The 144,179-nt window shown below is 38.7% G+C and overlaps 2 protein-coding genes across 2 annotated transcripts; both read right to left on the bottom strand.

Annotated features, from left to right (window-relative positions):
• Nucleotides 1-41,851: 41,851 nt before the first annotated feature.
• RSL24D1 (ribosomal L24 domain containing 1) lies at nucleotides 41,852-57,318 on the bottom strand. Its single transcript, XM_036078280.2, has 6 exons — nucleotides 57,154-57,318; nucleotides 52,724-52,837; nucleotides 50,775-50,847; nucleotides 45,854-45,917; nucleotides 43,923-44,008; nucleotides 41,852-42,707 (listed from the first exon to the last, which is right to left on the bottom strand). The coding sequence occupies exons 1-6, from the start codon at nucleotides 57,232-57,234 to the stop codon at nucleotides 42,634-42,636; spliced, it is 492 nt and encodes a 163-aa protein (XP_035934173.1). The 5' UTR covers nucleotides 57,235-57,318; the 3' UTR covers nucleotides 41,852-42,633.
• A 4,923-nt stretch (nucleotides 57,319-62,241) lies between these two features.
• On the bottom strand, nucleotides 62,242-131,608 carry RAB27A (RAB27A, member RAS oncogene family). Its single transcript, XM_036078275.2, has 7 exons — nucleotides 131,467-131,608; nucleotides 115,196-115,316; nucleotides 88,501-88,675; nucleotides 79,547-79,632; nucleotides 77,224-77,327; nucleotides 74,607-74,730; nucleotides 62,242-64,642 (listed from the first exon to the last, which is right to left on the bottom strand). Exons 3-7 carry the CDS (start codon nucleotides 88,651-88,653, stop codon nucleotides 64,444-64,446), a joined length of 666 nt encoding a protein of 221 aa, XP_035934168.1. The 5' UTR covers nucleotides 88,654-88,675; nucleotides 115,196-115,316; nucleotides 131,467-131,608; the 3' UTR covers nucleotides 62,242-64,443.
• Between the last annotated feature and the right edge of the window lie 12,571 nt (nucleotides 131,609-144,179).

Raw genomic sequence — 144,179 nt, 5'->3', positions numbered from 1 at the left:
AGGAACCTCCATACTATTTTCCACAGTGGCTGTACCAATTTACTATTCCCACCAACAGTGCACAAGCATTTCTTTTTCTCCACATCCTCATCAATACTTGTTGTTTCTTGTCTTCTTGATTTTAGCCATTCTAACAGATGGGAGGGAATAGCTCATTGTGGTTTTGATTTGCATTTCCCTGATGATTAGTGAGGTTGAGCATCTTTTCATATGTCTGTTGTCCATCTGTATGTCTTCAGGAAATGTCTATTTAGGTCCCCTGCCCATTTTTTAATCAGATTGTTTGTTTTTTTGGTGTTGAGTTGTGTAAGTTCTGTATATATTTTGGATATTAACCCTTTATTGGATATATCATTTGCAAATATCTTCTCCCATTCATTGGTTGTCTTTTAGTTTTCTTGATGGTTCCCTTTGCTGTCTCAATAGTTTATTTTTGCTTTTGTTTCTTTGCCTTAGAAGACATATCTAGAAAAATGTTGCTATGGCTGATGTCAGAGAAATTACTGCTTGTGTTCTCTTCTAAGATTTTTATATTTTCAGGAATCACATTTAGGTCTTTAATCCATTTTGAGTTTGTTTTTGTGTATAGTGTTAGAAAGTAGTCCAGTTTCATTCTTTTCCATGTAGCTGTCCAGTTTTCCCATCAGCTACTGAAAAGACTTCATTATAAGTGAATAGAAATGCTACTGATTTCTAAGTATTAATTTTGTATCTTGCCACTTGAATGAATTGGTTTTTTTCTTGTTTTTTGGTGAAGTCTTTAGGATTTTCTATGTATAGTATTATGTCATCTACAAATAGTGACATCTTAACTTCTTCTTTACCAATATGGATGCCTCTTATTTTTCTTGTCTGATTTCTGTGGCTAAGACTTCTAGTATGTTGAATAAAAGTGGTGAGAGTGGACATCCCTGTCTTATTCCTGATCTTAGTGGGAAAGCTCTCAGTTTTTCGCCATTGAGGATGATGTTAGCTGTGGGTTTTTCATATATGACCTTTATTATTTTGAGGTGTTCCCCCAACCCTATTTTGTTGAGAGTTTTTATCATGAATGGATGTTGAATCTTGTCAAATGCTTTTTCTGAAAATATTGAGATGACCATGTGATTTTGATATTTCATTTTGTTGATGTGGCATATCATCATGATTGATTTGCAAATATTGAACCATCCTTGCATCCCCAGAATAAATCCCACCTGATGGTGATGAGTAATCTTTTTAATGTATTCTTGTATGTGGTTTGCTAATATTTTGTTGAGGATTTTTGCATCTATGTTCATTAGGAATATTGGTCAGTAATTTTTTTTGTGGGGTCTTTGTCTGGTTTTGGTATCAGGATAATGCTGGCCTTGTGGAATATATTTGGAAGCTTTCCTTCCTCTTCTATTTTTTTGGAATAGTTTAAGAAGAATAGGTATTAACTCTTCTTTAAATGTCTAGTAGAATTCACTTATGAATCTATCTGGTCCTGGATTTTATTTTTTGGTAGTTTTTTTATTTACAGATTCAATTTCATTACTTGTTATCAGCCCGATTAGATTTTCTATTTCTTCCTGGTTCAGCTTTGGAAGATTGGATGTTTTTAGGAATTTATCCATTTCTTCTAGGTTGTCCAATTTGTTGGCATATAGTTTTTCATGGTATTCTCTTATAATCTTTTGTATTTCTGTGGTGTTCAATATTCTGTCTTGTTTCTGTTCTTATTTATTTGGGTCCTTCCTCTTTTTTTCTTGGTGAGTCTGGCTAAGGGTTTGTCAATCTTCTTTATCTTTCCAAAGAACCAGCTCATAATGTCATTGATTTTTTTTTTAAGTCTCTACATCATTTATTTCTGCTCTGATCTTTATTATTTCCTTTCTTCTACTCACCTTGAGCTTCATTTGTTCTTTTTTCTAGTTCCTTTTGGTGTAAGGTTAGATTGGTTTGAGTTTTTTTTCTTGTTTCTTGAGGTAGGCCTGTATTGCTATATACTTCCCTCTTAGAACTGCTTTCACTATGTCCCAGAGATTTTAGACTGTTGGGTTTTCATTTCCATTGGTCTCCATGTAATTTTTTAAATTTCTTCTTTGATTGCTTAATTGACCCATTGGTTGTTCAGTATCATGTTGTTTAGTCTCCATATGTTTGTGGGGTTTTTTCCAGTTTTTTTCTTGTGATTTGTTCTTATTTCATATCACTGTCTTCAGAAAAGATGCATGGTATGATTTCAATCTTCTTAAATTTATTGAGGCTTGCTTGTTTTGTGGCCCAGTATATGATCTATTCTGAAGAACATTCCATGTGCACTTGAAAAGAATGTGTATTCTGTTGTTTTTTGGATGGAATGTTCTGTATATATCTGTTATGTCCATCTGGTCCAATTCAATTCCTTATTGATTTTCTGTCTGAATGATCTATCCATTGATGTGAGTGGAGTGTTAAAGTCCTCTACTATATTGTATTACCATCAGTTTCTCTTTTTATGTCCACTAATATTTGCTTTATATATTTAGATGCTCCAGTGTTGGGTGTGTAGATATTTTAATTGTTATATCCTCTTGTTGGTTTGATCCCTTTATCATTATGCAATGCCCTTTTGTCTCTTGTTACAATCTTTGTCTGAAAGTCTATTTTGTCTGATACAAGTATTGCTACCCTAACTTTTTTTTTCTGTTTCCATTTGCATGGTAAATGTTTTTCCACCCTTCACTTTCAGCCTGTATACCTCTTTAGATCTGCAGTGAGTCTCTTATAGGCAGCATATAGATGGATGTTGTTGTTGTTGTTGTTGTTGTTGTTGTTGTTTTCTTTTATCTATTCTACCACTCTATGTCTTTTCAATGGAGCATTTAGGCCATTTACATTTAAAGTAATTATTGATAGGTATGTACTTTTTGCCATTTTTAAAATTTGTTCTCTGGTTGTTTTTGTAGTTCTTCTTTGTTCCTTTATTCTCTTGCGTTCTTTGTGATCAGTGAGTATCTATAGTGTTTGGCTTTCTTTCTCTCTCTCTCTTTTTTTTTAATCTATCATAGGTTTGGGGCTTGTGGTTACATGAGGTTCATGTATAATATACTAAGTAAATAGCAGTCCATATTAATTTGATGGTCATTTAATTTCAAACACATTCTTAAAAACAAAAAAGAACAGAAAAAATTCTTTTTCCCCTTCTCTTCCTTTTTTATTCCCTTCTCCACACTTTATGTATATGTTGTCATACTTTATATCATTTTATTCACATTTTCCTTATGTCTAATTATGTCCATTTCCACTTACAGAAATCCCTTTAACATTTCCTTTAAGCCTGGTTTAATGGTGATAAACTCCTTTATCTTTTTTTTGGTGGGAAACTCTTTATCTCTACTTAAACTCTCAGTGATAACCTTGCCAGGTAGAGTATTCTTGGTTATAGGTTTATTCCTTATAACACTTTGAATATATCACTTTCTTCTGGCTTGCAAAGTTTCTGCTAAAAAATCAGCTCATAGTTTTATAGATTTTCCCTTGAAGATAACTTTCTGTTTCTCTCTTGCTGCTTTTAAGATTCTCTTTACCTTTAACTTTGACATTTTAATTATTATGTGTTGACCTCCTTGGGTTCATCTTGTTTGGAATTCTCTGTGCTTCTTGGACTTGCATGTCTATTTCTCTCCCTACGTTAAGGAATTTTTCAGTTATTATGTCTTCAAATAACGTTTCTACCCCTTTCTCTTTCTTTTTTTTAGATTTATTTATTTATTTTAGGGGTAAGGGCCAGAGGGAGAGAGAGAATCTCAAGCCTACTCCCCACAGAGCACAGAGCCTGATGACATGGGTCTTGTTCTCATGACCCTGAGATCATGACCTAAGCTAAAATCAAGTCAGACGCTTAACCAACTGAGCTACTCAGGTGCCCCTACACCTTTCTCTCTCTCCTTTTTTTTTTTTTTTTTTAAGATTTTATTTATTCATTTGATAGAGAGAGAAAGCACAAGCAGGCAGAGTAGCAGGCAGAGGGAGAGGGAAAAGCAGGCTCCCCACTGAGCAAGGAGCCTGATATGGGGCTCGATCCCAGGACCCTGGGATCATGACCTGAGCTGAGGGCAGACGCTTAACCGACTGAGCCACCCAGGCGCTCCTCTCTCTCTTCTTCTTATGGGACCCCTATAATGTGAAAGTTTGTTCGCTTGATACTGTCCAAGAGATCTCAATCTATCCTCATTTTTTAAAATTCTGGGGACACCTGGGTGGCTCAGTTGGTTAAGCATCTGCCTTCGGCTTGGGTTGTGATCCCAGGGTCCTGGGATGGAGTCCCGCATCGGTCTCCTTGCTCAGTGGGGAGTCTGCTTCTCCCTCTCCCTCTGCCTGCTGCTACGTCTGCTTGTGTGTTCACTCTCTCTCTCTCTGACACATAAATAAATAAATAATCTTAAAAATATATAAAAAAATAAAAATTCTTTTCTGTATTTGTTTTTCAGCTTTGTGCTTTTCATTGCCCTATCTTTCAGATTGCTGAGCCATTCTTCAGCATCCTCTAATCCACTGTTGATTCCCACTAGCGTGTTTTTTACTTCAGTTATTCTTCAACTCTGATTGGTTCTTTTTAATATTTTCTATCTCTTAATTGAAGGTCTCACTAAGTTCTTCCATTCTTTCCTCCAGCCCAGTGAGTATCTTTATGATCATTACTTTAAATTATTTATCAGGCATATTTTTTATCTCTGTTTCATTTAGTTCTTTTTCTGAGGTGTTTTTTTTTTCCCTTGGCCTTTCTTTTGAAGCATATTTCTCTGTCTCCCCATTTTGCTTGACATCCTGTGTTTGTTTCTACAGATGAGACAAAATGGCTACTTCTAATGTTGAAGGACTGGTCTTGTGTATGGTGTGTGTGTGTGCTTGGTGACTTTTGCTAGCTGGCTGGAGTTGTGGTTATATATGCTAGTTACTTTGTTAAACCATGGCTTTTTACAGAAAGGATTAAAAAAATAGTAATAACAATAATAATAAAAAACAAAAAATAATAAAGAAAAATTAAAAGAAAAAAGAACAAAACCAAAAAGAAAAAGAGAAGATGAATTTTAAAAGTAAAAATTAATTTATTTATTAAAATTAAACACACACACACACACACACACACACACACACACACACACTAACACCATGGCTTGTTTTCTGTGACCCAGCACCACAGGGTGGCTGGTGTGGGCTTATGGACCCTGGGTTCACTGATGTCACAAGTTCACTGTGACTTGGACCCTACTCTAGTCTGGGCTTTTAAGGGGGAGGGGGAGAGAATATTCCAGCAGTTTCTCAGCCCTGTTAAGCCACAGCTTTGTGTGTGTGTGTGTGCCCCAGTGCCACCAGGGCTGTTGTGGGCTTGTGGACCAGGGAATGCTGAGGTTGCCAGCCTTCTGTGACAATCTGACCTGCCAAATATGGCATCTGAGCCCACCCCTGATGGCATTCAGACCTTGCCAACCCTGATGGCATTCAGACCTTGCTCCAGTCTGGGCTTTTAAGGTGGAATGAGAGAGAGTGTTCCTATAGCTCCTTGGTCCTTTTAAACTGCTGCTGCTTTTTCTGTGCCCCAGTGCAACTAGAGCTGGCGTGGGCTTGTAGATCCCAGGCACTTCAAAGTCGCAAGCTCACTGAGATGAGTAGATCTGCCCATATGATGTCTGGACCTTGCTCTGGTCTGAGCTCTTAAGGTGAAGGGGGAATGTAAACCATGTCATTCTCCCATCCCTCTGACCTGGAGAGTTTTCCTGCAGCTCCCCTGACACTTGGCAGAGTTCTAATGCTGTCTTTTTCATGTGCTAGTTGCTTTTTAAAACCACAGCTTGTATTCTTTTCCCAAGGATAGAGGGATCTGTTCCTGGTCCTTCGGTACTATCCTTTCCCACTGCAGTTCACATTATTGGGGGTGGGAGTTCCCTTTGTTACCATATCTCCATCTCTTGCTGTTCTGTTGCTATTTTCACTATCTGTGGTTGTTCAATAGCTGTTTAGTCAGCCCTCAATAGTTCTTCAGGAGGAGTTACTCTATTAATAGGTATAATTTGGTTTGTCCTTGTAGTTCTTCATTGTTTTTTTCTTGTTTTCTTCCTTTGTGATTTGGTGGCTTTCCTTAGTATTATATTTGTACTCCTTTTTCTTTATTTTTTGTTTATCTTTGTGCTTACCATGAGGTTCATGTATAACATCCTGTGCATATAGCAGTCTATTTTAAGTTGAAGGTCACTTAAGTTCAAGCTCATTCTAAAAGCACAGAATTTTTACTCACTATACACACAACATTTTGTTTTTGATGTCCTATTTTACATCTTACTATTTTGTGAATCCCTTGACTTGTAAATCTAGATGATTTTACTACTTCTTCCTTTTAACCTACATACTAGCTATGTAGGTGGGTGTACCACACTACCTTTGCTATGTTTACCTTTACCAGTGAGATTTTTTTTCTCCCATAAATTTTTTATTTCTAGTTGTGGCTTTTCTTTTCCTTTTAAAGAAATCCCTTTATGTCTCTTTTATGGCTGGTTTATTGTTGACAAACTCCTTTAGCTTTTATTTGCCTGGGAAATTCCTTTTCTTTCCTTCAATTCTGAGTGATAACCTTGCCAGGTAGAGTATTCTTAGTTTAAGTTTTTCCCTTTCAGCACTTTGAATATATCATGCCACTCCCTCCTGGCCTGAAAGTTTCTTCTGAAAAATCAACTGGTAGTCTTATAGGGGTTCCCTTGTACATAACTAGTTGTATTTCTCTTTCTGTTTTTAAGATTCTCTCTTTATCTTTAACTGTTGGCACTATGATTATAATATGTCTTGGTATGGTCTCATTGGGTTCATCTTATTTGGGATCTCTGTGCTTCCTGGATTTGGATATCTGTTTCATTCACCAGGTTAGGGAAGTTTTCAGCCATTACTTTATTGAATAGGTTTTCTGTCCCTTTCTCTTTCTCTTCTCTTTCTGGGACCCCTATAATGTAAATGTTAATATGTTTGATATTGTCCAAAGTTCTCTTAAGTGATCTTTATCTTTATTATTCTTTTTTCTTTTTGATGTTCAGGGTAGTGATTTCCACTACCCTGTCTTCCAGATCACTGATCTGTTCTTCTGTATCATCTAATCTGCAGTTGATTCTCTCTAGTATAGTTTTATTTTCAATTATTGTGTTCTTCATCTCTGATTAGCTTTTTTTATATTTTCTATCTCTTTGCTGAAGTTCTCATTGTGTTGAGCATCTTTATGACGATTACTTTGAATTCTTTATTTGCTTATCTCCATTTCATTTAGTTCTTTTTCTGAGATTTATCTTGTCCTTTCACTTGGAGCATATTCCTCTGTCTCATTTGGTAACTCTGTTTTTACATATTAGGTAGATCAGTTATATCTCCTGATCTTGAAGAAGTGCCTTTATGCATAAGCTATCCTGTGGGACCTAGTAGCAAAACAAACCCCCTTCCCAGTGACCCAAACTAGGTATCCCAGGAGGCTGCATGCACCCTCCTGTTGTGGCTAGGCTGCTATTTTGCAGACTCGATGGTGTACAGGGTTGTCCCCCAGCAGGGGGGACATGGCTGCATGGTCCAGCTGTGACTGATAACAGCCTTATACTGAGGAGTGGGCATGGACCCCACCCTGTCTGAGAGGCCAACTTTGACTCTTGCAGTTGTACTGGTGTGCAGGGTTGGCCTCTGGCTTGATTTGCTGTAACAACTGGCTGCAATAGTTGTAGGCACATGGTGGATAGGGCAGGCCTCTGGCATGCTTTGATGCAAGGTCTGGCTGTGTGTGTTGTAGGTGTTCTAATGTGTGAAGCTGGCCCTCCCAGAGCAGGGGCACTTGATAGTGTTTCTGGTGCTGGCAGAGGCCACCCACCAAGGGTAGTAGGGCAGTGAGCTGCCTGGTGGGAGGGACTCTGAGACAGGTGGGCAGTGTGTTAATGGTAATGCATGGGAACACCAGAGCAGAGTAAGCAATGCTAACACAAGAGATAGTGTCAGAAATGGTACTGCTAGAACCAGGCCAGCTAGTTAGAAGGAAAGTGACAAAGGTGCCCACCAGTGCTTCCATCCCCAGAGTATGTTCCAACAGATCCCTGACCCTCTAGCACACATCCTTAAATTAGAGGATCTTCTTCACATGTAACCCAGGTGCTTTTCAAACTGCTGTCTCTGCACTGGGACTTGGAGAAAGCAAGATTGTGTGTACATCCTTTTTTTTTTTTTTTAAGATTTTTTTTATTTATTCATTCGAGACACAGAGAGAGAGAGAAAGAGAGAACATGAGTAGGGGGAGAAGCAGAGGGAGGGGGAGAAGCAGGCCCCCCACTGAGCAGGGAGCCTGATGCGGGGCTTGATCCCAGGACCCTGGGATCATGACCTGAGCCGAAGGCAGACGCTTAACCATCTGAGCCACTCAGGTGCCCTGTGTGTACATCCTTCAAAAGCAGTCTCCATCGGGGCACCTGGGTAGCTCAGTTGTTAAGCATCTGCCTTCAGCTCAGGTCATGATCCCAGTGTCCTGGGATTGAGCCCCGCATCGGGCTCCCTGCTCAGAGGAGAGCCTGCTTCTCTCTCTCCCACTCCCCTTGCTTGTGTTCCCTCTCTCACTGTCTCTCTCTCTGTGTCAAATAAAAAAAAAAAAATCTTTACAAAAAATAAAAATAAAAATAAAAGCAGTCTCCATCTCCTACCGCCCTCTGTTCCTCCCAAACATAAGGCCTATTGGTTTCCAAACACAGACATTATGAGGGTTCATCTTCCCTGTGCAAGACTCCTGGTGTGGAATTCAATGGAATTGGAGTTTGGAATCCTTGTCCCTCAGGGAGGGCCTCTATGGTTGTGATAACCCTCCCACTTGTGGATCACCATGGTGGGGGTGTGGGTCCTGACTAAACCACTTCTTCACCCCTCCTACCTGACTAGATGTTTTTTTCTTTATATCCTTAGTTGTGTATGATATGTTCTGCTAATATTCAATATGTTCTCAAATATAGTTCTATGTGTGGTTGTAGATTTTGGTGTGTTGAGGTGGGGGGTAGGTATGAGCTTAGGATCTTCCTGCTCCACCATATTAATCTTGCCTTTCCTCTATGGTCCTTTTAATGAGTTCTTAAATTCAGTTTGCTAATATTTTGTTGAGAATTTTTGCCTCCATTTGCCAGGGATGTTGATCTATAGTTTTTTTGTAATGTTCTTACCTGGCTTTGGTATCAGTGTAATGCTGGTCTCATGAGTTTGGAAGTGTTCCTACTTCAATTTTTTGGAAGATTTTGAGAAGGATTGGCATTAATTCTTTAAATGTTTAGCAGAATTCACCTGTGAAGCCATCTGGTCCTGGGGTTCTCTGTGTTGGGAGGTTTTTTATTACTAATTTAATTTCCTTACTCATTGGTCTGTTCATGCTTTCTACTTCTTCCTGATTCTTCTAGGTTATCTAGTTTATTGAAATATAATTGGGTTTTTTTTTAAGATTTTATTTATTTACTTGAGAGAGAGTAAGAGAGAGCACAGAGGGAGAGGGAGAGAATACAGAGGGAGAAGGAGAAGCAGATTCCCCACTGAGCAGAGAGCCTGACGCAGAGCTTGATCACAGGACCCTGGGATCATGACCTGAGCCTAAGGCAGACACTTAACCAACTTAGCCACCCAGGCACCCTGACATATAATTGTTCTTAATAGTCTCTTGTGATCCTATGCATTTCTATAGTGTCAGTTGTTATTTCTCCTCTTTCATTTCTGACTTTGAGTCTTCACCTCCTTTTGTATTAGTGTTGCTAAAGGTTTATTAATTTTGATAAACCAGCTCTTATTTTCATTGATCTTTATTGTTTTTCTGGTCTCTATTTCATTTATGTCCACTCTGATCTCTATTATTTCCTTCCTTATAACTTTGGGCTTAACTTGTTCTTTTTCTAGTTCTTTGAGGTATAAAGTTAGTTTTTTTTTTAACTTGTGATTTTTCTAACTTCTTAATATATGTATTTATCACTATGAACTTCCCTCTCAGAGCTGCTTTTGCAGCAACCCATCGTTTTGGTAAGTTGTGTTCCTATTTTCATTTGTTTTGAGATACACTTTGATTTCTCTTTTTATGTCCTATTTGACCCGTTGGTTGTTCAGGAATGTGTGGTTTCCAGAGATCTGTAAATTTTCCAGCTTTCCTCATGCTGTTGGCTTCTAGTTATATATTGTGATTGGAAAAGATCTTGGTATGATTCCTACCTCCTTAAATTCACCAAGACCTTATTTTGTGGCCTAGCATATGATCTATCCTTGAGAATGTTCCATGTGCACTTAAGCAGAATTTGTATCCTGCTGCTGCTCTTGGATAGAATGTGCTAAAGGTGTCTTAGGTCCATCTGGTCTAATGTACAGTCTAAGTCGATTATTTCTTTGTTGATTTTCTGTCTAGATTCTCTATCCATTGTTGAAAGTGGGGTGTTGAAGTCCCCTACTATTATTGTCATCTATTTCTTCATATTTGTTAGTATGTGCTTAATATATTTGGTGCTTCAATGTTGGGGGTATATATATTTACACCTACTTTCTTTTGGTTTCCACTTGCATGGAATATCTTTTCCATTCCCTCACTTTGAGTCTACTTGGGTCTTCAGACCTGAAGTGAGTCTCCTATAAGCAGCAGGTAGTTGGGTCTTGGTTTTTGTTTGCTTGTTTTTATCCATCCAGCCAATTTGTGACTTAGAGAATTTGGTCTATTTACATTTAAAGTATTGATATGTAAGGACTTACTAAATTGGTAAGTAAGCCACCTTACTAATTTCTGATTGTTTTGTGTTTCCATTGTTTTTCCCTCTGTCTCTGACTACTTTCATATGTTAATTTCCATGGCAGTATGCTCGGTTTCCTCTTTCTTTTGTCTGTTGTGGATGTATTCTAAGATTTTGTTTTGTTATTACATTGTAAATTACACAAAACATAGACAAAACTGTGTATTTTAGGCTGATAGCTACTTATTTTTGAAGATCTAGAAAGGCTCCACCTATTTGTTCCTTCCTTTTATATGACTGATGTTACAATTTACCTCTTTTTAGGTCATGTATTTTTTAACAATTTACAGTTATTTTTACTACCTTTAACTTTTACACTACTGGTGAGTGATTAAACACCATTCTAATATAGAGTTAGATTTTTCTGTTTTATTTTTCACTTTTACCAGCGTTTTGTGTATTTTCATGTTTTCATGTAGCGGGTTAGTGTCTTCATTTCAGTTTGAAGAGCTCCTTTCAGCATTTCTTACATGGCAAGTCTGGTGGTGAACTCCCTTGTTTTTTATTTGTCTAGAAAGGCCTTTATTTCTCCTTCATAACAAAAGGATAACTTTGCTGGATAAAGTATTCTTAGCTGGCAATTTTTATTTTTCCACAGTTATCATTCCACTCTCTCCTGACCTATAGAGTTTCTGCTGAGAACTCTGATATCCTAATAAGGGTTCCTTTGTAGGTTACTTACTTTTTTACTCTGGCTGCCTTTAAGATTCATTATTTATCATTGATTTTTGACAGTTCCATTATAATATCTTAGAGAAGGTTTTTTGCATTGAATAACTTTTTGCATTGAATAGGATGTTCTATAAGCTTCCTGAACTTCTATGTCCTCTTCCTTCCCCAGGTTTGGCAAGTTCTCAGCCATTATTTCTTTAAATAAACTCTGTCCCCTTCTCGTTTCTTCTGGAACCCCAATTATTCAGATATTTGCCTTTCTGATGGAAACTGATGGCTGTTGTAGGCTTTCTTCACTGTTTTTTAAATCTTAGTTCCCTCCTTTCTAACTGTATTATTTCTATATTTCTATCCTCCAAGTTACTTCTTTGTTCCATCTGGTGTGCCCTGCTACCAATGGTCTGTATTGCATTGTTCGCCTCATTCACTGAATTTTTCAGCTCTATAATTTCTGTTCAGTTTGTGTACATAAATTTTATATTTATATATATAATTTTATATTTTCATTTATAATTAAAATTTCAGTATCTTTGGTAAAGAACTCCTTCAGTTAATTTTATTCCTGAATTCATTGAATTTTCTTTGGGTTTTCTTTAAATCATTGAATTTCTTCATAATAACTATTTTGAATTCATAAGTTAGAACACAATATTCCATGCCTTTGAGTTTGGTTGCTGGAGAATTTGTTTTTGTGATAACATATTTCCTTGACTTTTTTCATATTGTTCATAGTTACATGCTTCTGCTTTTGCATTTGAAGTAGCAGACACCTTCTAAACTAAGCTTTTAAACTTTGGTTCTACTATTCATCAGGCTGGCTATTAGAAACCTGTCTTTTGTATTCCAGAAACCTGTCTTTGGTGCTACAGCTCAAGTTTGTGGTTTCTCCCATGCTCAAGAAATTGGACTAAGCTCCCTGTCTGTCGGAGCTCACTCTCACAGGTGCACTCAGGAGCACATAAAAGTTTGCAGCAGAGTAGGGGGGGAGGTGTGCATTTAGCACTTGGGTTTTTGGGGGTGCCTGACCAAGCCCTTTAAGAACTGGTTCTCAGCTCACTATAGCCTGTGGGCCTTGCGGATGCAAGTCCCATTGGTTTTCAAAGCTAAGTGTTTGGGGGGCCCATCTCTCAGCTGCAGATGTTAAAAGTAAGGGTTCCAACTTAAAACATTTCACTCCTCAGGTAAAATCTCAAAGTTATGAGTTCCCTCCTGATTGTGGGTCACATACCAGGAGTGGGGTTTATGGCAAGTCTGTGTCAGCCTCTCCTACCCATTTTGATTTTGGGCTTTTTTTTCTCATTCACTTGATGTGTAGGAGTTGCACAGTTAGTTTTTTTATATCTTTTATAGGAAAGTGCTACATACATAAGTAGCTGTAGGTTTGGTGTGTCCATGGCAGCAGGTGAGTTCAGGATCCTCTGACATTCACATCTTTGTCCACAACTCCTTCATTCCTTTTTATTTTTTTTTCCTTTTGCTTCTATGACTGGATATTTTCAATGGATATTTTCAATTGATCTATCTTAAAGCTCACTGATTCTTTTCTGCTTGGTCAAGTCAGATGTTGAAGCTTTCTACTGAATTTTCAGTTCACTCATTATATTCTTCAGCTCCAAAATTTATTCGGTTCTTTTTTTGTTTTCTATCTTTTTTTAGAACTTCTCATTTTGTTCTTGTATTCCTGATATTGTTGAATTATTTCTGTGTCCTCTTATAGCTCTTTGAGCATCTAGAACAATTATTTTGAATCTTATTTTTTTTTATTATGTTATGTTAGTCACCATACAGTATATCATTAGTTTTTGATGTAGTGTTCCATGATTCATTGTTTGTATAACACCCAGTGCTCCATGCAATACATGCCCTCCTTAATACCCATCACTGGGCTAACCCACCCCCTCCCACCCCTTTCCCCTCTAAAACCCTCAGTTTGTTTCTCAGAGTCCATAGTCTCTCATGCTAAGTGAAATAAATCAAGCAGAGAAAGTCAATTTTCATATGGTTTCACTTATTTGTGGAACATAAGGAATAGCATGGAGGACATTAGGAGAAGGAAGGGAAAAATCAAGGGAGGGAAATCAGAGAGGGAGACGAACCATGAGAGACCATTTTGAATTTAGTATTGGAAAATCCCTGGATCTCCATTTCTTTGGGGCCAGTTAGTAGAGATTTACTGTAATCTTTTGGTGGAGTCATGTTGCCTTGATTCTTTTTGATCCCTGTAGCTTTGTATAGGTGTCAAGACATTTGAAGCAGTCACCTCTTCCAGATTTTATGGACTAAATTTTGTAAGATGGGGTCTTTCACCTGTAGGTAAGGGCATGCTGGGGCATACTGTGACCCTGAGAGTAGTGGTACAGGATACCAAGTGCAGGGGTATGTGGCAGCACTGGGTCTGGGAGAATGTGATGTCTCTCTACTCAAGCTGCTTAGGGTCCAGATCAAAAACTGCATGGTTTGGTGAGCATTATGGGTGTCCCCAGGGGCTGCAAGGGCTATTGGGATCCTCAGGGGTGCCTCCTGGTCCAGCAGCTAGAGATCAGAGTAGACAGCAGTGGTGGCTGAAGCTGGTGAGGTGCACACACTCAAGTGTGGAGGCCAGCTACAAGCGCCTATGTAGTGTCAAGGGCCAGTTGCAGACACACATATAGTGGTGGGAGTCAGGGAAGGCTGCAAAGGCTAGCGTCAACTGTGGGTACACTGGCAGCTGCAGGTGCCCTGGATATCATTATGTACCACCTTGGCTGCTGGGTCTTATAATGTGTGCATGGCAATGGAGGCTAGTTATGAGGGTCTGGCAGGGCCATGCAGGTGTACAGCTGTAGAGGATAGGTGCAGATGAGTGCAGTGGTGCAAGATAGTAATGGAAGATAGCACTTTATTTGAGCCTACAAGCATCGAGGAGGCCCTGACTGTTGAATGTGCTCTCCCCTGGCTGCACAGTCTTCCCTCAGACATGTGCACTGCACTGAAGGACAGTGATGCATGTTCAGGCAGGTGCACAGCTAGAAGGGTGAGCCCTGAGTATGCACACAGCAGTGGGGGTCAGCCACAGGAATCTAGGCCTGATTTCTTGCCTTCACACAGCCACAGAGATCTGGATTGGCTGACAGTATGGTTCCTAGGCTCCAGAAGGGGCTGGGGAAGAAGTTAAGAGTGGAGAGGGACTCAGGTAGCTGGCACTAGTGAGTGTGAGTATCTGTGAGGCAAAAGTAGGTGAAATCTGCAGGGAGTAGGTAGCAGCTGTGCTGACTACTAGTTTCTTTGGTGGTGAAAGCTACCATGTTTGTCTGCAGAGCAGGTCTTTGGGAGCCACCATCACTCCTGTATGTCTTGTACATGGAGCCTTTGTTTTTCGTCCTTGTTCCTAGCCGTCTCTATACATCTAAGTTTTGCCACTCCAGGACCTTCATGCAGTACTTTAAAAGGCTAGGGAAGCTGGATCCTCACCAAGGGAGGGGGAACTCTTTCTAGCTGAGAAGTTGATTCTTGGTGTTAAGCAATGCCAGCTTGGGGAATAAAATGATGCAGGCAAAATGAAGCTGTCTTCCCCTTTTTTTGCAGTTATTGTAGGTTTTTTTATTCCACTGTGTTAAAGTTTCTTAAGTGGGTTCCAGAGTGCTCTCAGAGCTGTTTTTGTTCATGGATAACTGTCTAATTGTTGATCTTTGTTGGGGGGACAGAGGCTGGGGTCTCCTACACCACCATTTTGGTGACATCACTCCTGAATTCTGGTAAATACTGTCACATCAGCTTCATTATTTCAATTTATTCAGTCTTTTCCATCTTGCTCAGTGCCTAGACTAAGGGCCTGCATCTATAATGACTGGATCAAGGAGCTTCCTTGCCCCCTGTAGAATCTTTCTTATCTTTAAACAAAAAGTCCAAAGTGACTTTGGTTGTAGTCAGTAATTAGCCCTGAAATCACCAACTTCATTTGTCTTTTTTACTCTCAAAACCAAAGTGACAGGTGTGTTCTCTTGGCAGTTAGCCAGCCCTTCCAGTATCATTGTTCTGTCTCCAGTAAGCATGCAGTTTGTGTTTGAAATGAAAGCCCTAGTGACTCCATAATAACTTTCCAAGGCTGGAAGTTCTGATAGCATTTTGGGAAGGTTACCCCTTTTTTTTCCCTATGGATAAGAACTCCAACATACCAGATTCTTTGGCAAATAAAAGTGACCAAAAATTAGTCTCTTAGCAGTATGTGGGCAAATGTATACCACTTTACTCTCCATCACTATTTCCCAAAAGAACAGCCTATCTTTTTAAATCACTGTTTTCCATGGCAACTTCTTCCACACTGAGAGTCACAATAGTACAAAGTTGGCCCAAGAAAACCCACAACCTTTGTTGCCAAATTATTATTTTCAAGCAGCCCACGCAATCCCAGGCCATGTCAGCCTTTTCATCACTTCCATACTGGGAAAGAGCCTTTGGAGAGGTCAATGAGAACAGCTCATTCAGTTTTTTTGTGGTCATTTTGGGGGAAAAAAGATCAAAATATTTTACAAAGCAGTAGAATAAGCCCTGAAAAATTCTATACTTCAGCACAAAGCCAGTGCTGAAATCCCAGCACACTGAAAAATCTCCCTGCAATGTTGGTCTACATTTCAGAAGGCTAGTGGAAAAACACGAAGAAATAATTTTCTTGTTGAAAGAATAATTCGTCCCATGATAGACCTGAAAGTCTGAGCAGCATTCCATAATAGAGCGCTTGGGAATAATTTGAAACAAAATAACCTACATTCATAACCTCATTCATCATTCAACAAGTATTTCTTGAACATCTACTACATGCAGTAGAGGGGACTCATGGCATTTTCAAAGATGAATCAGCCCTGTATCCTTAACTATAGGAATCTGGCCAAACTGGTTGAAAAGGAGAACAGTAGCATTAGAAGCATCGACATAATTCCTATTAAGTACTAGGAACTAAGCTACATATTCTCATTTCATCTTCCCAACCATCTGTACTTTCTTGCTAGGATTATGTAAGTGAGATTCTGGTATACTGGCCAGCACATACACAGCTAGTATATAGCAGAATCAAGGTGAAAAACCAAGCCACTCTGACCACAAAGCCTATAACTTAACGCCATAAGATGCACTGAGAGAAAGGACACTGGCAGTTCTAAAGAGAAAGAAATTACATCTCAACCTTTTGTAATTTGGGGGTATTAGAAACCATGTTTGCCTAGACTTGGTGTCATCTTTATGCACATTTAACATAAAACTTTCCTCAGCCTAGGAATGATCCCAACATCTTACTTCAGTTTCCCAGGGCTGGTTACAATTTTAGGAAAAGTTATCCATTAGATTATGGATCTTAACATCTTTGGATGAAACCTGTCCCGAGGTAATTCGTCCCCCTCTAATACAGGCCACTATGTGTCCTATATGCCCACTTCTGTCTCCTTCCTTTTTCATGGGGGAAATTTTTACCATGTGGTTCCCGTAGGGTTAATCCACATCACCCTCACTCCCCAAGAACATGATCTAAGCCACATGGCCAGAATATTCCATTCCCACTGACCTCAGTGATTGGTCTGGTTGGGTTCCATGCCCATACCTGAATGAATCAGTCTCCCCAAGGAATTTTCTGCTACCTCAGAAGAGTCTTTTCCTACTAGGCATTAAGTTGGAAGAGTATACCTTTACCATCTTGTCCAACACAAAGAGCTGAGAGACAGAGTGAGAGCACTCTAACAACATCATTGTAGCCTGGACCCCACATACCTGAGGCTAACCACACACTTGGTCTTTTCAGTTCAGAGCTCTAATAAGTGCCTTCTCCATAAGTGTAGTGTGAGTTGGGTTTCTTTCACTAGAAAGCACCAATTATGAATAATGCATTAAAGCAGTTATCTACAGAATTCTTTGATTATGTGTACCCCATAACTAAATTTTGCTCACTCTCAAAATATAGGCATGTGTTTATTACATACTTGCATTGCTGTTTTAATATATCATGTAGTTATAAAGAATACACAAAAAAATATACAATATAAAGGGGTAATTAAAAGCTAAATGTAAATAAAAACTTTAATGTTTTCTTTCTGAACCCTTTGAATTGTCTTGCAAAGCAAAGCCCCTGAATAATCACATCCCAATTAGAGACCACTGCATAAATGGAGACTGGGCAAGGCTGGGCAGTGCTGAGAAAAAAATCAGAGCTCAGGTCTTGAAAATGGAGCAATTCCTATTGGTGATGCACTCAATGGTGACACTTCAATGGTGGGTGATGGAGATCACTGGTAAAGATCAAGGATATTGAGCCTTGAGAGAATGGGGAATTTAGGGGACAGAATAATGAGTAGCTCAGTAATGTCCTCTACTTTTCAACACCATCATGGAAGCCCTCTGCACTCTCCCCATGGAATTAATTATTCTCTCATAACTCAACTTAGGCTCCCATCACCTTGTATGCTAGGTAACAGCCCATCTATCTTGTTCACTTAACTGTAAACATTTTAATCACATTTCACTAATCTCTGAATCCCTAATGCTTGCTTAACATGGAACTGGGAAACTTCTGTGATGAACAAATGCATGCATTACACCAGCTTAGAGCCAGAAAAAGAAATCAATTTAAGGCTCTTGTTTGGCAAGAGATAAGATAGTAAGAACTCCTGTGTATCCCTTCTCAGCTGAGAGAACTTCATGTTGAGCTTAATATGGGTAACTTTAAACCTTTGTGGGTAAGATCTGCAGCCTGAGTCTACCGCTCCAAAAGGAGAGACCATTTCTTATGCTTTCTCAAAGACTCATTAAAATAAATGATAATAATAGCAAACATTCAGTATATATGTGATAAGCTCTTTACATGCACCAACTAAAAAAAAAGTGCTATTATCCCCAATTTACAAATGAGAACTGAGATTTTCAGAGGTCAAATAACTTGACCAAGTTCAGAGTCAGGAGTCAAACAGAATTATGTGACTTCAAAGCTGTGCTATAAGAGCTTTCATTTTTAAAGCAGCCCTATGTCCTCTAAATTGCCTTGGCTGCAGTCCCTCTCAACCAGGATCCAGGATCTAACCCCTGGTTCCTTATTGGCTATAGCTCCATTTAACCTCTGCTGACATTCTGCCTGTCTGAGCTTCTCAGCTTGGTAGCACAGCACCTCTACCTGGTGCTACCCTATCTGGAATCCTGAGTCTAGCAACTCTCTGCTGCCCCCACCTGGCACCTAGAAGTACAGAGGCCACTTGGGCCTAAGTCATTCCTTACCAGCACTGTCCAATACCCTGTATGTAACTAAATTTCCCAGAGGCTACATTAATAAAGTAAAAATAGAGGAAATTAATTTTGATATATTAATCTAACCCAATGTATCTAAAATATTAACACTTCAATACCCAAAACTTGTTAATGAGGTATTCTACATTCTGTTTTCCATCAAAATCTAGCATGTATTTTCTACTTACAGTACATCATAATTTGCACTAGCCACATTTCAAGCACTCAGTAACCACATGTGGCTAGTGGTTACTGTATTTCTACATTTTAGCCTTAGACATTAAATCCATTAGCTAATGTGTTCTACCAAATCAAACTGGATTATAACAGAAGTATATCACTTGAGAGCCAATCTGATATAGTGAGGAAAGCACAGGCTTTATAATCAGACAGTCTTGAATTCAAATCCCAGCAAAATAAAAGTACAAAAAAAAATCTTCACTAATTGGTTGTTTGTAATAGTGAAAAATTAACATTTTTTTTTACATTTCGTTCACTAGGGTAATGGGTAACAAATTGTGGTACATTTCCATGATGGTATATTGTACATCATTTAAATGAACAAACTAACTCCACATGTGTGTGCAACATGGATGTAACTAAAAAAATGTCTAGTGCAAAAATGTATTGAGAGGATAGCTTCAGTATGAGACCATTTTCTTAAAGTTTAAATACATGTAAAATAATATAATGTTTGTGGATATACATTAATGAAGTGAAATTACAAAGCCATGCCTGGAAAGCTTATACATCCAATAATGGTTCTCTGGGAATGGAAGGAGGGAAATAGTGTGACAGTGTGGAAGGGGAGACTTCAACAGTATTTGCGATGACTTAGGAGGAGGAAAAAAATTCTGACAAAAACCTAATTAACAAATGACTACATATTAAGAAGTCCCTTGCCTGAAGAACACTATATGTACACCCTCTCTCTTAGCAGTTTTGAGAAAGCAAAACCAGCAAGTACAATTCTTAATCTAGAAAATTTGTAGACAGGCCTCTATCTGGAAATCAGTTTTCCAAGGTAGCCCATCCTCCCACAAGGTAACCCCATACTTCAACAACACTGGCTTGAAGAAGGTTAGAGAAGCACAGAGGGACAACTTACTAAATATTGAACTTACCACCTAGACAGGTCTGGGAAGAAATGCCTTTCTCAACAATCTAATGATTTAAGTTAAATGGAGCATGACAAAGGAGTGCCTTCAACAGGCTGCTCAGTCTGTAGGATTTATACTTAGAGCTATATAAAGAATAAGAAAACTTAAAGAAGGGACACCTGGGTGGCTCAGTCGGTTAAGCGGCTGCCTTCGGCTCAGGTCATGATCCCTGGGTCCTGGGATCGAGCCCCACATCCGGCTCCCTGCTCAGTGGAGAGCCTGCTTCTCCCTCTCTCTCTGCCTGCCTCTCTGCCTACTTGTGCTTTCTCTCTCTGTGTCAAATAAATAAATAAAATCTTAAAAAAAAAAAAAAAAAAAGAAAACCTAAAGTAATTAATGCAAAGTTAATTGTCATGCAAGCATTGAGAATTTAATACAATGCTTATAAAGGATTTATTCCTGGGCATATTTTTTATCAACACCTCCTAACCCATCTGTGCTTCTGCAGTGAGGCTTCTAATGCTAAAGTCCTATGACTATCTCCATTTGCTCCATTATAATTATGCAAAACTGTGCTTTTTCTGCCTGATCCCAGTTCAGTTTAAACACTGATTAAATGGGAAATAATTTACTGTGGTGAAAGTATTGATGGAATCATCATAAACTGGCACTTATCCATGGAAACAAACCATCCACTAATGAATTAATTGTACTCTTTATTTGGGGGGTGAGGATATTTGATGTAATCAAATGAAGTGCATACACATTCATAGGCCCCAACAAATGTCTATGTTACAAGAACAACAGTAAATTAACTTCAAGTTTTTTATAGCATGCAGGCTCTAGTTAGAAAATGAGGAGTCCGGCGAAAGAGAAAATATATGATCTACCTTGCCCACTTCACAGTGCTTGTCCTGCCAAGTTAATATGTCTTTTAATTAATGGAGACAATTAATTCCCTGATGAATAAAACATGAACATCCAAAGTAATAGAAATCCTGAGAAAGTTTCTGCAAAGACCACAATAGCCTTCCACAAACCAGCGTGCCATTGGTCCTAGGTTCCCTGCACATAAAACTCGAGTGCTTATTAAAGGTATTTTATGGTTAATCTTTATTTCCATGGTGGGTTTAAAAAAGAGGCAGCTAAATTAGCCCATTTGGACCCTTTATAAAAAAAAGACACAATATTAAACCAAAAAGAGATAACCATACCCTAGCTTTTCTGGAGATGAGCCTGGATTGGATCTGCCAGAGTAGAGTTCTCAGCAGCTGAGGTATTCACTGTGCACTCTCATCTTTCTGGGACCTGTGCTGAGGGATGACAGGGTCCTCTGACTTCCTTAGAAGTCATGGATATCTAATAACCCATGGATATCTAAGAACATGCTATTCAAAACATAGAACAGATAACTTCCCTGGATAGATAAAGCTCATTACTAAAGCAAGCAGATAGACATCAAGTCATGCAATAGGAGTAAACCAGGACCAGACATAACCTGGGTCCATCAGAAATAGAGGCATCATAGATATAGGCAATCAGGTGTGCACAGGCCAGGGGAGTAGTTGGAAAAGACAAAAATGCCTGAATTTCTTAAGAAAAAACACTCCCAGGCAGAGATGAGTACAAATTTTAGTACCATGTTTTTAAATATTTTTTGTTTCTAATGATAAAGTTAGTATGTTCTCATCTAAAACAAAATCCAAACAAAGAAAAAAACATTTAAAAACACCCATGACCCCATTTGTTCTTTCAACGCTGTGTGTAATTAAGAGCAAAGTCTCTCAACTTCAGCACTATTGATATTTTGGACCACATAATTCTTTGTTGTAGGGGACTGTTCTATGCATTGTAAGATGTTCATCAGGATTCCTGGCCTCTGCTCACCAGAAGCTGGTAGCACCACCCCAGCATAGCAGCCAAAATTATCTCCAGACATTGATAAATGTTCCCTGAGAGGCAAAGTAGCCCCCAGTTGAGAACCACTCTTTCAGAGGAATCACATAAAATTCTGAAACCAGCAACTTTCACTTAATATATTGTAAGCATTATCCTATGTAATTAGAAACATTTCTGCAGCATCCTTTTTAATGGCTTCTGAACAGTCTATTACATGATGCACTATAATTTATTCAACTGGTCCTTAATTTGTTTAATCAGTCCTTGTTTCCAATGTTGTGCTATAATATGATGAAGATCTTTGTACATTCATATTTTGGCACATAAATTATTTCCTTAGAATATATTAAGATTTCTGGGTCAAGGTTTTTTACTTTAGTTTTTTAACCTCATTTTAAAACTTTTGATTTACCCTTGCATCACTTTCTGTTTGATATTGTTGTCAGCCTTTACTTGGGACATTTTATCCCACCCTACTCCATGAGTGTAGGGATTGATTTCCATCTGTTCACTACAATATCCACACAGAGTCTTGAACAGTGCCCAGTACATAGGACCAGCTCAGTACTTATTGAATAGAAAAATGGGTAAGTGAGAAGTTAAAATTTCAAACACCATGCATATTACTAGTTTTGAAACTAACCTTGTCCAAGAAGAGCACATTTGAGGTTGATCCTTAAATAACATATAAACTATAGATGTATTTCAGAGAAGGAAGGATATTAAGAAGAGGCAGATTAAAAGTCCAAGACTTAAACACTTGATAGTTTCAAGTTTGCAGCTGGAGTGAAGAGATTTTGGTGGAGGTAGGGAAGTAATGAGTTATTTATTGAATCCCCAAGCTCTGGGTGTTCTTTAAAAGACAATACCTGTTCACTGTCCTCACGACTGTACTGCTTCATTCCTGGGAAGAAAAAAATAAAGACAAAGTGGTTTCTTTGAATATTTTCATAAGTCAAGACTAAGAAATTTGAAAGATGCTGCTTTGGCTAAGTATTTGTCTTGTGATGGAAACATTCTGAAATGAGATTAAATAGTTCATCTGAATTAATATTCTGTACTTGTCCAAATCTAATTAGTGTATCTTGAACCCCAGAGTCACTGGGGAAAATACAAATCTAGTTACAATGAGGGCATAAAAAATGCTTCAAGTAACAGCCCATTTTGCAGCTATGTCCACCCACAGATGGTATAATATACTTCTCAGAATAAAAACCCCAACTCTCTACATTCTTACTTACTCTTCACCTATTGTTGAAGTAGCTGAGTTTTTGGTTTTTTGTTTTTTCTGGTTTTTTTTTTTTTTTTTGTGATAAGCTACACCTTGACAGGAGCACAAATGGAAGGGCAAGAATATGGTGTGTGTTCCTCATGTAAGATTCAAGGAGGAATCCTAGCCAGGATGTTCATAAGTGGGAGAATTGAAGAAGATAAAATATGTAGATCCTGGCAAATGAACCATACCATCCTCACTGCTTTATTCCAAGGCCACATCAGTTGAACAGAATATTAATCAAACTCCAATAAAAAAAATTAAAATGATTGTCTTTATACTCCAATTTGTTTTAAAACTTAAGAAACTTCCAGTTAGCTATCATAAGGGGAGTCCCTAGGTACTTGGAAAATTATGTAACTGCTGCTGAAGTTACACAAACATCATTGCTAGAAATTTGGTAGATTGCCTTTTCATTTTGTTTGTGGTTTCCTTTGCTGTACAGGAGCTATTTAGTTTGATATAGTCCTGCTTGTTTATTATTGGTATTGTTGCCCCTGCTTTGGGTGTCAAATCCAAAGAATCATCACCAAGTCCAGGAGCTTACCACCTATGTTTCCTATTAGGAGTTGTATGTTTCCACATCTCATGTTCAAATATTTAATCCATTTTGAGTTGGTTTTTTGTGTCTGGTGTATGATAGTGTCAGTTTCATTTTTTGGCATATGGCTGTTGAGTTTTCCCAACACCATTTATTGAAGAGAGTGTCCATTCCCTATTGTATAACCTTGGCCCCTTTGTGAAAAATTAATTGACCACATATGCATGGGTTTACTTCTGTGCTCTCTATTCTGTTCCATTGATCTAAATGTCTGCTTTTATGCCAATACCATACTGTTTTAATTACTGTAATTTTTTAATTGAATTTGAAATCAGGAAGCATAATGCCTCTAGCTTTATTCTTCTTTCTCAAGATTCTTTTGACTATTCGAGGTCTGTGGCTCCATTAGTACTTTAGGATTGTTTATTCTATTTCCATGAAAAAAGTCATTGTAATATTGACAGGATTGCATTGAATCTGTAGATTGCCTTGGTAAATGAACATTTTCACAATATGAATTCTTCCAATCCATGACTATGGAATATTTTCCCATTTATGTATCTTTTTGATTTCTTTATTCCACGTCTTACAGATTTAAATGTACTGGTCTTTAACCCACTTCACTAAGTTTATTTTTAGGTATTTTCGATGCAATTGTTTTCTTTCTCTGATACTTCATTATTAGTGTATAGAAACACAACTAATTTTGAATATTAATTTTGTATTCTGCAACTTTATTGAATTCATTTATTAGTTGTAACAGTTTTTCAGTAGAGTCTTTAGAGTTTTCTATATATACCAGGTCATCAACATATAGTGACCTTCCTTTCCAATTTGGATGCCTTTTATTTCTTTTTCTTGCCTAATCTCTCTGGCTAGGACTTACAGAAACATGTTGAATAAATGTGGTGAGAGCAGACATCTGTCTTGTTACTAATCTTAGAAAAAAGCTTTTAGCTTTTCAGTGTTTAGTATGATGTTAGCTGTAGACTTGTCATATATGTCTTTTATTATATTGAGGTACATTCCCTCTATACCCACTTTGTTGAAAGTTTTTGTCATAAACAGATGTAAAACTTTCTCAAATGCTTTTTCTGCATCTATTGAGATTATCATATGATTTTAATCCTTCACTTTGTTAATGTGGTGTAAGCATTGATGGATTTATGGATATTGAACCTTTGCATGCTTGGGATAAATTCCACTTGATCACAATGTGTAAACCTTTTAAAATACTATTGAATTCAGTTTGCTAATTTTTTAAAAGTTTTTACTTATTTAGGTAATCTCTACAACCTACGTGGGGCTTGAACTCATGACCCCAAGATCAAGAATTTCATGCTCCTCTGACTAAGCCAGCCAAGTACCCTTCAGTTTGCTAATATTTTGTTGAGGATTTGTGCATCTATGATCATCAGGATTATTGGTCTATGATTTTCTTTTCTTTCTAATGTCCTTATGTGGTTTAGTATCAGGGTAATGCTGGCCTCATAAAATGAATTTGGGAGTGTTCCCTCTCTATTTTTGTTAGAGCTTGACAAAAATGAGTACTAATTCTTTAAATGTTTGGTAGAATTTAGCAGCGAAAAGACCTGTTTCTGGGCTTCCTTGTGTCCAAAGTTTTTTAATTACTAAATTAATCTCCTTAAACATTATTGGTCAGTTCAGATTTTCTGTTTATTTATGATCAGTTTTTATAGGTCATATGTTTCTGGAAATTTATGCATTTTCTCCAGGTTATCCAGTTCGTTGGCAGGTACTTGTTTATAGTATCTTTTTTTCTAATTTAAATTCCATTAGTCAAAATAGTACATCCTTAGTTTCAGATGTATTGTTCAATAATTTATCAGTTGCATATAACACCCAGTGCTTATCACATGATGTGCCCTCCTTAGAAACCATTACCCAATTACCCCATCCCCCTACCCACCTCCTCTCCAGCAACCCTCAGTTTGTTTCAGATAGTTAAGAGTCTCTCATGGTTTTTCTCCCTCTCTGATGACTTCCCATCCAGTTTTCCCTCCCTTCCGCTAGGATTCTCTGTGCTGTTTCTTATATTTCACATATGAGTGAAACCATATAATTCTTTCTCTGAATGACTTATTTTGCTCAGCATAATACCCACCATTCATTCCATCCATGTTGATGTTAATGGTAAGTATTCATCCTTTCTAATGGTGGAGTAATATTACTTGTATGTGTGTGTGTGTGTGTGTGTGTGTGTGTGTATATATATATATATATATATATATACCACATCTTTAACCATTCATCTGTCAATGAACATCTTGGCTCTTTCCACAGTTTGGCTATTATGGACATAGCTGCTATAAATTTTGGGGTGCAGGTGCCTCTTCAGATCACTACATTTGTATCTTTGGGGTAAATACCCAGTAGTGCAATTGCTGGGTCGTAGAGTAGCTCTATTTTCAACTTTTTGAAGAAACTCCATACTGTTTTCCAGAGTGGCTATACCAGCTTGCATTCCATTCCCACCAACAGTGTAAGAGGCTTCCCCTTTCTGCACATCCACGCCAACATCTGTTGTTTCTTGACTTGTTAATTTAAGCCATTCTGACTGGTGTGAGGTGGTATCTCATTGAGGTTTTGATTTGTATTTCCCTAATGCCAAGTGATGTGGAACATTTTTTCATGTGTCTGTTGCCCATTTGTATGTCTTCTTGGAGAAATGTCTGTCCATGTTTTCTGCCCATTTCTTGACTGGATTATTTCGTTTTTGGGTGTTGAGTTTGTTCTTTATAGATCTTGAATACTACCCCTTTATCTGACATGTCATTTGCAAATATCTTCTCCCATTCTGTCGGTTGTCTTTTGGTTTTGTCAACTGTTTCCTTTGCTGTGCATAAGCTTTTTATCTTGATGAGGTCCCAACAGTTTTTTTGCTATTGTTTCCCTTGCCCTTGGAGACATGTCTAGCAAAGAAGCTGCTATGGCCAAGGTCGAAGAGGTTGAGACATGTCTAGCAAAGAAGTTGCTATGGCCAAGTTCGAAGAGGTTGCTGCATGTGTTCTCTAGGATTTTATGGATTTCTGTCTCACATTTAGGTATTTCATCAATTTTGAGTCTATTTTTTCTGTTTCAGTAGAACAGATACTAGTTCTTCTTTAAATGTTTGGTAGAATTCCCCTGGGAAGCCATCCAGCCCTGGACTCTTGTTTGTTGGGAGATTTTTTTTTTTATTACTGCTTCAGTTTCCTTGCTGGTTAAGGGTCTGTTCAGATTGTCTATTTCTTCCTGTTTCAGTTTTGGTAGTTTATAAGTTTCCAGGAATGCATCCATTTCTTCCAGATTGCTTAATTTGTTGGCATATAGTTGCTTATAATATGTTCTTAAAATTGTTTGTATTTCCTTGGTGTTGGTTGTGATCTCTCCTCTTTCATTCACGATTTTATTTATTTGGGTCCCTTCTCTTTTCTTTTTGATAAGTCTGGCTAGGAGTTTATCAATCTCATTAATGCTTTCAAAGAACAAGCTTCTAGTTTCATTGATCTGTTCTACTGTTCTTTTCGTTTCTATGTCATTGATTTCTGCTCTAATCTTTATTATTTCTCTTCTCCTGCTGGGTTTAGGCTTTATTTACTGTTCTTTCTCCAACTCCTTTAGGTGTAAGGTTAGCCATGTGTATTTGAGGCCTTTCCGATTTTTTGAGAAAGGCTTGTATTGCTATGTACTTCCTCTTAGGACTGCCTTTGCTGTATCCCAAAGTTTTAAACAGTTGTGTTTTCATTTTCATTTGTTTCCATGAATTTTTTTAATTCTTTAATTTCCATTCATTCTTTAGTAGGATGCTCTTTAACCTCCATGTATTTGAGTTCCTCCCAAATTTCCTCTTGTGAATGAGTTCAAGTTTCAAAGCATTGTGGTCTGAAAATATGCAGGGAATAATCCTAATCTTTTGGTACTGGCTGAGACCTGACTTGTGACCCAGTATATGATCTGTTCTGGAGAATGTTCCATATGCACTCAAGAAGAATGTGTATTCTGTTGCTTTGGGATGGAATGCTCTGAATATATCTGTGAAGTCCATCTGGTTCAGTGTGTCATTCAAAGCCCTTATTTTCTTGTTGATCTTCTGATTAGATGATATGTCCATTGCAGTGAGTGGTGTGTTGAAGTCCCCTACTATTATTGTATTCTTATCAATGTGTTTCTTTAATTTGGTTATTAATTGGCTGATATAATTGGCTACTCCCAAGTTAGGAGCATAAATATTTATAATTGTTAGATCTTCTTGTGGGATAGACCCTTTAAGTATGATAAAGTGTCCCTCTTCATCCCTTACTATAGTCTTTGGTTTAAAATCTAATTTGTCTGATACAAGGATTGCTACCCCAGCTTTCTCTTGATGTCCATTAGCATGATAAATGCTTTTCCACCCCCTTACTTTGAATCTGGAGGTGTCTTTAGGTCTTAGACAGCATATGGGTAAGTCTTGCTTTTTTATCCAATCTGATACCCTGTGTCTTTTGATTGGAACATTTAGCTCATTTACATTCAGAGTAACTACTGAAAGATATGAACTTAGTACTATTATATTACCTGTAAAAATCTCTGTTTCTGTAGATTGTCTGTTTCTTTCTGGTTCCCAATGCTTGGGAACTCTGTCAGCCCAGGGACCCCCATTCTTTGTGTCCCCACGGATCCTGAGACCACACTGTCCCACCTAGGATTCTGCCCCACTTTGCCACCTAAGCCCCTTTCAGGCAGGGACTTCTCTCACTGGAGCAGACTTCTAAAGGTTCTGATTTTGCACTCTGGGGCTCTTTCACTTTCCAGTAGCCAGCTTCAGAGGCTCCCTCCCCCGGCCATTTATCTTCTGATATATCCCCTCAGCTTCTCTTCTCCACACATTCTACCTTGTAAAAAGTGTTGCTGTTCCTATTTGTAGAATCCCAGCAATTCTTTTCTTACATCTCAGGTTGAATTAATAGGTGTTCAGAATGATTTGATAGTTATCTAGCTAAGTTCAAGGGACCAGGTGAAAGAAATCCCCTACTCTCCCACCATCTTCCTCCCTCCCTTGTTTATAGTATCTTTTTTGATCTTTATGATTTTTCATATTCTGTGGTTTCTATGTGTTGCCACCTCTTTCATTTCTGATGTTGTTTATTTGGGTCTTCTCCCTTTTTTTCTTAGTCTAATTAAAGCTTTGTCAATTTAGTTTATCTTTCAAAAAAAACAGGTCTTTGTTTCATTGCTTCTGTTGTTTTTCTGACCTTTATTTCACTTATTTCTTCTTTGATCTTTGTTTCTTTCTTTCTGCTAACTTTGGGTTTTGTTTGTTCTTCTTTTTCTGTTTCCTTGGAGTATAAAGTTAGGTTGAGATCTTTCTTGTTTCATGATGTAGGTATTTACCACATTGAACTTCCCTCTTAGAAGAGCTTTATGTTGCATCCCATTAGTTTTGGTATGTTTTATTTACATTTTCATTTGTCTCAAGGTAACTTTTTATTTCCTTTTTGATTTCTTCTTTGACACTGGTTCTTCAGTAGCATGCTGTTTAATCTCTGCATTTGAATTTTTCCAGTTTATTTCCTATAATTGATTTCTAGTTTCATACCATTATGGTCCAAAACTGTTTGATCTGATTTCAGTCTTCTAAAATGTACTAAGTCTTGTTTTGTGGCATTACATATAATATATCCTGGAGAATATTCCATGTACACTTGAGGAAAATGTATATTCTATTGCTTTTGAATGGAATGTTCTGTTTATGTCTAAGTCCATCTGATCTAACATGTTGTTTAAGGCCAGTGTTTCCTTATTAACGTTCTGTCTGAGCTATCCATTGGTGAAAGTGGGTCCCCTTGTAGGATTGACCACATAATCATTATATAATGATCTTCTTTGTCTCTTATTACAGTGTTTATCTTAAAGCCTATTTTGTCTGATACAAGTATCACTACCCCAGCTTTCTCTTGGTTTCCACTTATATAGGTTATCTTTTACCATCCCTTCACTTACAGTCTGTATGTGTCTTTACATCTGAAGTGAGTCTCTTGTAGGTAGGATATACATGGTTCTTATTTTTTATCCTTTCTGCCCATCTGTGTCTTTTGATTGGAGAATTTAGTCCATCTACATTTAAATTATAGGTATTTATTGCCATTTTGTTCATTGTTTCTGCTTTGTTTTTCGTATATTCCTTTCTTTTGCTCTCCTTTGTGATTTGGTGACTTTATTTACTGGTTTGCTTAATTCCTTTCCCTTTGTCTTTTGTGCATTTATTGGAGGTGTTTGCTTTGTGGATTTGTGCATCTATGATCATTAGGCTTACATAAAACAACTTATAAGTCCATTTTAGATTGATAACTTAAGTTCAAACACATTCTAAAGGTCTTACTCCCTCTTCCCCTTCAATCTGTTTTTGATATCACAACTTACATTTTTTTATCTCATGTATCCATTAACAAGTTTTTGTGTTTATGGTTATTTTTATTACGTTTTTCTTTTAAACATCATATTAGCTTTATAGGTGATTATTCCCCACTGCTACAACATGAAATTATTCTGAATTTTACTATGTATTTACCTTTACCAATGAGATTTACACTCTCATGTTTTTCTGTTAGTAATTATCACCCTTTCATTTCACCTTAAATAATTCCTTTTAGTATTTCTTGTAAGGCTGGTTTAGTGGTGATGAACTCCTTAAGCTTTTCTTTCCCTGGAAAGAAATCATCTCTCCAGTTCTGAAGGACAGCTTTGTCACGTAAAGTATTCTTGGTTGGCAGTTTTTTTCTTTCAGCACTTTGAATATATCATGCCACTCTCTTCTGGCCTACAAAATTTCTGCTGGAAAAATTGTTCATAGTCTTGTACACAACAAGTTGTTTTTCTCTTGCTGCTTTTAAGATTCTCTCCTTGCTTTTAACTTTAGGCAATTTAATTATACTGTGTCTTTGTGTGGTTCTCCTTGAGTTGATCTTATTTGGAGCCCTCTGGACGTCCTCACCCTGGAGATCTAATACCTTCCCCAGATTAAGGTTATCAGCCATTATTTCTTCAAATAAGTTTTCTGCAGCTTTCTCTTCTTCCTCACGGACAATTATAATGTGAGTGTTGATCCATGTGATGTTTTTCCATAAATCCCTTATGCTATCTTCACTCTTCTCAACTTTTTTTTCTTTATTGTATTATAATTAACATATAATGTTATATTAGTTTCAGGTGTACAAAAAATGATTCAACACTTTTATACATTAGTCAATGCTCACCATCAGTAAATGGAGCCACCATCCATTACCATACAACATTATTACAATATTATTAATTATATTCACTATGCTGTAGTTTTCATTTCTGTGACTTAATTTTCTTCAAAACTGGCAGTTTTATACCTCTTAATCACCTTTATCCATTTCACCCATCCCCCCACCTACCTTCCCTCTGGCAACCACCAGTTTATTCTACTTAAGAGTCTGTTTCTGTCTGTCTGTTTTTGTTCAGGTATTTTGGTTTTAAGATTCCACGTATAAATGAAATCCTATGGTATTTGTCTTTCTCTGTCTGACTTATTTCCCTTAGCATAATACCCTCTAGGTTTATTCATGTTGTCAATAATGGCAAGATCCTATTCTTTTTTATGGCTAAGCAGTGGTCCATGGTATACATATACCACATTTTCTTTATTGATTCATTCATCAGTGGACACTTGGGTTGCTTCCAAAATCTTGGCTAGTGTAAATAATGCTGCAATAAACATAGGGGTGCATATATCTCTTTGAATTAGTGTTTTCATTTTATCTGATATATACCCAGTAGTGGAATTACTGAATCATAAGGTATTTCTACTTTTAACTTTTCAAGAACGTTTCATACTGTTTTCCACAGTGGTTGCACCAATTTACATTCTCAATGATGATGCATGAGGGTTCCTTTTTTTCCCCACATCCTCACCAACACTTGTTTTTTCTTGTCTTTTTGATACCAGCCATTCTGAATGTTAAGAGATGATACCTCATTGTGGTTTTGATTTGCATTTTCCTGATGATTAGTGGTGTTGAGCATCTTTTTCATGTGTCTGTTGGCCATCTGGATGTCTTCTTGGGGAAAATGTCTAGTCAGATCTTCTGTCCATTTTTAAATCAGATTATTTGGGGTTTTTTTTGTTTTTTTTTTTTTGGTGTTGAGTTGCATAAGTTCTTCATATATTCTGGATATTAACCCCCTATCAGATATCATTTGCAAATATCCTCTCCCATTCACTGGGTTCCTTTTTGTTTTGTTGATAGTTTCCTTTGCTGTGCAAAAGCTTTTTATTTTGGTGTAGTCCCAATAGTTCTGCTTTTGTTTCCCTTGCCTGAGGGGACATATCCATAAATATGTTGCTAAGGATGATGTCCAAGAAATTACTCCCTATGTTTTCTCTTAAGAGTTTTATGGTTTCAGGACTCCCATTTAGGTTTTCAATCTACTTTGAGGGATTTTTGTTTGTTTGTTGGGGGGGGAGGTGTATGATATAATAAAATGGTTCACTTTCCTTCTTTTACATGTAGCTGTCCAGTTTTCCCAGCACCACTTATTTAAAAGACTGTCTTTTCCTCATTGTATATTACTGCCTCCTTTGTCATAGACTAATCGACCATATACATGTAGGTTTATTTCTGGTCTCTCTATACTGTTCCATTGATCTATTTGTCTATTTTTGTGCCAGTACCATAATGTTTTGATTACTGTATCATGAAATCTAGGATTGCAATATATCCAGCTTTGTTCTTTCTCAAGATTGCATTTGGCTATTCGAGATCTTTTGTGGTGCCTACACATTTTAGGATTTTTCTGGTTCTGTATTACAGTACTTTCACCTCCTTGGTTAAATTTATTCCTAGGTATTTTATTCTTTTTGGCACAATTGCAAATGTAATTGTTAATTTCCCTTTCTGCTAGTCATGTATAGTTTATAGAAATTCAACAAATTTCTGTATATTATTTCTGTATCCTGCAATTTTACTGAAATCATTAGTCCTAATGGTTTTTTAGTGGTGTCTTTAGGGTTTTCTATATATAGTATCCTATCACCTGCAAATAGTGAAAATTTTATTTCAATTTGGATGTGTTATTTCTTGTCTGATTGCTGTGGCTAGGTCTTCCAGTACTATGTTGAAGAAAAGTGGTGAGAATGGACATGCTTATCTTGTTCTTGATCTTAGAAGTTTTCAGTTTTTCACCATGTTAGCTTTCAGTTTGCCATATGTGGCCTTTATCACATTGAAGTATGTTCCCTCTCTACCCACTTTGTTGAGTTTTTATCATGAATGGATATTGTATTTTGTCAAGTGCTTTTTCTGCCTTTATTGAGATAATCATATTGTTTTTATCCTTCTTGTTAATGTGATGTATCACACTGATTTGTATTAAACCATTCTTGCATCCCTGTAATCCTAGTTATGATTTTTTTAATGTATTCTTGAATTCTGTTTGCTAACATGTTGTTGAGGATTTTGCATCTTTGTTCATCAGAGATAAGGGCCTATAGCTTTCTCTTTTTTTGTAGTGTCTTTGTCTGGTTTTGGTACCAGGGTAATGTTGGTCTCATAGAATGAATTTGGAATTTTACTTCTTTGATTTTTTTGAAATAGTTGTAGAAGTATAGGTATTAACTCTCCTTTAAATGTTTTATAGAATTCACCTGTGAAGCCATCTGATCGGGGTCTTGTTTTTTGGGAGCTTTTTTATTACTGATCTAATTTCATTGCTGGTATTGGTCTGTTTAAATTTTCTATTTCTTCCTGATTCAGTTTTGGAAGATTGTATGTTCCTAGGAATTTTATCTATATCTTCTAGGTTATCCAATTTGCTGGCAAATAATTTTTTATAATATTCTCTAATAATCCTTTGTATTTCTATGGTGCTGATGATTTCTCCTCCCTCCCAGCTGATTTTACTTAAGGCCTCTTCTTGTTAAGTCTGGCTAAAGACATCAATTTTGCTTTTGTTTTCAAAGAACCAACTCCTGGTTTCATTGATCTTTTCTAATTTTTTCTCTATTTCATTTATTTTTGTTTTTAGTTCCTTCCTTCTAACTTTAGTCTGTTTGTTCTTTTCTAGCACCCTTAGGTGTGAGATGAGGTTCGTTGAGATTTTTCTTGTTTCTAGAAGTAGAGTTGTATCACTATAAATATCCCTCTTAGAACTACTTTTACTGTGTCCCAAAAAGTTTGGACCATTTGTTTTCATTTTTGTCTCCATGCGTTGTTTTTTTTTAATTTCCTCTTTTATTTCTTGGTTCACTCATTGTTTAGTAGCATGTTGTTTAGCCTCCATGTATGTGTTCTTTCCAGATATTTTCTTGTAATTTCTAGTTTCATACTTTGTGAATGGAAAAGATGCTTGATATAATTTCAATCTTCTTAAATTTATTAAGCCATGTTTTGTGGCCTAACATGATCTATCCTGGAAATGTTCCATGTGCATTTGAAAAGAATGTGTATTGTTTTTGGATTAATTGTACTGTATATATATTAGGTTCATCTGGTCTAATAGGTTATTCAAAGCCACTATTTCTTTGTTGCTTTTCTGTCTGTATAATCTTCTGATGTAAGTGGGGTGTTAAAACTCCCTATTACTGTATTACTGTCAATTTTCCCTGTGTTAACATTTGTTTTATATATTTAGGTATTCTGATGTTAGGTGCATAGATATTTACAAGTGTTATATCCTCTTCTTGGATTGATCCCTTTTTTATTATGCAGTGCCCTTTGTTTTTTGCTACAGACTTTGTTCTAAAGTCTTTTTTCTGATAGAAGTATTGCTACCCGTTTTTTTTTTGTTTTTTTTCACTGCCTTTTGCATGGGATGTTTTTTCATTCCCTCACTTAGGTGAAGATTTTAGGTCTGAAGTGAGTCTCTTATAGGCTGCATATACCTGGTTATTGTTTCTAGCCATTCAGTCACCCTCTATCTTTTGATTGGAGCATTTAGTCCATTTACATTTAAAGTAATTATTGATGGGTATATACTTACTGCCATTTTGCTAATGTTCTGCTTGTTTTATAGTTCTCTGTTCCTTTCTTGTTCTCTTCCCTTGTGCTTTGGTGGCTTTCTTTAGTGTTATGCTTATTTTCTCTATTTTTGTGTATTATGTTTTTAATTTGTGGTTACCATTAGATTCATATATAATGCCACGTGTGTGGTGGTCTATATTAAGTTGGTTGCTTAAATTCCAACACATTCTAAAAGCACCAAATTTTTACTCCTCCATGTTTTATGTATGTCCTATTTTACATCTTTTTACTTTGTGTATCCCTTGACTGATTTTTGTAGATATAATTGCTTTTACTATTTTTGTGTTTTAACCTCCATACCGGCTCTGTGATTAATCTACTTTAACTATGTTTGCTTTGACCTATGAATTTTTCTTCCTTTCATAATTTTCTTTTAGTTGGCCTTTTCTTTCCACTTGAACTCCCTTTAACATTTCTTGTAAGTAAGGCTGTTTTAGTGATGAAGTCCTTTAACTTTTGTTTGCCTAGGAAACTTTATCCATCCTTCAATTCTGAATGATAGCCTTGCCAAGTATTCTTGGTTGCATGTTTCTTCTTTTTATCACTTTGAATATATCATGCCACTGTCTTCTGGCCTGCAAAGTTTCTGCTAAAAAGTCAGCTGATAGCCTTATCAGGTTTCTTTTGTGTTTTCTTTTGCTGCTTTTAAAATTATCATTACAGGGCGCCTGGGTGGCTCAGATGGTTAAGCGTCTGCCTTCGGCTCAGGTCATGATCCCGGGGTCCCGGGATCGAGTCCCACATCGGGCTCCCTGCTAGGCGGGGAGCCTGCTTCTCCCTCTGCCTCTGCCTCTCTCTCTCTCTCTCTGACTCTCATGAATAAAATAAAAAATAAAAAATAAATAAAAAATAATAATAAAATAAAATTATCATTACTTTTTGCCATCTTAATTATTATGTGTCTTGGTGTTGACCTCCTTGAGTTAATCTTAGGGTACCTATGCTTCCCGGATCTGGGTATTGGTTTCTTCCCCCGCCGCCCCCCCCCCCCGCCCCAGTTTGAGAGGTTTTCCACTATTTCAAATAAGTTTGCTGCTCCCCTTCCCTCTTCTCCTTCTGGGATCCCTATAATGTTATTTTGCTTGATGATATTGCTGAGTTTCCTTAACCTATTTTTTGTTGTTGTTGTTCAGCTTATTTGCTTTCCATTACCCTTTCAGATCACTGATCCATTCTTTTTTTTTTTTTTTTAAAGACTTTTTGAGAGCGAGCAAGCACAAGCGGGGGGCGGGGAGCGGGGAGAGGCAGAGAGGGAGGGAGAAGCAGACTCCCCACTGAGCAGGGAGTGCAATGTGGGACTCCATCCCAGGACCCTGAGATCATGACCTGGGCCGAAGGCAGACACTTAATGTACTGAGCTACCCAGGTGCCCTGATCCATTCTTCTGTTAATCTGCTGTGGATTCCCTCTTGTGTATTTATTTCTATTACTGAATTCTTCATCTGATTCTTACATTTCTATCTTGAAGTTCTTATGGAGTTCATCTGCTGTTTTCTCAAGCCCAGTATCTTTATGACCATTACTCTGAAACAGAGATGAGCAATATGCCTGATAAAGAATTAACTCTTTTGCTGTGACTTTGTCTTGTTCCTTCATTTGAGACATTCCTCTGCTTCATTTTGTCTATTTCTGTGTTTCTATGTATTAGGGAGATCTGCTGTCTCCTGGTCTTGAAAGTAGTGGCCTTGTGTACAAGTCCTCTGGTTCCCTGTAGCACAGTCCTCCCTGGCTACCAGGACCAGCACTCCAGGGATGTCTCCATTATGGGCTGCATGTGCCCCTAATCTTGTGGCTAAGCTCTATTTGACTTCAGCCCAGCCTGCTGCAATGACCCATTTTGCCTGCTGTGGGTGCACGCAGCAGGGTTTGGGCAATGGGCAGAGTTTGGTCCCTGTGCTGTAGAGAGGCCTATTGGAGGTGGTCACAGGCAAAGATGTGCAGTCCAACCCTAGGTGGCGTTGCCAGACAAGGTTCCTGCAATTTTCCTGCCACAGTTGTGGGGGCACTGAATGGCATGACTTACTCGCTCCACAGCCACCTAAGAGACTCAGCTGCCAGAACAGCAGGCACACTGGTGTGAGGTTGCTTCTTCCTCTCCCCAAGGCAGGAGTCACTTGGAGTGGTGCCAGTCCCAGCCAGGGCTCTTTGCAAGGTGAGGAGAACAGAGCAGGAGCAATTTCAGAGGGATTGTATTTGGCATATATTCTTCCGTTTTCATTTTCCTTGACTATGTTATTTCTGCATATCAGGTAAAACAGCCACCTCTCTATCTTGACAAAGTGGTCTTATGTAAGAGATGAACATCTATCAGCCTGGTCCCAGCTCCTTTCATAATTGTCCAAGCTGCCTTCTTTGTTGTTAGCAGTCTCTAGTTAAAGGTGGGCCAGAACCTATCCCAATGTGTCCCAAAGTGGAGGATCTCAGTCATTACCTAGATGCCGGCTGATTAGAAAGCGGACCCTCAGGCAATAGGTGAGAAAGTATATAGTTAAGCCCCTTCCAGGGAGACACTGGGAGTATTTTTGCCTGTTCCCTCTGCTCTGGGCCCACATGTATGTATAGCTGCAAGTGGCTATTCCTATGCCTGTTAAGAACTACTTCTTTGCTTGCTACTGTCCTATGGGACTCATGAATGCAAGCTCCATTACTCTCAGAGCCAGGTGATTCATGGGCATGTCCCGTGGACAGCAGTGCAAAAGCTGGGGCACAAATGTGTTTATGTTTCTGCCACAGTGACATTGGTGGCTTAGAGTGGGCTGCAGGGAGAAAACAGGAGCCCACTAGTTTCTCCAGTTTCCAGAGAATGCATCTAGCCCCTAAAGAAGGCTGACCTGCAGTCACCAGCTTTCCAATTATGCAGATGATCCCGTTTTAGTTAAAAGATTGGGAAATGTGTGATTTTTGCCTGCTCCCTTTATACTGGGCTCAGGGAGGGTAGCCACAGCAAGTGTTTATATGCCAGTAACAACTAATTTGTTTGCTACATTCTTATGGGACACAAGTCTCACTGTTCAGAGCTAGGTATTTTGGGAGACTGTCCCTCAAGTGGGAGTCTTAAAAGTTGGGGCACCAGATGTGCAGTCCCAACCCTTCACTCCACAGGGAGAAGCTAGGAGTTGGGAGTTTTTTCCTCATTATCTGGTCTTGTGCCAGGGTGGGGTTTATTTTAAGAGTGTGTCTCAGCCTTTCACACCCATTTCGATGTGGCTATTTTCATTCAGCCAATGTGCAAGTCACTTAGCTAGCTTTTGGATTTTTTTCAGCAGTAACTGCTTTGTATGTAACTGTACACTGCATGTCCATGGAAGGAAGAAAGTTCAAGAGGCTCCTATGTTGGCATTTTGGTCAACCCTCACCTGGTAGCTTGTTAAAAATACCAATGCCTGGGCCTCAATCCCAGAGATTCTCATTTAATTGGCCTGGGACAGGGCTCTGGCAATGCTAATCATATGGCTGCCGCATATGATTCTAATGTGCCAAAAGGTTCTAATGTACTTTCTGTTCTTCTTGTGTATGTTCTAAGAAATGGGGGGAATTGTATTACTACAAAGTCAAAAGCTATTTAGCTCTGGTGTTTGGCAGTATGAAGAATCAGAACACTGAAGAGAACAATGCAAAGTAGACACCTATACTTTAACAAAACATAAGTATGTTGTATTATCCTTTTGAATGGCAAATCCTTTTAATCAGGTGGGCTGTTTTTAAACTTGCTCACTCCCTACACTGCATTCCTTGCTTTCAAAAGAGGAAATATGGGGGCACCTGGGTGGCTCAGTCGGTTAAGCGTCTGATTCTTGATTTTGGCTCAGGTCATGATCTCGGGGTCCTGGGGTCGAGCCCCATCGAGCCCCACATCGGGCTCCACACTCAGCAGGGAGTCAGCTTGAGGATTCTGTCTCTCCCTCTCCCCCTGCTTAGGCACACTCTAAAACAATCTTTAAAAAAAAAAAAAGAAATACATAAGTCTCATTAGATATACACTAGAAAATTGTGTGGAGTAACTCAGACCAGAAAGGCATACTTTTCATGGGTGTTCCTAGGCGTGCATGGCTTGGCAGCAAACTAAACATATATCACTTTATTGTAATATATTAAAGCAAGCATTTAAAAGAATTGAAAACTGAGTTCCTCAAAAATACTAAAGAACCTGTCCCTTGGATTTTTGGTTTGTTAACATTCTTTGGAGCAGTACTCTTAAAGTATTAACCAATTCTTCCCAATTCATGGTCCTTATTTCTATTTTTATACTCTTGTGACTCCTGAAGTAAAGTATTTCCTCCATCAGCAAAGCAAGTTACAGGCAAATCTTCTTTAAGAACCCTGCCATAACAGCTTATGCTCAATCCTTCCTGGGATTTCTTAACACGTAAATGCACCAGCCAAACCCAGAAATGCAGGTTGATCTATCACCACTAAACAAGTAGACATAAACAAAAATAGTATGCAACCTAAGGCAAACATTGCTTTTCACCAAGTCTTCCCAACAATGCAGATCTGACTAATGCTGAAGTCATTAATGTAGCTCACTGCTGGTAATTTATTCTTTATATCTTTCAAGTTACTGGTTATTTAAAAAATAAACTCCAGTAAAGCTAGCATATGGCTACACACTTGTTTTCCATTTAGTCACACTTACCGAGCATCTTCCATGCACCAGGTACCTAATATGTGCCAGGGATAAGATAACCATCCCTGTCCCCTTGGAGATTATGATAGTAGTGGGCTGCCTGGGTTTGCTGCTGAACAGGATGGAGATATTAGTCAAGATTTTTGATTACAACCGTTGAAAAAGGAATCTACTGGCAAGATCACAGGGTAGCCACAGAATCAATGATAGGTTGAAGAATGACATCCAGTAACTGGTACCATAGGGAAGGTTATGTGGCAGAAATATCACCTTCAATCCCCACATGATGGCTTCAATTAAGATATAAGAGCCAGGGAAAATTTTGGAGAACAGCTTAAACCAGAGGCTCAAGTAGTGGCACCAGAAGGTAGAGATTTTTACATTCAGAACATAAGAATACATTCTTAAGAAAAAGGTCACTTCCATAGAAAGAAATTCATCAACAGACACAAATGATTCAAATCAACATGAGGCTAATTGATATTCAATATAAAGACATGCAGGGCAAAATTTCTGAGTTACCTTTTTGATTTTTTACATATAAATAAAAGACTTGATTTTTGGACAATTCTTCCTACAGACTTTGAAATTGGGTTCTCTCTTTTTTGATACCAATTTTCCCCCTTACCAACACTTTTAATTCAGCAGGCTACAGTGTTAATTTTTACAAGGTAGTAGTCTTCATTCAATATTAGAATTTACACTATAAATCTTTGTAATTAGTGTGATGTCTTTTTTTAATCTTTTAAATTTAAAGTGTAAGCTAAGGGACAAGGGGAAAAATAAGTTCCTTTATATAAATTAGCCCTTAAAATTATGGGTGACAATTCACTGTTTACTAGCTGACAAGGAGGAAATGTATTGCCCCTCCCAATCTTCATTAACAGAGAATGGGGAGTAAGATCCTCTTAATAAGTGAATTTTCTAAGTGACATTAAAAGCTAAAACTAACATTTTAAACCCTATGCAACCCTGTCTGCAGTGCACTTAGTCTACAATTCAATTTAGCCATATCTATCCCCAAACACTATTATCCTCCACCTTTGTTCCGAGGCAAAGCCCACTGCTGTGAGTGAGTTTTGTGTGGTCACATAGCCAATCCTAACAGCTAACATTTTAACACCAGCCACTATGGAAGTGGCCTTGATATGATGATTTTCATGTATTACCTAATTGGATTCTCATAGTCTACGGCCATACCACCCTGAACGCGCCCGATCTCGTCTAATTGGATTCTCATAAACAATCCTGAGGTTAGCCATATTATCATTTCCATTTTTCCAATGAAGGAATCAAGGCACAGTCAAGCTGAGAAAACTCAAGTAACTTACACTCCTCTCTTACAGCCATCAGCGGGACTTGTGAAGACCGGATCTAAGGCTCTGGATAAATCCCTTCTAGACACAGGCACTTGGATGAATACAAATTGCTACCTCCTCCATCTTCTGTGTGATAAAGAGGCAAGTTACCTAAAAATGTTGGCATCTATAAAAAGAGAGTACTACTTCACAGGATGTTAGGAAATGGGCGAGTCCTTATGGAACTTCTTTCTACAAGATAACATCTTTCAAGGTTTTCTATTTTTAAGAAACAAGATTTAGTAAGTTTTCTTTAAGTATACTCTACACCCAAGGTGGGGCAGAACTCACATGCTGCATGCTGTATTGACTTAACCAGCCAAGTGCCTCTTAATGTTTTTTTCTGCTACCCTACAGGCTTTTGAAAGGCAAATGTATAAGGAACTTCTTTTCTATGACTTCCAGTGCTTTATTACCCTAGAGCAACTAGAGAATATAAAAGTTCTGTGTATCAAGTGCCTGGAAAATTTTATGCTTTTGTGTTACACTAACTGCCCAGCAGAGGTCTCAATCAGACAAATAGAAACAATACCATTGTACCATGCCCCTTCTCAGGCAACATTTTAAAGGGACAAGTCAGTGATCCAACCAAGTTTAGAGAGCTGCAGGGGTAACACTATGGCATCTGCATCCATATAGTTTATGATGATATCTGGGGGGGGGGGGGGGGGGAGGTCTCAAAATACTATGAATTCCTGACATTTAAGAGAATGTCAGGATGTCAAACCTGAGATGCAATGTCAGTTCTTCCTTTTAGCTCAATTTCCCAAATTGATGGTCTCAAGGCAATAGCTTGCTAACTAACAAGGTAGGAAATCTGCTAACAGTAGGTAATCTTAAACATGTCTCTATTAAAGCAAACATAAATCTATGGAGTGAAAACTTCAAGTAATTTAACAAATGTCTTTGGTTTCATATATCATTTCCCTAATTGTTTTTATCAATAAAGTTGTTTACAAATGAGCTATATTTTACAAGTAACACAAAGGCAAAAGCCACACTGGAATTCAGGTCTTCTAACACCTGGTCCAGTGATCAGTCACTTTTTCACTAATACTGAAATAAAAATTTAGTCATTTCTTTATAATTTTATAACCCTAAGATTATAATTTATTCTAAGTTCTGTCCTCAAAAAATATAAAAACTGAGTTACTTACTATCCTTAAAGTTGCAAATAATGTAGAAATATAAAAACATTAAACATTCAGTACATATTTTTAATTAAAAATGTATCTCCTGCTTCAGTAGTATGTGGGAGGGAGGGGGTTATTTTCTTCCCACTAATTAATACTTTTTTTAGTACCTTTTAAACAAAAAACTTGTACTTACTTTAGAAAAAAGGATCTTATGTGCAAATAATCTGTGATGCTAAAACCATAAATTTTATTATCCAAAAACAATTAGGAGCTTTATAAAAGAAAACCACACAACCTATCTTAAAAGGCACTGCGATTCCTTTGCTTCTAAATCATTGCTATGCTGGAAAAATGTATCTGGTTCTATCAGGAATCTCAGAATTAAGTATTCTCCAAAGTATAAAGTATATGGTGCCATTTCAGGAGCACACTATTCAGCTCTCACCCCCAACATTAAGAGCTGCCCATCAAAACACTTAAAGCAGGTGAAAACAGTATAACATAATTAGGTTTCAATATGTGAGGCCAATATGCTCTTCTAAGATGCTAAGAAACCAAAACAAATTAAAAGATTACTTGCAACTAATTATCATACAGGTTTAGTTCCTTGTTGTAAGCCCCCTTTCTTTAATATTAATACAGGGAATATTTTACTGCAAAGAAAATTTATTGTACATATTGCTAGCCATGAATTTTTGTCATTAGTTCACACACAAATCTGCCTAGTGCCACTATCCAAATGGCAGGACCAGTTTATGTCCACACTTCACTCTGTATTTACAAAGAGAATTTGCACAACTTATGTAAATGTAAACTCTCAGCGAAGATTTAACAATGGAGATGCAATCTAACATCCATAATATCTGATGTTTTACAGACAGCAATGTAGGAGAGATGCATTTTTAATTACCTTTCATTTGAGTGACCTTACTTAAGATATAAATTGATAATTCAGAAGTTCTTAGTCTCCTAAAGAGATTTTCAAATATAGAAAGTTAGTGAGATTTTTAAGAAATATCTTCCATGTCCACATCCTGTTGTAATTTCTGCACCATTTTTTCTTCCAGCTGCTTTCCTTTGCCTTAAAAAAAAAAAACAAACTATCAATTCAATGTGACCTTGCCAAACTCATATCAACACTTTATAAAGGATCTTAGATGTTCTAAAATGACAACCATTTCTAAGAAATTTAAGAATAGTAACTAAACTTACACAGGTCTTACAATATGCCATGCATAAAGTAAGCATTCCATACACATTTGTTCACTTCACCCTCCTAACAACCTGCGTTTTAAATATGAGACAACGGAGACCCAGAGACAAATGAAATTGTACCAAATCATTAAGTAAGCCCAGTAAGTCAAAGAGCTAGGATTGGAACCCTGGCCCCCTGGATTACCTCCCCTCAGAGGGTTACCTAAAAAGTTAAATAATGGTTCATTCCTGTTGTTTTGGGGTCAGTTCATTATCGCCTATACATAAAATTATGAGATTATGAAATAATGCTGAAGGATTTTTGCCTATTTTTGTTTTAATAAAATTTGGTACAAAAATTAACCTATTTAAGACTTTTACATAAATCTATTCAACGTGCAGTTTCAGAATTTGACCTTTATTAAAGTTTAGGCATGGAATCATTCAGGAATCAACTCAACTAAATCTCACCAAAATTTCTCTCCCTTAGGTAATCTGCATAAGTAAATTACATAACAGATGGTATCCGGTGCCAGCTGAGTAGAAAACTGGTTTTCCAGCACCTCACAAAAGAAACTATGCACACAAACAACTGCCCAAATGGGTGACTACAGGCAAGTTACACACAAAAAATGTTTTAATACAAAACAGCAGTTCTCAAACTTGAGTATCAAAATCAGTATCCGAACCCAGGGAGCTACTAAGGAACCAAAGCTCAGACTCAAAAGGCCTGGGCCTCTGTATTTATACTAAATTCCCCAAGTAATTCCCATTCCAACCAAAGTAAGAAAACCACTCCTACAAAACACTGTTCTTAATAAAAACAAGTATGAAGCAAAATCTATGAAATTAATCGAATCTTTATGACTAGCTTATGGAATATGATTTTATGAAGGGGGAAAAGAAATACCATACGCAATAAAATTGGAACTGGGAAATACACTGTATAAATCATATTTTTAAAAACCAAGTCATATCATAAATGAGGTATTTACATAAAAAAATACCCATAAAAAGTTGACTGATACCCATTTACATGGACTACAACAATGTAGATTTTTCAGCTCTCTACTGAAAGAGAACTCCTGTGTAATGTACTTACCTGCAAGAGGGGCCCGGATAAGATGAATGTTTTGCTTGACCTCTTTGATGTCCTGAACTTTCTGTAATTCTTTATTTTTCTTTAATCTAGGATAAAACATATCAAAGCCAAATTTTCAGTTACTTTAACTTCTTTAAAAGACATTAATTCATAATTTATAAATTTTATTAGCCACAGATGAGCAATGAGAACTCAAAATTATTTTCTAGTTCCTAATAAGCTTAACAAATTAGGATTTCTACACTACCAACTTATTCATTGATTGTATCCCTAACTTAGTTGGGAATAATGTGGAGATTAATATATATTCGCTGAATGAATGAAGAAATGTGATTGAAGGAAAGAATTAAATCTCAGACATCAATGTCTATTATACAAATATAGTGTAAATCTCTAATTGCTAAAGTGCCTAGATGTTTTTCTCCTAAGTCAGTAATTGTAAGAACACAAAACATATAAGACATTCATTTTAGACAGACATGCTAACAGTCTTTCCCAAACATTTAGGCTCCCTTTTTGTAACGCTTCATTTTTTTTAAAGCCAGAAAGCTGTTTGCACATGCTTTTCTATGGCACACTTAAGTAGAGATGAGATCAAAAATAAATAACTCTAAAGAAATAACCAATTTTAGGGGCGCCTGGATGGTTCAGTCATTGGGCATTTGCCTTCGGCTCAGGTCATGATCCCAGGGTCCTGGGATCGAGCCCCGCATCAGGCTCCCTGCTCGCCAGGAAGCCTGCTTCTCCCTCTCCCACACCCCCTGCTTGTGTTCCCTCTCTCGTTGTGTCTCTATCAAATAAAGAAAATCTTTTAAAAAAAAAAAAAAAAGCAATTCTAGGCTGGGGCCAGCGAAGTACAAGATAAGGCCACATCTTGTTAGCCATAAAGCAAGAAAACATCCCAAAAAAGATGAGGTTGTCAAAATGACATGGAAGCCTGCCTGAAGGAACTCCCACTGGCCAATGTGGAGCACTTAGAACATCAAAATAAATAATGACAACTAATTGAATACACAGATATATGAATAATTAATAAAGGAATACATTCTGAAATTGGAAAAGGGAAAAGTTCTTTTATATGGGAAAGCCAACTAACAAGTGTAAAAGAAATTACTGAATTAGAAAAATCACCATTTGGCAGCAATATAGTAACAGATTCAGACAAGACTCTACTGGATGCTAACACCAGTAGGCACCAGTTTGAGAAATAAGGGACTCTTTGTACAGAGTGTCAAAGTATTTCCCCTAAGATATGATTAAAAGGAGGGAAAAAACTTTCCAATGGAGAAAACTGACAGATACCCCTTAACCAAGTGATCAGTCACTTGGGACAACATGTGCTTCCTAATATGTATGTCCTTCTTATGTATCATTTCTATGATATTCTGGCCAAAATACCTAACCTGAATCTAATCATGAGGAAACATTAGACAAACACAAACTGAGGAACATTCTATAAAATAACTGACCTGTACTCTTCAAAGATGTCAGTGTCATATAAGACAAAGATGAGAAAGTGTCCAGATTAAAAGAGCTTGAGAAGATATAACCACTAAATGCAATGCAAGATCCAGGATTTTCTGTTGCTATAAAGAAAATGCCTGGAACTGGTGAAATCTAAGGTCTGTAGGTTATATAATAGTATTGTTCAATGTTAATTTCCTGATTTTGGTAACTACACTATGGTTATATAAGAGCATGCTCTTATTTTTAGAATATATACACTGAAAAATACTCAGGAAAAGGGCATCATGTCTTCAACTTACTATAGAGATAAGGATACAGTAAAGAATATATAAAAGTTCTTTATACTATTAATTTCTTTAATTTTCTGAGGTTATGTGAAAACAAAAAGTGGAAAAAAAAAATCTCTGGATCCCTACTAGTAATTATTTTTCCAACAGTTACTTGATACATATATTCATTCATACCTGTTCATTATAAATTTAGCTTGGCGCTTCTGTTTGATCTCTTCAACTCTCTTCATTGCATCAACTACAAAAAAAATTCATAAGAGTTAGCAAATTTTTGCACATCCAAGCAAGAGCTTTAACAATCACTCCCCTTTATTCTCATTTAGAAATGGATTAAATCAAAAACTCATTGCAAAAACAATCCCTACTAAAACAGCTGAAGAAGGTAAATACTCTTGGCTGACATCACCGTTTATCTTTCGCAAATATATCTCTATTTTTATTTTACAAAAGCCTTTACTGCTACTAAATTTTCCTTCTACTTTAAACCAGCCCAATGCTTCTCAAACTTTACAGAGAATCGGGATTAATGGCAACTTATCCCTTCTTAGTTTGTCCTCTCCATTAATAAAAGCACCATTCTGGGCATAAATACTATTTCTTCCAGTGTCTGGGATATGATCTGCACATGAATATTGGTAAAATGAACCAATTATTTTACCATATTCCCAACCACTAAAATCCAACTGTTCTGGGAAATGTGTAGAGAAGCTGAATCCAAATACACTCTAGAATCTATTCCAGCACTAAGACAAACCACATATATAATTTTAAATTTTCTGGCAGCCACAGTAAAAAATAAGGAACAGGTCAAAATCTAATAACAGATTTTGTTTAACCCAATATATCCAAAATACTGTCATTTCAACATAATATAAAAATTAACTGAGGTTATTTTATGCTTGTTTTCATATGAAGTCCTCAAAAATCACATACTTTACATTTACAGCAAATTTGGATTCAGACTAACCACATTTTAAGTGCTCAGCAGCCCCTGTGGCTGCCATATTGGGCACACACTCCCAATCTAACTTCTTACATTCTATGGCTATGAAGAAGAGCAGGATATTCACATACTCTTAAAATATCTCCCCACAATATACTTACTAATTACAAAGGATAAAATACTAACTTTACAGTGAAGAAACCTACCACCTTAACCAATGATCAAAGTTAACATGGCCCGTAATACGACCCCAATGGATAGCACATGCCTCCTGGCAGGACACAACGATAAGAACTCAGCATCACATCTATAGTACTCCTACCAAATGTACAATACCCAAATCTAATCTTGAGGCAGCATCAGACAAAAGCTAATTAAGGGATTTTATACCAAATGCTTGAAACATACTCTTCAAAACTATCAATGTCATGAAATATAAAAACTCGCAAACTATTAAAATTTCAAAGAGACAGGGCATGTACTATTTTTTTTTTTTTAAGATTTTATTTATTTGACAGAGAAAGACGCAGCAAGAGAGGGAACACAAGCAGGGGGAGTGGGAGAGGGAGAAGCAGGCTTCCTGCCGAGCTGGGAGCCCGACACGGGGCTTGATCCCAGCACCCTGGGATCACGACCCAGGCCGAAGGCAAACGCCCCACGACTGAGCTGCCCAGGTGCCCCAGGGCATGTACTATTCTTACACAGGTCTGAGATTAGATGATAATACTGTATCAATGCTAATTTCTTGACTTTAATAACTGCACTATAGTTATGTAGGAGAATGTTCTATTTTTTAGGAAATATTCAATTTTTTTTAGTTCTATTAAACTACTTAGGGACAAAAGCATTATGTATTGCCAGGTGCCCCTTATGTATATAACTTAAAGTTCAGAAAATTATAGAAGGAAAGAAAAGGAGCGAGAAAATGGGTAAATTTAGTAAAATGTTATTTGAGGAATCTGGATGAAGGAATTCTGCAACTTTTCTGTTCAGTTTAAAATTAAGTCAAAATAAAAACATTTAAGTGCAGGATGCCTGGGTAAGCTCAGTCAGTTAAGTGTCTGCCTTTGGCTCAGGTCATGATCTCAGGGTTCTGGGATCAAGCCCCACATCGGGCTCCTTGGTCACTGGGGAGTCTGCTTCTCCCTCTCCCTCTGCCCTTCCTTGCCCCCTGCTCGTGCTCACTCACTAATAAAATCTTAAAAATAAGTGAATACAACAACAACAACAAAAACCCAACACATTTAAGTGTAATCTGGGGTCCAGCAACACTGGCATCATCTGAGAGCTTGTTAGAAATGCAGAATCTTAGGCTCCACCCAGACATGCTATATCAAAATCTGCATTTTAACAAGACTCCCCAGAAGGCCCCATGGGGCCGCTGGTATTACTATGATGTTTGTATGAATAGTCTAAGAGAAAGTCAACTCTAAATCTGCACATGCTAAAAATGCTAGATATATGTTTTTCTTTCTTTGCCTTTCAACAAAAATTGATAAGACCAAGATCTAGTACTCAAAAGTATTTCTATACCTTAAAGTTACTCAGCAGGGAAATAAACAAAGAAGTGGCAGGTAAATCCTTTCCAAACAGTAAGACACTGTATTTCCAAATATTCCAGATTACTGGAAAATTTTAAATGCAAGAAGCACCTGATGTTAAAAAATTGATCTGAAATACAGAGACATGAGGGATAAAAACAAACTATTCTTCCCAGTATTCTTGTTTTTGAAGTTCTCCTACTGTTGACATCAGCATCTTAACAAAGGTTGCTCAGTCCACATCTTCACATGATTCAAAAATGTAAGCAATGAATATAAAACTATTGTCAACAGATTAGCTTACAGACCTATGATACTGAAATAGGGGTTGTGGGAAATCAAATCTGAAGCGGCTATCAGATAGTAACAAAAAAGAAAACAAAGGCCAAAATTAAATAAAATTCAATGGGATATAGAAATGCTTTAGGACCTTCTAATAATGTCCTTGACAAGTTTGCCTTTTAGAATCATAAGAATTCTTATCAAAAATGTGTGGTGATAGATGTTAACTAGACTTACTGTGATCATTTCACAATATATGCAAATATCAAATCATTATGTTGTACATCTTAAACAAATGTTATATGTCAATTATACCTCAATTAAAAAAAAGAATCCTATTAATCTCTCCAGAAATCCTTGAGTTTGAATCAGTGTTATTTCCTTACCAAATAAACCTAGTAAAATCAACTTTTCAGAAATTAACTCTTCCTCTAATTACAAAACAGAAGGAAAGACTTTTATTTAAAAAAACAGGGCGCCTGGGTGGCTCAGTTGGTTAAGCGACTGCCTTCGGCTCAGGTCATGATCCCGGAGTCCTGGGATCGAGTCCCACATCGGGCTCCCGGCTCAGCGGGGAGCCTGCTTCTCCCTCTGACCCTATCCCCTCTCATGCTGTTTCTCTCTCTCTCGCTCTCAAATAAATAAATAAATAAAATCTTTAAAAAAAATAAAAAATAAATAAATAAATAAATAAAAATAAAAAAACAAAACACAGGGGCGCCTGGGTGGCTCAGTCATTAAGCGTCTGCCTTCGGCTCAGGTCATGATCCCAGGGTCCTGGGATCGAGCCCCGCATCGGGCTCCCTGCTCCGCGGGAAGCCTGCTTCTCCCTCTCCCACTCCCCTTGCTTGTGTTCCCTCTCTCGCTGTCTCTGTCAAATAAATAAAATCTTTAAAAAAACAAAACAAAACAAAACACAAAAAGGCAAAATACTTAAGGCCATGTGGAAAATGCAATTCCAAAACTGGACTCTGATTTCTCCACATGGTCTAGGAAGATAAAAAGCTTTAGAGGGTGACAAATACTACCACAAAGACCCTAATTTTTCAGTTCCTCCCCTGCAGTGCTATGACTGGGCAAAAGGTGATGAAAAGGATGCCCTGCCTATGATCCATTCAAATCTGATAAAGTCGGGGCACCTGGGTGGCTCAGTCGGTTAAGTGTATGCCTTCAGCTCAGGTCATGACTCCAGGGTTTTGGGATTGAGCCCTGCATTGAGGAAGGGGGGGGGGGGGGGTGGAAGGGCCTGCTCAGCAGGGAGCCTGCTTTGCTCTCTCCCATTCCCCTCCCCCCACTCTCTGTCAAATAAATAAAATCTTAAAAGAAAAAAAGAACTGATAAAGTCTACAGGACTCTGAGCCCTGGGGACTTCTAATTAACAAACCAACTATATCACCTCTACACCCAAGCCTAGAAATGGCTAAAGACTGCATAAGACAGCTGCAGGGAGAAGAAAAGTCAAGGCCAAGGGCCTCAAACACACACATAGGGGCATCTACAAGCTAGCTTAAGGAATTTAGTTTTACTACATATGGGATTTTTTTTTTTCATTAGTCTCTGCCTACTTCAGAAAAATGAAAAAAGACAAGGACTAGTTATCCCTGCTTTTAACTTCAGTAGCCTATAGCTTGATCTATACCTAAGTCATGCACTTAGAAGTTCTCTTAGGAAATATAATTATCACCTTAAGTGCTGTACTTTTTAATTTTACAGAAGCATTACATTTCATAAGGTATACAGAATATAATGTTTATATCCCTAAACCAAATTATTTAAACTTGTAAAGTATGTTAGGTTTTGTGTATATTTTAACTATGCCACACTCACTCCAAAAAAGAAATCTCCACCTCTATTCTTCTCAGATTTTTAGATCTTTTTATGTCTCTGTATAGACACTCCAAATAATATCGAATCTAATAATTACACTTTTTTAAAGATTTTATTTATTTTAAAGAGGAGTGATCAGGGGGAGGAGCAGAGGGAGGAGGAGAGAATCTCCAGCAGACTCCACACTGAGTGCAGAGCCCAACGTGGGGCTCGATCCCACGACCCGGAGAGCATGACCTGAGCTGAAACCAATAGTTGGACGCTTAACTAACTGAGCCACCTAGGAGCCCCTACGTTATTTTTATAATGGCTATATGAGCCAATTCTGAAAAAAATTGGGGGCAGCTTATCATAAAAGATGCAACTACAACAGAACCATTAAAATGAAAATTAAGAATAAAAGCTAACCAATGAAAAGAATATTCATATTTAAACATTAAATTCAAAGTAATATCCCAAAATAATCTCTCCTGAAAATTCTTGATAATTCTTTGTAACTTACTAGTTTTATTCCATAACTCTCGCTGGTATTTGACAGGTTCATTTCTACGTTTTTCAAATTCAAATGAATTATCCTGTAAGAAAGGGGAAAATATGGTTTTAAGAGAGATACAAAAGAAACATTTCTTAAAAACTTATCCTCCTTGTCACAAGAGTTGTGTTTCAAACCACAGACACATATTAAGATTTCCCCAGGGTGACCCTAGCAAACGCCAAAGTTTTCATACTACTTCTCCTTTACACATCAGATATACAAGACAGCCCTACTGAAAATATCAATCTATATAAAAGTAATCTTTAAGAAAAGAGGAGGAGGGTATCAGCCCCATTCTTCAGAGGGTCATATAACAATCATGGAGATTTCAAACAAATTGAAGAGGCTTCCCTAATTTCCCATTCCTAGATGAGACTCACAGGCAGAAAACTTTCTATTAGGCTGAACCATATGAATTACCACTTTTCATAGATCAAAAAAGAGTTAAACATTGAGAACTTCATATTGTTCAACCTATATACCTATCATGTTTATATATTTCAGTATTTATATACCTTTATTATAGCATAAAGGTGTACAACTACACATCTTCAAATAAATGTGGTGCTGCTCTGCATGACAAATTTTCTCCCAGAAATTTTTCAGGTCCCCTCTAAATGTAATTGGTATTTTGACAGTTAATAAATCCTATTTACCTTAAAACATGTGAAACAATTTTAGAAACACTACAGGTTTCTTAGAAAAACTACAGGTCTGTTTCTTAGTTTTCAAATCTATCTGAGATAGGCAAATGCAACAGCACTAACTCTGTATTTACCTATTTCATTATATACACATGACCTGTTCAATCACAATAACCTCAGCAATGACAAGGTAACTGGTCACCAGCAAATGACTGTGACTGGCATCCTTTCTTCACTCATGCAGTTGTCACTTGCGTTTGAAGTGCTATTTATTCTTGTCCATACTGGAAATTATTTTTGTGACAATAATTGTGATTTGGGGGGCGCCTGAGTGGCTCAGATGGTTAAGAGTCTGCCTTCGGCTTAGGTCATGATCCCAGGGTCCTGGGATCGAGTCCCGCATCGGGCTCCCTGCTTGGCGGGGAGCCTGCTTCTCCCTCTCCCTCTACTGTTCCCCCTGCTTGTGCTCTCTCACTCTGTCAAATAAATAAATAAAATCTTTAAAAAAAATAAATAAATGTGATTTGGCTTTGCATCTTGTCAAAATAAATTCTTCCCATTCGTTGAAAATGAAGCCAGGAAGGGGCTTCATAGCAACTGCTTAGAAACTGCCCTTAAAGGAGTAGAGAGGTGGGAAAGAGTAAGTCATGGAGGGAAGGAACAGTTTAAAGATCTTCCTCCTTCAAAGGCAGCTTGTGCAGCAGCTTTCACGTCCTCCTTTTATAGGGGTCAAATGTGGACAAGTTTCACCAGGCCCTTCTACCAACTCAGTAACAACCTGACGATGGACACTCATGCATAAATTCCCTCACCCCTGACTTCCCACTATTCCTCCTTCAATCAACACACTTCTCTGCTCTCAAAGTCCTGTAAGGAAATCCAGAAACTAACAAATGAGTCTACAACAAATCTCATCAGAGCCTTCAATGGTATTCAGGAATCCTTTTATCTCTTAGCTTCCTCTCAAAATCCTTGAGTAGTAATTTCTAACTTCACCCCAATCCATTTAAATGATTCTCCCTTTTGTTTGCAGGAGCTAAAAAATGGTTTTTTGAGAATAAGGAAAATCACTTCCATAAATTGAATTAGGAATTTTTTTCCTTTATAGAATTGTACAGATTTATGGTTTTTAGGATTATGTGAGAATATTATTACAATAGCCAAATACAAATAACTCACCAATCTTATCATAGAAAGTCTTGTTATAGTTAAATTACATTTAATACCTAATAATAACCCTCCCACACAAAAGTTAAAATTAACTATACTCACCACTGTAAGCTCTTTACCAGCTGCTTTACGGAATGCTTTAGTCCACCTGACCTTGCGAGGATTCCGCTTCTTTTTAAAGTTTTTATGACACTTGGATTTACAGAATCTGAATACCTACAAGAAAAGTTAAAATAATGGAGTCAACATTAAGAATGTTTCTATCCTAGGATGTTATGCATGCCAGACAAAATATAATGCAAAGTCTGAGAAATGACAATGGTTCTCACTAACAATTCCTTCTACTTACAACACCATTTAGAAATATGTGAGACATGTAAGATTAAATGTAAACTGAACTATTTTTGACTATTATTTAACTATCAAATATCATCACAACTAATGGCTGAAGGGCCCCAAATATATGGTTTAAAACTACCATCCATTTTTATATATTAACAATAAAACCTTATAATCATCTTGAATAGTAACAATGGTTTCAAGGAAAGTCATTTATTTAAATCCCTTCCTACTTAACAATAATTCTCAAATTTCACTTGCTATATACCTCAATGGGGGTGAAAGCTTCAAACACCTATTCTGAAACTCCTTTGGTTCTATCCTTTTTGTTAAAAGCACAAAATAATTTCAAAAAGCAACTAACACTGGGTATAGATTTGTGTTCTTAAGTATTTATTTATAGGTCTACTAGGAAAATTCTTCAATACTTTAATTCTTTACACCTTTATCCCAGAAGATATGACCCTTCATCAGTGCTAACTTATGATTTAATGATGCTTCAATGTGCCCCTGAAATGGCTTACTGGGACTCAGCAGAAGTCCAAAATACATATTTTATTACTTTGTAATGTCTTAGAACACACTGCAATTTGTACATGTAGAGGAAATCTGAAGAGAAAAAGTACTACTTTGGAGTACATGGATCTTGACAAAGAATCTTAAGTTGAATTATCATAGCTAGAAGATGTGACCCATTAAAAAAAGGTCAAAATGAGGTATAAACATTTCAAACTGTGTATATAGATCACAAACCTGTGTGTATATATCACAAGCCAAAATACTTTTCATTTTATGTACACTTTGTTCTATGGGGGAATTCAAGCAGGTCCCTATACACACTAGGACACAGTTTTCTTAGAAACAGTATAATACTAGTTTAATCTGGTCCAGGTCAGTACCTCCTAGAGAGGACAGGAGTCAAAACACGTCTATATTGTTGAATTAGTTTCAAAGCAAACAGAAATATATGAATACAAGTAGGTCTCCTGCAGTACCCCACTATGAATTCATTATCAGTAATTTTTTTTTTGTATTTTCAGCCCAAAGGACTATTACCTTTTTAAGTAAAAGCCTCCTACGTTTAATACCTACTAGATAACTCCTAGACAAGTCCCCATTTCTGAGATATACCAAATGAGATGTCTGAACTTGTCCTGGGTCTCCTCAATTCCAAACAGAGCCAATGGAAAGATAGCGAAGTCTACTTGAACTCTGTATCTAATAGATGTTAACTAAAAAAGACAATGAAGTACCTGAAGAGAATGGAATCACTGGAGATGTGAAGAGAATTCAATCAACAAATAAGAAGGATCTACCATGTATCTGATATTATCAGGTGCTAGAGATACAAGAATAATTAAAATATGGTATTCTACCCTGAGAAGCTTAGGCTAGCATTGTATAGTCTCAATTTACAAAGGAGACATTGAAATCAGGACAGGGCATACACAATACATACAATGATACATGTTTAAGTAATATGGAAATACAAAATAAGGGAGTGGTTAAATATATGGTGGGGTAGGTGATGGATGGATTGTGAGGCAAAACTTCATAGGCGCCAAGTTTTCCTTTTAAGCTAGTCCTCTAACATCATCCTCAGTTTTCAACAAATGATCTAATACTTCAGCTTCAAAGTTCAACTCTTTCCTAAATTCCACTGATTGAACACTTATTAAGGACTCATTAAGGGTGCCTGTATTTTTTTATGTTTGCAAAGTATATGAAAATATGGAACATTAACACTAATTCTACCATTACGAAGCTACCCAAGAAGCGTAAGAGGGGAGGTTTCTATGAAAAACAGTCTCAAAAGCTAAGAGGAAAAAGGCAGAAAGACTGGTTAGGAGGCTATAAAAGTGACTAGTGCCTAATCTGGAACCAGAGTGGGAGGGCAGAAAAAAAACAAAGACCACCATACTCTGCACAGGCAGATGGATAAGACTTGATAACTAATTTAAAGGTGAAAGGTTCAAAGATGACTCACATTTCTAGCAAAACTGTCTAGGCATATGACAGTATTAATTCAGAAACAAAAAAGATTTGAGGTAATTAGGAACTCTTTCAGTAGGCTCACTGTTAAGTACAAACAGGATTTCCCCATCCACTGGAAAATTCAGACTAGAGCTAAAAAGACACAGATCTGGGAATCACTAACACAGAAAAAAATGAGATACCTATCTTCCTTAGTGCTTCAGGGCCTCTGCTTCTTATATCCCCAGCCAACTCTATTTTGGATCCACTGGTATGCCCAAGAGTAAGCTGGCTCCCAGCCAATTCAAACCTGTCCTTGCTAGCAATACAGACTTCCTCATCAACATGAACTTCCACTGTGTCTGCCAGATTAACACCCAACTCTAGATAGCTCCCATGATCTGTTGTTCTAATTCCTATACCCACCTGAGAAGCACTGCTCGACAAAAATCATAAAATTATGATGACCAGATCATCTACAAAGCCATAGTGCCCACTGTGAATTAAATGCCAACCTAACAATCATTTAGTTCGTTTCTATAAACTTTTTATCATGTTCCTGAGAGCAGGTATTCAAAAATCTTCTGCATGTTCTTTCAAGTTCCTAAACCTAGCTTTCGTCCCACATTTTCCGCAGGAACCCCTTGCTCCTAACTAATGACGTCGATATCTTCCGTCTATAAGAGATATAAGGTGATGACATAGGATCTGTAATTCCTTGGCATATCAAAGTCACCTGTTAAATATAGAGTCCTAGGTCCTCTTCTCCTCCCCAAAAAGATACCAATTTAATAGATCTAGTGGAAACGAGGAATCTTTTTTTTTTTTACAAGTGCCCAGTTATTCAGAAGCAAATATGAAAGGTCGAATTCTGAGAAACAATGTGTTAAATAAACATAGAATGAGATTCGTTCTACCATAAGACAAATTCATGTATCAAAGTCTATCGCAACCAGGCCTCATAATTATGTTTGTATTGTTTTTTTTAAAGATTTTATTTATTCATTTGACAGAGATAAATACAGCAAGAGAGGGAACACAAGCAGGGGGAGTGGGAGAGGGAGAAGCAGGCTTCCCGCCTGCTTTATCCCAGAAGATACGACCCTTTTTATCAGTGCTAACTTATGATTTAATGATGCTTCAATGTGCCCCTGAAATGGCTTACTGGGACTCAGTAGAAGTCCAAAATACATATTTTATTACTTTGTAATGTCTTAGAACACACTGCAATTTGTACATGTAGAGGAAATCTGAAGAGAAAAAGTACTACTTTGGAGTACATGGATCTTGACAAAGAATCTTAAGTTGAATTATACCTAGAAGATGTGACCCATTAAAAAAAGGTCAAAATGAGGTATAAACATTTCAAACTGTGTATATAGATCACAAACCTGTGTGTATATATCACAAAAACACTGGGACCCTGGGATCATGACCTGAGCCGAAGGCAGACGCTTAACGTCTGAGCTACCCAGGCGCCCTATATTTTGTTTATGTACGTATCTTTTTATATACAGACTTACATGTGTATTTATAGCCTTACCCCAAGCCTCTATCACGATATACAATCCACTCACTTCCTTAGACTGCTTCGCTGAGCCTCTACTCAACCGTTCACTTTACTTCCACCTAGAATGTACTCTCCTCACTTTTTTACGCAACATTCAAGATCCAGGATAAATGACATCTCCTTTCTGAGCCTTTTCATATATGACCCTCCCCAACTCACCTGCGCCCGCCTTCGTAATACGTAACTACTACTAAGCCACAGGCAACATTTCAGTCAACCTCTACACGTCACGGACATTCCCAAGTCTTACTCATCTCTATGGACACAGATCTTAGCAATGATGCTTGACTGGGCATACATTCAACAAAATTTACTGAATTCAAAAACTTCACTCACGTACAAGAGTGACCAAACTGCCCGAACACACCCCTAGATTCCATTCTGCGCTGGCTCAAGTAACTGGGGAACCTCACCGCCGCCAGCCTTCTCCAAGGCTGGGCTGGTGACCAGCGCGGTTCGGGACACCCACAAGGAGAAATTCCCCAGGTCCAGGACAAGGCCAGAGCTCCTCGTAAAATCACCCTCTTGTGAAGGCAGCGCGGAAAACCCGAGCCAAACGCCCCAGACGCCGGAGGAGCCGGCGCCGAGCTGGCGCGGCCTCACGCTCGCGGGAGCGTCGCAGAGAGCGCGCTGGTCCTGGGCGTCTCACCTTGCAATCGTTGCGGACAAACATCATGCCGTGGCCGGGGTAGATAGGGCCCGAACAGAAATAACACTTCTCAATACGCATGTTGAAACCGCGTGGGTTCCCACTGACCAGACGCCAATCTTAAGTGGAAGTGACGTAGCTCCGTCACAGGAAGTGATTCTCTTCAATACCCGACCCGGAAAAAGCGAGCGTCCTTTGCCCCTGAGAGCCTCGGAACGAGGTCCGAACGTTTCGGCGCCTCCCAGCGGCCGCGGGAGCAAAAGCGCTGCCGTTTGGCGCAGGCGCAGAGCTGCAAAATCGGCCTCCCTGCCCTCGGTCTTAGGAAGTGAAACGTGGCGCTGCTCTCCCTTCTCGTTCTCACAGCGCCTAGTTTTCCTCTCTACCATACCCTGTAACGTCAGCATTTACTCATATCTTATATGGTTTGTGCTTTGTCCCCGGCCGACTCTCCACACACTGGGATGCCTCTAGGAACTCCTTTTTCCACTGCCTGCCCTTATACCCGCCCCTGATTGGCGTCCCCAGCGTAGCGGGGTGGCGGTATTGAGAACCTACTTCGGACTTACGACCTAAGCATATGATTCTCTGAGGCTGAGAACGTTACCAACAATTTTTGAAAGACTTGTAGTGATTTTCACCTTTTCTCCTCCCCCTTTTAATTAATATACATGTGGTGAGAAACACATTTTCGTAGGAAACAAAGGTTCCCTCCTCAGACCTCGAGACCTCCTTCCCGGTGGCAATCGGTTCCTTTTATTACCTGTCAAAGATTTTCTGTGCATAGACAAACATGTTTATTTCTGTGTGCTTGCGTCTCCCTCTTCTTTTTAACACTAATGAGCATCCTATCCACCCTTCTGTGCATCTCACTGTTATCTGTCCCTTATTATTGGAATAAGAGCTCCATGAAGATAGGGATTTTTGTCTTTTTGTTTGTAGCTACAGCTCCAATACCTAGAATAGTTCCTAGCACATAAATATTTTATTATCAATGAATATTTAACATTCTCTCTCTTTTTTTTTAAGATGTATTTATTTGAGAGAGAGAGAGCACACGTGAGCGTGGTGAGGGGCAGAGGGAATCCTCCAGCAGACACCCTGCTGTGTGTGGAGCCCCTCACCAGGCTCAATCCCAGGACCCTAAGATCAGGACCTGAGCCCAAATCAAGAGTGGGTAGCTTAACCCACTGAGCCACACAGGAGCCCCTAACATTCTTTTTCCTAGTTTTGTATGTATATGCGATTATATGAAGGTGTCATTTTAATTGGTCGCTTATGGATGGACATTTGTTTCCTATTTTTTGTTATAATAAGCATCCTTATATTCCTGGTAGGATAGTCTACCTTGTGTGAATGGAGGTGTCGATTCTTGGATTCCCCACGAAAGATTTACCTAAGGCTCTGCACTCCAGTAAAGATAGAAGGAAAATAGAATGCAGAAAGCAATTTATTAGGGACAGTATACTCTTAAGGTGGGAGAGTAGGCTGGCCCAGAGGTGGCAACTGCCCTAAGACTATAGGGGTTCTTTCTTTTTATAGGAGCGGGGGTCTTCTTCATAGAGGCGCGGTCTCTAATGGATGCAGCTTCCAGTCATTTGGGGTACTCCTCTCACGGGTTGGGAGGGGGAGTTTTTGACCCTACAAGGTTTGTACCAAACTGTCATTGCAGCTTTGCCCATGGGGCGTGGCTAAAAAGTGCAATGCAAATATATTATAATGAGTCTAGGGGTTACCCTGGGGCAGAGGTGGAAGAGAAGAGCCAGTTTTGCACCTGTGGCTCTTGGTCTGTTAGCCCCAGGGTCTTGGAAGCCACAAAGTCTGGGTGTGTGCCCCCAGACTTCTAATATGTAACCTATTTATCACCTTCCCTTGCCTCCAGCTCACATCTAAATGCCTACTCTATCACTTACTGATATACTTTTTTTTCCAAAAGGGAGTTTATCTACATAGAAAAAGGCTAGGTCAGAGGATATAATAGGTACTCTTTTAAAATCTGGAAGATAATATTGAATACTCTCTAAAAGGTTTTACCAATTAACACTCAACAACAACCAATAAGATACTGATTTCACTACATCCTTGTCAAAAATAATCTTTACCAGTCTGAGGTTAAAATTTATTTCATTATTATTTTAACTTGCATTTATTTAATTATGAATGAGGTTAAGAATCTTTCCAAATGTTCGAAATCTATTTTGCTTTGTGACTTGCCTGTTTATGTCCTTTACAGTTTTCTACCATGTTGATTCTTAACATCGCTTGACATATTAAGAAAGTTAGTGCTTTGCTGACATTTAGATATTGTTTCCCAATTTACTGATATTTTAAACTTTGCTTACAGTATTTTTCCATCCAGAAATGTTTTCTTTGTATATATCCAAACTTATCCAATCTTTTTTGTTTGTTTTGTTTTGGATTTTTCTCCATTATTTTTACAGTATTTTTCACATTTGAATTTTCAGCCAATCTGGAATTTACTTAAGTATAAATGACATAGGATTCCAGTTTTGTTTTTTTTCTAGTAACATGTTGAATAATGCATCATTTCCCTAATTCAAAATGTCACTTCTTTATGGGTTTACCTCTGGACTCTCTACTTTATTTATGTGCCAGTTCCAAAATGTTTAAATTGTTACAACTTTTTAAATAACTGGGTTTACCTGCAGCCCTCCTCTCACCTTCTTGGCCTTCTTATGCATTGTTTCTCTGGCTATTCTTTAAAGTTTATTTTTTCAGTTTTAGAATCAGTTTGTCTAATTAGAATCTACAAATACATATAATTTTTCCTTTTATCTGATAATTATATTTACTTTTCTTCTCTAATAATTTGAGTAGTAACTCCAGAACAATGTTTACCACAAAGGCCCATACCAGAAATGTTAGTAATAAACATTTGCCCAATACTTCATTGTCAACCAAGACACTGAAAATTATTTTATCCTTGTTTAATCCTCTCCCTCTCTTGTTCCCATCAACAATTATAGAAGAGTCTCAGCAGTCCTCCCAAGCTATTTACACAATTCCTTCCCAACTCTGTTTTATCCTGCTACTTAAATAAGAAATTTCCTGCCCTTCTTACTTACATGATCACCCAGCATCCCCCTCTTAACTTCAATGTCAGAGGCCACATCCCTTATCTGTGCTCTTAATCCCATACCCTAAAGTTTCATTGGAGGCTTTGTTCCTTTCAGCCTATAAGCATATTCAGTGCTTTACTTTAGGTTGAATGGATGAGTAGCCAGTCTTCAAAGCTTTTTTCTTTCCAATTATTACAACAGTATACATGAGAAAAGAAAGACATGTATTCCACATCCAATAAATTGAGCTAAAATCTTGGAAATACTATTTCTTTTCACTTATCCTGCTTGAGACTTATGATTCCTGAATCTGAAAGTATGTGTTTTATCATTACTAAAAAATCCTCAGCTCTTTTCTTTTCATATATTGCTTCTTCTATTTTCTCTAATTGCTTCTTCTAGAATTCCTACTGGACATAAATTGAAGCTTTTATCTTTCCTCTGTATCTCTTCTCTTACTTGCTCTTTATCTCTGCTTAAGTCTGTGTAATTTTCTCCAACCTGGCTTATAGTTCACTAATTCTCTCTCCAACTGTGTCAAACTTGCCATTTAACTTTTGACCATTAAGTTTTGAGTATCAGTGACTGTATTTCTCATACATGAAGTCTTTTCATTGAAACCAATCTTTTATCTTTAATAATGTCTTCTTTTTCCAGATGTTTCAACTCCTCTTAGGTTTGTAATTTTCTTAAACTTTTACTTTATGGTCCCCATCTGATATTATTTGAAGTCCTCACGTGTAAAATACTGCTGCTTTGGGTTTACTGACCCTTGCTCATGATTGAGGCTGAGAGAGTAGGGAAGGAATGGGTTGTCATTTTTTAATTGTGAGTTCATCCTTAGTACAGTGTTTTCTGGAAGAGTCCTGTAAAGTATGGGTGGAGATGTTCTCTCTGAAAAGATTTTGCTTCGCTTCTACTAAGTAGTCCAGAGGTATTACCAACCACAAATCACTTTTTTATGTTAACTTCTTGGCTTAGCATTCTCAGACAAAAAAATAGGTACTATAAATTTGAACCCTAAACCTGTGTAAAAGGTTATACATTTCTCAGGAGAGACTAAGACATAGAGTGGGCCCTGGATTTTTGTCTGTTTGGGGGTGAGGGCTTCTCCATTCCAGGGCCCTACCTCTGCCATATCCAACACTTTCTCTCCTAATGGCATGTAGTCACTAAAACTAAGCACCTTGATTACTAATACTGGCGAAATGAAACCAAAAGCAAACCACACTCAGTATCAGGTTGTTGAAATTTCTCTCTGTTGCTGCCATTGCTGTTGCCCTTGTTATTGTCTATTTTGTGGGGGAAAGGGGTGGTTGCAGGATATTTCCCTTACTTTATTGAGAGATCAACACTACATTTAAAAAATACATTCATTATATTTTATTCAGCATTATCTAAATGTTTTATAGTGGAAGAATTTTCCAGTTATATAGTCACCAATATTGCCAAAAATAGAAGACCTGGAAATACCATACAGAAATTTCCAGTTTATAAAAATGACAATCAAAACATTCCCTTTTTAGATTGTTAGCAATCTTGACATCAACTTTAAGATACAGAATGTACTTCTCAGATTTCCTAATTTCTCACATAAACCACAAACATATGTGAGCCTGTCTAAACATTTTTGAAGCTGTTTTTATTTTCAAATTCTACTCCTCTTTGAACATTAACAGACTCCTATTTGAAAACTCACTCATTTGACCCTGCTGCCACTTAAGTCCTTTGTGCAGTTCACCAATAACCTACTGTGTAGTGGTCCTTTTCTGTGTAGTGGCAACACAATTTTGAAGAAAGCTGCCTGAGTCCCATTTGTCATGGAGCTTATATCTTTTTTTTTTTTAAAGATTTATTTATTTATCTGAGAGAGAGAGCACAAGTGGGAAGGGCAGAAGGAGAGGTAGAATCTCAAGCAGACTCCATGCTGAGCAGAATCCCCAGAATACCTCAGAATACCCTAGAATACCTCAGAAGGAGAGGTATAATGAAGTCATATTCACACACAAACTTGGCAGACTAGACCACTTTTTAATTATAAGCTTAATTGGCACAAAGTTCACTGAGGATACACTTTACTTTTACACAGTCTTATAAATAGAAAAATACATTGATGCACAAAAATGATACTTTGATACCAAATTCAAACAAAGGATTTCCAAAGACAATACAGGTTATTTATTTCAATAATTAAGGATGGTTCTTGCATGTGCGCTATATCATGTACATGTTTAATTGTGTATTATGCTTAAAGCCAATGGGATATGTAGCTAATTGCTTATTTGGTTCTTGAAAAAAGTGAAACATACAAATATTGTCTTCTTTTTAACTGCATAATAGACCATATAAAGTGCTGCCTGATACGTAGCTGTAAAATTATGATTTGCTAAACTGAAGTCTATGGCAACTTCAGAAGGCACTGTTTGTGATTAGGACCCTGCCCTTGTAATGTCTGGATCTTTTCCTTACTGGAATACACAATCCAAATGCATAGGACTCAATGACTTTCTTAGTATTTACAAGAAGTCTTCATTTCAAGGATAGAAATATATAAGATCTCATTAATCCAGCTAAGTTTTTTAAGGGAGTAGTAGGAAGGAAGTGGCAAAGAAATAGGATGGAGCACTGGGTGTTATACACAAACAATGAATCATGGAACACTACAGCAAAAACTAAGATGTATGTATGGTGATTAACATAACATAATAAAAAAATTAAAAAGCTATTTGAAAATTACCATGTAAAAGTAATTACTTCCATCATGGCTGTATATTTCTAATTACAGTTCTTCCAATCATTTGCCACCACAAAATACATTTATTTTTATTCTTTGTTTAAATTACAATGAATGGTAATTCTTCCTAAATAACCATTAAGCTCTTTGGAAATTTTAATCTAATTTACTTAAACCACTTTCTTTAATAAATAAGAATTGTCCCCTATGACCTTTATAAACACCTGCCATTAAGCACATTTTAAAACTACCTTTAATTTGATATAAAGACACTGAGGCAATGCAGAGGAATCCATGACCTTGGCAAGACCCAGAGAGTACAATAAATGCCTGTGATCTAAATAAAAAATATAGGCTATTTAAGGCTTCATTTTTCTTATATTGAGTTATAGTATAAATGTAACTGCTTAAATACGTCTTTCTTCTACCAAATAGCAAACATTTTATGCAATTAAAATCTAATTCCTTTAATTCCACCAATGTAAAAATAAAACAAGTTGCAAATATCAATAATATAAAGCATGATGGTGAAGACAAGATTAGTAGTTCACAAGCTAATTAAAACTGCAGTCTGAGGATGCCAGACCAACATTATAAATATGAAAAAAAAGAAGCTAAATGCTTACTTATCACAAATAACTTCAGCATAAGCACCAGCTATGTTCAAATGTGGTCAGCACGTAGGCTAAGTATAAACGCACAGATCACAGTGAAATACAGCCATAAAAATCTAATTCCCTGATCCTTCAATCAACCCTTCAGAGCAGTAGGAATATAGCAGGGAGCTAGAAGCCCCACTTCAGTTGCTTACACTACATTAAGATACCCCTAACCTCACCCCCAAACCCTTTCCTACCAACAAAAACCTCAGTGAGTATACAATTGGTCAATCCACTTTATCCAGAGTCTACAGATACAAGCATAATTTATGCTATATTCATTTTAAAGAGACTGTTTATATAAATTAATACTCAAGGACATTGAACTGATGTTTGTGTATATTCTTATTTAACATTCAAGTGGTTTAGATGGCATTTTACAAGGTCACCCACAGTACAAGTGGGTTTTTTAATTTGGATTAAAGACTGATGGGTAGTTTTATAATTTTATCTAAGATTTTGAGTGTTAGACTCTGGACTGATGTATGTTAAGGCAGGTGATGGTATCTTTAGTCATTCTACATAATAAATGCACTCTTTTGTGGCTACAAAATCCTCAATTCTGAACCATCTCCTGCCATGGGTTAAGGTTTTATAAGGCACTTTTGGCTATGTGAAATATTTCTCATAACTCTCGGGCTGAATCTTAAATATTTACAAAGCTGCAGTAAATGACTTTTAAAACCGGAGAGGTCTAAGTGGGACGGTAGAAGCAGTTTGTACATAATGCCTGCTCATCTCTCTCTGTGCCACATATGTCACCCATAGAAAAGATCACAGACACAGACCACTTGAGTTATTGTGTAGCTCACTGGACTCTTCAACAGCCACAGATCCCCTTCTCCTTTTCTTCATTCAAGTGATCTGTGGAGGTGTGACCATTGGATCGGACCACTCCTTCAGGAATCCAGGATTTGTCTACACACCGTTCCATCCGCTTCATTATCAGGTCCAGGAGCGTCTCGATTGCTTCGCTTATGTTTGTCCCATTGGCAGCGCTAGTTTCAAAGTAGGGGATTCTGCAAGATGGAGACAACTCAGGTAACAACATATGGAGGAAAAAGACCGTGACTTTTGCCCTTGATAATGCAACTTCAAAAATGAGTATAAATATATAAGACAATAAAAACACTTTACCACAGGGGCTCCTAGGTGGCTAAGTCAGTTAAGCATCTGCCTTCAGCTCAGGTCGTGATCCCAGAGGACTGAGATAGAGCCCTGCATTGGGCTCCCTGCTTGCCAAGGAGCCTGCTTCCCCCCCTCCCTCTGCTCCTCCTCCTGCTTGTTCTCTCTCTCTCTCTCTCTCTCTCACTCTCTCTCATGAATAACTAACATCTTAAAAAAAAAAAAAAACACTACCACAACAGGGTACATTAAAAAGTAAAAAAGACAATAAAATAATTGACACTGACTTCCTAATAGAAAAAAAACCTCTGGAAATTTTCATTCCCATTTCACAGATGATTAAACTGAGGCTCAGAAAGATGAAGTAATTTGCCCAGTTTCATAAAGATAGAAAGTAGCAGGGCTAGGCTTTGAATCCACACCTGCTTGATTCCAGCAGAATCTTAACCGTAAATTCTACTGGCTCCAAACTAATCTACTTTGTATGAGGATTTCCAAAACAAATCCCTTTGGCTTGCTGCACTTGGGGTGGGACTAACATTAGAGAGGAATGCAAGTTCACTGGCTGTGTTTGTCACTTGTCAACTCCAGGTGGTATATTCTTGGACCATAAACCTGAAGACATTCTGAAATCTGCAGCATCTCAGAGTTTCTCAAGGACATCAGTCTTTTGTTATCCAAGGACCTTGGTATATGTTTAATTTTTTAATAACTCACAAAACAGTTTCAAAACCATAAGGCTGCTTCTCACATAATTTTGAGAAATCAGTCTTCTTGCAGTGGGTTAGTCTTTGCAAGAGGATTAATCAACTTCCACATTCTTCCTGCTTCTTAATAAAGCCATGAAAACAGTGATAGAAATTTATTTTCTCAAACTATTGAGTTCATTTCTACTATTTAGTAAGAAATCTGACCAAAATGCTCTGAGATCTAAAAACTGCAAAGGAAAGTTGTTTGAGAACCTCAGGGGGTCCTGCAATTGAATTCAGTAAAGGGTTCCTTACATTTTTAGGGACTTTAAAATCCTCCGCTAGTTATTACTTTTCTTGGAGAACATCTTTGTTTTTCTGTGTTCTCCTAGCATGTTAACACTACATCAGTAACTCTGATTACAATGTCAGTTACTCTTTTATTATTTCTTGGCTAGGAGCAGCTTCCATAATGAGAGCTTTTATAGATTTTTTTTAAACTTCCTAGTGCTTTTACAGATCTTCCCACAATTGCTTAGCTTCTCATGTCACTAAGAAGCACATTAGGGGGTACACGTGTAGGAATGGAAGGCTATTTCTCCATTATGATTCTTCATGATGCTGTCTTATTATCTCAACACTTCCTGTAGGAGCTGACAGGCCTTGCAACCGGACTTCTGCAATTCTCTCCTGCTTTAGGATAGCTCTTAAAAACTGGTTGAGGAACTTGTAATTCATTTGAGCATTTATCCACCCACCTGTGAGTCTTGCAAGACATGGTTATTCCACTGATTCTACCATGCTTATGTTCAGACCCCTCACATGGACTCTAAAATATCTTAATCAGAGAATGGTATGCTGAGCAAAATACATGGTCTTAATGTTTTTAAACCTCCTGCCTGGCTACATCTTTGGTTGTTGTCAGTCTTCTTAATTCCACCTTCATCTGCTGCCTTATCCACAGAAGATAATGCATCTTTCCCATTTCCCTGGCCACATGCAGTATTTGATTACCAAGTATTAAAAGGGCATCCTCTGTGGGGATTTAACATCTATTTGTCGAGTACTTATGATGTTATTGAGCTAAATCAATGGAACAGTGTTTGACGCTGCCATTGTTACAGGAATACTTTGAGACTCAAAATTTCAATACTTATATTTTCTTCATCCTACACTTTCTCAACTATACCATGAAGAATCATTTCATGTCTACAGAACATTTCTCATGCTTAAAAAGAAGGCTTAATCATTCTATCACCATTCAGAAATAAATTGTTTCACGAAAAAGCAACTGAAAAACTCATCCCTCTCCCCAAGAATAGTAAGCTGAAATTGGAAATGCAAAAAGAGAGAGAGAGGAGGAGGAGGGAAGAAGAAAGGAAAGAAAGGAAAAGAAAGGAAAGGAAGATGAAAGGAGAGGAGAGGGAAGGAGAGGAAGAAAGAGAAGGAAAGGAAGAAAGAAAAGAAGTTGAGAAGAACTTTCTTATCATAGTAATGCACATCTAATTTTTTGAAATCCCCTCAAAGTCCATTATAAATAGCTTTCGAATTCAAATCTTGAGCCTCATTGATTTCCTCAACTGAATTTCCATTAAGCTATTTCTACTTTCCATAGTTTTTCTCTCTCAGCTCCTGAAAATTGCCCAGTTATTTTTGAGGCATAAATGAGAAATCATAGTTGGAAATCCTTTTAAAAAACAAAAATCTATGCATAGAAGTTACAAACATCTTGGACAATGGCTAAGAGCCATAACCTCTGAATCCAGGCTGCCTGGATTCAGATCCTAGCACAACTTCTTAGCAACTATATAACCCTAGCAAGCCACTAAACTCTGTGCCTCAGTTGCTTCATCCCTAAAACTAAATAGTGTCAGTACCTTCTTATAAGGATTAAATGAGTTAACATTTAAAGTGTTTATATCAGAATCTGACACATATAAAATGTATCATTTTTGACATGTGTGTCTTTGATAAATGTTTCTTATTTCCAACACATAATAGGTTACAAAATTTTGCTTGTAATTTTGTTAACACTCAGAACACATCATCCCATAGAAAAAATGTCACTGAGTCACGGAGAGTCATAGCTCCAAGAGACCTGAGCAACATTATAAACACTAAATTCCCAAACTAGCTTACAAACTATTGATTTAATCCATAAGGTAGCGATCTACAGTACTGCCCTAAATTCTAGTACCTGGGACCATGTTTCCTTTCCTACACCAGGGATGGCTCACTCAGACCTGTCCTTGCTGAAGTGCTTCATGCTCCAAAGTATCTGCCTACCGTAAGTCCCCATCAGATTCCTCATTGCCCCAAGTGATCTTCACCAAATGCAGAGAAATGGATCTTACCTTACTGATTACTACTAAGGTATAAAAGACTGGTGCCTCTAGCAGACCTATAAGCTATTGTCTAATATATTTACTAACCTAAGCAAGTATTTAATTGGTAGAACTTCAGGGTATAGGAGTTAAGTTATAAATTTTTAAGTCACTCGTGTTAATATTGTACATCTTTTAATAAGATGTAGTTTAGATTTAGAACTCCAAATTCAAGGAACAACCTTCTCTCCTTCAAGTATATTTTCCTGCCATTTGTGAACCTCTGGGTCATGTGACCAGGAGTCTGTTTAACAATCTTAATCTTCTTTTTTAAGATTTTATTTATTTATTTGAGAAAGGGAGAGAAAGAGAGCACACAAGCAAGAGGGAGAGGAAGAGGGAGAAGCAGACTCCCTGCTGAGCAGGGAGACCGATGCAGGACCCGATCCCAGGAGCCCGGGATCATGACCTGAGCCAAAGGCAGATGCTTAACCGACTGAGCCACCCAGGTGCCCCAACAATCTTAATCTTTAGACTAATCATTCAGAGTCTTCTGAACACCTGGGGTAATGTGGTTTTTGTTTCTACAAGAATTAATGAATACTTGAGTTCACTCTACTCTGCTCTCCACTCTTTAAGCTGCCAGAGGAGAAGCAAATGAGATCCACAGAGAAGACCCTGAAGTAAGACTTTCCACAATAAAATGATGCTCTAGAGACAGAATGTGCCTTTGTGTTCACATTTGAAAACTGGACTGTTCAGCTTGTCCTAAGGGCAAAGGAGTCTAGAGGATGGAGTTAGTACTATTTTATGTCCACTTTTAGAAGATGTTCACTTTTAGAAGGCATTTCGGCTACATTATCCGAACACTTCTCCATACCTGTAAAGTGGGTAACAGTGGTTCATGGGGCCATGGCAAGGAGGAAATGAGATAATACATGTTAAGGACTTAGCACAAGCCTAGTGTCCAGCAAGTGTTCAATAAATCTTAATCTAATGGGTTTTTTCCTTCTCTAAAAAATAATATTCTATTTTTCCTAAAACTTACTAGGCAAAAATTTAGTAAAATTAGCTTAAATTCAAGAGGATCAACTGTCCCCCTTTTTAACCATAGAGAGTGATACTGTTCCTTCTCTCCACATGGTGGTGCTAACGTAGCATTACTAGGGGCGGTATTGCCAAACCTTTGAAAAAATCCTGTGCAGCTAATTGTGATATCAATCCAAAAATGACCACTTAACAGCTGTTTGGAATGCATACAGAACACCAATTTTGGTACATTTTAAAAAAAAAAATAGATTAATCACAGATTTTAAAATAAATAAAATGAGCAAAATGGCAAACTACTTCAAATCAATGATGGGGGGTATTATCATCATTTATAGTTTTTCACCAGGGTATCTATATCCTGCTTATGCAATAGGTCAGGATCCACATCAAGCTGATTTCTATTATTTATTTCCACAAAACCAGAAGATCCTAGATTACAGTTAGAAGTTGTCAGGAATGAAAACAAGTGTATTTGATGGTTCTGTCAAATGGTTCTAGATATTTTGCTCACATGTGGATCCAGATATTATGGAAAATTTTTTCACTAAACTAAGATAGGAGTCTCACTACTTTTTATAGTCTGTTGAATGCTAAATGAACAAGCACTTACAAGAAATGGCTGGTGTATTGGCTGTTTCAACCTAGGAGACTATGCCAAATGAAATCTAGATCTTCCACTGAGTTGTGTGGGGTTCTGAAAATCAGTCTTGTATGTTTAGGTTTAGCTTATGTGTGTGGTTTTAAAACATGCCCACCCAATGATACACCATTATTTCTTACGTGAAGGAAGGAGGTCATAAAGTATGCAAAGAATCAAATTATTTGAGATCAAGCTATTCATGCCACATTTCAGCTAGTTCAGACTAGATAGGACACTGAGCATTCTGCTGAGCTAAGCCACTTGAAACCCAGAAATGGTCTGTACTCATATTACTAATGTAAATAAATGTTAACACATTCTTTAATCCAGAAACTCTTGAGCACCTTCCTCATCAATAGCCAGCATCCTTTAGTGGGGGAAAAAGTCATCTTAAACTTGCTGCCCTTGAGAAAGTAGATCTTAAAAGTTCTCATCAGAAGAAAAAAAAAAAATTGGGGTGCCTGGATGTCTCAGTTGGTTGGGCGTCTACCTTCAGCTCGGTCATGATCCCAGGGTCCTGGGATCAAGCCCCACATCAGGCTCCCTGCTCAGCAGGGAGCCTGCTTCTCCCTCTCCCTCTGCAGTTTCCCCTGCTTGTGCTCGCTCTCTTTATGTGTGTCAAATCAATAAATAAATCTTTAAAAAAAGAAAAAAATTATAACTGTATATGGTGATGGATGTTAACCAAACTTATTGTGGTGATCATTTTGCAATGTATACATATATCCAATCATTACATTGTACACTTAAAACGAATACAATGTTATATATCAGTTATTCTCAATTTTAAAAAATGTTCTACCCATTCCTTTGTATAGCACATGAAATATGTACACATTCAATTATTATGCTTTCATCATATTCACAATTTTCTGTATTTCCTTCAACTCAGAATCAAAAACGAAAGGCTTGTAATGACCACCAACTATCCTGTGTGAAAAAAGAAGAGTGGGAGGGCATTCAGGTGCAGCTATTTTTACTCACCAAGTCCTTGCCTGCCCACTTATGGCTGGCACTCCCTCAGTACCAATCCCAGTGTCCCTTCCCAGACTATATCACAGCTGATTTAATCAATGTGAGAGAGAAAATATATCCTCCTTCCTCAAACATGGATTTTCCAGTGATGAGTCATTAAGCACATTTCCTTCACCCATGCATGGCACAGTAGACAACTGCTTCATATTCTGTGCATAATGATTTATTCAACTATACTGTCAAGGAAAGTGTCTGCCAGCACGCACACCTGTGACTTGCACACCAATGGTTCTCAAAGTGCTGTCTTCAACCACCTGCAGGAGCAACATCTGGGAATTAGAAACATAAATGTCTGGGTTCCAGCCCAGATATAGTGAATCAGAAATTCCCCGGGGAGCCAGAGTTCAGGTGATTTTGATACACACTAAGGTTTGAGATCCAATAGTATCACCTCAAAAGGAATGTTGCCAATGCTGGTTCTGTTTGCTCTTCTTACATATTTGACTTTGTAGCTATTTTTTAAAGTGTTTTGGCAACAGTGTAGCCCATCCTCATTTTGACTGGCAGGAGGACAAGTTTGGACAAACATTTGTTTTGCTCCTTTCTCTGACTTCATTGACAGTCTTCAATATAACATACTAGAAAGCATTATTTTGCCCTTGTTCTAGAAAAACCTAAAAATTACAGGGAATTAGAGGTTAATATATTCTTAGTCTACTAAACATAAATTTTGTGATATTCTTCATCATACATTCAATTCACCCTTTCCATTTTTGGCTGCTGCATGAAAGTCTTATTCTCAGATTTATTTGTCCTCACAGACAGATTTATTTTCCATATTTGTACTATAACATGTTCTTTATTAGGTTTGCAAAATTTTTCTGAGACATAGTCTTTCATTCTCCAAGTGCATGTATATTTAAGAGAAGCACTATGAACCGATGACTCATTTTTAGGTACTGGGGAGGAAAGGGAGCACAATAGTAACAAAAAAATGCAAATTTATCAGACAACATAAAAATGATACGAAGATGTGCCATTAACCATACTCTATTTTACTACTATTAGCATGGAGATGAAGTGATCAACATAGCCCTTTAGTACATGTGCAATCAATAAAAATAGTATTAAAAATGAAAAAAAATCTGTGAAAATAATCATTAAACTTACATGTCAAATTTGTGAAATGCATATGCACTAAGCTGTTTCTTTTTGCTTCTGAAATTGCCAAACAGCCTAGAACTATATTTTTTAAAGATTTATTTATTTGAGAGAGAGAGAGCAAGTGCATGTGGTTGGAGGGGGGGTAGGGAGAGAGAGAATCTTAAGCAGGCTCCATGCCCAGCAAGGAGCGTGACATGGGGCTTGATTTCACGACCCTGGGATCATGACCTGAGCTGAAACCTACAGTCGGACACTTAACCAACTGAGCCACCCTGGTGCCCCCAGAACAGTATTTTATGCTTCCTAATTCCTAAGGAAATTCTGTTTCCATCTCTTTCCTTTCTTCTCCAATAGATTCCATTATCTTATCTGCTAATCCCTTCTCTCATTTTAACTTAACTCAGAAACCTGAGATTGAGCCCCCCTTATGAAGTACTCCCCAGAGCTTGTGAGCTGGGCACAGATGAAAGACAATCCCTGGCTCCCCAGACTCCGCCTATAGACAGAAGGCAATGCTGGGCTCTTTGCTACCAGGAAGGAAGTGGAATCCTGAGAACCAGAACAGAAGAAACAAACAAAAGGCTGAAGAAACCCAGTGGGGGAAGAAGTCTATCCTGGCTCCCCTCCAGTACTTGAGAACATACTTGTTGGCTCTAGCTAACTCCTCTAGATACCCTATTTCTTTTGGCCTCACTAACATACTTCTCAAAAGCACAGTCTAGGTCCATGGTTTCCATTGCTTCATCACTTACTTCCTTCTCACCCCCCTTGCAACATAGCTCCCCAGCTCCCAGTTTCGACATTTCAGTATTATCTGTGGTATCTGGCCTCCCTCTTTCCTTCCTACCACATTACCCGAGTGCCTCTCAAGAGTAGACGAGCATATCAGAATTGCCTGTGGGGCTTGGCCAGCCTCCACCTCAGAATCATACTCCAGGCCAATTGTGTCAGAAGATTAGAAGTGAGGCCCAGATCCAAGTATTTGCTAAGAGCTCCCCAGGTACTTCTAACATAACAATCATGTGGAGAGCTTTTGAGAGACACCAATGCCCAGGCCCCCACCTGCGGAGGTTTCGTGACACATCAACTTGGTTAGGTTGAACAACATTTCTGAGAATTTCCTTTCCAGTTAGGGTGGATCACAGGAGAGGTTTGGGGGAGTTTGGGGAGTGGAAGTGAAGCAGCAGACTTTCCGTAGCTCTCATACATCACTGTTGACCTGCTGGCTCGTCTGGTTGGCATAAACCAGCAACCAGATCTGTACCGGCTCCACCTTCCCCAAGATCCTCCTTCAGTTTCTCCAACTCCTTGGCCAGGTGCATGTGCTTAGCCCTGTGACAAAGGTCCCTGGCTTCTCTAGGATACCCAGACCATCCAGGTCAGAGGCAACAAGCACGGAGGCAGGTTTCATTCTGTCATTATGGGTCCTAGCTGGTGTTTGTTCTCCCCACCTTAAACACCTTCCCTTCCTGACTGCCTGACCTGTGGACTTCAAGTTTCAGTGTCAAAATAACACCGTAAGGACTGCTTAACCAGCTCCCACAAGTGCATAAGGTCAAATACCTGTACCAAATCCCTTTATATGTAAGTATGTTTCTTCCATTGAATCTTGCCTGATAAACCACTCCAGACCAATTACCTCAGAAGCTCAGAGGTGAGGCCCAGACACAAGCATTTGTTAAAAGCTCCTCAGGTGCTTCTAACATGGTTAGGCACTGTCTACCCTGGAGTGAAAACCCCCACAGCCTACTGCAAATCTGTGCCAGAGTAAGCCAGTATAGTTGATGGGCATAGATACACTCCCCAACCCATGCTGCCTTGCCCCACCCCTAGAATTGAAAAAGATTTAAAATCCTGTTCTGCCCCCACCCTACCTATTTTCTCTGATTTACTCCTTTTTCTTTTCCACAAATGCAGCTCCTACCCATCTAACAGATCACCACAATCTCCCTGTCTCTAGTATTTCCTCCCTTTACTTCACCCCCCCCCCACCCCAGACTGATCTAGACAAGTACTTATCACATCCCTCCACGTTCAAAGGATTTCAGCAACTCCCTGCCCCCCAGGATTTCAGCAACTCTCCTTACCTGGTATTCTAAACTCTCCAGATTTTGACTTCTTCCCACCTGGCCAACCTAATCCTTCTACTCCCTTGCCAATGTGAAAGCTATCCTCGAGTGTCCTCTGGTCCTCCATCAGTCCAAGGAAGAACAAAGCAGTTGTCACACAATAAAAAGAGAAAGGCCCTCCTCTGGCTTCCTTGGATTCTGCCTAAAAACCAGGGCCAGTAGCTGGGTAACATCCCCTATCTCTCTCTCTACCTTCCCTTCCTTCTCAACTCCACTTGCTGCCTCCCACTTATATTAAGGGTAATTAATATATACACATTTGAGTTCTCATTGTATTAGAGGCAGAAAGAAAGTAAAGCACAAATTCCTTTGTAGAGATACCCTTGATATTTTAATAAGCAGCGGCTAACCCCTTCTTTCATGTCCAATTAATGCTACTGTGATCCTATTCCCAGAGTTCAAGGAAGAAGACAGTATTTAGAGGATTCTCCACCACAAAAACACAACCTAAACCAAGAGAATTTCTATGCTCTCCCAGCATAGAAATTTCAAAGCCAATAGGCCTTCTTGTATGCTGGGGCTCTCTACAGCCGCACATGAACTGGCTTTGAAATTTTCTTGCTGAATAGAGAGAATTTTCTTACCCCATGCATCTCCTACTTGCATCTTGGGAAAGCAGCCTTATATAGTTAGGGCATTTGCCCTCAAAGGTGTCTTTAAACACCAAGAGATTGAGAAAATGGGACGGAAGCATGGCCCTCACCCAATGTTTTTCCTAGGGTTCCCACTATCACGTAATATTAATATGTAAAGTAGGTATTTATACTTCCCGAGGCCTACATCTGAGTGTGTTGTTTCAATTTTTTGCATTTGCATCTTCTGTTATCCATTGTGCTAATGTTTGAATTGGGAATGTTTTCTCTAGATTTCTCCACAAAAGTACTCACCCATATTTCTCTGCAAGTCCTCTTGCTTCCTCCTCTTTTACTACTCTCTGGTCTTCCAGATCACTCTTATTTCCACAAAGCACTATATCTGGGTTTTCACAATATGCATGCATTTGTAGCTGGCCTGTAAGAAAAATTATTATAGGTAAATAATATGTGTGTGATCAATGGAGAATATATGCAAAAGTGCTCTGGAAACTCTAAGTGGATGTACGGGCATAAGGAAATGATATAATGCTTTCAAAGCATCAGTAACCTAATCTGTAAAACTGAATGGGACAGAGATGTAAAATTATCTTTAAGCACATATCCCACCTTATTTATATCAGAGAGGAATAGGAGAATTCGCTAACCCTCCAAAAGTGCACGCGTGCATGTGAACGACCATTTGCACACACACCTGTGGTTATCTTTCTATTGAAGGCCATTTGAAAAAAACTTGGAGAATTTTTAGTTCTTATTGCTAATCATAAAGCTCTGTTTTTCGTATAGTGTCTCCCCATAGCAATATTTTTAAAAGAACTGTCTTCCTATGAACTAGCGTGTTTCCATCTGAAATGTTTTCACATTTTTCTATTATCCTAAGGCAGAATCAATTCAATTAAAATAAGAAAGATATATGATTAAATGAGAGAAAACGCAGAGAAGACTCAGCTCTCGGTTCAGTCTTCTGAATTCAGCAGGGCTCACCTTTGGGCTTGCATGTATCCCCTTCCCAAGGGGCATGGAGAGCTTTGGAGTCAAGAGAGAACTGACTGCCAGGGCAGCTCTGGAGAAGCTAAAAGGAGGGTGCAGACCTGCTCTCCTCTCCCCAGGCCAGTCAGGGCCCAGGAGTCAGCTACTTGTTTAAGAGGCAACAGTGCCTCTGTTTCCACAAAAAAGAAGAAATGAATAATCCCTGTAATATTCAAAATGCTAATAAGCAGAGGAAAAATAAAATGTATAGACAATAAATTGTTATTCCTAATTAAGATTTGATATTATTATCTCTGATACTGAACACTAACTTTTTTCTTTTTTTAAAGGCGGGTTGGGGAGAATACTTTCCATTGAAGATATAAAATCTGCAAAATGTGTAAATTTTCTCTACCTAATTTCACGATAAGAATTCTTTTACACTATAAGGATAACAAAATAAAATGCATACGTTACATATTTCATAATTTTGTTATTTATCTAATCAGCTAAAAAGTCCAGATAGGCAAGATTTATCTGTCTCAGAGTTTCCATTTCTATCTGTGAAAAGAGGTGGGTTGATGATTTCTCAATGCTGAGATTCTATGAGCACATCTCTAATAAGAATCTTACAGTGTTTGACTTAAAGTCTCAGAACTTGTTAGAATGATACAAAGAAGAGGATGATGAGCGAGGGCTGAGGATAAAGGACTAGACATAGCCACCATCATTCAGCTTTAATCGAAATAATGAGGTGTGCGACACAGGCATTTAACCAAGTGAAGCCCAGTGAGCATAACTAAATTTGAGGACCCTATACTTAAAGTATTAAATAGCTCTTCAGCCCATAATGATCAACTTAGTTAAGAAAGGGCATAAAAGGCTACTGAACGGAAAGCCAAACTCCATGTCCTCCAAGAAGGACAGGACTACTCTTCAAGGCCCAGAGTCCTCATCCTAAAATAAAGACACACCACCTGTCTGAATCTTCACCCAGGGTGCTTGTGAGGATCAACTACAAAGTATGTGAAAATGCTTTGAAAAATCACAATGCACCATATAAATTACTTATTTAAAAACTCCTTAAAAATAAGGTTTTCTACTATCAAAACCACAGCCAATGACCCCTTCATAATACCAAAACACCAAGTTATTTTTAAATAGTAGGTATTTTTAATAAGTATTTTCATTTTAAGGATTTGGATGTTAAGAATTTAACATCACAGCCTTCCCCAATAGATTCTCTAGGTTTGCACTAATACAACTAATAGAGAAAAATGTACTTTTGCAAATTGTTATTTGATGAAGTGGCAGGATTTTAAGTGGCTGCTAACCAATCATTTAAGAGATTAGGATCTCTCCAAAGAGCCAAGATGAGGGTGGGTGTGTGCGCGTGTATAGTGCTGGGGACCACTTTTGCCAATGTAATTTTAGATGGGATGCTGATGGGATCCTTCTGGCAACTGCTCTGGCCTTAAAAGGAGAAAAGGAAGCTCTGAGTACAGAAGAGACAGGGAGCCAGGGGTATGATCTACTAAGCCCTCAAAAGATATTTATGTCTATGTAATAGATGTATTAAACCCTGGATGATATGAATCCTGATAGCATACAATAGGCAAGCAGATACTTAGAGATTTAACTTTTCTGGGCCTCTGTTTCCTTATCTATAAAATGGGGATAAGAGCATCCTCTGTTTTCCACATGTAAAGTGCTGCCACGTGCCTACAGGATAAGAAGTACCCAACAAACCAAAGTTAGTATTACTAGGAAAAGCAGAGTATTTCAGTAATCTTTGCCCCCAAAGTAAAACCTTACTCCTTTAAACAGCATTTTTAATAGTACTAGGAGCTCCTCCAAAACAACTTACAACAGAAGTAGAATTTCAGAGAGCACTGTATTGTGGGAAGGGGGGAGTGGGAGACAGGGAAACAATAGCACTTACTTATCCAGTTTCTGACATTGAGGAAACTTTGCTCATTTGTCAGATCAAAAAGCAGAAGAAACCCCATAGCATCTCTGAAGAACGCTGTTGTCAAGCTACGAAACCTAGGAACATAAAAGCAGATTGGTCATCTAAATCATGGCCCCACTCCTGAAATATAAAACTACCAATAGTGCCCTCAGCCTCTTCCAATAATTCATCAATAACAAATTAGGTATTTAATAATGTGCCATTGTTTCTAATAACTTCATATTATTTATGTATATTATATCTCTTAATTACATAAGATTTAGCAAATTATGCTATCAAATGGATATCTAGAGCCACAAAGAATACTTAAAAATATACTGAGACTTTATAAAACACCAACAATTATCAAAAGTTATATTTGGAATTCAATCATACAGAGAACAAACTGATGGCTACCAGAGGGGAGGTGGGGGGCGGGGAGGGTGAAATATACAAAGGGGATTAAGAGTACACTTATGATGAGCACTGAGAAATGCATGGAACTGTGGAGTCACTCTATTGTATACCTGAGACTAATATAACACTGTACGTTAATTATACTGGAATTAAATAAAAAAAAATAAAAATCATCTCTGTAAATTTTTAAAAATTAAAAAAACAAATTGGATGATGATATTCCAAAAGTATATAAGACACTTATTTATCACTTACATAAGTTTATATGTTAATGGACCATGTAATTTGAAAAATCAGACTGCTGGACAGGGATCATAAGAACTGGCTCATGATCCCTTAGTCTCAGTCAAGAATTTACTTAATTAGGCCCAAAGCAATGGTTCTTGCTGTATATGTTTTCTTTGTCCCTAGAAAGTTCAGCTTGACTTGATGTTATAATGGGGTCCATGACCTTTTAATTTTAGTCTCTAAAGAGGTCTCATAACTCTGATAACCATTTCTTTGGCTTTAAGGTGGGAGTAGTATTGACTCAGTCTTATCCTTTCTTGGTACTCTCTCTTCCAAGGCTTTATCCTGCTGTCTCCCACTCTCTCTCCCTCTAAAGGTCAGTTTCCACTTTATTTTTATGTAAAGTCTGCAACTGACAGGCATAGATTCCAGGGAAGAAAATACTGGTATGAATTTGTCATCTAATCTGTTTAAGTTTTCTCAAATATTTCTAATCAATGTTTTTACAAGAAGAGTCCTTATCCTTTAGGAATACATACCAAAGTAATTATAAATGAAAATATCTGATAAATGGAATTTGCTTTAAAATAATTTGTGATTTGGGGCTCCCTGTTCTATGGGGAGCCTGCTTCTCCCTCTCCCACTCCCCCTGCTTGTGTTCCCTCTCTCGCTGTATCTCTCTGTCAAATAAATAAATAAAATCTTTAAAAAAATAAATAAAAATAAAATAATTTGGGGGAGGGGTAAGAAGGGATAGAGGTATACATGAAATAAGATAGGCTACAAATTGATGACTACTGAAACTGGGAAATATATTCATGATTTTATTATACTATCCTCTGTAGTATATATATTTGAAGATTTTCATAATAAAAAGTTAAAAAACAGAACACTTCAGGGGCGCCTGGGTGGCTCAGTCGATTAAGCGTCTGACTCTTGGTTTTGGCTCAGGTCATGATCTCAGGATGGTGAGATTGAACCCCGAGTCAGCCTCCGCACTCAGTGGGGAGTTTGCTAAAGTTTCTCTCTCCCTCTCCCTCTGCCCCTCCCCCACCCTGGCTCGCTCGCTCTCTCTCAAATAAATCTTTTAAAAAATAAAAACCAAACAGAATACTTCAAAGAAACTGTGAGAGAAAACAGCAGCTATAACTGAAAGAAATTTTATATCAAGATTTCATGTGACTTATTTTGATCAAGCAACTTCTAACCATATGAGTTAATTCCAATCAGATTTTCTGTGAGGTTTCCATAATCAGGCAAGAATAATGCAGGTAATTCTGCAGTTGTCTTTGTGGCTGTGTAAATAGCTAAAGTAAATGGAGAAAAGTGTATAAATCTTAAAGAACAAGAACAAGAAGAAAAATGGAGGAGGAGGAGGAAAGACAAAGGAAGGAGGAAGAGAAGAAAGGAGGAGGAAAAAGAAGGAAGAAGTAAAAACTCCATAAGTAAGATAGTCTATTTTGAAAAGGATTCATTTTTCCTTTGACCTTGTATGAAATAGACATCATTATCATTTCAGACTGATAAATTTCCTGCTAATTTAGCAGCATGTCTTATCTAGGTGCAAGTCAACTAATCAGCCGGCCTTTTCCTGCTCAGGAACTGTGTGAAGGGCATAGCTGGTTTTCCCTTTCCTCCAGTAAGGAACACATAACTAAAGATCTCATACCTCTCTTGCCCTGCCGTGTCCCATAATTGCAGGTGGATTCTCTGACCTCTGCCAATGGTTCCATCTGGTCCATTGGCTCTGTACACCTAAAATAGCAAAATGAAAGAGAAAAAGAAAACTTTTGAGACTGATGAACTCTTCCCACTTTTCTCTTCAGTACAACTCCCATAAGCATCTAAACTTCTAAAAAATCCCATTTGGAATACAACCTTATTTGTATGTTATTCCAAATAATTGTCTTTGGATAATATAATAATTTGTATTAAAACATATATACCTTATATATTTTTATAAATATATTATGAAATATATACATAACACATAATTTGTATAAAAATAATCTGCTCACCTTTCCTCAAAGTTCCCTCAGGTCACTAGTATTTTTCCCAATCCCATCTTTAAAAAGTACTCTAAAGCAATTTTATAGGTAGGACCTCTGAAGATCTCTTCTTCCATAAAAGCAATGAAACACTGGCCAAAAAAAATGTCAAAATCCACTTTTTCCAAACTCTGAAAATTAACAAAGAATCGCAATGTCCCAAGAAGCATCCAATCAAGAAAAATGGCTGAATATCAGTAAAAACAGTAAAATTCGTGCTGTTTTAATTTATCCTATTCCCATCCCACTCTTCCCAGCTCATCAATAGCCTTGAAAACCAAGAGATGCACAACTATAGTAGCTGTGAAAACAATCAGTTCACTGGGCAGTGAAGGGAGTGGAGGCAAAACAGGTTTGAAACTCCCCAAAGTCTCATCTCCAGAGTACTGTCTGAAAGTTGCCTGTAAAGCTCCATTCCCAGGCCTTGACTTGACTTTGCCAAACTCAGAGCTTGCTCTATGATAATAATCTTACCCTTAGGGCATTTGTTGAAAACAATTAGCAGCAATTATTTAACATCACAGCTACCAAAGGCAGCAATACCAATTGGGGCTAACAAAAGCCTAACCAAAAAACTTGAAGAAAAAAAAAAAGGAAATGAGACGTCCATAGGGAGATTTGAAAAGCTCCAAAATGTTACAATGGAATGTACCAGGCCAGTCTCATGTATAGCACTGTACATATGCCTGGGAAAGACTTGAAAAGACCCTATTATCTTATCTCTAGCTAACTTCGAGGCTCTTCTCAAGCAGGAAGTGATGGCTAAGACAGAGTTGTAAACTGCCTGCAAGAGCATTAGGCACATGTCCCAAAACAGGCATGCACATTCACATGTGCACATGCACATGCATGCACACACACACACACACACACACACACACTGTCAGAAAAAGCTGACAGAGTTATTGGTTCAAGAAATCTGTCTGCTCAGGGGTGCCTGGGTGGTTCAGTCAGTTAAGCATTTGACTCTTGGTTTTAGCTCCAGTCATGATCTCAGGTTGTGAGATAGAGCCCCATGTCAGGCTCCATGCTTAGCACAGAGTCTGCTTGAGATTCTCTCTCTCCCTCTGCCCTTCCCCCTCCTTGGGAAAGGGGAGAAATCTAATTCTAGAGTTGCCAGATTATATTATTTAAAATGTCCAGTTTTCAGCAAAGTTTATGAGACACAAAAAGAAACAGGAAAGTATGGCTCATACACAGTGGGGGAGAGGAAATCAACAGAAACCATCCCTAAGGAAGGGGACTTAGTAGACAAAAAAAAAAAAAAAAGAAAAAGAAAAAGTCATTAAGATTTTATTTATTTATTTGAGAGAGAGAATGAGAGAGAGAGACCACAAGAAGAGGGAGGGTCAGAGGGAGAAGCAGACTCCCTGCTAAGCAGGGAGCCCGATGTGGGACTCAATCCCGGGACTCCAGGATCATGACCTGAGCCAAAGGCAGTCGCCCAACCAACTGAGCCACCCAGGCGCCCCAGTAGACAAAGACTTTAAATCAGCTATTATAAATATGTTCAAAGAACTAAAAGAAATCATGTCTAAAGAATTAAAGTATAGGGGCTCCTGGGTGGCTCAGTTGGTTAAGCACCTGCCTTTGGCTCAGGTCATCATCCTAGGGTCCTGGGATCAAGCCCCACATCAGGCTCCCTAATCAGTGGGGAGCCTGCTTCTTCCTCTCCCTCAATTGCTCCCCCTGCTTGTGCTTTCTTGTTCTCTCTCTCTCTCTCTCAAATAAATGAATAAATTTTTTTAAAGAATTAGAGAAAAGAATAATGCGTCACTAAATAGAGAATGTTAATAGAGATAGATATTATAAAAGGTAAATAGAAACTCTGGAGTTAAAAAGTACAGTAACTGAAGTGCAATATTCACTAAAGGGTCTCAATAGCAGACTTGAACTGGCAGAAGAAATAACCACTGAAATTGAAGATAGGACAGTTGAGGTTATCCAGGCCATGGCACAGAAGGAAAAAGAATAAAGAAAAATGAACAGAGTCTCAGAAACCTATGGAACCATCAAACATACCAACATATGCATACTGGCAATCCTATAAAAATACAGAGGCAGAAAATATTTTTGCAGAAATAATAGACAAAAACCTCCAAAATTTGATGAAAAACATTCATCTGCACATTCAAGAAACTCAGTGATCTCCAATAAAGTAATAGAGATTGACTAGACACATCATCATACTGTCAAAATCCAAAGATAAAAAGAGTATCTTAAAAGCAGCAAGTGAAAAGTGATTCCTCACATACAAGGAATCTCAATAAGACTAACAGCTGATTTGTCATTAAAGAACAATAAAGGCCAAAAGGCAGTAGGATGACAAAGTGCTGAAAGAAAAAAGACTATCAACCAAGAATTCTATATCCAACAAAGCTATTGTTTAAAATTGAAAGAGAAAGTAAGACATCAGCAGATAAACAAAAACAGAAAATTCATCACCAGCATACTTGCTGTATAAGGAATAATAAAGACAGTGCTTCAGGCTGAGATAAAAGGACACTGGACAGTAAGTTAAATCCATAAAAAGTAAAGAGAACCAGAAAGATAACTACATAGGTAAATATGAAAGACAGTATAAATGTATTTTTTAATTCTTTTCTTCCATCTGATTAAAACACAACTGTATGAATAATCATAAGTCTGTTGATTGGCACATAGCATATAAAAATGTAATTTGCATGACAATAACAGTGCAAAGGAGGGAGCAGGAAATGAAGCAGAGTTTCATGATAGTATTGAAATTAAGCTGGTATTAATCCAAACTACACTGTTAAAAATTAAGATGATAATTGTAATCCCTAGGGGAACTATTAAAAAAATAACTCATATATATAGTAAAAATAATGACAAGGAAATTAGAATGGTATACTAGAAAGTATATAACAAAAAATAAAGTAGTCATGAAAAAACAAGAGGAACAAAAAATAAGACACACACAAAACAAGTAGCAAAATGGCAAACATAAATGCTTTATCAGTAATTAAGTATAAATGAATTAAATACTCCAAATAAAAGGCAGAGATTGGCAAAGTGGATTTAAAAACATGATCCACTATGTACTGTCTATAAGAGACATGCTTTTAGATTCAAAGACACAAAGAGGTTGTAAATAAAAGGATGGGGGGAAAATATCATGCAAACAGTAACTAAAACACAGTTGGAGTGGCTTTACTAATATTAGAAAAAATAAACTTTAAGACAAAAATTGTTATTAGGGACAAAGAAGGATATTTCATAATGATAAAAGGGTTACTCCATTAAGAACATGTAGGGAGAAAAAGGAGAAATAAACATGTCAACCATTATATTGAGAGACTTCAATACTCCACTTTTCATAATGGATAGAACAAGTAGGCAGATGAACAAGGAAACAGAAGACTTATACAACACTGTAAACCAAAGACATAACAGACATCCATAGAACACTCAACAACTGCAGAACGCACATTCTTCCCAGGTACACAAGAAACATTCTCAAGGATAGGCCATGTATTAGATCATGAAACAAGCCTCGATAAACTTCAAAGTCTGAAATAATACAAACTATGTCTCCAACCACAATGGGGTAAAATTAGCAATCATTAACAGAAAAAAAATTTTGGAAAATTCACAAATATATAGAAATTAAATAACACAGTCTTAAATAACAATGGGTCAACGAAGAAACACAAAGGAAACGAGAAAATCTAATGAAGTACTGTATGGTGACTAATATAATAAAAAAAAAAGAAAATATTTTTAGATGGATAAAAATAAAAGCACAACTACAAAAAATTATCAAATGAAGCTAAAGCAGTGCCCAGAGGTAAATTTATAGCAGTAAACACCTATATTAAAAAAGAAGAAAGATCTCAAATCAGTAACTTAAATTTCAACCTTAAGAAACTAGAAAATAAGAGAAATTAAACCAAAAGCAAACAGAGGGAAAGAAATTATAGTGGAAATAAATTATCTTTTCTTTGAAAAGGTCAACAAAATTGATAAACCTTTAGCTAGACTGACCAAGGATAAAAATAGGAGACTCAAATTCCTAAAACCAGGAAGTTTTAAAAAGATCTCCTATATACCCAAACATATTAAAAAATAATAAAAAGTAAAATAATTTTTTAATATTTGTTTTAGAGAAAGAGAGAGAGCATGAGTGGGAGGGGCAGATTGAGAGGGAGAATCTCAATCAGACTCTGCTCTGAGTGCAAAACCCAATGTGGGGCTAGATCTCACAACCCTGAGATGATGACCTGAGCCAAAACCAAGAGTCAGACACTCAACTGACTGTGCCACCCAGGCACCCAAATTAAAATAATTTTTAAAAACTTTTAAAAAGGGGGGCACCGGGGTGGCTCAGTCGTTAAGCATCTGCCTTCGGCTCAGGTTATGATCCCAGAGTCCTGGGATCAATTCCCGCATCGGCTCCCTGCTCAGCCAGGAGCCTGCTTCTCCCTCTCCCACTCCCCCTGCTTGTGATCCCTCTCTCACTGTGTCTCTCTCTGTCAAATAAATAAAATCTTTAAAAAAAAAAAAATTTAAAAAGGACAACTACCAACTTTACATATATAAAAAGATTATAAAGGAATACTATGAACTGTATGCCAAAAAATTAGATAATCGTATGCCTAGACATAAACAATTGAAACTAACTCAAGAAGAAATAGAATATCTAAATAGACATATAACAAATAAGGAGACTGAATTAGTAATCAAAAACTTATCACAAAGAAAAGGCCAGGCCCAAATGTCTTCACTGGTGAATCTGACCAAGCATTTGGAGAGGAATCAACACCAATCTTTCCCAAACTTCCAAAATATAGAAAAGAAGGAAACACTTCTCAACTCATTTTGTAAGGCCAATATTATCCTGATACCAAAACTAAAGATATGCAGAAAAAAAAACTACAGACCAATATCCATTCTGAGTATATAGACACCAAAATACTAGCAAACAGAATTCAGCAACATATAAGAAGGATTATATACCATGACAAAGTAAAATTTATCACAGGAACAGCAAGGTTGATTTGACTTACAAAAATCAGTCAATCAATACAATATAATACACCATAGTGGAATAAAGGACAAAACCACATAACCATCTCTATAGATGCAGAAAAAAAATCCTTTGAAAATATTCAATGTCTTTCATGATAAAAACACTCAAAAACAGAAGAGAATGTCCTCAACTTGAAAAACAGCATCTATGAAAAAACACAGAGCTTACATTGTACTTAATGGTGAAGGTCTGAATGCTTTCTCCCTGCAATCAAAAACAAGATGAGGATGTCCTCTCTCATCAGTTCTATTCAACATTTTACTGGAGGTTCCTGCGAGGGTAATTAGGCAAGAAAAAAAATAAAACATATCCAATTGGAAAAGAAGAAGTAAAGCAGAAGGTGACATGATCTTGTATATAGAAAACCCTAAGGAATAAATACACACACACACACACACACACACACACACACACAATTAGAACTAATAAACAAGTTCAGCAAGGTTTCTGTATACAAGATCAATTTACAAAATAAATTCTATTTCTATACATGGGCAATGAACAATTCAAAGTGAATTAAGAAAACAATTCAATTTCCAATAGCATAAAAAATTTAAATACTTAAGAATAAATTGAACAAAAAAGTGTAAAACTTACACTTTGAAAGCTATAAAACATTGTTGAAAGAAATTAAAGATCTAAACAAATGGAAAACTATCTCATGTTCATGGATCAGAAGATGTAATATTGTTAAGATACCAATATTCCCCAAATTGACCTACAGATTCGGTGCAACCCCTATCAGTGTCTCAGCTGGTTTCTTTGTAGAAATTGACAAGCTGACCCTAAAATTCAAATGGAATTGCAAGGAATTAAAAACAATCTTGAAAAGGAAGAACAAAGTGGGAGGACTCATGCTTCCCAATTTCAAAACTTAGTACAAAGCAGAAGTAATCTAGATAGTACTGGCTTAAGGATAGATATCTAGATGAATGGAATACAATTGAGAGTGCAAAAATAAACACATATATTTATGGTCAACTGATTTTGAACAAGAGTACCAAGACCACTCATGGGGGAAAGAATAGTCTGTTCAATAAATGCTGCTGGGACAACTGGATAACCCTATGCAAAAAAAAAAAAAAATAGAAGCTGGACCCCTTTCATACCATATACAAAATTAACCCAAAATGGATCATAGACCTAACCATAAGGGCTATAATTATTTATATATAATTAAAATATATATAATTAAAAATATATATATAATTTAAATATATATATATGAACATTTATCCAGAATATATTTTTAAAACTCTTAAAAGTAAAGAAAAGACCACCAATTTCAAAACAGGCAAACAATCTGAAGACATTTCTCCAAAGATGATACACAAATGGCTAATAAGTACATGAAAGAAATGATTGCTCAAAAACATCTGTCATCAGGGAAATTTATGTCAAACCTACAATGAGATACCACAGCACACTCACTGGAATGATTATAATCAAATAGACAATAACAAGAGTTGGTGAGGATATGGAGAAAATGGAACCCTCCTACATTGCTGGTAAGAATGTAAAATGGTGCAGCATCTTTAGAAAATTTGGAAGTTACTCAAAGTTAAATAGAGAGTTATCATATGGCAAATTAATTCTACGCCTAGGTGTATACCCAAGAGATTTGAAAACATAAGACCACACAAAAAATGTGTATGACTCTCATGGTTCATCTCCCCTCCTGCTATCTTCTTCTTTCTTTCTTTCTTTTTTTTTTAACATATAATGTATTATTTGTTTCAGAGGTATGGTGATTAACATAACATAATAAAAAAAAAAGAAAGTACAAAGGCACACTGAGTAGAAGCAATTTATAATACATCTATTTAAAAAAGGGCTCATATCCAAAATATATTTTTAAATTTCTACAAATAAAAAAAGGGCAAAAGACAAAAAAAAATGTATATGACTGTTAATGGAAGCATTATTCATTACAGCTTAAAAGTGAAACCACCCAAATGTCTATCAATGGATGAATAGATAAACAAAATGTGGTATATCAATACAATGGAATATTATTTGGTCATAAAAAAGAATGAAGTTCTGATACATGCTACAACATGGATGAACCTTGAAAACATTATGCTAAGTGAAAGAAGCCAGACACAAAAGGCCATATATTGTATGATTCTATTTATATGATATGTCCAGAATAGTCAAATCTATACAGAATAGATTAGTGGCTAGAGGGAGGATAAATGGGGAATGACTGCTAAAGGGCATGAGGTTTCCTTTGGGGGTGATGAAATGTTCTAAAATGAGATGCACAACTGTGAATATTACTAAAAACCACTGAATTGTATACTTCCAATGGGTGAATTTTATGTGAATTATATCTCAATAAAGTGATTTTTAAAAAACAAGGTTATAAAATGGGAATTAATAAATATAATCACATACATATATATTGATTCTACTAATTATATGTCAATACTAAAAATTTAATGAAATCCTACTCTTACTCAGTGTCTCTGAGTCTATAAGATTCTCTGGCAGTGGAAGAAAAAGACCTTGAGTAAGAAGGAATGAATTCTTCTATCCTAGAAGCCAGAGACCCTTTATCTTTTCCAGGTAGAATATGCTCCATTGAAAGATCTGTGTCATTAATCTCTTGACCACTTGTTGAGGGGCTTCATGGTAACAGTCGATTTTTCAGCAAGAAATGTAGCTCATGATGAAGGCCATCTTCCCTCTGCAAATCTGACACAGGGACCTCCTGCCCTCCCCTCCACCAGCAGAATAACTTGCAGCCCTATGGTCCCTTAAATAAAGAAAAAAAGAGCCTCTTCCTTCATCATTGAGTAGAACCTCCCTGTTCCCTTGGTAACTTCCCAGCTCAACATACACGACTGGCATTCTCACTCCCACGCCAACCTCATCTTCCTGGCAGCAGTGACAAGTTCCGCCATTTAGTGTTCCATGTGGGATTGAATTAAGACAAAGGCCATTAAAAATGACATCAAAGGTGGAAGAAACAGTCCACAAAACAGGAGTAGGTTGGCTAGGGTGGTTTGTAGGCTTCATAACAAAGGTAGACAAATAACTTTGTGGAGTTCTGAGGGAACATACAAGTCAAAAGGGTATCAAGGGAAAATTAAAAGAAATCTTCACTTTTGTCTCATTGGTTTTATATTAAAGGTCCTTCAGCACAACCTTCTATTTTTATTTTTTTAAAGATTTTATTTATTTAATTGACACACAGAGAGAGACAGCAAGAGAGGAAACACAAGCAGGGGGAGTGGGAGAGGGAGAAGCAGGCTTCCCACTGAGCAGGAAGCCCAACATGGGGCTCGATCCCAGGATCCTGCGATCATGACCTGAGCCAAAGGCAGACGCTTAATGACTGAGCCACCCAGGTGCCCCAGCACAACCTTTTAAATCACATTTCCTAGATTGAACAAAATACACTTTCACATGCACCCTTCCAATTTTATATTCCAAACTTTGTCCTTCTAATTCCTACAAAATAAACTAGACAGACAGGCAAATACTGAATCAGAGATCACATTTTTATATAGAACTTACCACTCTCTTTTCCCTGAAATCAATGCCCACTGTCGTGATAAATTTGGAGTTAAATTTACCATCTGTGTACTGGTAAAGTACACTGGTCTTCCCTACTCCAGAGTCTCCCAAAGCTAAAAACTTGATGAGGTAATCATAGTCTCCATCAGACATAATGAAGAACTCAGTGGTTCACCTGTAAAATACAAACAAATGCATATTTACTAAAAAGCTATCAGGAAATATTAGAATCTTCCATGAATAAAGTGAGTTGTTTTAATACCCAGTTCAATAAGTACTATGTGATACCTATATGCCTAAGGGTTCTGTGAAGAGGATTAGATAGTATTCACTGCCCCCAAGGACCTAATAATTTGCTAGATGAGATGTTACTAAAATAATAAATAACAGCTTAATTTAAATTTAATGTGCACATTATAGTACCATTAAGACAAAAATTCCAAGTCAGAGTAAAAATTAAGAAGACAACCAGCACTAAGTCTTACATGCAGATCACATAGAACAAAAATTTTGAAAAGAAAGAAGGAGAATGTTAGAGGAATAATAATAATTCTTAGAGTGCCAGTGGTTCCAACTCCCCCCTTCTTTTTCAAAGTCTCCTGGTGCCCTTTTCATGATTTGTTTTTATTCTCTAAATAGATTCCAACTTCTCAAAATATCAGTCCAACTGAAAATGTAGTCTGTCTCCAGGGAAGACTTACTTCTTTTTGTGCTCCCATTTCTAATACCAATAAACCCTCCAGAAAATCAGAAAAATAATCAGTTCTCCCACTACCACTGACAACTCCACATGCCATTCAAACATGAATATTCACCTATTCACATACACATCAGATGCCCTACATTAGATGCTGCTGATTTTCCTCTCAATGTCTATTTTCACTAAGCCTCACATTGAGAAACTTCACTACAATTCTCAATGCTTCCTATAAGATTTCTATAGATCCATAAAATTAATAAAAGCACAAGCAAGGACATTTATTGATTTTCAAGGCTTCTTCCCCCCACCCCATCCTCAATTTGGCGACTCACCTTATGCTCAAAATTCCTGAATGCTGACCCCCAAGAGCCACTGCAATTTACTTCCTCATAGTGCCTTAGTAAAGATCTGGGACCTCATATTCAGATATGGCTGGTCAGCTGATAAGGGCAGAGACTCCACAAACATTCATAATTCTATTTGCACACTATAAAGAATGACACTTCACAGATGATGGCTTCCCTACATTATACCTTCCGTATTCACAGGTTTGGTTGCAGTATTAATGGTATATAACAGAATTCCTCTCCAGAAGCGGACCAATAGGGTACAAATAAATATTCTAGTACGTCATATCATAGGATCTCATTTGGCTCCAAGTTATTCATTAATTAGAGCTAAGAATTGAAAAGCAGGTCCAGATAACGTTTAATCATTTTGGAGGTTCCCCTCAAAATGAATGAGGAAGCAGAAAGCAACTCCAAATTCTGCAATGAGAATGATACAAGACAACACTTACTTCCTCTTTACTTTTAATTTGAACAAAGGGTGGTCATTCCTATGTCTATGTTTTAATATCATTTAAGGTACAGGAGAAAATGATGTCACCAATGTCATCACTTTTCTAGAATTCTCTAAATCCACTTGAATGGAATTCAAAGACAGATGAAACTATATCGGCTGCACCAAAATTTAATGTGTTTAGTTATCATGGGAGAAGAATCACACATATAAATCTAAAAATGCTCTTTGTGGGTTTTTCTATTCATATTGACAGTGATACATAACAGTTTGTTCCCAAACCAAGCCATCATAAAGGAAGTATTAACAAACCAAATACCACAACTGAAGGTATATAAGTTTCACCATCAATATTAATCATAGTTTGCATTCTTCAGATCGCACCTCTAGGCAATTATCTGCCTTGTTAATCTGAAAATAAATGTCCAGACCTTTCACTCTCTGGGTTCAGTTTTCCAAAGGATGAAATAGAACCCAGAGAGGTTAACTCATTTGCACAGTCTAGAATATAAATCCCTTAATTCCAAGTTCAATGTCCAGTCTACCTCCAAGCTTATTGTCTGTTACTCAAGCTTCCACAAATGCATGTTGGGCTTAAAGGTGACCAGGTATGGTATCATACAAGGTAGCCTAATAGGAAACACATGACCTCCAAAGTCAAGCTGAGCTGGGCTAAATTCCATGTCTCCCACATGGCTCAAATGTCTCTGAGTCTTGGACAGGTTTCTATCCTGTGAAAAACAAGATACTATATACACTCCTTCACACCATTGTTCCAAAGATTGAACAAGATACTCTTTGTGAAGCACCCAGCATAGTGCTTGGCATATACTGAATACTCAGTAAATGTTAGCTAACCCTCTTCACCCCATTCTGGACAGATCGGACTGGCTCTAAAGACCTAGAACAATCTCTGAAATTGCCTCTGAGTAGCTCAAAACATATTTCTAGCACAAAGGATTTCTGACTGGCTCAGAGTCCTTTGCCGAGTCAACACATCACTTTCAAAGTAATTCTGATCTTTTTTGGCCAATTTAAAGCATTTTCATTTTAAATTGACATGCCTATTGCAAAAGAAGTTATGACCAGCTTAAAAACAGGTTCAAATCTGTATAAAACACTGCAGTCCATTCTATCAAGCTCATACTTGTTCAAAAAAATCTGAATGGTTCATTGTAGTTCAGAATGAAAGAGTCGAATTCAAAGAGGTTACACGTACAAAAATATTTCTGACTGAGCTAAAGCCACTTTGGCTAAAACTAAATATATCTAATGAAAATTACTGGGGTCTGGTTTCAATAGCTCAAACTGCTTCAAACTAGTTTTACCTAGCTCAAAAAAGTTCTGACCTGGAAGGCATGTTCTGACTGGCTCACATGAGGTTTGATTGGTTTGGAGTATATTTTACTGAGTCAAATTAGTGCTGACCAGTTAAATCTCTTCAACTGGGTCATACTTGCTCTAATTTTATCAAACTGCTTATAACCAATTCATGTCATCTAAAAAATTGCTTTTACTGTCTTAGACTGATTAAAAACTGGTTCAAACCAGTCCAAGTTGACTGATCAGATGTTCAAACAGTTCAAGACTAGAAATGTAAAATGATAAACAGAAACACAAAAAGCAATGGTTTGGTGCTTTAAACATATGCTGAACCAAAACACTTAAATTTTTACTTATAATTACCTCAGTTGCAGATAGTCTATACACCCAATTTATCTCCACCACAATATAGTTTCTTTCTACACTTGAACGGTTTGTACGTGTTGGAGAACAGTAAACAGGTTGGGAGAAAGGAATATGGGCATGATGGCAGAGAATATGATAAACAATAGGAAAAGGTGTGATGAGTGACAGAGGCTTCCTTGGTTGACAACTCCACCATTCATTTTATCTCAGGGACCTGGGAGCAAAACATTAATCCGTGATCCAACAATAAAAGAGATTTCAAGTTAAGGAAAACCTGTAGCAAATTTGGAAGCTATGTAAAGTGTCTCCTAAATTGGTCACAATGACTAGGCTAGTCTGGGTTAACAGAGACCAGAATTCTAAAAAGTAAGGAAGATGCAAGGAAATAAAAGGACTCAGGAAGGAAGCAGGCCTCCAAATTGGTAACAGATTTTTCAGGGTTTGGGTAGGGTATTGATGGTGACAAGCTTCTTATCGGAGTTTGCAGCCAGTTAGTCGAATCCCAGAATTAGTGGAACCATTCCATCTTTCAGCAGAATATAATTCTGGTGCATAGCAAACTATAACCCCAAACCCATCTTGCAGTCCCATATATGTGTTTTACCACTGCTTATCACCACCAGATGAAGAAAACTTAATGTTAAGTTTCAGCTGCTGGTAGGTCTTCATATAGAACCATCTTCATATTAAAAATTATTTTTATTTCTTATTTTTGTTATTCAAGTCTTGAGTGGTATTTGAGGGGCCTAGTTTCTATAAAGAAAATGCTCTACTCCCCAAGTATGGAAATAACATATTATTTTTATGTTGGCATTTAGAGCAGAAAGGGAAACACTGAAAACACACAGTGCAGAATTTGACATTTGGGACACCCAAACAACATTTTGTGCATACTATTTGCAGTGAGCATTCCAGCCTATTGATGCTTAAGAAGCCAGTTCATGAAGGCTTTTCCCAATTGCATTACTCTTGCTAAAAATGGGTCAGAAGCATAGGTCAGAGGCCCACACACCAAGTACTTCACAATCCTTATCACAGCCCTAAAGTCAGGTGCTATACACCATGCACACTACCTCTCAGAAGGATCTCAGTGCCATTCTATCATGAATGCCCCAATGAGAAGACAAGTAAGTGGGTCTTGGGCAGTCTATTCACATGCTAACATGGGCTCAATTCCAACACATTGTTGAGAGAAAAGAAAAAGTAGAGGTCAACAACATGGACTCTAGAACCAAATCACCTGGATGTGAATCCAGTCATTTCACTTTAGAAAATTTAATCCCTTGGGGTGCCTGGGTGGCTCAGTTGGTTAAGCAACTGACTCTTGATTTCAGCTCAGGTCCTGATCTCAGGGTCCTGAGATCAGCCCGCGTCAAAATCTGTGCTCAACTCAGAGTCTGCTTGTCCCTCTCCCTCTGCTCCTCCCCCCCATACATTCTTTCTCTCTCTCTCTCCCAAATAAATAAAAGCTTTTTAAAAAAATAAAAGAAAAAAATTTTAAAGAAAATATAACCCCTTTTGCCTCAGGTTCCCCCATTTTAAAAATGGGAATGATTTTTTAAATTTAATTTTTATTTTATTAATTCTAGCATGCATATGCTTTCTCATTTTAACTTCTTTATAATCGGGATGCATCTTACATTTCATAGTCTTACAACCCATGACATCTTGCAATTATTACTAAATGAGGTGGCACTGGCGACTGTTATGTGAAAACCTTGCATTAGCATCTTCTAGCAAGATCACAAATGCACCACCAACACATTTTAGACTTGATGAAGCAGTAAACTTATCTCAGAGGGCTGACATGAGGACTGAGTTAATGTATACATGAAAAGCTCAGAACAGTGTCTGGCACACAGTAAATCTTGTATAACTATTAACTGCCATTAGCATCATCATCTTGCAATCTAGCCTCTGATGGTCAATATGCAGGCAATAATTACTTTCTTTCCTAGACTGTAAGAACTATGCCCCTAGACTAAAAATTAATGAAAGAAAAAATAATGATCTATGAAGATAACTTAAACTGAAGTTCATTCTTTATATTCTACATCTCCTTCAGGAAATAAAATCTGAGATACCTCAAGGAAATGTCTTCTAAAAAGTCAAGAATGACCCTAATTTGGGACCTGCAAAATACTTTCTTAGCTCACTTCTAGTGCTCCTCCCTACACAAATATTTTTTCAAAGTGCTCTCCACCCTCACTCTCACCAGATTAACAATAGAAAGCAAGGAACACCCACTTCCTCAACATACACTAAGTGGTGATAATTGCCTGCTGAGAGAAAGTCAATGATCTTCTTCCTTATTTAAAAAATAAAACATATCTTAATTGTTCTTCAGGGAATAAGATAGAAGAGAGTGGTTTTAGTTAAGAGCAAAGGAATTAGATTTCTCTCCCTCCCTCTCTCTCTCTCTCTCTCTCTCTCTCCATCATCCGCCCTACCCCACCCCACCCCACACACACACCCCTAGCCCAAATACTCCATAAAGCTTCCTATGAAAGTCAATCATAGACTCCAATCTTAGGATCCCCTATCATAAGGCAGAATCATTCTGAAACTACTTCTGATAGGTCAGCCATTTCTTGAAAGCCAAATTTTCCTCTATCACCCATATTTAGTACAGAGGATAAAAAAAGAGAGAGATAATATTAACTGACTAACTACCGTGTACCACGAACAGTACTGGGCATGCATGATTTTATTTCAGCACGACATCCTTAAAGAAGACTCCATGGTTTGTACAAAACTTATACTACATAGAGAGGTTTTCTTCATATGATGCGAAGTAGGCTTGGGTTCAAATTCCGACTCTGTGTGTGAGCTGGTCTGAGTTCTTTACACTAAGCCTCCATTCTTTCAACTATAAAATGGAGATAACAATGGTTATTAAGTGACATTATCCACAGAAAGCTTTTAGTGGATTGCTTGGTATATGTTAAATGTTCACTAATTGAAAGAAACTTGTCTTTAGCGATACCATTACTACCAGCCTCATCAAGTTCTCACCAAGGCATGTCATTTTATAATCTATTCTTAATTTAATCCACTACCTCAACCTTTAGAAAAATCATAGGAAAAATTCAATTTAGGTGCAATCACTTATGAGGTCTCTATTCAATACAAAAGCTATCTTGGCATCCCAATCTAACACTGAGTTTTATCTGTGTGATTTTTGGCAGTTTCAGAGCTGGAATGTTCATTAGTTGAATACTTTAATTTCCAGAAGAGGAAACTGAATGAAGCCCAGAGAAAACAAGTGAACAATATAAAATCAATCAGCAGGGGCACCTGGGGGGCTCAGTCCTTAAGCGTCTGCCTTCGGCTCAGGTCATGGTCCCAGGGTCCTGGGATCGAGCCCCGCATCGGGCTTCCTGCTCAGCGGGAAGCCTGCTTCTCCCTCTCCCACTCCCCCTGCTTGTGTTCCCTCTCTCGCTGTGTCTCTGTCAAATAATTAAATAAAAATCTTTAAAAAAATAAATAAAATAAAAAATAAATAAATAAAATCAATCAGCAGGTTAGATGTGGAGCTGAGCTAGATCCCTAGTCTCCTAAATTCTAGTCCTGTATCCTTTTCTAACATATCATGATTTTTGTTCTCTCTGTATTCCTTCCTTCAAAGCCAGGAACCTCAGTTATAATTGCTTTGATTCAGGAATCAAAAGTTTTCTGTGGTGCCAGCAGCGACGGAGATGAATTACTTTATAACTAAGGCTTAGACTTGGAGAAGTTGGGATGAAGGGCCTGTACTTCTGCCTGTCACAAAGCTCTTCCTTCTGATGGGTTCGCCCAAGGAGAGAGGTCATAAACTGAGGGCATGTCTGCCTCTTCTTGGTCACAGCAAATCTAAGAAATTATGTATGTTGACACGTGTACCATCTCCTGTAAATCCTCTTTATGTAGGTCTTTCATGTGGCTTCAAAATGGAAAGAGAGCAGAAAAATCATGAAGTTTTTCATTTCCCAACAGATTGGTTTGGTATTGAGCTTGGTGCTTTCTTCTCAAATCAAGATTATTTCCTGTGGTGCCACCTGAAGTTCTCTGTAAGGATACTTCTTCGGGCTCATTCACTCGCTCTTTCATTCATCGAATATATATTGACTGACTGCTTATTCTGTGCTTGGTGCCAGAGAACCATGGGAAGCCAATACTCAACATGAAAACCTTATACTTTTAGCCACATCCCAATCTACGTTCTCCTAAATGACTATACCCACTTCTTTGGGTTTTCAAAAAAGCCAATCCTCAAGAACATTTTAATCTTCCCTTGTAAACATAACACAACATGACAACAAAATTCACATCCTCATATTGCTCTTTCCCTGCCGATATGTGCACAAGTCACATGTTTGGCATGCTTATAAAGATGCAAAAGGAAGGAAAATGTAAAGCTCAATAGAGAAGAAAGAGAAAACCTTTAAAAGAGGAACATGAGTTATATTGTAAATGATTTTTATTGGACAATATTTTGAATTTCTTAGAAAGGTTAATAAAATATTACAGTGTTCCTATAGAGCTTATGGACTTCACCTGCCTTGCCCAAAGTGATTTCTATGTAGAAATAGGAAAATGTGAATATAACTATTACTTTTCAGATAAAACACAAAACATCAGCATTTTTGAGAACTATACTGCCTCATGTTCTGTTGTACATATTAATGTCCCCTTATTCAAGGGTTCTTTTAGAGAAAAATGTCCACGTACTAATGACTGGTGTAGAACAATAAAGGCTATTGGTGTTTTTTAAATTTAATGTTAAAAAGCAGTAGGCTTTTCTTGTTTAGTTTATGGCACCACTGTTGACCCATTCCTGGCATTCTGAAGGACACATATAATAAAGACAGCAGAAAACAGGAAGAGAAATCATATAAACGGGGCAGGATTGAAAAGGCATTTTACCATGTACCAAGATAGGAGTGGGGACAACTTGTGTCTACCAAATAAGCCCTGGCTACCACTGTCTCAGACCATTGCAATTCCTATACCCTAAAGTCAAACACATCTACTTTCACTACGAAAACACCATATGTCCTGCCCAATAGTGGGGCTCCCCATTTCCACAAGAGGAGACAGTCTCTGCCCTCTGTGCACGTGAGCTTCTTCTTCTCACTTTCTGGTCTAGGTAAGAGTAGATAGGTTTCTGCCCTCCTTGAGAGTGGAATAGGTGAAATTATAAACAAAGAGCTTGTCAGGATGCCTTGGTGGCTCATTCGTTTAAGCGTCTGCCTTGGGCTCAGATCGTGATCCCAGGGTCCTGGAATCGAGTCCCGCATCAGGCTCCTTGCTCAGTGGGGAGCCTGCTTCTCCCTCGTCTCTGCTGCTCCCCCTGCTTGTATTCTATCTGTCAAATAAATAAAATCTTGGAAAAAAAAAAAAAAGAGCTTGTCTTGTTTATGCAAAGATCTTGGGTAGAGAGAAGTAAGTAAAAATCCAACGGCTTTGAAAAATAGAAGGAAATTGGAATCTAGCTCTTTCTTGTCTCCTTATTCAAGGATGAGTTTGATTTTATCTAAATTGAGAATATTATATAACTGCATTAGATATTCACCTATAACCTATGATTCATAAATGTATTTCTATCAATACAGGGTTTTGTAGTAATATCATGGATCCAGCCTTAACAGTGAGGGGAGATATTCTTGGCTAAAAACTGACAGGATCTAAGTTTGCTAATACTTATGAAATGTGCCTGCTACATAGGAATATTTCATTCTCCCCATTTAAACAAAGTAAAAAGACTAACTTTAGCAAATGGTGATATTCTAACATAGCAAATTATTCAGAGAAAAAATAAAATGACCTGCAAATACCATTAAATATACATTTCCAGGGCGCCTGGGTGGCTCAGTCATTAAGCGTCTGCCTTCGGCTCAGGTCATGATCCCAGGGTCCTGGGATCGAGTCCCGCATCGGGCTCCCTGCTCTGTGGGAAGCCTGCTTCTCCCTCTCCCACTCCCCCTGCTTGTGTTCCTGCTCTCGCTATCTCTCTCTCTGTCAAATAAATAAAATCTTTTATAAATAAATAAATAAATAAACAAACAAACAAACAAACATTTCCAAATATTGGCAGGACATCCAAACATATCTTCATTTGTAAAAGCTTCCTCCAGACATTTGTAAATCCTTTATGAGGGTAAAGAAAAAATAAACAGTCTCAATCCAGGACTTGACCTATTGTTTCTGCAATGTTACCATCACTTCAGTAGGTGAGCAACATAACCCAGTAAACAAATAATATAAGCAACTATACATTAGGGAAGAAGGGGACACTGGAATTATTCTTGAAAATAGAAAGCGTTCTTCTCAAAGACCATTGTGGAATGACTCAAATGATACACTAGTTGTTTTGTTGTTGTTGTTTAATTTATGGAGACCACTAATTGATTCATTTACTAAAAAGATGTTATTTGTTGCCTGAGCCTCTTTTAGGATCAGAATGTGAGTGTTTATAGGAATTTATGGAAAGTGAACACTGGTTGTTAAATTACTTACAGTCTGTGATAAGTACCTCTTGTTTTACAGATACACAGTAACAGGGAAAGGGCACACTACAGAATATGTCATTAATAAAATATAGGCCATACTGTGACAACAGGAGTGGCTGTTTGGTTTGCTGAGTAATATCTCAAACAACGGGAAAGCAGTTCCATAATGGACACAACCATATGTGACTGCAATGTCCAAGCCATGGCTAAATATGCTTCTTAACGACACCACGAAGCTGGAAAGTCCCCAAGAATTTGATACAAGTGCAAAATCTATAAAGTCTATTTCCACACAGTGGTTGCCTTTTATAAGCACATAGAAGATGATTTTAACAGACCTTGGAGTCAGGGTCTCCTTTGTTCAAACAACAGGACACCATCACCTACCTGTGTGGAGTGAGGAGCAAAATGCCTAACGGATATCAATATGTCACAGCTCTTCTTATGACTACAACAGATTAAAGCTTGAACACTGATCTGATGGCTTTAAGCCTGATGCTTTTCCACAATACCTGAAGAATGACACTGACACTTTATAAAACTCTTAAAGAATGTAGTGAAAATACTTTCCGAAAATGGAAACAGAGGAGTGACTTAATCTACCTGGAAGGTGGGATAGCTGTGAGTCCAACTGGTTGACAGAGGGAATTCTGCTCTTAACAAGCCAAAGGGTAGCATTTGGCTCTGTCAGAGTGCCACCAAAGTCTGGGGCCTGGGACTCAAAGGCAGAAATACTCGAAGTGACAGTGCTGCTACCCCAGCCAGGGCTGTAAGGATGACAAATCGAGTAGCACTCGAAGGACTGGATGTTGGAAAGTGCATTTCCAAGGTTGCAAAACACACAACCCCTTTCCATTTTTCACTTAGAAATGGAGTCGGAATTCTGCCTTATCCTCCCGCAGCATGGCACATGCGTGGTAAGACCTTTGGCCCACACAGCCTGGCTCTCTCTTGCATCTCACCTGCTTCAAGTTTTTTTGTTGTGTGTGCTGTCACACAGGAAAGGTGTTAATCTGTCAGGAGAAACACACCAAATCAAGAAGCAAACCACTTCACTTGGTGAAGTAGCGATGATGCTTCTTTTATCCCAAGAAAAATTTTAAGATGGAAAAAAAAAAACTTAGGAATTACAAGCAAGATCTATTGAGGATCACTGTCCAAATAATAAAAACAATTAGATAAATATCCCTGAGTTGAAAATAGCTAGGGAAGAGAGGAGCTCCTTTATCATTGCCTTTTTTAAAAAATGAGAATGTGAGCACTCTCTATTTATTCACCCTATAGAAAAAGTGTGTCCAGAATACAAACACCACCCTGCCTTTCCAGACCCAACGATTTGCACACTAGGATATCATTTTCACTGTGCTTTATAAGTATGATTTTTTTTTTTTTTACAGTATACTGAAATCATTTCACTGATTTCTTCAACAAAGGACAGAAACCACACTTTAACTTTTCTGTGATGAAAGATGCTGTACCCGCACCCCTGCAGGAACTGTGGACATTGAGAGCTCCCATCCCATATGCCCTACTCCAAAGGCTAAACTGAACCACTGGTTTGGTATGCAGACGCTTACAGTGGCTACTAAGATGTGCCAGATACGGCTCCACTTCTCCCTCATCCTGCCTGCCCCACACCCTCACCCTCGTTGGCCACATCACAGCACAGCTCTTCTCAGCTCCCAGGAATATGCTCCCAAGGCACATGGTGGCTTTACTAATGCACACAGGATTCCATCACCTCACAGCAGGCTCTCTTTTCCACAGTCTAACATCCTCCCTACAATCTCCCCATGTTGGGTAACAGCCTTGTTTCTAATAATTACCCTTGTGCCATGACCTCTCTACTCCCCTTTTCCCCTTTCTGGCTTTCTTGTCTCTTATCTCCAGGTACTTTTCCCAAACTCCAGTTTGTGTGCGCAGCAACTGACCTTACACTAGCAATGCCGGTCAATGAACGCACATGTTTTGGCAACACAGTGAGCTGCCATGTTAACTTCAAGGTATTGGACCCTCCTCAATAAGCTCAAGAGCTCCTGTGTCTTCAAGGACTTCTACTTTTCCAATAAGCTCAAGAGCTGTCTCCCATCTATTCCTGGGAATAGAGCCATTTCAGGAACACAAATGTTTCTCAATACTGTGCTAGTTTTGGTTTTCCCATGTTAATGAACAGGCAGCATACTGGTACAAGCTGGTCTTGACTTTAAAACATCTGTAGGGGCGCCTGGGTGGCTCAGTCAGTTAAGTTTCTGACTCTTGATCTCAGCTCAGGTCTTGATCTCAAGCTCTTGAGTTCAAGCAAAAAAGAAGAAGAAAAACATCTGTAAATATTTCTACCATATAACAACCTTTGAGAGAGAGACAGAGAATGCATGAGCAGAGTGAGGAGCAGAGGGAGAGGGACAAGCAGGCTCCCTGCTGAGCTCAATCCTAGGACCCTGAGATCATGATCTGAGGCAAAATCAAGAGTGGGATGCTTAAGTGACTGAGCCACCCAGGTGCCCCACAACTTGGTTCTTTTAAAAGCACTGAAATACTTCTGCTCAGTGAAGGAGACCATCAACAAAATGAAAAGGCAACCTACTAAATGGGAGAAAATATTTGCAAATCATATACCTGATAAGGGGTTAACATCCAAAATATATAAAGAAGTCATACAACTCAACACCAAAAACAAAAAAAACAAAAAAACAAAAAACAAAAAATCTGATTTACAAATGGGGAGGGGACCTGAACAGACATTTTTCCAAAGAAGACTTACAGAGAGCCAACACACACATGAAAAGACACCCAACATCACTTATCATCAAGGAAATGCTAATCAAAACCACAATGAGATACCACCTCATACCTGCTAGAATGGCTATTATCAAAAAGACAAGAGATAACCTGATGAAGATGTGGAGAAAAGGAAGCCTTCCTACACTATTGGTAGGAATGTAAATTGGTACAACCACTGTGTAAAACAGGATGCAGTTTCCTCAAAAAATTAAAAATAGAACAACCATATAACCCAGTAATTCCACTTCTGTTATTTGTCAAAAGAAAATGAAAAAAAACTCAAAAATATATGTACCCCATGTGCATTGCAGCATTATTTACAACAGTTAAGGAAACAACCTAAATATCCACCAACAGATGAATGATAAAGAAAATGGGATGGATACACATACACATACACACACACACACACACACACACACACACACACACACACACAGGAATACTACTCAGCCATAAAAAAGGAAATCTTGCCATTTGTGACAGCATGAATGGGCCTTCAGGATATTATGCTAAGTGAAATAAGTCAGACAGGGAAAAACAAATACTGTATGATCTCACTTATATGTGGAATAAAAAAAAAAAAAAACCAAGCTCATGGTACAGATTGGTGATTGCCAGAGGTAGGGGATGGGGGGGTGGCCAAAATGGGTGAAGGGAGTCAAAAGGTATAAACTTCTAGTTATGAAATAAATAATTACAGGAATGTAATATACAGCATGGTGACTACGGCTCTTAACACACATTTGAAACTTCCTAAGAGAGTAAATCTTAAAAGTTCTCATCACACAAAAAATTCTGTATATACGGTGACAGATGTTAACATGACTTATTGTGGTGATCATTTTGCAATATATGCAAATACTGAATCATGTTGTATAACTGAAAGTGATACACTGTATTAGTATTACATTGTATTATACCACAATTTTTAAAGAAACTTTAAAAATATAAGAATTTTTAAGAGATTTTATTTATTTGTCAGAGAGAGAGCACACACACAGCAGGGGAAGCAGCAGGCAGAGAAGCAGGCTCTCCACTGAGCAGGGAGCCTGATGCGGGACTCGAGCCCAGGACCCTGGGATCATGACCTGAGCCAAAGGCAGACGCTTAACCAACTGAGCCACCCTGACATCCCAGAAATAGAAGAACTAAACAAAAAAACAAAAACAAAAACAAAACACATTGAAATAGGCTCAGAATATCAACCTATTTCCCGATGCTTTAGCACCACTAAAACAATGACACTAGGATTCTTAGCCCCGCCCATTAGGTGTCAATAAGGTACAGACAGCTGGCTATAGGTCTTTTTGGTCCCCCTCGGGTCTACTCTCTCAGCAATGTATTTATAACATGTGTTGAACTGCTCCCTAAATAGTATCGTGTTCTTTACTAGCTGAATCAAAAGGAAAGAAAAGAAACTCACCTAATGGACAAGGTCTAATCGGATGTACTTATTGATTCTCAGGAAGTCTTTCCTTGTTTCACCTATTCAGTATGCAGTCTTGAAATGGACTGTTTGCATTTCTGTCAGCAGCTGTTTATAGAAATGGGTGGGCCTTGGATTTACTTATACAAAAGGACTGAGGAACTACAACATACTTGCAACCATCAGCCAATTTCTAAATCAACCTGTCTGATCACAGTTGGCTGTTTAGCTATCGCTGTTGATTTCTAATTTTATTGCATTTTGGTCAGGAAATGTGATCTGCATAATAACAAATATCAGATTTGTTAAGTTTCATGAATGTTCCATGACGTTTTAAAAAGATTTGTATACCCTGTTATACGCAGAATTACATACATACTAGTTCTAGCTCGTTAATTGTTTTCAATCTGATACAGCTTTATGTTTTGCTCTTTTATCTGTTCGTTTCTGAGAAAGGTATGTTAAGAAACTGGATCATATTTATTTTTATAAAATAAGTACAAGGTAATGTCCTAAAGGAGAGGAATGTAAAGCATCATAAAAGAACAAGGCATTGCAGTCCCTATTCAGAGAGGTATTAAATCTGTGGTCTTCGATTTGTGTTCTGTAGAACTCTGAGATCCATGGAGGTACTTTAAGAGTTCTGTAAGCTTTTATTCAAATGTCCGTTTTCCCTTTATTGTTATTTTTTTTGAATGGAATAAAAACTCTTACAGTCAAATGATTTATATACCAGATTTAGAGACCTCCAAATTGTTCACTTATGCTGCTTGGCTATTATTTGCTTCTGCCTTTATAGCATATATGTTATTTGAAATTTCTATAAATGAGTCATTAATTTAGAAGGCAATACTTTGCACTAGGCTTTTTTCTTTTTCTTTCTCTTTTTTTTTTTTTAATTCAGAGTGGATTCATGTGTCCATTCTTGTGAAATTATTTAAAGAAGCATATGCAAGCCACACTCAATACATGGCAGCCAGGCTCAGGCACATCTGTTCAGCAAGTTTGCTTTCATCCTGTTAGGACAATCAGTTGAGCAATAAGAAATGAACACAATATGTTGCATCAAAATATTCAAATATAAAAATAAAAAGCAGAATGTTAAGTGCAATAAAATTCAGTTCTATATAATTACATAAACATTCGATTATAGACCACTGTAGAGATGATTTTATGTTTGGGGAGCTTCTTGTTTGACTTCTATAAATATGATAGAGCTATTCTAAGTTTGGGTTACTTTTTGTCTATAGCAAATCAGTATCTTCACAGCTAGCTGGATATTCCTGCACAGGGAATATCAGAAAACCTACATAATGTCATTATAGCAAATCTTTCACTGCTTCAGAAAACTGCTTTGGTCCAGCTAGTAACAAACTTTCTTTAGCAAGTTTCTTCAAATGAACTCTTACATGGCACTCCAACATATAAAAGCAGTGAGAGTGGAATCTTTCTGATGAAAAGATGAAGAGGAGACCTGACCTCCAAGGCCTGTGGCCTGATAAGGACTGACAGGAGCTCCTTTGTACACATTTGGATACCAATGAGGAAAGCTTACCTTCAGCCCAACTCTGAATCATCTCATTTGCCTTTGTATCCAAACACTTCCTGTCTGCCTAAGCACCTTAGACTGACAACTCATTTGGAAGGCGTGCCAGGTTTTCTATTGAACATCTCCTAAAGATGCCATCTCTCGGATCTCCCCCACTTACCACAATCTCAGAAGTCCTCTCACCTGGGATGGAAAACCTAAAATGTATTGGATATCCCTTGTGAGGACTCTCTCAAGCTTTTAAAGCTTGAGAGAGTAAGATAAGCCTATAGGAAAGAGTCTTGGAGACAATGCTCATTGGGTCACTCACAGTAAAGGAAGAGCTCTGGGCCTAAGTCTAAAGAGTCCTGGGAAAATCCAGACCAAACTGGCCAGAAATGAACCAAGAGGCAGCACCCGCCCCCCACCCCCCAAAAAAAACACCCACACACCCTTGGGACAGGAACCAGTGTCCTTGAAAATGGAAACTGGTGGAAGGATGTTTATAACCAGCTGCATTGGTGATCCTAGCCTAAAGGGTCTAAACAGACACATTGAGGCCATCAGAAAACATATCCAGATTAGTCTCAATAGACTCAAGAAGCTATACTTGGGGTGGAACCCTCAAAAGTCAAGATATGTTTTGAAGAACAGAATGAAACGATATAGCATACTTAAAATAACTGAGGATATATTATTTTGTGCTATGTCCAAAGCCACTTCATACTAAACTATAACCAGAATAGCATAAAGAGGCACAAAGATTTTTTTTTAATACTGACAGGAGAAAAACTGAAAATTCTCTCCACTAACCTGATTTTTTTTCTATGAATTCAGGAGAAATTGCTAGTATTATATTTTATCCACAGAACCCCTTGTTCCAGCTAATGGCTATGTCATGAGGAATGCTTTTATAGGAAATCACTGCTACTTAAAACTATTAGGGAGTTCCAAGGAAGCAGGAAGGGGCATGGGGAAAATAGGAAAAGAGCAACCTCTGGTGTTCCCTACCAGAGCAGGCAGCCTTGTGTGACGGTGACACAGAACCAATTCCAGACACAAGGGGTTAAAAACAAATGGAGGTTCCCAGACAGTTGGTCAAAGTCACATCAAAGTCAAACACCAACAAGGTAAGGAATAGATCAAAAAGGGGAGAAGTGGCTTATGGATTGTGGGAGAGTGTTCCAGAAATTCAGGAGAACACCTAGTCATAAAGACTGGAGAAACCTTTTAGCTCGTTACAGCCAGCATGGAGCAATACCTAGAAAAGGCCCTTAGTAGTTGTTGCTTTATCAAAAACCAGAGAGATTCTCTTACCTTCTAAGTCGGGACAATTTTTTTCATCCACTTGCTCTCCCCTGAAATTCAGAGGCTCCCTAATTGTTCCATCCAAGTTCCTTCACTAAGTTTCCTCCTCCTACGCTGGGCAGATGGAAAGCCAAGTGTCCAGGTTAGCATTTGGTTCCCTAAAGCCATACCTGTCTTTGTCATTAGCCAAGCCTGAGATGAGGGCACCTATGAGAACCAAGCTCCTGTTTCCTGAATGATATTTTAAAGCAAGAGTCTAAGTATCTAGGGTCTAAAGTGAGTGTGCATGACAGTCACTCAGAAAGAATCAAGAAAGCCTTGTTTTAAAAGGAGTGGATAAAGAAACCTGAATATAGATTTACTAACACAAAATAAAAATTTTGACAGCAAGAGAACAAGCTAAGAGGGTAAAGAAAATTACAGACAAGAGGAGCATGAAGCACATGACAGAACACCGTGAGGATGTAAGAATCCATGAATTTATAAGAAATTGATAAGCAACGACTTCAGCCATTTTGTCTGAGTGGTTGGAGGACATTAAAGAAACAAGTGATATTAAATTTTTTATTGAGGATGAAATGAGACTCTATATATAAGAGAGGTGACTGTAAAGTAGTAAGAAAAGGTTTTATAAATCACACATGAAAAATCAATCTCACAATTCTATAAACATGTTTTAATAAGTCCACTTTTTAAAATATAAAGTTAACTTCCACATACCAACAAGTCTGATTGTAGAAGTTTATAAGTTGAGTGTTTTGACCTTGGGAATTGTTTTTCCATAAAACAAAACAAAACAAAACGGACAAAAAACAATGTTGTCAATGGTATCCTTTTTAAATTAGAACTTTCCCATATATATTTGCATATCACATAAAAATACAATTGCCATATAGCTATCAAGCATTAAAAATAAATCTTCTAACAAGAGACCTCAATGATATTAATCAATTTTTAAGGAGAAATCACCTCAAAAATTCATATATGAATGTCCCAGAAAAGGTTTTACAGATTCACATTTCAGATTCCACTGCATAGAAATTACAATTTTTAATTTGAAATAACTTCCCTTAATTGCTGGTGCTTCTAAGTAGTGAAGATACACATTCCTTCAGCTCCTGCAAAATAATTCTAAACGGTGAACACTTTGACACAGGAAGGAACAGATACTAAAGCTCTATTACTACTAATCTAAAAGGACTTAATCTTATGTTCTCTGCAGGAGACAGAAGCTCATAAAATAACACGTGTAGGCTTCTACTATTAGAAAACTGGACATTTTTCATATCCATTCTAGTAGAAGAGTTTTTCATTTTGTCCAGATGCAAAAGGTTTAAGAACTCAGGAGATGCAGTGTGATTTTCCAAACCAAAATCTGGGGCACATGGTCAGAGGATTTTTGTGATCCTTTTAGGAAAAGGAAATATAGTTTGGAAATATAGTTTAGTTGTCAGAGTAATGAAATTTCTAAAGCATCTCACTAACTTATGGGGCAAATCCATAAGAATATGTGTAATGAGGCAGTCCCAGAAACATCCACGGATCTGATCATCACAACACATCTCCATGTACAGATAACATGCGTAATTATTTGGGTTCCCTGCACTTCTGACACCAGGGCTCAGGGGTGAGGCCCTACTGATTGCCACAGTAGGGAAAAAGGAAGGGAAGTCGTTTCAAAGGAAACATCCTTACCTATTTATGTTCCTTTTCTCACAGCCTCAGTAATTAATAGAATAACGACAAACTAAGCCAAATGATCCTCTACCTACTCCACTCCCACCCTGGAAACCTGTTTTCATAAGCCACATCCTATTCTGGATATTCCTTTAACCAGCCTTTTCTCACTAGGTATGCGTGCTTTATCTTGCTTAACTTGTAGGAGTATTATGCTACTTCTAAGTACTCCTCTCTGTTCCCACAAACATGTCTCAACTCTCCAGTAAACTTGCACATTTCCTGAAGACTGTCTTCTTGTGTATTGCTTGTCCACCACCCCTCATCAACAGACTGTCACTCAACTGCCAATTGTGTTTACCATCTGGCTTTCTCTAACAGCCTCTTCCTTCCTCTGGTTCCCTCTGTTCATTGCTGATTTCATTGAGGAGTGACCCAAAAAAGTCTCCTGGGGCTCCACTGATAGCTGCTCTTTTTTGGTAAATTTGTGTTCAACTCGACAGTATTTGATAAGCAACTTATATGTTGCCCAGTGCTATGCTAGCAACTATGAATGGCATGAAAGAAATACGTGACCCAGCCGCTCCCCTCGATAACCTGGTAACTGGGATGATGAAACAAAATGAACTAATTTTCAAAAAGGACAAATAAGATAATCAGGAAACAAAAATGCCTAGTATGCCATGTAGACCACCCAGCATAGGACATCAAAAGTGCAAAGGGCTTGAAGGCAGAAGACCCGCACTCTGTTACTTCCTAGCTGTGTGACCTATGGCAAGTCACATAACCTCTCCCAGTCTGTTTCCTCAATGGGGGAGTATTTATCTAGCAAGGCTAACGGAGGGACTAAGGAATACATTATGTGAATGCATTTTATAAACTACAAACTGCCGGGTACCAGTAAGATGGTGGTTTTATAAGACAAATAGACTCTGGGAGGTCAGAAAGAAGGAACTATCTGACCAAACCTTCAAGAAGGAGCCAGAGCCTGAGCTGAATACCTTCCAACCCAAGAAGGATTTAGCAAGGTGGTCAGGAATAGGAAAGAAAGAAAAAAAAAGCAGGTTTGGTGCATGGGCATGTTTCGACATCAATTTAACAAATATTGAGAAGCCCTATCAACTACTTCAAAGGCTACAAATATGACTAAGAAATAATTCTTCGCCTAAAAACTTAGAGAGACATAAGACAAGTAACTATAAATTCGAAGGAATGCCTATAAGGTAACACGGCATGCTGAAGAAGGCTGGATGACTAGCCCATCAGTGTGTGTGGGTTTCTGGTTCCGGCTCTGCTACTCTCTGTGTGCAGACCACCACGGGTCACTATCCCTCTCCAGGCCTTGTTTCCTCAAACATGAAATAAGAGGTTTCAACTCCATTGTCTCTTTCCTAGAAAACATTCTATTTTCTGATTCTAGGTTCAGAGTCCAGGGTTTAATCATGAGAAATTAAATGGGGTCATGGTGGCAGTTATCCCTTATATCACCTCTCACACCTTAAAGATGAGAGCCTAGACAAGGGCACCAGCAGTGAGAATGATGTGAAAGGAATCCAGTAGATGTTAATTTTAAAAATAATAGAATGCGGTGCCACAGTGGGTGGAAGAGAAAGCAGCAAAGACAAAGAGCTTCAAAAAAATGGAACTGGGTGGGGCACCTGGGTGGCTCTGTTGGTTAAGCATCCAACTTTTGGTTTCGGCTCAGGTCATGATCTCAGGGTCCTGAGATCTGGCCCCACACTGGGCTCTGCATCAGCTCAGAGTCTGCTTTCCCTTTCCTTCTGCTTCTCCCCATGCTCGCTCATTCACTCACTCACTCTCTCATAAATAAATAAAATCTTTAAAAAAATGAAACTGAGTGACCAGACAGCAAAGTGGTGTTGCAGACAGAAACAGGCCCTTAAAGTGGGGGAAGGGGAAAAGTTGGAGTGGACATAAGGTTTTCATGGTGGGCATCAGGTTTTTGGAGGGGAAAGATGACGAGATTAGATTAGAACAGGTGGAGCGTTAAGGGGTCAGCAAAGACACAACGCAGAGAAATGCCTGCAAACTACCTCCATTCCCTATGGCCCCACATTTATCCCTGTCCTTGGGATAGAGGCAGGAGGGCCAATGGTGAAATGTCAAAAAAGAAGGCCATGACTGTATCCCCCACAGAAGAGGGAACACACAAGACTGAGGATCACAGCAGGGATTCTCAGCCAAACTCTAAATTACATGGGACATAGTGGGCAGTCCCTGCTGTTCTGACAAAATTTCGTTTGCATTCCTCTTTTGTAAGGGACTTTATCTGGCAATGAGTAAAAGGGAAATGTCAGGAAGACAGCTGGATGTCCCCGCCTCCACAGCATTCTCTCCTCTGGGGAGCTGACCTTAAGGCATCCACTCAGCTTCAAGACTCAGACCCTTGCCCATCATCATATGCCTCCCATCCAAGTGGGGTTTTGATGGAAACACATAATGACCAGGAGAAATACCATTTTCATTCAGCCTCTTTCTCTGCCTCTCTTTCTTGGCTTGAAAGAATTACCACTTTTAGCACTAATATTAAGAAATGACTTGCCAAAACCCTTCTCTAATTACTTAATGCCTGTGGGTTTTCAGAGAATTAGCAGAACTAAAGCAGGTGCCCCCATGTTTTTTTTTTTTTTTTTAAAGATTTTATTTATTTGACAGAGAGAGAGATAGCGAGAGCAGGAACACAAGCAGGGGGAGTGGGAGAGGGAGAAGCAGGCCTCCCGCTGAGCAAGGGAGCCCGATGTGGGACTCGATCCCAGGACCCTGGGATCATGACCTGAGCTGAAGGCAGATGCTCAATGACTGAGCCACCCAAGCGCCCCGCCCCCATGTTTTTATTCTCATTTAAAACAAAAATGCTATAAATATGCATGTGCATGTCTCTTGATGTATGCTAGCAAGAGTTTCTCTAGAAAATTGCTTCCTAACCTTTTTCCTGCTATTTGTATGATAAGCTGGAGCAAATGCTCATGATCAAAGGCAACAGATTTGGAGGCTCCAACAATGCCAGAGCCTGCCCACCCACCCTGGGGGAAGAGGGGTTCAGTATCTCAGCCCATCTAAACCAATTCAGGGCGTACGAAGGAGGAAGCTCTGTGCTAGGATAAGTACCAAAGAGTGAAATTCCTGGAGCATAGGTATGTATGTACCTGCTCAATAATACAAGATAATGCCAAATAGTTGACCAATATAGTTGTTTTACACCTATTTTATAATAAAGTATTGACTTTCTCAGGTAATTGATTCAATACTGTTCTGAAAGTGAAAAAGAGTGATTGTCTGGGTACAGAATGGTTTTAAGTGTAAGGGTTGTTTACCCTCATGATCATGGGGCCGACAGGGAGCTGAGGCTCACTCTGGCTACCCAGCATCACAAGAGAGTATCCTACCATATTGCTAGACTGGAAAAAGATCAAAATTCAATATTCAAAGTGCAGTTTCAACTGGATGCATATCGCTTTCGCACCTCCATCAAGCAGTGGCTATAAGTTTTATAACAGCATAAAAAAAAAAAAGCACATTTTCATTTTGTGATTTCTAAAAACCTTTAATCACTTTTAGTTTTTAAACACTTAATAACTATTAAAGACTTAAAAAATAGATTTTTGAGCTAGTCTAAACAGAACCTTTAAGTTGTTTTAGAGGAAAATAAACTTGGCTTGACTGACAAATGCAATGTGACAAAAATTCTACAGCCTAGGGGGATGTCAGGAAGGGTAGTATCACCTGGGAGGGATATGGAAGTACTTCTCAAGAAACCTACACCAAATGTCCCTAACTGAAATTAAATGCAAAATGACATACAAATACCAACCCCAAAGGTGTTAATAATCTCAAATAAAGTTTGATAAGTAGACTGGCCTATGCCAACGATCAAAAGACACACCAGCAAAGCTTGAAGTCACTGAGGAGGGAGAGCATAGTTATGATGATTAAATTCAGGCACCAGCCTATAAACACATCAGTTAAAACATCATGCATTTAACAAAGAAGCTTCGAGAACATGCCTTGCACTCATTACTATGTGAAACGCTGAGAACATAGCTCTGGAAGAGCAACAGTCTAATAGAAGCACCCTCTGTGGAAATGAACAGTAAAACAAGAACTGCAACAAATATGCACACAATGCTGGGCAGGTGGGAGGGCTGGGGCTGAGAGGGTTAGAAGGAAGAGGAGGCACCCAATATGCCTGGCGGGGGAATCAGGAAAACTTCACAGAAGAGCATCTGAGTCAAGGACTAAAATTGGCATATCAAGGGACAAGTGATACACGGGAATGGACAAAAATCACCAGGCTAGGGTGCCTGGGTGGCTCAGTTGGTTAAGCGACCGCCTTCGGCTCAGGTCATGATCCTGGAGTCCCTGGATCAAGTCCAGCATCAGGCTCCCTGCTCAGCAGGGAGTCTGCTTCTCCCTCTGACCCTCCCCCGTCTCGTGTGCTCTCTCTCTCATTCTCTCTCTCTCTCAAATAAATAAAATCTTCAAAAAAAAAAAACACCCGGCTCACAAAGTGATGTGACAAAGGACTTCACAGATCAAATAAGCATCATCCTTTAAAGATAACAGAAACTATTAACAAAATGATCTTTGATGCTAACCTGAAAGGTATAAATAACTGTTGATGGAATTAGGTAAGGGCTGCCTGGCATTCAAAGTACAAAACCCAGACAAGGCTTCCAGACGTGAGAAGGGACCACGTGTCTGGTCTGGGAGGGTGGGCGTGGAGTGGAGAGGTATAGGAGGGAGAAGGGTATGGTGAGCTTAGGGGGCCTCAGCAGAGGATGGCTAAAGCAGTGCATGGGCATAGGTGAGGATGTGTCCAGGCAGAGGCTATAAAGGTGGGAGAGACTCTGCAACCGAGGCCTGAAAGGACTCCTCTGTAACATAAATAAAAAGTCCATGGGGGTGCCTGGGTGGCTCAGTTGTTAAGCATCTGCCTTCGGCTCAGGTCATGATCCCAGGGTCCTGGGATCGAGCCCCGCATCAGGGTCCCTGCTTAGCGGGAAGCCTGCTTCTCCCTCTCCCACTCCCCCTGCTTGTGCACACGCTCTCTCTCTCTCTCTCTCCCTCTCGCTGTGTCTCTGTCAAATAAATAAATAAAATCTGTAAAAAAAAAAAAAAAAAAAAAAAAAAGTCCGTGTTATCCTCTGGGCAATGGAAAGCCACTGCAGACTTTTATGAAAGAGGGGAACACAAGGTGTGTGCCTTAGACAGATCTTTCTGGCAGCTCCATGGAGACTGGGAATACACAACAGAGGGTCAGAAGGAGATGGGAGAGGTGGTGATCTGACTTGGGTCGGTGACAGTGGGAAAGAAGAGGAAAGGAATAATTCAAGATATATTTAGGAGGTAGAAAAATCAGTATAACTTCTTAACTGACTGGTATAGAAGTTAAAGATAACCAAAACTTTTGGTTTGGTAAAGGAATGAATGCTATTACCATTAACGAAGACAGGAGAAGGTGACTTGAGATGACGATTATTATAACCAACACTTACTGAGTGCTTCTCTAAGTCCTTTAAAATACCAACTCATTTAGAGGCACCTGGGTGGCACAGTCAGTTAAACGACTCAGGTCATGATCTCAGGGTCGTGAGATGGAGACCCACATCAGACTCCATGCTCAGCATGGAGTCTGCTTGGGATTCTCTCTCCCTCTCCCTCCCTCCTGCATAGGTGCTCTCTCTCTCTAAATAAATAAATAAATCTTTAAAAATAAATAAAGTAACAACTCATTTAATCCTCATAACAATCCTATAAGGGCTCTAATTTTCAGATGAGAAGATTGATACACAGGCTAAATAACTTTTCCAAGGTCACTCAGTCAACTGTAGAGCCAACATTTGAACCCACACTACTACAATGCTAACAGTGTACTAGACACGATCAATTAAATGTCCCTTAGACATGTTGGACATCCAGGGAGTTGGTGTTTAACTGGCATTTGGAAAACAGGGCTAAGGTTCAAAAGAAAAATCAGTGTTAACAATATGGATTTTAGAGTTATGAACATAATTGATTTCCTGAGGCCATGGGAGAGATAGGATGACCATTGAGAATGAAGAGAGACCCAAGAAGGACACCAGGAGGAGACTTTTTAAACAACAGTCCATAGTCACCAAAGCACAGAGGTGCCAGGGTAAAGCCATCTGGACTTTCTCCTTCTTGTGAAAATAGGAGATCCATTCAATATTTGCCGAGTGATGAATCTAGCATTCATAGCTAAAGGTTCCCTGCTCAGACAACAGCAGGGAGAAGAGAAACCCAACAGAGTGTGAAATGGAGAAAACAAACAAACTGATGCTCTCAGTTCTTGGAAGGATGAGCTGTATCTGTGTTTGAGCAGAGCGGCTCCAGCCTCCAGAGAATCATCAGTGATGCAAACTTCTCTCTTGAGCAGCACTCTGATCTCACTCTTCACCTCCCGACCCTCCAAGCCCCACAGAACCGCCGGTGCTGAGAGGGCAGGCGCCTAGCCCTACCGCAGCAACACCAGGAGCACAGAAGCAAGCAGGAAGACATCCTCTTGCAAAGACTGTACAAATGAGTTATGGCTTCTGCGAAAATCAGCTTTTGTTTTTAATGGGCTTTACGTGACTCATCCTCTGAGGTATGCTCTGCCTTGAGCTCTAGCTATAAATCGACCAAGTGCAGAGGGCAGAAGAAAGGAAGGATGGCTTTAATCCTAAAAGGAGATAACAGAAGCAGAGGGAAGTGGTGAGCATTTCCTCTTTGAGCACTCGGGTGCTGAGGGTCTCGGGAGGGCGGAAACTGGAAGAGCGGGCGGGGGCAGCCTGGGTTCCGGGACCTGCTCACAGGCGCAGGTCTGGGTTGCTATGGTGCCATCCTGCTGGCCACAAGGCTTCCTCAGCATTGGCTGCCACAGTTCCTGTCTTGTGGGCAGCAGTGGCAAGTAAAAAGAAAAAAAAAAAAATCATGTTTTTGTATTCTAATGGCTGCTGGGTCACTGAACACTGTCTGCAAAGGACAAGGAGAAAGTCGTAAGAGACAGAGAAGGCAACCAAGATGGGGATAAACTCCCTTGGAATGTATTAAATCCAACCTGGACGTTCTATGGATACGATGCCCTCATGAATAAACATTCCTCCCCACAACACCTTTTTTTTTTTTTTCAAAACTTTTTTTTTTTCAAAACTTTTTTTTTTTTTATAATCCAAGAATCTAGACAGAGAAAGTCAACTTTTAATTAAGGCTTTCTTCCATTGTGATTTCTGATCATCGGGGCTCTGGATTCACTCCTAGGAGAAAAACCTGAACTCGCACCAAAGAAAACAAAACGAGGAATTGGTCAGCACTCCGGAGTGGAAATCAGGACACTGCCTCAACTCTGACACTAATCTGCTGCATGACCTGCGTATCTGCATCCAAACTCCTTCTACACGGAAGGACACGCATAGAGGGAAGACTAGAAGGTGAGACACCGGGAGACTCGGCTGTCTGCAAGCCAAGGATTGGGGCTTGGAACAGATTCTTCCTCACAGTCCTCAGAAGGAACCGACCCTGCAACACCTGTCTGCTGTTGAGGTCACCCAGTTAGTAACGCTTTATCACGGCAGACCTGGCCAACCAGCACAGATCCGGAAGGAGAGAGAAATGTATAAAGAACATCAGACCCCAGGAGACCCAACCCCCAGATCTTCCACTCCTACGTGCTATCACTAAGCATCTATAAAATATACGGACCTTTCCTTACATAATCACAATACTACGGCCAAACCTAACAAAATTAACAATTCTCTGGGGGCAAATTTAAATCATAGAACACACCTTATAGTAAAACACATACTTAGATACAGCTTTTCTCCATTAAAGCTATTAACAATATTAAAAACAAAATCCCAATAAGCTTGAATTTTTGTGAAATCCTCAGAGGATGAGCAAAACTCTTAGAGCAATTTAATTCCTTAATCAGCTCTCTTATTCAACATACTATCTGAAACTAATGATGTACTATAAGTTGGCTAATTGAATTTAAATAAAAAAAATCTTATGTTACTTTGTTAAAGTTAAGGAAAAATGCAGTCAGTATTCATACCCACTCGACGGTAATTAAAAAAGCAATTTTCAAACTACACCCCAGAAATTTAGCAGGTGTCTTAGTCTTTGGTTTAAATAAAGAAAAAAAACAAAGTTAACATGTGCAGTGGTATTTTATGTTAAATTGCATATATTCTAAGTACATGAAAATTAGCATGGTGTAATTCGAAACCTCTACAAAAAAAACATACATATATATTAACACAAAACCATACCTTGAAGGAGAGAGTGTAAGTCGTTGGTTGTTTTTCTAAAACTTTAGAAACGTTGCTCCCAACACTTCAACAATTAGACAACATCCAATCACATGTCCTCTTCAAAAAGGTTACTTTTTGTCTATGTAATACAAAGAGAAATGTTAAAGTCAGAATTGCCTGCTTATAAACGTTTTTCAAAAGAATCTTTTGAGAAGCAGTCCACTCCATCAACTTTCAAAATCAGGCATCTCTGTAAAAACCCACAATCCCACTAATTAGTCTCAGCTGTTCGTCATATGGCCTGAAGACCAGTCAAGTGATTTTGCTCCTTTCAAGCTTACTACAACCCAATTCCCCTGGCCTCTCAGACAGAAGGTGGCTGTATTAACCTCTTCTGGTGTTAGAAGACTGGTATTCTAACTCTTTTCCCCCAATCAAAAGAATAGAATATTTTTTTTCTTGAGAAAGAATCTTTAAAAGTATTGCATTCTCCAGGCTCTTAAGGGTTATACCAATAGTGTTTCTTCCCAAATGCAATGCCTGATCCAAACAAACAACACAGGAGATCAAATGAAAGTGGCAGAAGGGCTGGGGCTAGATGACTTACCAGGCCTCTCCTGGCCTCCAGACCCAGAAAGAAAACTGTCTACTGGGAGGACCACCCAGATTTCCTGCTGCCATTTCAAATTCAACATGTCCTGCCCTTGACTTACCTCCTTTGTTCTTCTTTCCAGACCCTGCTTCAGACCCCCTCTCTTCCTATGTCTTGAGTAACACAATCCCGACACCCACCCAGCCAGAAATCTGATGGTCCGATATGACTCCTTCCCCTCTTCCCCTCCCAATTCCAACAGGCCACCAAGTTCTAGGGATCTTTCCTCCTCCAAGTTTTTTTAATTTGTCATCTGGATGGCTATGATCATCCACTTAATTAGTTTTCCGGCCTCCAGCCTGGCCCTGCTACTGATCCATCCTCCTCACCACACCAAAATGATCTTTCCAAACTGCAAATGGGCGTTCATCATTCTCCTCTGTAAAACCTGACTCCCCACAAACTCCATAATGAACTCCCTACTCCTTAGACTTCTGCCTTCAGTATCACCTACTATTCCCTGCCCACTGACTCCAGCCACGAGAACTATTTATAATTCTCTAAAACCAGTGGTTTTCAAAATGTGAAATCAGTATCCTCAGCATCACCCAGGACATGGGTTAGAAATGCACATTCTTGGGCCCACCCCAGGTGTACTGAATCTGGAATTGTCAGGATGGCCACAGGGTCTGTGTTTTAACAAGCCCACCAAGTGATTCTAATACACACTAAACTGAGAGCCCCTGCCCTAAACGCACCAAGTGAGGTTCATCAAATCACGTAGCCCTTCGGCTCCTTCTGCCAGTAATGCTAAGTTAAATGCCCCTTCTCTGTGCTTACTCTTTCCTAGAGCTGGTCAACCCTGTATGGTGACATCCAATTTATGTTGGTTGGTGAATATCTTGAAGACAGGAATTGTATCTTTGGCTCGCTCATCCCACAATCACTTGCTGAGCATATACCAGTCACTGGGACAGAGGCTGGGCTTAAACTAATTAATCTTTCCTTTGCCTCTAAGGGAAGCCACCCTCTAACTTTGGCAGCTTGATGTGTGACTGAAAACTCAGCCTATCCAATCTATAAAATCCTATCACCAACCTCGAGAACTGTGGGCAGCTAAAAAAAGCCTGAACATAACCAGTCTGAAATCTCTCATGGCAAATGACATGGAATTTTTGGTTCACATCTGATGTTGACTCAAATGGACAGACATGGTTTATAAAGGGAGAGAGGATGCATTTTCATGAAACTTATATACGCCTCTATATTATCTCACAGCAACCTCTAGAATTTGGAGAATAATTTAGTAAGGGAATATACCAAGATTTTTAAATCCCAGATTAAAGTTCATTAAAATTCGCTTATCCTAATTACAGTAGGAGTTGAGTAAAGTACTTCATATTAGCACTTCTCAATCTTCAGCATGCTTAGGACTCTCCTAGGGATTTTGATAAAATGCTAATTCTGATTCAATAAGTTTGGATGGGGCCCACGTGATGCCCAGGTACTACGGATGGTCCTAGTCCTAGAACTACACTTTGAGTAGCAGGTAGAAGTAAAACTTCCATTTTTCATAGAACTAGTGGTCTTCCCATTAGAGCGACAAAAACGTTTTTTGACCCCTCCACATTGAAAGCTTTCTAAAATGTCTTTCCAACTTTAGGATAAAGATGGTGCACCAAACACACACCTTAGTTCTGCTACCTCCTCAAATCTCACTAATGTAACAGTAAAAAGAGGTTTTTGTTGTTGTTGTTGTTGTTTTAGGTATGAACTCACAAGGACAAAGAGAAAGTGAGTGGAAACAACAGCAACAAAATGTGGAAGCTAGAAAGTAAATGGACAAGAGGTAACTGATGAGCAGACCTGGGAAAGATGACTCTACCTGCCACTAGGGACAGCCAAAAATCAACTCATCACAGAATCTGCAGAAAGGCTCAGGCATTCAGAGCACCCAAACACTCCTGGAGGGGAGAGGAGGGTAAAGTCAAGGCTAAAAATAGTGGAAGTCTGCTTAGATCCCAATCCTCTAAATACTGAGATACCTCCACCCCCACGCACAGGCTGGAACTTCCAGAACGCAGGCATTCTCCACAGGCAGGTGGTTCAAATGCTCTCTGGAGAATCCACCCAGCCCCGGAGGGAAGACCTAAAGAAGAAAACAACAAGCCCAGGATGTACTGATCTAACTAAACCTATGACAAAACTTGAGAGTAGGGGACGGAAATGGCATACACGTGTGGTATGGTGGGTGGGGAAATGAATTAAAATTCTCTTCTTCCATGGTAAAGTGTCTAGGCATAGGCATTTAAATAATGCTTAAAACTGAAAATTGACCATAGAAAGATCCAGTATGTCATTTAGAGACAAGGAATGAAACTACTAGCAAGAGTCACCTAATTACAAGAATTGAAAGCAGTTGTCTCTGCGGAGCAGGAAATGAGCTGGGGGAGGGGACTGATGGCTTTCTGTAACAGGCCTGTAGCACTATGTCCATGTAGAACTTTGATAAAATTTTAAAAATTAATTCCTACAAAATACACTAGGACACCCCCCACCCCATCCATGGTTTTCCTTCCTGATGCTTCATGTACTGGGGGTCAGTAGTGGTCCAGAAGCTCATGATCCCTGACGATTCATCAGAAGGCTAATAGTTGCCTAAGGCTACATCACAAAGCTTACATCATCACGTCACTTCAACTCATCACATAGTTATTTTATCATCTCACATCATCACAAGAAGGATGAGAATAGCACAATAAGATATTTTGAGAGAGACACCATATTCACATAACTTTCATTCAGTATATTGTTATAATTGTTCTATTAGTAGTTATTGTTGTTAATCTCTTACTGTACCTAATTTATAAATTAAACTTATCATAGGTATGTATGTATAGGAAAAAACATAGTATATATAGGATTTAGTACTATCCACGGTTTCAGGCATCCACTGGGGACTTTGGAACACATTCCCTGTGGATAAGGGGGTGGCTACTGTAAAATGTAATGTCCATGCTTTAATTTTTTTTTTCTTGGATGATTCAGGACATCACAATAAACATCACTAACTTGTTGTGCTACCTCCTCAGCATCTAGGACCTACAGTGAAGCAGGATGTTGAGGATCTGGGCTCTGGAGACTTTGAATCTCAGCTTTACCACTCACTGGCTGTGTGATCTTCAGCAAGTTACTTAACCTCTCTGTGCCCCAGTTTCCTCATCTATGGAACAGGGATAATAGGATTATTTTGTAAGAATTGAATTATGTGATTCCTAGAAGTGCTTAAAGTAGTGTTCAGCACATAGTGTTCAATAACGGCTATTTTTATTAAGGGATGTTTGCCACTGTAATAAACACCTCCTGACTACTGTAATGACTCCATCTTTTATTCGTTCGTACTTCATTCTCCTTGCTCCCACCTTCAGCCAGATGTCCCTCACCATGGTAATCAGTGTGCCTTTCTACAATAACCACTTCCCCTTCCAATGTTCAGTTTCTCATTGACAAGGCACCCTGGAAACCAAATAATCAAGCTTATTAGAACTGCATGTAAAATGGAGGAAAGGGGGTGCCGAGGAATGTTCTGAAAGTCTCCGTGAGGCAGATCAGCAAGTTTCCATATATGAACCATCTGTCTGACTACTCAGAACCCTTTGGGCTTACTTCTTAACTATCAACTGTGGGTCAGGGGGCTGGGTGACACTCAGGGTAACCAACCATCCCAGTTTACTCAGGACTGTCTTAGTTTTAGCACTGACAGTCCTTTTTTTTTTTTAATGATTTTATTTGTTTATTTGAGAGAAAAAGATAGAGACAGAGCACAAGTGAGGGGGGAAGGGGCAGAGGAAGAAGCAGACTCCCCGCTGAGTGGGGAACCCGATGTTGGGCTCGATCCAGGGTACCCGGGACCATGAGCTGAGCAGAAGGCAGACACTTAATGACTGAGCCACCCAGGCACCCCTAGAACTGACAGTCTCTCATCCCTGGAAACCTCAGTCCCAGCCCTGCGAAAATTACCTAATCCTCCTAAGCTTGTTTCATCATCTGTAAAATAAAGGATAATATCTACTTTGAAAGTCTGTTGAGGATTAAATGAGAGAATGTTTGTATACTTCCTGACACATAGTAAGCATTCAAGTGGTAGCCCCAGCTACTGCACTAGTTACACACTGTTATGGTCAACTCTAACAGCAGTGGCCAAAGAAATTATTCTTAGATACTTACCCTGTAACTTGGTTATTTTCTTCCTGGCAAAAATAATTTGCCTTATGCACAGTGGATCTCAGGAGACCGAAATGTGTGCTTTTGTGAATTTCCTTCTGCCCTTGCCTTACACAATTTTATTTCAGGGACTAAGACATATTAAAGATATTTAATATTTCCACATTGCTGACTTCTCCACTGGGCGAAGGCCTGGGAGGTTCTCACCATCTTTTGACACATGCATCTTTTTTATGCTATGGGAGACCTGGGGTATTTGTCAGTAGCTGCTTGCAAACCTATGGACCAATCAGTATGCCACCTCACAAAGAAGGACATCAGGCAGCATCCTGGACATTCTTTTTCAATTTGCATCTTACTTTTTTCCTTCATAATGGAACCAAATCATTCAGTCTCCTAATGGATTGACAACTCATTCATTAAAATATGTCAAATCTTTCCCTAAAAAATAAGTATCTATGTTATCATCAAACAGATGAAATCCCATTTCTGACCTCAAAAGCCGAAGCAACTCAGAATTCGATAGATATTAATTACAGCCTGGAGGAAATTGCTCACAACTGTGCATCCCACCAACACAAGGGTGAAGTTGCTATAAGAAAAGTTGCACAATTTGGGATAGATAACAGAAAGAATCAAGTTACTCAAAGCCAAAACATGGCCTAGGAACCCTCTAAGAGGCAGCAGAGAGCAGAAATATGAGACTACTTTTATACACGCTCCCAAGCTCCCTCCTCCCATGCTCATATTTGTTCTGCCAACATCCCCACCCAGTGCCCAAGGCCTGTGAACACACAAAACACTGGAGAACCACAGAACCTCATCAAAACCTTGAGGAACACCTAGTCTAACCACTGGGCGTGGAGTTGGATAGGATTTCTCCAAGTATGGTCGGATGCCCACTGGCAGCAGAAGCACCTGGAGTACCTGATGAAAATCCAAAGTCCTGGGTTCCAACCAGTCTTCTGAATTAGGATCTCTGAGAGAGATTTGCATGTATAACAAGCTTCCCAGGGGATTCCCAGTTATCCATAAGAAGGTTTGAGAGCAGCTGTTCTAGGGAGACAACGGATAGCAAAACATACAACTATAGTTGGTCAAAGGACCCATAGAGAAGACCATGTTTAACCTCTACCAGCCTCCTATTCCAAATCTGTAAAATAAGGATACTATACCCACCTAGCAGGATGGTGGTGAGAATTAAATAAGTAATAGCCTCAAACATGGTTCCTCACACACAGCACATGCTCAATAAGTAGTAATCCCTCCCCCTCCTTCCTTGTGTATGGCATTCTAATGAAGATTGATAACATTAGGCCCTGTTTTGATTAAATGTCACCAAAGAAAGCAGATGGCTAGCTTAACTTGAGGCCTTGATGTTAATGAGTCACGAACTAAAAGGCCGAGGCCAGCGGCTTTAACCAATGGTTGAATTGCAAAATGCAGCCATGGACAGTGGTTCTCAAACTTGAGTGTGCATCAGAATCTTCTGGATGGCTTTAAAATACAGACTGTGGGCCATACCTCCAGAGTTTCAGATTCAGTACTGCTGGGCTGAGAATCCGCATTTCTAACAAGTTCCAGATGGTGCTGATGGTGTTGGCCCCAGAACCACACTTTGATGGTCACTCTGCAGCCCCAGAATCTAAACTCTAATTGATCTGACACTTTGTAATAAAAAAGGAAAACTAGGCTGTATGCATTTCCTGTTTGACAGCAGACTGGTTAGTTTTGTGTAAATAAAGAAAAAAGTAATAAACCAGCAATTTCCGAGGTGGTGCTGCCTCTGCCCTTGAGAAACTTTGTGGTCATGTTCTGTGAACAGTGCAGAGAGGAAGCTGGGAGATTTGAGTGCCATCTCCCTGCTCACCCTATGTGTCACCCCGAGTGAGGCACTTGAGCTCTCTGAGCCTCAGTTTACTTATCTGGAAACAGGGGTGGGCTGTCACTGGTTCCCAAAGCTGGTTGTGCACCATCCATCATTTTGGCAGCATTTCAAAGAAAACATGGATTCCCCAGGCCTGGCTGCAAACGAACAAATTAGAATCTCCACAGGAGAGACTGGAAAATGTGTGGCTTTGTGTGGGTATGTTTTAATAAATCTCTCCGTGTGATTTTCACAGACAGCCAGTTATGAGGAACCATTACCAGGATGATCTTTCAGGCCTTTTCCAGCACACGGTAGCTCTCGGATCTTTTTGATTTCTAAGTCCCTGTGCCCTGAGTCTGTGCTTCCCAAGTAGCTGTCTTCTTTTATATGTGCTCCCCATGGAGTTTTACTACAGGAAGCAAGTGCATTAGTCCTCAAAGAAAAAAATCTAGTCTGCTTAACAGTTCCACTTCTCACGTATCAATAAACTAGCATTCTGGTTTTAGTTTAAAAAATAAAGTCCAACATGTAAGAGAAAACAGGAATTACATAGCACTAAATCTGTAAAGCAATCTTCTCTATCACCAACTGCTCATTTACTTTGTCATTCATTCATTATTTTTTTTAAGATTTTATTTATTTATTTATTTGAGAGAGAGAGCATGAGTGGGGTGAGGGGCAGAGGGAGAAGGAGAGCCCCTGCTGAGCAGGGAGCCCGATGCAGGGCTCGATCCCAGCACCCTGGACCATGACCTGAGCCAAAGGCAGACACTTAACCAACCGAGCCACCCAGGCACCCCGTCATTCATTCATTATTATCTTACCATCTGTCATGTGCCAGGTATGATTCTATGGGTTAAACACATAGCACTTCACAAAACAGACAAAGCTCCTGCCCTCATGGAGAGAACATTTTAGCAGGAAGAGAGAGACAATAAATAAGTGAACATAAGGATAAAATAATTTCAAATGGTAGTAAGTACTGTGAAGACAACAACACAATAATAATAGGATAGTGAGTGACCAGAGGCTACTTTCAACAGAGTCATCAGGGTGAAAGTCATCACCCACTTCTTTTTTTTTTTAATTTTTTATTGTTATGTTAATCACCATACATTACATCATTAGTTTTAGATGTAGTGTTCCATGATTCATTGTTTGTGCATAACACCCAGTGCTCCACGCAGAACGTGCCCTCTTTAATACCCATCACCAGGCTAACCCATCCTCCCACCTCCTTCCCCTCTAGGACCCTCAGTTTGTTTTTCAGAGTCCATCGTCTCTCATGGTTCATCTCCCCCTCCGATTTCCCCCCCTTCATTCTTCCCCTCCTGCTAACTTCTTCTTTTTTTTTCTTAACATATATTGCATTATTTGTTTCAGAGGTACAGATCTGTGATTCAACAGTCTTACACAATTCACAGCGCTCACCATAGCACATACCCTCCCCAGTGTCTATCACCCAGCCACCCCATCCCTCCTTCCTTGAAGGAATGATATTTGAAATTAAATCTGAATGATGCCAAGCAGCCAGCCAGGTGAGGATCTAGAGAAAAACACATTGAGGAAGAGGTAAGGGCAAGCGCAAAGGCTCTGAGGAAGGAATGAGCTTGGCACCTCCAAGGAACAGAAAGGAAGGAGATGAGTCTGGAGATGAAGGCACAGGGACGAGCTGAGGCCATGGAGGCCAGCAGAGCCCAGATCATGGAGACATCTACAGACCACGATCAGAACATCTGAATCTTACACCAACTGCAGTGGGAAACAGCAGAGGAATTTAAAGCAGAAGAAGGATGCGATCTAATTTACTTTTAAATTTCACTGGCTTTGTGTGAGGCATGGGCTGTGGCAGGGGCAGGGGGAGGGGGCAAGAACGGGACCAGAAAAGCAGCAATATAGGGAAGAAATGATGGTGGCTGGCACATAGCCATGGCAAGCACTCAGTTATTTCTGGATGCTTTTAACTCAGGTTAAAAGCATAGTATACTTGTTTCACTTCCTGTGATACTTCAGAAGGGTCAAGGAAGAGACACTGGTTGTTAAAGTTCCATCTGAAAGTCATTTCCTGTAAACAACAAAACAACACAATTTTGTCTTGCCCGTGTTTATACCTGGTTACGATCAAGAAATACTAGCATAGGGACATGGAAAGAACACAGTGAAGAACCAGCAGACAGACCTGTCTTTTAGAACCTTCTCTGTCATCAGTTAACCACGTGGCCTTGAGCACAGCTCTGAACCTCTGAGGTGGAGGGGAGGCTGAGCTACCTGGTTTCTAGGGCCTACCAGCACTTAAATTACATGATGCTCTAAGCATAGTAAATGAGGTTTCCTTACCTGGGGGGCAAAATGGGCTGACAACTTAGTGTAGGGAGTTTTTATTGTTGACTTTTAAATCTTTCAGAGAGGCTCTAGTTAAGCAGAAAATCAGGTGTTCATCAAGAAATTGTCCATCTTAATATTTCCTTGGGAAACTCTGGTGTCCAAGGCACCCCTGGCACAAGGGTATGGTTGCTGGCTGGAAATTTGGGGCATGGACACTCTGGTGAGCTGAGAGCTCATCACGCATAAGTGCTGAGAGCACAGGGCTCTGAGGAATTTAGAGACCAAACCTTCAGTCACAATGTTCTCTGTGGGTTTCTGGCAGGCTTCCACTTAATGCTGAATCACATGGCCGAATGCCTACAGACAGGCTGTCACCACAGGGTCCATTCCTCTCAGATGGTCCACCTGGCACCCTCACAAGACCTACTCCATGTGATCCCCGAGGGCAGGGGTTCTCAGTCCCGACTGCCCATCAATATCCACACCTGGACCCTATTCTACATTTAATGACTTAGAATCAGGGTAAGAGAGAAGTGAGAAAGACAACAGTGGTGGACTCAGGCTTAGTGAACTTTACATGATGGAGAGAATGTGTAACTCAGAAAAATGCAGGCCAGGGAGATTCAGTGATTTGTCTAATGCAGGGTTTTTCAGCCTTGGCACCATTAACATTTTGGGCAGGGTAATCCTTTGTCATGAGGGGCCATCCTGCACCTCTATCCACGAAATGCCAGTAGTAACTCCTCAGTTGTGACAACCAGAACTGTCTCCAGACATTGCCAAATGTCCCCAGGGGCGGAGGGCGTCAAAATCAGCCTTAACTGAGAACCTCTGGTGCAATATCACATAGTTAATTATCAGCAATATTAGAGACTAAAAGCCATCCTACTAAGTCCCAGCTACGTGGGCTCCCCCACATTCAAGCAGGAGCTCCAGAACACAGGGGTGAGTCACTCCCTGAGGAAGCATCACAACCCACTCCATGGCTTTCTGTGCCAAAGCAAAATGGGGCAAAGTGGGGCAACACTTGACCTTGCCCCTGACAATGGAAGCCCAGTTAGGAACAGCCAGCAGCTTGTTTGGCCACATCTGGTCTCCAGTATCTAACTAGAATAATACCTTATCTTTTCAAGGGCTGCTAGACCTTTTTACTCATTCTTGGGGTCACTCCCTTGCAATGGTGAGATTCATTATGAAAATCAATCACGCTTTGTAAGAAACAAAGAAATCCTGACCACCACCATAGATTATATTTTACAATTCTTGGGTATCTCAAATGAACATTTAAGTCATGACCTATTTCTATGTCTTATCCCCCCCATCTTAGGGCTAGTATAACAAGAATAAAAATACCTTATCATAAGGTTTAGTTAGTTGACTGAGACCCTGTCTTTGTTTTTAATGATATGAATACACAGGAGATAAGTAACCAGTCATACCCAGATAAGACGTGACCAGCCACCCATGTGGTGGCATCAGGGTAGGATAGATGAACTGCGGTTAATAAGAACGAACAGATTTTTCAGTCTCTTGACAACCGATTTTATTATTATGCTTTGACCTGGCAGCTGGTAAGGCTTTATATGAATTAATCAACGAACCTATGAAAAAACAAGATTAGTGGCTCTGAAATACAGTAGTCTAGTGACACAGGAAGCATGTTCATTTTCAAGGCTGCTTTCTTAAATAAGCACGAATAATTTTAAGATAATAATAAAATAACTCGGCATTTTATAAGAACACGTCTCTTCAGGGCAAGTCACCTCTATCTGTGCAATCTATTTATCCTTCCCATATATCTTTCATATTTGTTGTACCACAATGCAAGGCAATGAGCAGTTTCATAGGAGTAGGCCACAAAGCGAGCAGGCTGTCAATAAGACAATACTTGGTTGTTGGGGAATTACTCTCAGGAAGTGCACTGTAATCAAAGCATCTTATAATAAAAACCTAAAAGGAACAGAAATATTAACAAGACCTCAAAAGGAATAAAAACACGTTGAAGAGCAGACTTTCTGGCATCGTCACAGGGAATGCAACCAAATGGTGGCTTTTGACAGTCAGGAGGCTCTCCGAGAAAAGTCAAGGGTGTCTCATGAGAGTGGCTTTGCCTGCCATTGGATCTGGGGACTGGAAGGACAGTGTGATAAGGGAGTGATCCTAGGATGGTGACAACAGAAGGGATTTAGGGTGGGAACTGCTGAATCACTATCTTGTACATCTGAAACTATGTATGTTAACTATACTGGAATTTTTTAAAAAAAGTAATTAAGGGTCAACATGAAAACATATATATATATATATATATATCTTATAATCTCATAGGAAGACATTACGCGACAGACAACCACTGTGCCTGGAGTTCCAGTCCTGGCTCTGCCACTAACTCTATGATCTGACAAAGTGACTTAAAGTCTGTGGATGTGAATTTCCTAACCTACAAAAGACTAAAATAAAACTAAATCTTCTTCAACTTCCTTCCCCTTCTTATACTCCTTGAGTTTATAAGTCCTCTCTGTCCTTAAAGATTTTATTTTATTTTTTAAGTAATCTCTACACCCAATGTGGGGCTCAAACCTACAACCCCAAGATCACCAGTCATATGCTCCACAGACTGAGCCAGCCAGGCACCCCCTCTCTGTCCTTAAGATAGACACATGTGCGGTCACCAAAATAAGCCATAGCTCAGTCATTCTTTGGACATTATCATGATCAATTCATTTCCTATTCATAAATGGGTTTATCAGACTAGAGTTGCCAGATTAAATACAAGATGCCCAGGGGCACCTGGGTGGCTCAGTCGTTAAGCGTCTGCCTTCGGCTCAGGTCATGATCCCAGCGTCCTGGGATCGAGCCCCACATCGGGCTCCTTGCTCTGTGGGAAGCCTGCTTCTCCCTCTCCTGCTCCCCCTGCTTGTGTTCCCTCTCTCGCGGTCTCTCTCTGTCAAATAAATAAAATCTTAAAAATAAATAAATACAAGATGCCCAGTTACATTTGCATTTCATATAAACAACAAATCGTTTCTTAGTATAAGTATTTATGGAACATACTTCTAGTAAGAAGTTATTCATTGTTTATCCAAAGTGCAAATTTCTTTTTTTTTTTTTCACTTGCTAAATCTAGCACCCTATCTCCAACCCCACATTAAAAGTTCAATTTTAAGAATCAAAAGTCTGATTCCATACATGTGGGTAGTTCTAAGGTGGCTGGGGCACTAAATGGAAGGCCTTCTCAAGAGTAACATATAAAGAGGCAATAAACAAACAAATAAGTGGAAAAATAACTGTCAACCTTCCTCTTGAGTAAACGAGGCATCAAATTTTAGTTAACAGTAAATAAAATGTGAGTGTTAGTAGACCTCACTCATACAAAACAAAGAATGTGGTGTGCCTTCCCTGCTGCCTGAGCAGACAGGAGGCCGAATGAGCTGGATGCTCCCTGCTCCCCATCTCACCCTCCAGACATAATGTTAATTACAAACCCTTTATCTCTTCCTCCAACTCAGGGGAGGCTCATGTCTGCTCCCAAGGTAATCAGCTTAAGGGAAACCAGATCATAAACTTAAACTTCCTGACCAAGAAACGGGGGAATAAATGTGGTTCTAGCAAAAACTGCACAAGGCATAAAAAGCAAAAGCCATGAAAGGGAAAAATTACTCTCTTCGGAAGTCACCCTTGTTTTGATAATGGCAACACAATCTTGTTTCTTTGGGGCTCACACTATTTTTTAATTTTAGCTTTATTGAGGTATAATTGACTTATAAAATTGCAAGGTATTGAAAGTGTACTTCGTGATAATCTGATGGACATTCACATTATGAAAGGATTCCTCCCATCTAGTTAGTTAGGGGCTCAGACTTTAAATATGCAAGCTCTGTTTTGTTTTTCAGGAGGTTTCAAATGTATAATTCATTAGGGAAAATATATATTTGTATATATCCCCTAGATATGTAAAAATAATCCGTTTCCATATTTTGCAGTGAAGATTCAGATATGGCACATTCCAAGATAAGTTTAAATAATAATGGAAGGTAGTTTCAATTTTTAAATAACTTACAAGATCAATTACCATACTCTCTAGGCTGATTAATTCAATTCTCGCTGAGAAAGGGCAGCAGGAAATCCTACTCAACTGTAGCCAATACTGCTCTATCAGAAGCAGCAAAATAAGGTGGACTAAAACAAGATATTGTTGGCTAAGAAAAATGAAAGGTATGGACTAGAAGTTTCCAATGATAAAAATAAATCCGGGCTTATTCATTAACTTATTGGTACATTCAGCAAGAGTTTACCGAACATTCCTTTTATCCAAGATACCTTGCACCATAAGACTCAGAAAGTGAGCTAAAGTCATGCTCTGTCTCCAGGGTATTACAATCTAGCCATAAGACACAGAAGACAACATATACATAAACAGTTGACAGTCTACAGTAGCTATGTAATTAAATGCCAAATGTGTGTCGGGAGTGAAACTTCAGTTAGAAGCCAGAGAAAGATTAATTCACTGTAGTGCAAAATATTCATCAAGAAAGGAATTTCCATTTTCTTGAATTTGAATTCAGCACAAGAAGTGGTGTCACTGGAAGCAGGAGCCAAGTGCCCCCACACAGTCTGCCCAGGCAACAGTGGAGAGGCCCCCCACCGCCACTGTGGGAAGAACCCAAAGTCTTTCCCTTTCCAAGGAGGCTAAAACCATTGTCTTGGGGGCATAAGAGGATAGAACAGGACAGACATAGGAGATGTTAGTGTAACTACGGACACTGCTTCTCTTAGAAGTGTGAAGGAACAGAGAAAAAGCAACAGTAGATGATCCTCATTTCTCAGTCTCTCGTTCCCTTTTCATTCTTTCAACACATATTTTTTAGAGCTTACTACGTGCCAGAAACCATTCTAGGCACTATGCACACCATAGTGAACAAGACAAATTCCCGACCTTCATGAAGTCTATTCTACCAGTGGGAGACAATAGTGTGTGTGTGTGTGTGTGTGTGTGTGTGTGTGTGTGTGTGTATGTAATGACAGTTACTGCTATAGATACTCTAAAGAAAAGAAAAATAAGGCAAGGTTAGGGGGCAAAAAATGATGGGTGGGGTGAGGGATGCTATTTTAGATGGGATGGTTCAAGAAAGCCTCTCTAAAGAAATGACTTTTGACTTGGATGCAATGAGTGAGAAAGCCATGCAGACATTCAAAGAAAGAGCATTCCAGGAAGAGGAAAGAGCAAATTCACTTAGGGTGTGGGTGAAGTGGAGTAGGCAAGGGGAGAACAATGGAAGATGAAGCCACACACCACCTAAGGGGCTTGTAAGCCACGATGAGGACTTTGCTTTTCTTCTGAGATAAAAAGCTACCAGAGGTTGTGAACAGAGAGGTGAGTGGCATAATGACCTCTGGCTGCTGTGTGGACAACAGACTGTAGAGTGGTGAGGGTAGAAGCAGGGTGGCCCTGTAGGGGGCATTTGCAGTAATTTCTGCAGTGACAGAAATGACAGGATCTTGGCAGAAGCAGTGGAAATGGTGAGAGATGGTTTTTATCCTATATTTATCATATTTTCTCAAAGTAGAACCAATGAGATTTGCTAAAGAATTAGATGTGGGAATAAGAAAAAGAAAAGAATCAGGGGTCACTCCAGAGTGTTTAGTCTGAGAATCTAGAAGAGTAAAATTGTTATTAACTGAGATGTAAAAGACTAAGTGAAAAGCAGATTTGGAAGGGAGAAATCAAGAGTCTGGTTCCTAGAGATTATTGCCTACTTCAAAACCCTTACATCTGCTCTAAAACCAAAGCAAAAAAAATGGAGAAACTGATCTTAAATTTCATATGAAAATTCAAGAGACCCAGAATAGCCAGAACAATTTCAAAAAAAGAAGAGCAAAATGGGAGGACTCACACTTCCCATGCTCAAATCCTACTACATAACTACAATAATAAAGACTATGATACTAGCATAAGGATAGACAAATAGATCAATGGAGTAGAATTAAGGGTCTAGAAATAAATCCTCACAAGTTCAGGGAGAAAGAAAGAAAGAAAAAGAAAGAAAGAAAGCAAGAAAGAAAGAAGAAAGGAGGAAAAGAAGGAAGAAAGGCAGGAAGGAAGAAAGGCTGAGATAGCTAAATGAGTTGGCTTCAGGCATGAAAATAAAATAAATTCATGATTTAAAAGAAGAAAGTAGGAATGAAAACCAACATAAAATAAAAGGGGAAAAATGATCTTCAGTCAGGTTCTTTCAGTATTTTATTAACCTTTCTTATCTCTAACCATCTGTAGAGCCCTGTTTTCCAGATTGTTTTGCCCCTAAAGCAAGTTTTTAAGAAGGAAAAAAAGGGGGGGGAGGGGATAGGAACAACGACCAGCAATAAATTAAATTAGCTATAATTACAGAAAACTCATAGGGCGTAACACTACTCCCCCCTCCCAACATCTGAGTGAAGAGCCGACCATAAAGCCAGAATCCATGGAGTAAGGAAAAACAGCTCTTAGCCCACAGAGCTAAAGAAGAGGACCCTGTGGCAGAACATTCTGGAGCCATGTGGCCTAGGTGGCCAGCAGGAGCCAAAAGGCTGGGAAGATGGAGTCAAGGGCTCACAAGATTTCCTTCATTTCAGGCCTGACTTTGCTTAATTGGTGATCTATTGGGACAAAGACAAGGATTTGGCAATAGTTACCAAACCTGTCTCCACATCAGCCCTACCAGCAGTCAAGATCCAGGGGCCTGGTTGCCAGGTTGGGCTTCCTGTCTAACTGACAGGATAAGGAAGAACCCTCTCCCTCCCAGCCAGTTTGCTGTCCAGACCCCTATCAACAACGGTGTAAAGACGTTAAATAATTAAACTGAAAACAGCAGGAGGGAGGAAAGAAATATGGGGCAGTGCAGGAGGTCTGGAACCTTCCTCCTCTCCTGCCAGTGAAGTTTCCTTCTCCACCCCACCCCCCACCCCCGACGGGAACCCAAGCACCTGGATGCCCCCCGGAGGTGACCTCAGCCCGGTCCCAAACCTGGAACTGCAACTAACCAGCACCTCGCCCATGCTGCCCCCGACCCCCGGAGGTTGTCCCGGTAGGGTCTGTGCTGAGGGCCTGGGAGAGGCAAAGCAACTTTTCCGCCGGGCTCAGACGCGCAGAAGCTGCGCGAGGAATCGCAGCCTCCACGCCTAACCCCAGGGCCAGCCCTGCCACTCGCCCGCTAGGGTGCTCGACTGTCCGGTTGACGCGGAACCCACCGGGCGCGGGGGTCGGGCGGCGCCTCCCACACCTCCCGCAGCTGCCGGGCTCACCTGGCCGGACCTCGCTGGGCCCGCGTCGCTCTGCCTGCGCGCGCGCCGCGTCCACCCGTTGCCGGCCCTTTTTGGGTCCTTGGCGGGTATTTTCCGTCTGGCCCCACATCACTTCCCGTAAAGGAGAGCGAGGTGGGGGCGGGACCTCCTCTCTACCCTCCACCTCCCGCTTCCTCCTGTCACCTCAGGGAGCACCCCCGCCCGACTCCGCGAGAGCGCTTTGCGGGCGCCTCCTCGCGCGCCGCTCCCAGTCCCGCCGCCCCTGCCGCGGGGTCCTCTTGTGAGCCTCGAAAGGCTCCCGCACGCTTCATTTGGCCTATATCAGGTCTCCGCTGGCCTTTCCTGGAAAGTGTGAAACCTTAGTGAGTTGTTTTCGTCTTGAGACACAGACGTGATATTCACAAACTTCTCCAGGATCCAAGAGCTGCGAGGTGTGGTTTGGTGACTCTCGCCAAATCTCCTCCCCCCAAAGCCAGGTTCTAAAGGTATTTGTCAGGGCATCAGATCGGTGTCTCCACTGTAGTAGCCAAGGGTGCTGAGCAGCTGCAAAGTCGGCCCCACCCAGGGTTCCTGAGGCCCAGTGTGCTCCTGCTGCAGGTACTCCCTGGTCCAGCTCCCTAGGGGCCGGATCCGCGCCGAGCGTCCGGCTCTGCCACTGTCCATGCCACCTCGCCAGCTCCTCACTCGGATCCGCCTGGGCCTGGCCTTCCTGGGGCAAGGGAAAGCTCTGGTTTATGGAAATGACAGGAGGGAGAAAAAGTAAAATTCTGGCAGGAAAAAATGTATTTCTGAGAGGAAATGACAAACGGGGTCCCTGATCATACCGTGTAGTTCGGATTCGAAAATTAAATTTCTAAAAGAGAGCAATTCGTTAAAAAAAAAAAAAAAAAGGCAAAATGCGGCACAATATAAAGAATAGCCGCTGTAAGGATAAACCTGCGAGCCTTTGCTGCCCCCCAGCGGCTTCCTTCTCTCAGCGCGGACGGGCGTGTATGCGGCAGCTTGGGTCTGCAGCTGTGAAGGTGGTTCAGGCCACCAGGTTACCACTGAGGCAGCCAAATTTCTCCTCCAGTGGCCTCGGGGTATAGACAGTGGCCTTTGGGCTTGCTTCTGCGGGTTCCCAGGCGAAGCACGTCTGAACCAAATAATTCCACATCTAAGCAAAGCAAAAATGATTGAAAACCCTAATCCAGCTTCTCTTACCATCCGTTCCATCTCACTGATCTGTGTCTACTTCCACCACAAATTCCAGCTGTCCCAGGCCCACGTCCCCAACCCCATCATACTTCCAGTCTGCAGCTACTCACAGTTTACACTACAATACAATTAGCTTCTCAAATATGTGTCCAATTTACAAAATCGCATATAGGATAAGCCATATGAAATTGTGAAATGTTGAATATGCATCCAATCTAACGTTTATAGGGAAATATAACAGAATAATCTCAGAGTTAGAGATAACAGATTTCATCAGGGTGATAGTGTCAAGGGATGTTCCCCAGCTAAGAAAGGCCATCAGACTGTTGTTGGTGGAGGCTGACAAGAAAAGTAGCCCCATGTTCATGTGTAAGTAAAGGAACAGTCCTAGGAGTTACTGACCAGCTAATAATTGGGGGCCAACAATGCAGCAACTGTTAATGGCTGATATGATACTAGGAGAGTCTTCCCCTTCAATCTTCCTCACTCCTGCAGCCAAGCAGGGCTGTAACCAGGAGCTTACCAAGCAGATCAAAAAACAGACAATGTTAACGTGGCCCATTCATTATCCTTTCATTCATTGAATGAGTCCAATTTATGTACTAGAGATGGAATAGTGAACAAGGTAAATTGGTCCCTACCCTCAGTAGCTTGATAGGCCAACACGTAAGCAGTTAATTCCAATGTGGTGAGATAAGATCCTCAATAAGGGAAGTAAGAGTATTATTGGAACACAAATAAGCGACACCAAGTCAAGACTTCCCAGAGAGAGTGATGTATAAATTAAGAAGGATGAATAAGGTAGGAGGATGAGGGAGAAGAGAATTCTAAGAAAAGAGAGCAGATGGGGCACCTGGGTGGCTCAGTCGTTAAGCGTCTGCCTTTGGCTCAGGTCATGATCCCAGGGTCCTGGGATCTAGCCCGGCATCGAGCCCCGCATCGGGCTTCCTGCTCAGCGGGAAGCCTGCTTCTCCCTCTCCCACTCCCCCTGCTTGTGTTCCCTCTCTCGCTCTCTGTCAAATAAATAAATAAAATCTTAAAAAAAAATAAGAAAAGAAAAGAGAGCAGAGGAGAGACCTGGAGCCAAAAGAGAGCATCAGATATTAGAGCAACTGAAAGAAGTTCAGAAAAGCTGAAAAACTGAGTAGAAGGAATCAATCAGAGAAGAGACTGGAGGAATAGCAGAGGCTGGATTTTGAAGAACTCTGGAATGATTATAATTTATTGACCATTTACTATGAATCAGCAAATATGCTAAGAAGTTTGCATGTGTCCCCTCATATACTTCTCACAATTGCCCTCTGAAATAAGTACTATTCCTGTCTTTGTATTACAGATAAGAAAACTGAGCCTTAAAGCAATGAAGTAACCTGACCAAGGTCATACAGCTGAAAGTGGCACAGGCAGGACTAGAATTGAGAACTCATTTTCTAAATGGCTATTAAGGTTAAGAATGGGTTTCAGAGAACAATTAGCATGCTGAAATCCAAGTAAGGAATAATAGTAATCTGGTTTAAGACCATGTCCATGAGGATGAAGATGAATAAACAGATTTGAGATATTTAGGAGAGTAAATCAAGAAGATGTGATTGTAGGTGGTGAGGGAGAGGGAGAAATCCATGAAAATGCCTGTTTCTGGTTTGGGCAACTAGGAACCATTGAGCATAAGGAAGAGAACCCTATTGCAACAGGGTAAAATAGGCCATAATGAACAAGTTTAGGACATTTTAACTTTGACACATCAGCACTGGGAGAACATACAAGTGAAACTGTTCAGTATGCAATTGAATAGGCTGATCTGAAGCACAGAAGACATGGACGGAAGCTATTGCCCAAGGGGTACTCAAAGACATGAAAGTCAATGAGCTAGTCTAGAAAATGTACAAAGAGGGCAAAGAGGGGGCTTGGTACAAAACCCAGAGGATCACTCAGTTAATGAAGTCTGAGAAAAGAGTGCCCAGAAAAGTAGGAAGAAAACAAAGAAAAAAAGTTATTACAGAAACTAAATATGTTGAATATATCTTGTATATCAATTCAAAATCCTCTCTACATCACTTCTTACTCTGGTGACAGAACTGATCACAGTATACCCTGGCTTCCCACCCTGGGGCTTTTCTGACACTGCAGGCTGCTGCTTGAAACACGTACAGTCCCAGCTCCAGTATCACTAATAGGGCGGAAATTGGAGGTATCAGTAAGAACTCATGATTTTTAATACATAGAACTAGATAGGAATTGAATTATATATACTGATATGCATGTATGTATGTACTTTCCAGTACTGTCTGCTAAGAGGTCCTAAAAGCAATTATATCACAGTAGCTATAAATACATTTAACACCCAGATTTTGATTTCTAAATACCCTTCTATAATAAAAGCAACAGGCATATGATTATATCTAAAATAGCTACAAAAAACAATTAGAGCTAATAAATAAGCAAAGATCAGGATACAGGATCAGTTGTATTTCTACACATTGGCAATGAGCAATCTGAAAAGGAAATTAAGGAAAAAAACCCTATTTGAAATAGCATCAAAAAGAAAAAAATACTTAGGAATCAATTTAACCAAGGAGGTGCAGGGCTTATACACTGAAAACTACAAGACACTACTGAAAGAAATTAAAGAAGACTTAATAAATGAAAAGATATTCCATGTTCATCTTTACGTAATATTATAAAGATAGCAATACGTCCCAAAGCAATCTACAGATTCAACACAATCCTTACCAAAATCAACATACCAACATTTTTTGCAGGAGTGAAAAAGTTGATCCCAAAATTCATATGTAATTGCAAAGCACCTTGAATAGCCAAAACAATCTTGAAAAAAAAAAAAAAAAAAAGAACAAGTTTGATGGACTCACTTCCTGATTTCAAAGAAAGTTAATACAAAGCTGCAGTAATCAAAATAGTGTGGTATTGACATAAGAATAAACATATATTTGAATGGAATGGACATGACAGTCCAGAAATGAACTCATAAATCTGTGGTCAATTGATTTTCAACAAGAATGCCAAAACTATTCAATGAGGCAAGAACAGTCTCTTCAATAAATAGTCCTGGGAGGGGCGCCTGGATGGCTCAGTTGGTTAAGCGACTGCCTTCGGCTCAGGTCATGATCCTGGAGTCCCTGGATCGAGTCCCACATCGGGCTCCCTGCTCGGCAGGGAGTCTGCTTCTCCCTCTGACCCTCCCCCCTCTCATGTGTTCTCTCTCATTCTCTCTCTCTCAAATAAATAAATAAAATCTTTAAAAAAAAAAAAAAATAGTCCTGGGAGAACAGGTTATTCACATGCAAAAGAATAAAGTTGGACCCTTATCTCACACCATATATAAAAATTAACTGAAAACAGATCAAAGACCAAAATTATAACAGCTAAAACTATAAGACCTATAGAAGAAAACAGGCACAAATCTTCACTACCTTGGATTTGGCAATGGTTTCTTAGATTTGATACCAAAAGTATAAAAATGATTAGGTTAATTATACTCTATCAAAATTTTAAGATCTTGTTTATCAAAGGACACAATCAAGAGAGTGAAAACACAACACACAGAATAAGAGAAAATATTTGCAAATTATATATCTGATAAGAATATAGTATCAGAATATAACTGAGTTCTTACAATTAAAAAGACAGCTCAATTAAAAAGAGGGCAAAGGACTTGAATAGGTATTTCTCCAAAGAAGATATAAAAATGGTCAGTAAGCACATGAAAAGATGTTTAATGTCATTAGCCATTAGGGAAATGCAAATCAAAACCATAATTACTCTTTCACATCTATTAGGTTGGCCATAACTTTTTTCAAAAACAAAAGAAAAATTACAACTGTTAAGTGAGGATATGGAGAAATTGAAACCCTATACATTGCTGGTGGAAATGTAAAATGATGTTGTCACTTTGGAAAGCAGTTTAGCAGTTCTTCAAAATGTTAAACAGAATGACCATATGATCCAGCAAGTCCAGTGTGATCTTGGATTAGTTCCCAGACCAGAAAAAAAAAAAAAATTGTCTATTGATCTAAAGGACATTAATAGGACTTGGTAGAATTTGGATAAAATCTGAGATTAGATAATATTGTATCAATCTTAATTTCCTGATCTTGATCATTATGTTGTAATTAAGAAAGACAATATCCTTGTTTTTAGGAATTACACACTGAAATATGTAGTAGTAAAAGGGCATCATGTGGGCAACTTACTCTCAAAGGGTTTAGAAAAACAATAACGTGGTATGTTCATGTGTAAATACACATATATGAAGAGAGATTAAAGCAAATGTAGTATAAAATGTTGACATTTGTGGAATTGCGGTAAAAAGAGTACAAAATTTTTTGTACTCTTTTTGCACCTTTTCTCCAAGTGTGAAATTATTTCACAATAGTTTTTTAAAAAAAACTTTTGGAAGTCTCTTTAGGAAATCCACTGGATCAAGTCTAGTGGCCCACTTAAAAATCTTTTTCTTGGCTTTATATCTCACTTTTTTACTCCCACTATCTGCTCTCCTGATTTTAGAGTTAGAATGGATTTGTGATGAGACTGGAAAAACCACCACCTGATTGTTACATGGAATGGAAGGCCCTGATGATATTCCTTTCACTGAGGCACTGGTGAGGAGGCCACTGACATCTTTGAAAAGCTCAGTGGTGGTTGCCCCTTATAGGTTGAGATTGACAGTTGAAAATGCTGCTGCAATAGGTCTCTCTAGCATCAACTAGAAATAAAAGAATCCCCACTCACTAAAGCTACAGGCATTCCATGTCCCCACTTGTCCCAGGCCTTGCTAAAGCCTACAGGTAAATGCACTCCACACACAGGGTGCCTCTGGATCACTTGGCTCTAGTGGCCAGAGGGGCTAGCTCTGGTGGCCAAAAGGGCTTGTATTCCTGGGCACCACAGGATTGTAACAACTGGAAAGACATTTCAGGGCAGGCTACTATACCAAGGGCACTTCACAGACTGCCAACTGAAACACACCCCAGTCTGCCTATGAATAAGGTCCATTTACTTGTTCTGTAGCTTTAACCTGATGGACAGACTTTAAGTTTGTCAGATATCTGCAGACTACAGAGGTACAACTAGGCATGTAGCCATCTTTGGGAAACACCATCTTTGCACCCTCCTTGGCCTCATCACAGCTTACTGGTACCTCCCAGAAAGTAGTTTTCATTCATCTTAAGTTCCAATTCTTACAACTCTTACCCAGGGGATACCTCCAGATCTCCTGGTCTAGAGGTCAGTGGGGTCTATAATTGTGTGCCCAAAGGACTATATATATTTACATAAGTTAAAAACTGCTGTCTAAGGATCTGGCTTCCAATTAGCCTGAACCCAGGTACTGACTGAGATCACAGGCCTCAGCACACCATCAACAGTTGGGATCCACAAGCACAAATCAGTTTACTCAGACAATCACAAACATTTCAAAGACAAATAAGAGCTAGGGCAAGGTTGAACAATAAGGTTCATCTCCTACATAAGACCAGTCCTTCAAGACTGGGAGAGGTAGCTGTTTTGCATTATACTTAGAAACAAACATGGAAAGCCAAGGAAAATGAGGAGACAGAAAAATAATTAAAAAAAAAAAAAAGAACAAGACAAAACCTCAGAAAAAGACCTTAATGAGATGCAAAAAAGTAATCTACCTTTTGAGTTCAAAGTAATGGGCATAAAGATGCTCCCCAAACTCAGGACAAGAATGGATGAATACAGTGAGAACTTCAATAAAGAGATAAAAAATACAAGAAAGAACTAAACAAAAATCACAGAGCTGAAGAACATAAAGGAACTGAAAAATACACAATAGGCATTCAACAGCAGGCTAGATAAAGCAGAAAAATGGATCAATAACCAGGAAGACAGGGCAGTGGAACTCACTCAAACAGAGCAGCAAAGAGAGAAAAAAAATTTTAAAAAGTGAAGATAGCTTAAGAGACTTATAGAACATCATCAAGGAGATTAACATTAGTAGTGTAGGGGTCCCAAAAGGGGAAGAGAGAAAAAGGGCAGGAAATTTATTTGAAGAAAATTATGGCTAAAAATTTCCCTAACCTGGGGAAGGAGACAGACATCCAGGCACAGGAAGCATGGAGCACTCCAAACTAGATAAATCCAAGGGATCCACATCAAGACACATTATAATTAAAATGTCAAAAGTACAGGGCACCTGGGTGGCTCAGTTGGTTAAGCGTCTGCCTTCGGCTCAGGTCATGATCCCAGGGTCCTGGGATCCAGCCCCACGTTGGGCTCCCTACTCAGCAAGGAGGCTGCTTCTCCCTCTTCCTCTGCTGTTCTCCCTACTTGTTCTCTCTCTCTCTCTCTCTCTGACAAATAAATAAATAAAATCTTTAAAAAATAAAATAAAACAAAATGTCAAAAGTTTAAGAGAGAATCTTAAAAGCACCAAGAGAAAAACATCTTTTATACAAAAGAACTCCTTAAGACTACTGGCAGATTTTTCAGCAGAAACTTTGCAGGCCAGAAGAGAGGGGCATAATATATTCAAAGTGCTGAAGAAAAAAACCTTCCAACCAAGAATACCCTACCCAGCAAAGCTATCATTCGAAACTGAAGGAGATTATCTCTCCTTTTCCCTATACAAGCAAAAGCTAAAGGAGTTCATCACCACTCAACCAGCTTTACAAGAAATGTTAAAGGGACTTTTTTTGTTGTTGTTTATTATGTTATGTTAATCACCATACATTACATCATTAGTTTTTGATGTAGTGTTCCATGATTCATTGTTTGTGTATAACACCCAGTGCTCCATGCAGTATGTGCCCTCTTTAATACCCATCACCAGGCTAACCCATCCTCCTGTCCCCGTCCCCTCTAGAACCCTCAGTTTGTTTCTCAGAGTCCATAGTCTCTCACGGTTCATCTCCCCCTCTGATTTCCCCCCCTTCATTCTTCCTGCTATCTTCTTTTGCAAATGACATATCAGATAAAGGGCTAGTATCCAAAATCTATAAAGAATTTCTCAAACTCAACACCCAAAGAACAAATGATCCAATCAAGAAATAGGTAGAAGACATGAACAGACATTTTTCCAAAGAAGACATCCAAATGGCCAACAGACACATGAAAAAGTGCTCAACATCGCTCGGCATCAGGGAAATCCAAATCAAAACCTCACTGAGATACCACCTCACACCAGTCAGAATGGCTAAAATTAACAAGTCAGGAAATGACAGATGTTGGCCGGGATGCGGAGAAAGGGGAACCCTCCTACACTGTTGGTGGGAATGCAAGCTCGTGCAACCATTCTGAAAAACAGTATGGAGGTTCCTCAAGAAGTTGAAAATAGAGCTACCATACGATCCAGCAATTGCACTATTGGGTATTTACCCCAAAGATACAAATGTAGGGATCCGAAGGAGTACATGCACCCCAATGTTTATAGCAGCAATGTCCACAATAGCCAAACTATGGAAAGAGCCAAGATGTCCATCGACAGATGAATGGATAAAGAAGATGTGGTATATATATACAATGGGATATTATGCAGCCATCAAAAGGAATGAAATCTTGCCATTTGCAACGACGTGGATGGAACTGGAGGGTATTATGCTGAGCGAAATAAGTCAATCAGAGAAAGACATGTATCACATAACCTCACTGATATGAGGAATTCTTAATCTCAGGAAACGAACTGAGAGTTGCTGGAGTGGTGGGGGATGGGAGGGATGGGTGGCTGGGTGATAGACATTGGGGAGGGTATGTGTTATGGTGAGCGCTGTGAATTGTGTAAGACTGTTGAATCACAGACCTGTACCTCTGAAACAAATAATATATTATATGTTAAAAAAATAAAATAAAATAAAAAAATAAAGGGACTTCTTTAAGAAGAAAAGAAAATACACTAATAACAAAATATAAAAGTAAAAATCTCACTGGTGAAGGCAAATATATAGTAAAGGTAGGAGAATAACCACTTACAAAGCTAGTATTAAGGTTAAAAGACAAAAGTAGCAAACAGAACTATAATAATTAGTTAACAAATACACAAAATAAAAAGATGTAAAATATGACATCAAAAACAAAACACGGTAGGGGGGAATAAAAATGTACAGGATTTAGAATGTGTCAAAAACTTAAGTTGCTACTGACTTAAAATATGCTGTTATATACATAAGCAGTTATATATGAACTTCATGGTAACCACAAAGGAAAAATTGTAGATATTGTAGATACACAAAAAATAATGAGAAAAAAAATATACATAACACTAAAGAAAGTCATCAAACCACACAGAAAAGAGCAAGAGAAGAAGAAAGGAACAGACAGGAAGTACAAAAACAGCTGGAAAACAATTAAAATGGAAATAAGTACATACCTACCAATAATTACTTTAAATGTAAATGGACTAAATTCTCCAATCAAAAGACACAGAGCAGCTGAATGGATAAAAAACAAGACTCATCTATATACTGCCTAAAAGATACTCTCTTCAGAAGTAAGGACACACACAAACTGAAAGGGAAAAGATGAAAACAAATATTCCATGTAAATGAAAATGAAGAGAAAACTGGTATAGCTATACTTATATCAGACAAAACAGACTTTAAAACAGATTATAAAAGACAAAGAGGGCATTACATAATGAAAAAGCAGTCAAACAAGAGGATATAAAAATTATATTTATGCATCCAACATAGGAGTACCTATATATAAAGCAAATATTAACAGACATCAAGGGAGAAATTGTCTGCAATACAATAATAGTAGTGGATTTTAACACCCGACTTACCTCAATGGATAGATCATCCAGACAGAAAATCAATAAGGAAACACTGGCTTTAAACAACACATTAGATCAAATGGACTTAATAGAAAAATACAGAACATTCAATCCAAAAGCAGCAGAATACACATGCTTCTCAAGTGCACATGAAACATTCTCCAGGACAGATCACATGTTAGGCCACAAAACAAGTCTCACTAGATTTAAGAAGACTGAAATCATATCAAGCGTCTTTTCTGATCACAGTGGCATGAAACTAAAAATCAATTACAAGAAAAAAACTGAAAAAAATCACAAATATGTAGATTAAACAACATGCTACTGAACAATCAATGGGTCAACAAGGAAATCAAAGAGGAAATCAGAAAATACCTTGAGACAAATGAAAATGTAAATATAACAATTCATGGGATGCAGCAAAAGATGTTCTAGTAGGGAAGTTCATAGTGATACATGCCTACCTCAAGAAACAAGGAAAATCTCAAACTAACTTTACATCTAAAAGAACTAGAAAAAGAATAAATAAATCCCAAAGTTAGTAGAAAGAAGGAAATAAGAAAGATCATAGAAATAAATAAAATAGAAACTAAAAATAAAATTTAAAAATCAATGAAACTGGTTCTTTGGAAGGGTAAACAAAATTGACAAACCTTTAACTAGACTCACCAAAAAGAGAAGACTCAAATAAGTAAAATTAGAAATGAAAGAGAAGTTATAACTGATATCACAGAAATACAAAGGATCATAAGAGACTTCTATGAACAATTATATGCCAACGAACTGGACAACACTGAAAAATGGATAAATTCTTAGAAACACACAATCTTCCAATACTGACTCATGAAGAAATAGAAAATTGGAATAGACAAATCACAAGTAAGGAAATTGAATCAGTAATCACAAGCCTCCCAACAAACAAAACCCCAGGACCAGATGGCTTCACTGGTGAATTCTACAAAATATTCAAAGATTTAATACCTATTTTCTCAAACTTTTCCCAAAAAACTGAAGAGGAGGGAATGCTTCCAATCTCATTTTACAAGGCCAGCATTACCCTAATACCAAAACCAGATAAGGATGCCACACAAAAAAGAAAATTACAGGCCAATATCCCTGATGAATACAGATACAAAAATTCTCAATAAAATAGTAGCAAAACAAATTCAACAATACATTAAAAGGATCATACACTATGATCATTGACCTTATAGAAAGAACCCTGGCTTAGGCTATTGTAACAGATTACTATAAAATGGGTGGCTTAAACAACAAATATTTATTTCCCACAATTCTGAAGGCTGAGGAGTCCAAAATCAAGGTGCTGGTTGATTTGGTGCCTGGTGAGAAGGCCCTTTTCCAGTTTGTACCTTCTTGCTATATCCTAACATGGTGAAGAGGATGATCATCTCTCCTTTATCTCCTCTTAGGAGGGCACTATTCCCATTCATGAAGGCTCCACCCTCATGTCTTAATTACCTCCCAAAGGCCCACCTCCAAATACCATCACACTGGGGATTAGGGGTTCGACATATGAATTTTACCAGGGGTTTGGGGGGGGGTCACATTCAGTCCCTACCAAATCCTTATTTTAGAAAGAACAAACTGAAAGCCACTGAGTCTGCTTTCCCCGACTAAGTAAATTAGAAGCAATTTAGGCAAAGAATTGCAGACGTTAATGCCACCTTTAAGGATTTGAAGGAGGGACACCTGGGTGGCTCAGTTGGCTAAGCGTCTGCCGTTGGCTCAGGTCATGATCCCAGGGTCCTGGGATCGAGTCTCATGTCGGGCTCCTTGCTCAGCAGGGAGCCTGCTTCTCCCTCTGCCTACCTCTCTCTCTGACAAATAAAAATAAAAATCTTTATAAAAAACAAAACAAAACAAAGATTTGAAGGATGTGGGCAGAGGGTCTCTATACCCCCATTCAATTCACCTCTCTGGGCCTTACAAAAATTAGATGGAAAAAGTTCTAGAGACGGATGGATGGTGATGATTACACAACAGTGTGAATGTACTTAATGCCACTGAATTCTACACTTAAAAACTGTAAAAATAATGTATTTCATGCTATGTATTTTTTTTTACCACACACAAAAAACAAACTAGATGGATTATGGCAGAAAACAATGGACTATCTTAATTGCAGCTATTCTGGATAGAGTTATCCTTTTTCTTTTTTTATTTTTTAAAGATCTTATTTATTTGTCAGAGAGAGAGCACAAGCAGGGGGAGCGGCAGGCAGAGGGAGAGGGAGAAGAAGGCTCCCTACTGAGCAGGGAGCCCCATGCAGGACTTGATCCCAGGACCCTGGGATCACGACCCGAGCCGAGGGCAGATGCTTAGCTGACTGAACCACTCAGGCATCCCTCCTTTAAGACAGCTTTATTGAGATCTAATTCTCACACAGTAAAGTCCACTACTTTAAAGTGTACAATTCAGGGATCATCAGGGATATTGGCCTGTTACTTTCTTTTTTTGTGGCATCCTTATCTGGTTTTGGTATTAGGGTAATGCCGGCCTTGTAAAATGAGTTTGAAAGTGTACAATTCAATACTAAAAATTATATTGACAAAGTTGTCGCTGACCACCACTATCTAGTTCCAAAACATTTTCATCACCTTAAAAAGAAACCCTATATCCTGGCAGCCACTAATCTTTCTCTGCATTTGCCTCTTCTAGCCATGTCATATGAATGAAATTACAACATATGGCTTCTTGTGTCCAGCTTCTTTCATGTTTTCAACGTTTATTAATGTTGTAAATGTCACTA

Source organism: Halichoerus grypus, chromosome 8 (genome assembly GCF_964656455.1).
Source record: "Halichoerus grypus chromosome 8, mHalGry1.hap1.1, whole genome shotgun sequence".
Classification (NCBI taxonomy): Eukaryota; Metazoa; Chordata; class Mammalia; order Carnivora; family Phocidae; genus Halichoerus; species Halichoerus grypus.
This window is presented reverse-complemented; position numbering and strand designations above follow the sequence as displayed.

Coding starts and splice junctions, on each gene's coding strand:
- RSL24D1 (XM_036078280.2), bottom strand. CDS start 57,234: ATGCGTATTGAGAAGTGTTATTTCTGTTCGGGCCCTATCTACCCCGGC. Junction 52,838..57,153: donor TTGTCCGCAACGATTGCAAG/GTGAGACGCCCA, acceptor CTTTTCTTGTAG/GTATTCAGATTCTGTAAATC. Junction 45,918..50,774: donor AGAGTTATGGAATAAAACTA/GTAAGTTACAAA, acceptor TTTTTTTTGTAG/TTGATGCAATGAAGAGAGTT.
- RAB27A (XM_036078275.2), bottom strand. CDS start 88,653: ATGTCTGATGGAGACTATGATTACCTCATCAAGTTTTTAGCTTTGGGA. Junction 74,731..77,223: donor CAATGTCAGAAACTGGATAA/GTAAGTGCTATT, acceptor TTTTTCTTACAG/GCCAGCTACAAATGCATGCA. Junction 64,643..74,606: donor GGACTTGCAGAGAAATATGG/GTGAGTACTTTT, acceptor TCCATCTTGCAG/AATCCCCTACTTTGAAACTA.